This window comes from Harpia harpyja, chromosome 13 (assembly GCF_026419915.1).
Source record: "Harpia harpyja isolate bHarHar1 chromosome 13, bHarHar1 primary haplotype, whole genome shotgun sequence".
NCBI lineage: Eukaryota > Metazoa > Chordata > Aves > Accipitriformes > Accipitridae > Harpia > Harpia harpyja.
The window spans coordinates 3,702,073-3,846,251 of record NC_068952.1 but is presented as its reverse complement, the minus strand read 5'-3'; the positions used below and the strand labels follow the sequence as shown (position 1 = coordinate 3,846,251).

The window sequence follows — 144,179 nt, the reverse complement described above, 5'->3', positions numbered from 1 at the left end:
AAAAAGAGCTGTTAATTAATAATTGGATGTCTCAGTTATTTGGATGGTAGGATGTGATTTGTGGCTTTGAATACATTTCTCCAAGTAGGACATGAGTTCAAAATTGCTTTGAACACTTCTGAGGCACTGGGCTGTGACGAGGGTCTGTGCCAGCAATCCTGTCGTGTCTGTACAACCGTGCTACGAGCACGGGGAGATTCCTCTGTCTGCGGCTCTCAGGGCTGGTTAAGCTGAGGGATGCAGGTGTAAATGCCGTGCATCCGCATACAGCCGTAGCTGAAATACATAGGTGGAGATCATCTCACAGCTTAATGAATCGCCATCCCTTCTGCAGGAGAATGAGGGATTAACTGTCTGTGGGGACCCTCGTTACTTTGGTGCCTTGACATTGCGGTACTGTGTTGCCGCTCGGTTTTCGTCTCAGCTTTGGAGCCCAGCTCCAGATAAGGCTGGGATAATCTGAGAATATTTGAGAGGAATTGAAATTAATATACCGGGCCCATGGAGTGCCTGCATTTGGCATGCCATGGATCAAGGTACCTGCATGCGACCTTGGAGACCGCGCAAATAGTTTCTATAATTAGGCACGTCTTGCTGATAGATTGGCTCCCTTGAAGCAGCATGTTGGAAGGACAAGAGTGCCTCTTGCTAAGTGTCTTCTTGTCATACTGTGTTCAGTGCTCAGTATGTCCTGATGGCTAGCTCCCTCAAAACCACTGCAAAAACCTTTCCCAAATAAATAGCCCAAACACTGCTGAAATTGTAAAGCAACCTGCAGGCTAACATGGTTATTACAGGACCATGGGCTGCAGAAAACCCAGAGACTGGATTCTCCCAGGGTTGATACCCCTCTGGAAGAAACCTCCCCATCAGATTCACTGGTCAAGACTTGGTATAATAAAACTCGTAAAGCATAAGATCCATTTTTGCAAGTTTCACACAAATTTGCACGAGAGCTTAGAGAAGGCTTTGAATGTTGTATCATGGAACAAAAGTGAGGAAAATGAGGTTCATATTAGAGATGCATTTTTTTCTAGATTCTGCTGCTTACAGGAGTTTCCTCGACAACTGTTGTGCATATACACCGACACATATTCCCACCAACCCAACGTGGGTTTTGGACTGCGAAATCAAGCAGAATCACAGCACCAGGTGGGATGGCCTCAGGCCAGTTTCTGCATCCCAGGGAGCCTCCCGCAGGATCTAAACTAATTTTTGGGAGGCTTTGAATGCCTTACGTGGAGGATATATTAAATATGACTTAGAGGAGGAAAGGCAAAAGGATGAATTATTCTGAGACCTGCAGAAATAATATTGAAATGTCTAAGGAGTGCTCCGGCGTCCTGAATCGAACCAGAGGAGTAGATCAGTTTTATCACGGCCGATGGGTCTCAGACATCGGCTAACGGTACCTCTTGCTCCTACACAGGGAGGTCGTTTTCTTAGCTTGGAACAAAGTGGGGAACCTACCTTGATGGCAATATTTTGCACAGGGTGGCAAGACTGCTTGCTAAGGGGATTTAAAAACCCCACGAAATTCTGTGACCATCCCTTCCCCAAAGGAATAAGGTGGATGAGAGATTAAGGTGCCTCAGGAAATTGGCTGGTGGCTCTGAAGATATTAGAAGAACCGCTGTCTCAGATATCACCTATTCCAGAGGTAAGCACTTTTTTTTCCCCCAAGAATGGGCTTTTGCTAAGCTTTCACCCTAACCAGTGGAAGGAACAGATGTTTCTACTAGCGACAAAGAAATTAGTCAAGTGGTTGGTGAGTTGCCTTCTGGGAAAGCCCCTGTAAAGTACGGATGGTCTCCCAAGAAACACTTAATTCTTATAGTAATCAACAAGAATATGGGCCAAACTTGTGAACAGGGACAGCTTCTAAAAGGACCCATCATTATCTGTTAGGTTAAAAGGGTAGGGGAGATAGACGCTGGGATGACAACCGACCAGTATTTCTAACAAAAGGCAGTTATTGCTAAAACAGAAACAATAAATGTCAGAACTCAATTTTTGAGACCCTGAGACTGTCACCCTTTTGCCTGTGACTATAAAAGTGTTCTGCACTTAATTCTTCTCTTTCCTTTTTGGGGGTTAGAGGTGGTTACTACCACAAAGGTAATAACTGGGCACTTACACACAGTTACACAGCAATAATATGGAATTACTGTGGAGGATTTTCATCTTATTTAGCAAGTGACAATCCAGAAAGATTGATTAGATTAAGGAAAGGGGAGGAATACTAATGAGGATCAGCTCTGCCAGGTGGTTCAATATGGGATGCATTTGAGGGCTAGCCCATCGCCATGAAATTCCTGTTGATTTTCAGCCTTGGGGCAGCAAGATCCATCTTCTGCAGGACGTGGTATAGTAGGTTCATCCTGTAGGACCGATGTTAGTACAGATGTAGCACAGACTGTTAAAATACTTCCCCCCTCCAAGTGCGATGAGTGCAGGCAGTGTCTGGAAATGTACCCAGCTGGCAGCTCATGGAGACGGGAGCAGAGATGTGGTTCTTCTCATGTTGTTCCAGCCCACCTGTATGGTGGGTAAATAACTGTCTTCTGCTCCAGATGGGCTTGTCGAGTGGCTCCATGTGCATTTCAAGCCCCAGTCAGTGCCAGGGGATATGCATGTGAAAACATGAGACATAGTACCTTTGGTAGAGATAGGTGGAGAAATGCCTGGGTGACAATCCTGTTCTGTCATCAGCACTTGCTGAAAAGTGTGTTGTGCCCATATTGTTGGAACAAATTTTATGGCATTAGCATCCCCGGATTTTTGCAGCCATGGTTTTTCTGTGAATGTATTCTTCGATTATACATATTTGCCAGTCTGAGTTAACTGTCTGTAGATTTTGTGTTGATTTCAGACAGTTCAGCCTCACCGTTTCCTGTTACCTTCGTGTAACAGAACAGCTACCTTAAACAGTGGTGTTTCTGGCTTCTGGTTGGGTAATTTAAAATTCTTAAATGGGAGTTTGGGAGACAGCATTTGCTAAATAATTAATCACATATACTCTTGTTTGCAGGCTGATTTTTTTTCTTGTGGGGATAAATGGTTGCTTGCATGAAGAACAATCCTTTTGCACAAATCTGCGCAGACAAAACTTTGTTGCAGCCAATATTAAACATCATGGGAAATCAACATGGCTGCAATGAATAGCTGTTAAGAATATAAATGAGTGTGCTTAAAAATTCTTGGGTTATCTGAATTTTAAGCTGAATGCAGCAGCAACCCTCAAAGAATGATTTTTTAATAAATAATTCACTGCGTGCACAAAGCCTGCATTTTATTTCTATTTAGCTTTGGATTCCTCGAGTTTATTTTTCTGGTATATGGGAGATGTGGAAGCATATTATTGGCCGTATCTTTACAAGCAGGGATATAATTCTGGGAATGGTGGGAGAGCTTGACTCATGCCATGATTTCCGCCACAGAGCTTAAACCGTGATACAGCCTCTGGTATCCTGTTCTCTCCACTCATCCCTGAAAAAGGCAGAAAGCAAGAAGGATATTGTATGAACGGGGCAGGGAGGCCAAGGACTTTCTCATACCCTGTGATCCTGGCAATGCTACCGGCAACCCCACTGAAGGGAGACAACGACAGCTCTGAACAGCTCTGGGGAAGAGCTCTGGCTGCGCTCCACTCCACCGAAATGCGCAGCTTACCTTACAGTAAAACAAACAAGTAAACCTTGAAAAGGGAAGCAATACGCCGCCCTCGCTCAAAGAGCCTATCTCGTAAAAGGGACTTTAAATGCCTTTGGGAGTTTTTACTACTACTCCAACTTGTGATTCTCTTCACATATCGCTTCAGTCCCTAAATAGCGTCTTAGAGCTCTAAAAATCAGAACCCCCTAGACCTCCTGCTAGCATAATAAGATTTGTTTCCTGCTTATTCGAGTGTGTCTGTGCATGTTTAGAGAATTGGGGCTGGGAGCAGGGGGCAAGGGAGACAATGGCAGGCTGAAGTACCCATTTTCTAGCTAAACTGCTGGGAACACATAATTATAATTGGCACCTTAGAACATCAAAGCATCTTTCAGAAATGCTTCCACTCCATAGCGATAATTATTGTTATACAATCATGAGGAAACAGCATATTCAAGAACACTTGGTGTAGTTCACTTTACGAGAACATGTATATTCAAAGATTAAAAGAACAATAAATGGAGTTATTCCTCTCAAGGCACTGAAATTCATTTGAGCTGATGGACTTGAATGCATGTTTGTCAAACACAGGTAATGTTCAGCTACACTGTAAATCATGGACTACCATAGCTCGTGCATACTGATGTTTCCTGAAAAGGATGTGCTAATGCTACTTTTGCTTGATTTTATCAGCTATATTCAGCCTTATATTGAATGTCTATCTCATAGTGGACTGAACCTGTATAATTTAACATGTCTTTCCTTATTAAATGTAGATTTGGTTTGGCTTGAGGCAGAGGTGTGAGAACAGGTCAGGCAGGAAGCTATCTCAGAACCCGAAGGTTTAGGTTAAATTAACTTATTTTTAGGTTTTATCAAATTTAAGCAGTCATTCCTTTTTTTGCCTGTACTTATAGAGCTGAAAAGATGGTGACCTGACCTAATATTACAAGTCAGGGCTTTAACCATCTCCTGCAATAACTGCAACTCCTGCTAATACCTAGAACATTTAATTAAAAGGTTGAGGGTTTATGCAAGGAAACTGCTTCCAGTTTTAATGACATTAATGAACTAGTAATGAGAGAGTCCATGGGAGTTCATTTTCACTGTAATAAATATTTCTCCTGGGTGGTTGTTCTAGGGGCTCAGAAATTGGGTGGGCTCCCATAGGGTCTCGGCACTGAGTTTGGGTGAGCTTTAAAGAGCAATGGTTTTATGACTGGGCTTAACCTTCATTCCTCCACCAGTATCTGTCCGCATGGGCTGAAGCCTCCTGCCCCCTCCAAAGGAGCTATTGCTCTGTGAAGAGGCAGCGTCTAACTGCCTGAATCACTGCCGTGCTATTTGTGCAACGCCTTTTTGGTCTGTATTTAAATACCCTGTCCGTTGAAATGTCTTCTCCTGTTGTGAACCAGTTGGAACTGGGACTGGGACAAGGAGGCCCTTCCTAAAAGAGCCCTGGGAGGTGTTTGGGTGAGCCCTGGCCAGAGCTGAAACACTCGAAGAGAAGATCTGGAGGGCATTGCAGTGTTCACAACAGCTATCATCTTCCAGGAGACAGGCCGAATAAGTGTAACCATCCTCTTGAAAACAGCCTGGGAAGCTGGTGAAGGGAACTGGTCCAGCTAGAAAAGAATGAAATAACCTAGACCTGCAGCTTTGGCTACAAAGTGAAATAGTCAATTTTGGTTTTTTTGGTTTTTTTTAAAAGTTACTCAGTATAATTTTGTCTGAAGTTTTCACACAGTGTTTCTGCTCTTGGAGGAGGGTAAGTGGGAAAATTAGGTTCTGCCCAAGGGTATGAGCTTGTCAGAAAGCCACTTAATGCAAGGGCATGTAGCTAGGAGAGTATTGAATTCCCTCTTTATGGACTACAGCCTTTTACTACAAAGGAGGAAAAGCACGAGATGCAATTAGCATTTGGGGTTTTCATATGTCAGAACTAGGAATAAAAGAGGGATGCAGAGAGAGACCAGACCATGCTGACTTTTCTGCCTTCGGTCCTGTCTTACCCCGTGCAAGTCCTGCAGTATATTGCTTCCACAGATACTACTCCATTGCTCAATTTCTTGGGTGCACCAGTGCAATTGTGCAAACAAAACTTTGCAGGAGGTGACCCTAAAGGAGTTTGGTTTAGACAGTTACCTGCAATAAGTTGAGAAGAGTCAGAGTTGGTCTCCAAACTGTTAGAGATAAACAATTTGGGATAAAAATGTATATATTTTTTTTTATAATTGACTTCTGATTTCATCATTTTAAAGCATTTTAAACACCAACCCTAATGTTAATTGACTCACAATTTGGTCGTATGATGAGCAGATGCCACTTACCTGTTCCTTGGCACCCTGAGCAGATACCACCTGCCTTCTACCAGGCATTATAAACACGTTCAACCTGTTCATTGGCAATGTGAGAGAAAAACACCTTCTGTATTCCCTGGCAAAATGTGGAGGTGCCACTTGCCCTCTGCTTATTATCATAAGCAACGAGCTGGCATGTACTTTCTGCCTTGTATCAGCAGTAGAGATCAGAGATTGCCGTTTATTTCAGATGCACTATCACCTTCAGATGCATATGCCGTCTCATTTTTTATGAACAATTAGTAGTAGAAGCAATCATCACGGCAATAACAGCAGTACTGTATTTGTGCCTGGAAGCCCAGTCTCAGATCTGTTCACGAGGCTGCTGGATTTTTCTGTAAATAAAACTTCAGGAAAGGTGCCAGCTGAGGTTAGGTAGTTCCTCATTATTTACCTTGGCTTGTGAATTAAATTTATGGTGGTGTTCATGTAAAGCTTGAAGAATCTGTGAGTGTTTTGAGCACAGGTTCTTGGTGTTTTGGAGAGTTGCTTTCTCCCTCAAATAGCTGATCAGCTGGTGGCCAAAAGAGGAGTTCAGGCTGGAGTGGACACCCTAATGCTACAAATGTTGGCTGGAATGAGCCACTAGTACCTCCTTTGTAGCAGATGCTCCTGCGGGAAACCTACAGAATTTGCTAATGCTAGAATTAAAAGCTTCAACAGACACTGGTCTAAAGGTCTGGCGAACAAACCAGAGTGTCCTGGAGGTTTTCTAGCTGTCCTGTGAAATGCTGTGAGAAGGATAGAATTCATGAGGGATTATTCCGAGTGCATGCTCCTCGGTTTCATTCACATCCATGCAAAGTATGTGAGATGGGCAAACATTACCCTTTATTTATGACTTGCAGGTATCAGTCGCGAATGCTGTTGCAAAGAGAACTTTCCTAACCAATCCCTTCGACTATGTGTCTCATTTTGTACTTCTCCACAGCTCTCCCTTTCTGTCAAGCAGTAAATATACTTGTTATTCGTCCTCACTTTCGTGCATGACATATCTTACCCTTATGTATTATCTCTCATTAAGATGTTGCTCCTGCTTCTTTACTGCCCAAGGCAGCAGCTGCCAATACCTTTGCCTTATTAACACTGCAAACACTTCCCCGTCTTTTCCCATGCTGCCTTTCATGCTTGAATAAATTTCCTGTAAAAATTCACCCCCCCCCCTCATTATCTTCCTTCAAATCCCTTTTAAAAACTCTCCTAGGCTATACCCACAAGAAACCCCTTGACAGGAGACCACTGGGTGTAGAGTCTGCTGCTCCTTGCAATGACTGGAAGCACTTTGGCGTTTTCTCCCATCAGGTGACATCATAGTTTTTTATTGCCTTCATTTCTTTTCCTGTGTGAACAGTGGATTTTCGATATTGCCAGGGCTGGGCAGAGCTCCTGCAGACCTTGAGGAGATGCTGCATTATCTCTTGCAGAAGTATTTGCCTCACGGAGAGGCCAGAGGAAGCTCTCCTGGGCAGCATGAGAGCCTAAAATAGAGTAGCAGCCCAGAAGGATGGCACGTGTTCTCCTTGTTCGAGCCAGGACAAAAGCGTCTAGATTTGTTTTTTCCCTTGCCAAGTTAAAACTCAATTTCAGTGGTTTCCAGCTTTTCATTTCCACACAGCTGTTACAATTAGGACCTGGGCCCTCTAAACTACTGACGAAGCTTTCGTTTAAGCATTCGTGATGCCGGTGCAGCAATGTTATGCCATGTGACGAGCGTCCAGCAAGCCATGTGGGCAACACAGACCAGCGGACAGACTTTCCAAGGATGCAGGCATCTATTTGAGCAAGCTCTCGGGCACATCAAACTGTCACGTAAGATTTCCATGATGAGCTGGCATGAAATTCAAATTATGGGCAACTATTGCTTTCCACTCTGCTGACAATTTATTGGGAATCGCACTGAGTCTCTGCTGCAGGCCACCTCTTTAGCTTAACATGACCTGACAGACAGTACCCAACGTTGTGCGTCACAGCACAAAACATGACACAGTGCATCTGAAGACAGAAAGGGGTGATCCTGGGGATGGAAATACTTTTTAAAGGTTTTATAGGGAAAGAGGAGTCTTTATTCGCAAAAGCTCAGGATGGAGGTATTTGGCTTTGATTCCTTCCATATCCTCAGGAAACTGGTGATATGCTTCTAGTGTAAAAACTACCACTACTACCATCCTCCACCATGGATGATGCTTGGGACAGCAGGACATTCAATCACCAAAGCCCTTGCTTGCCTTGTGGCAGCACATTGACACCCTGTGTCTGAGTGGCAATTCCTGGTGCATTACACACCGAGCACTTTGCAAGAGCAGCAATTCTCAACCTGGGTTCATATGGCTTTCAAATTGAAACGCACCTCCAGCCCTTTCTTCTGCAATACAAATGTAAATTACACTTAAACTCTTCTTCCTAATTTAATTTGGAAATATAAATCTCAACCTTCTCCCCAGGTGATGAGAACTGCATGTGCTGTGTCAGGAAAAGACCGTGCCCAGAAAGTTAGTTTGGCACAACTGCTGCCTTTGTGTATGAAATACCTAACTGCATTCCAGACCTCGTTATAATTTATCTTGCTCTTCCCTTCTCTACTCCTTTTCCCCTATATATTAGGTCCTACACAGACTACACACTCACAAAGCTTAACGTGCGAGTAGAACTTTTCACTTTTACAGCAGGTTTCAAATTAGATCAAACAGTAAGAAACCTCACTGACACTGCCCAATGTCTCAGTCAGCTTGGGTCCTCCCAGAAGGTCCATGCCTGCAAATACCGCATTTCTGTAAACCCAGTAGCAAATCATTAAGAGACATAGACATGCAAATGTGAGTTGGCCTCCCTGAACCTGGCAGGGGCAAGCACACCAGCTGCTTTCGCAGCATCAGAAGCAGTTGCATTGCATAGCGAGTAGATACTTTGGAGCGGCCCCATTCGAAATGATCCAGAAAAGCCACAGCCCTCTGCCTGACCCGTGTGTGAATAAAGACGTTGGCATCTCACTGGAGAGAACCGGTGTGCCTTTTCTGATTTCCCCGCTGCACCATATGGGTTGTGTCAATAGAAGGCCACAGCGTTTTTCTGGCCGAGGGACTGCCAGCAGTTCGGTGGGTGGTGAGCACAGGCTGCCGGTGTAATTACAGCGGGGGAAAGTGCAGCAGCAAGTGGTCTTGTGTGCAAAAGGCTGCAGGGCTGTAAAAGGGGCGGAGGGCTATACAGTTTAGCAGCTGTGCTGCTCTGTCTGTGCAGAAAGTTAAGCAGTAGCCTACAGGACCAGAGCTGTTGGCTCCTGATCAGCTCAGTTCAAAAGCAGAGTCGCAGTAAAGTTATAAAAGAATGCAGAGGCATCGTTCCAACAGAGTGGAATTAAGGTTTTATGTGGATTTACATTCATTTACCAATTTCTGATTTTCAAGACGCGGCTTTTCCTGAATTGGAAAGTTCCATCAGCCAACCTTAGCCCTTCACTTTGCAATTCAATCCCTCCTTCTCTCTGGCGGGAATGAAAGCATTATTTGTTAAGAGTTAGGATTATATAGGGAGCTGTAATTGCCATCTGTATTTTCTGTTCATGTTATAGCATGGATGAGAGATCCATGTAATTTCCGAGTGTTTTCCACCCTCTTCTGTTTATACTCTACTGGTAGTGAAGTGGGTACCACAATCCCTTGCCAGACCAGTTTCTCCAGTGCAGTGTTGGAAAGTCCTGCCAATTTTACTATAAGGAGGTAATGGTAACTCTTGGAGTACTTGACGCAGCTCCCTACCTGCCTGCCTCTTGCCCGACCCCCCCATCCCTGACCCCAAGAGCTGGCTCATCCCCGGCCAGAGCAGTTCAGCTGGTGCCAAGAGCAGCGCTCCCTTTTCCTTCCTAACAGGGATGTGCGATAGCTAGGGTGAATGCTGAGTGATTAAGGCTCTAATTAGAAACACGGTTCAGTTGATCATGTGCGTAGGAAGGAAATAAGAAGTATTCTTCCCTGGAGGAGTGTGGGTAGGGGCGGTACGCTGGGCAATTCTGCTTTCGACAGCTCCGGTGTTGGATAAGCTCTGCCCATTGTGGTGTACAGTACCTGGCCTTTAAATAGAGAGGGTTTTTTGGAGGTACGTGGTGTGCCACCTTTGACGCTGAGCGAGGTGAGCGAGAAGAGCCCATGTCACCTGATGCAACTGCTGCAAGCAGTAGGACATTCCCCCCCCCCCGTGAGGGACTGAAAGGGTTAATGTCTCAAACATTGTGGTGGGGCAAGTTCTGCTTAAAGACAAACCCTGCACAGCAAGGAACCAAGGTGAAAAGCCCATCAGCTCAGACACAGCAACAGGAGGGGGAGGCTGGGCTGGAGGGTGCGCAGCTCCCTGCTCTGATAACGCTGTTCCGATGTGCCGAGCAGGGCAGCTCGCCGTGCAGGGAAGGGGAAGTTACTCCCCAAACGACCCCGAAGCCTATGGACCCATTTCCCAAAGGCTCCCAAACTGCTCATGACACCTAATTAGCCTAATGAGTTCGAGGGCCCGCCCGAAGGAGGGGCAAGGATGATAAAAGGACACAAACTGAAGCCCCAGGTGTGCAAGCCTCCAGACCCCTCGGCTGACTGGACCCAGGACCGGTGAAATCTTCCTCTTCTTTCTCTCTTTCTCTTTTTTTTTTCTGTAATCCCTACACCTCATCCCTTTAGGCATAAACCTCCGACCAAGTTTGGGACTAAGAGCGGATCCAGCTGCCCCCAGGCTCCTCTCCGAGAAGGAGTCTAGAAAGCAAGGGGGTCTGCTCTGAACCTCCTGACCCAACGGGAGGGCTCGCCTTTTTGTCTGCCCTGAACTGATTCCCAGATAAGCAAGGCCTGTAGTATATGTTTGGTGATGTAGGGTTAGCACGTTACACAGTTTACTGACGTAGTTTCATGCCAATTTTTGTGGTGAGCATGCCAATCCTTGTTGTGAGCAAATAAAAGTTGAGTTTTGTGACTTAAAGGATCCCTGGTGTTGTTTCACCTTAATCCTGACCTGCAAATCAGCAAACCTGAGTCATCGTCCTGAGAAATTGGGATGTGACACCCCCTTCATCTCAGAGAGTCTCTGAGTCCCTCTCACAGCCTCCTCCTCCCCCTGCAACCACTGCCTGGGACAGCTGTGACATTTGGGCATCTCTAACATTTGCCTCATTTCAGGCTGCTGGGGTTGGCGGAGGCTTCAGAGTGCAACTCGGCTCCTGCACACATGGGAAAGGCTTTTCCAGCTCTAAGTCTGTGGGGCTACAAGGATGGGGCTCAGGGACCTTCCGAGGGTGGGGACACATCACATCCAGCACACACAGAGGGCACAGGAAAAGGCAATGTCATGTGGCTGTGCTTTTCCAAGTCCAGCTCACAAAAGGGAACAGAAACCTCCTGGGATTCAAGGACACTGAGGTCCCAGATCATGCAAGAAAACCCCATCCTTCAGCTCATCTCTTAGAGGAAAATAGAGCATGAAAGTTGCTATACCGTTATTCTTCCTACCTTGCTTGGCTACCTACCCTCACATTATTTTTAACCTCTTGTTACCCTTATCTGCACCTCTGTCCTTTATGTGTGTCCTCTGATCTCTCCTACCTCTCACACCTCCCATTTCCTCCCTGTCCCCAACCCAAATACCCTTCCCCTTCCCTAATGCAAACATTTGCATGTGTCTGTCACTTTCTCTTTGAAAATACTTCTAAGCATCTTCTGTTCTTCGCGGATCACGTCTCCCCAAGACAAAAATTCTATAATAAAACCCCTTTTGACAGAGTCAGGCAGCAGCAACATTCAGTTTTTCTTTTCCAGCTCCTGCCAGCTCTCCGATCCGAGCTGACACTGACTGGGTGTAGGTCAGATTTGGTGGCTACTGCGTGTTCCCCCAAGCTACCCAGTGGATGTGAAATCTGGCAGGCTAGACAGCCTTTCAGCTACTTGGCCTACACATGCACTATGCAATTTTTTTGGTCTATGAGCATTAGGTTCTATCTTTATCTCTGTGCGGAGCTTAACTCTTCACTGGATGCTGTTGGAAACGGTGCTGTCTTCAGGTGTAGCGTAGATGCCATTAACCGAAGTAATTGTTGTTTGATCCCATTGTGTGGGAAGTGCAAGAGTTCAAGGAAGCCTCCCCAAGATGACTGGGCTGTCATGGTAACAGATGGAAAGGATGATGTCTGACCGCCTAATCATGCAGCGCACGGGGTAAATAATGAGCGGTGCTGTACTGCACAGCGCGGCACCGTCCCGTGCTGCTGTGACGAGGAGCATCTGCAGCGAGTGATGCTGGGGATACTAAATGAGAAGGAAAATAAATGTAAAGGGATGGGGGATAGATACTTGAAATCCTTAGGAAAGATTATCCTGAAGAACACTAATATTCACCTGGTAGGGTGGAAATCTTAACAAAGACAGCAATTATGTCTTGAGAAGAATTCGGGCATCTTTACATAGAAACCTCTGGAAAAATAGTGGCCCAAGGGTAGGTGAATGCAGTTCCCTGGCCTTTCCTTAAATTTCTCAATTACTACTATAAAGGTATCTTAATCTTAGAGTAATCAATATGATTTTACCGTTTTAAATAATTCTAAATAAAGCAAAAATGATTTCTGTTGGCTACTGTCCAAAGGACAGTCAGTGTTTTTCTCATTTGCTGGCCTAAAACCCCCAGCTCATCTCTGGATTTTCTAGCATTTCCTGGGCATCCAAACTCCAATTAGTCAGTCTAATGCTACACTGACACAGCCTGACTGCTGTGTTACTGTATGCTAAACTGATATTTATTCTTATCCTAATCTACCTATGAAAGCTATATGATATCTAAACCATCTGCATCTATACCTGTGTCTATCTGTTCTTGCATGCTTACATATTATTCTTCGGCCTGCTTAAGAGAGCTGCAATTAAAGGATGGCTCTGTACCACTGAGCAACCAGACCACTTTGGACATTATCACAACCCGTTTGAGATGGGTCGGTATTAGCAGGACAGTGTGGCGGTCTGTCAACCTGTCGCTGCTTTCAGCTATGCTCTAACATCTCCACATGGAGCTCAAACCCTTCCTCGTACAGCCCACAGGTAAACTAAATTAACACCTGAGCACTCTGAATACTGACTTTTAAACAGAAGAGATTGTCCCCCTTGACTTGGTTGATGCATCTCGCCTGTCTCTTGTAACTGGTATTTTGCTGTAGTGGTACCAGTTAGGCTTAGTTGGTGAGCTGTGTTAGGACTTGTGAGCTTCTGGAGATCCTTTCGCTGTAGTGGCTGTGGTTCAAATGAAGGTGCTGACTTTGGGGTGGATTTACCATCCCCATGGAAAGGCAAAAGCTTGTGATAAAGTTAAAATCAGTGGAGTAAAATGGGCAGATAACACTGACCCATTGAAGGGTATCTGGAGCCAATGGCAACGGAGTTTGTTCTTTAAGTGGGGTGGTTGAGTGGGAACATCTGTTGCCCAAGGCACAGCCTTAGGATAAACCACCAGCTTTACTGGTCTGGAAAGAATATTTAGAGACTATGCCCAGGCCTTTCCCAATCTGTTAAGTTAGTTCAAATTAAGCCAATTAACTCAAGCAATAAAATCTGAGGTAGATGCGCTCAGACAGTATTCCTGACTGTTGAGGAAAATGGTATTAAATAAAAAACTTAATTATTTTACCTCTTAGAAGTTAAGCAAAATAAATCCTACTTTATAGCTTTTTCAAACTAGATAATAGCAGATAATAAGAGCTATGGGACAGCGGACCTGATAATGAATGTCATCAATAAAACCCCAAATAACAGGCCAAAACCTGCTTCTCTGCATGTCAAAATGGTTTGGGTTTGTGTGGCGGGGTTTTGGTAGCAGGGGAGGGGGCCGCAGGGGTGGCTCCTGTGAGAAGCTGCTAGAAGCTTCCCCGGCTCCAAGTCTGACTCGCCTCTGGCCAAGGCCGAGCCCATCAGTGATGGTGGTAGCACTTCTGGGATAACGTATTTAATGGGATATTTAGTGGGAATGTGAGCAAAACCCCTGTGCAGACAGCAAGGTCGGTGAAGAAGGAAGGGGAGGCGGTGCGCCAGAGGAGGAGATGCCCCAGCAGCCCGTGGTGAGATGGCAGGCTGTCCCCCCCCAGCCCGTGGAGGTGAGCAGGGAAGCAGATGCCCACCTGCAGCCCACAGAGGAGCCCACGCTGGAGCAGGGGGATGCCCCCAAGATGGCCAGGACTCCATGGGAAAGCCCACGCTGGAGCAGTCTGTACCTGAAGGACTGCAGCCTGCGGAAGGGACCCACGCCGGAGCAGTTCATGAAGAACTGCAGCCCATGGGAAGGACCCACGTTGGAGAAGTTCGTGGAGGACTGTCTCCTGTGGGAGGGACCCCACGTTGGAGCAGAAGAAGAGTGTGAGGAGTCCTCCCCCTGAAGAGGAAGGGTGATGAACTGACCCCAACCCCCATTCCCCATCCTCCTGTACCAGTGGGGGAGGAGGTAGAGAGAACCGGGAGTGGAGTTGAGCTGGGAAGGAGGGAGGGGTGGGGGGAAGGGGGTTTAGGATTTGGTTTTACTTCTCCTTATCTTTGTTTTGATTTGATTGGTAGTAAATTAAACTCCCCAAGTTGAGTCTGGTTTTTTGCCCGTGACTACAACTGGTGAGTGATCCCTCCCTGTCCTTGTCTCGACCCACGAGTGTTTCTTTATACTTTCTCCTCCCCATCTCACCGGGGCTGGGGGGGAGCAGCGCGTGAGTGGCTTTGTGGTGCTTTGTTACCAGCTGAGCTTAAACCAGGACACAAAAAAGTAACTAGTTTCTTTACCAAACCTATTACTGTGCAAAGGCTGTGCATAACTCAGGTGCAAGATAGGGGAGACAAAGAATCATATTCCTGAGCAAACTTAAAATACTCTAAAATGAACTCCCTATTTATACATATCAGTTTATAATCTCATTTTCACAATCTTGATCTGTGTAATTATTAATAAAAGGGTGGATGATTGAACATAACTTTCAGACCAAAATCTGAGTGTGATATTGCTGACAGTGAGGTACTCTTTCTTCTACAGCTGGCTGGAGCATTCAGCTCCGGATTAAGTAATATCACCGTGTTGTCGCATTGGCTAGTTCTGAGGAAAAGAAGGACCTTCAGCTCCCTCCGAACTCAGTGGGAGGAAATTGGTAACCGTGGGCTGTGTTTCAGGGCAGAGCCCGACTTTCAGGGTTGGATGCCTGCTGCTCCCCATTATTTTGTGTGCTTCTTACACATATGAGAAAACACTGAAATTAAAGCCAGCACCCAATGAGTGTGCACTGAGTGAAATTGCTTGGGAGTGTCACTTTAGCAGGCGGTTTAAGGATAGCAATTTTGTCAGTTAAAATAAAGCTGTTCCCAGTTCTTCTTTCACTGCCTTCTCTCTTCACCTGTGGCTCAAGTTTTTATTATTTTATCCTGTTCTTTTGCATCCATACCATTTTTCTTCTCTTTACCTCCTTCTCCCCTCATGCCTCATTCCTCGTTCTTCGTTATTTTCTTTGCTCTTCCCCTTTTTCTTGATTTACAGTTCTTCTTTGGTTGTCACACATACCATTTCACTACCGTTGTGCCCCGTAGCTCACTTCCAGGTCACCTATGCCTTTCCACTGCACATCTGTTCCCTTGTGATTCTCCACCTTCTCTTTTTTGTCCACAGGACAGTAATGGACATCAGCCACCATCTCCCTCTGCATGAAGGTCTCCAGGAAACTTGTTAGAAGAAATAGGGGCATACAAAGGAACACGGGATCCTCCTTTGCTTGCTGGTCAGTCAACCAGCTACTCTGGTGGGATGGAGATGGGCAGGCAGAGTGACCAGGAGGAAGCCAGCTCAGAAAGCTCTCCTCGGGCCATCCCTGGAGACTGGGAAGCAGTGCTGTCTGTTTCTCTCTGTTTCTATATTCTCCTGTAAGCATCTGCTCTTGGCCACTGTCAGAGGTAATGAGCTGGATGGCCCTTTGGTCGGTCCTAGCAAGGCCAGCCTCGGGGCTGCCTGCGAGCAGGCGATAGAGCTATGCTGTCAAGAGTGCTCAGACAAGGGCACCATCCTCTACTGGAGGGGTCTCGAGCTTTCATGAATCATGTCACTTCTTCCTCAGTGGCAGAAGGTGTCAAATTCTGACCACCTGGGGATTTGCACAAGCATTTCAGCTGCAAACATACAGGCAAAGTTTCATGTGGATGGCTGAGTCTTGCAGCTCTTGTCAGATTAGAGGCACAATTCTGCCTGCCCGCAAAGAAATAATAGAAAAGGAAAAAGCAAAAAGTGAATAGCACAATCCTATAATGTGATTCCAAACTCAATCTCTCTCTGCTTGTGCTTGCTGATCACTTGCAAGACAGACTTTCCCCATCAGCAGCCCTAGTCCTGGGCTCAGACGTGCTAAGTCACTTTGCTCAGGGCTGATCACCCCTAGCAGCAACGGGCAGGCGACAACAACGCCGTGTTCGGCTCGGTGATCAGAGAGAGAGGAAGATGCATGCGGTGCCGCGCTTTTGGGTTACTTAAGTCTTGTCGGAGCACTAGGAAACACTTGGCTTCTTCATTCGCATCGTCTTCTCCTGGCCCTGGGCGTCACAGATGTGTCGCTGGTTACAGTGCAGCATATGTAACTGTGTCTTGTTACAGGAGGGCCCACGGACAGTAAACCTGCAGGTCATGGATGCAAACATGTGAGGCCGTATGGTATCAGCTGATGAACCAGTGCACGTAACAAGAAAGCAGCAGCAGAAAAATTAGGAAACTAGATATGCTGGCTATTATTTTAAAGGAAACCCATGGTATATTAGAAGGAAAATATTAAATTTACCAAATTTTGGTTCTAAGCTACTAAAGCCCATCCTGACTGCATTTTAAATGCTGCCCAAAGCAACCTTCAGTGAATGTTGAACTATCTGCAAAAGAGACAGCCGCACGGCCAGCGGCAGGCTCCTTGATCCCCAAGAAGGATATCGCTATAGACCCATCCCTTTTTGGCAAAAAATCAGACACCAGGAGTAATGTGGCAAGCAGGCTGTGACAGCAACCCTTCTGACTGCTGGCTCCCACCGTCAGGTCTGCTTTGGCTGGCCACTGCCTGCTGCAGCCTCCACGTGGCCCCCTCCGGTCTTTCTGGTTTGCAGTGAGACATAGAGACAAAAGCAGCTAGTGACACCCCAGTTGGCTCATTGACAGTCTTATTCTGGTCAGTCGGTGCATGTTTTCCTTTCAAGGGATGGCACCATGGGTCCATGGGCCATCCAATTTCTCCCACAGCTGTCCAGACTTTATTTTGAGGTGCCTCCACTGGTGGGAAGGTTTTCTTGCTTGTCCTCTGATTGTGCAGAGCTATGGTCATCTTCACATGCCCTCCATTACCTTGCTGATTACCAGCACCTGAGTTTGGGCTTGGGAACTATGTGCGGAATAGAAGATGTAGGAACTGGACTTTATTGCAAAAGGGATTGTTTTTTTTTCTAATGACTTGTTTTAATCAGTAGAATCTGGCCAAATGTTTAGTCTAGAGACTAGAACTGGTTTACTTCCAGAGCTAAGACAAACACTGGGTACTGAAAAATAAGATTATAGGCACTGCAGCGATAATCTGATTTTAGAATTCAGCAGTCATCATTTTCTCTACACTGAGAATGATAGACAGGTAAGAAAATAGCTTGACTGTAGCTCTATTCCAGCTGGCAGAAAGGATTCACTTACCCTCAACAGGAATTTCCAATAAATCTATATTTAGTATCCTTCATAGTCTATCACTTGATGAAATTACTTTCGTTCATGAATGTGCAATAAAGTCTGACAGTGATATATGTAAGGACATTAAATTTTCAACGGCCATGTTATGAACAAAGGTGATCTAACAAAAAATAATATACTTTAAGGAGCAGACAGCAGGGTTCTGTCTCTGATCTCATTGACAAGGCTTAACAGTGGTAGACCTCTCTTTACATTAGTAAAATCATTCATTTATATGGATATATGGGAGAGGAGCTCTTTCTTCTACAGGTCTGCTTCTCCTCTCCCACACATCCGTTCAAATGGATGATTTTACTAATGTAAAGTATATTATTTTTTGTTAGATCACCTTGGTTCATGAGGTCTAGTTCAGTGGAAAGCCAGAGATAGAAATTCGTTAATGAAAAAAGAGAACCAATTATGTATGTGACACAGGCTGAAAAAACTATTATTATCCCGCCCAGAAAAAATATTCCCCTCAGCAGACTATGATTTCCCCTATGCCATTTCCCATTTATGTTTGGAAAGCTAAAATTGTGCTGTTTCTCATACAGAGGAAAATATTCATGCTGGTAGTCAAGTCTCTGTGGGTTCCTGATGGTTATTATCTACTCCTCTGACATGGTTAAAGATCCAGTTCTATTTTTAGAGGTAAGAAAAAGACTAGCGTTTGCTTGAGGATTATGGTTTAAAGTGATCGATGTGCTCATATGTGTTTTCTTATGACTGGGTACTTTGCATATTCTTTTATTGTCTCCACTTTACTGGGAAAACTGACTGTCCTTGCATGGCTCTTTGCTTTTCTCTCTCCCTTTTAATTGTGTGTGTTTATTGGATTTCATTTCTGGAGGACCCCTTACAGAAAGGGTTTTTGTATCCTAGTTAAAAGGTGCTGCCCTTTTATCACTTGACTACAGCTGAAATCCAATTTGAGCCCTCCTGTGTGCTACTCTTTATTTATGGTATCATTACAGTTTGTTTCAGAAGAGCAAACCCTCCGCAAAGCTTTCAGGATACTTATCTAGCAAACACTGTCACTTAGCTACGGCTGGAGTCCAATCTGATGTCTTAAATTCTAGCCTCACATAAAGATAATGCTTTTAATCAGAAAAGTGAGACAAGTTGTAAGAGCTTGTTCACAGTATCTGTCAGCAGGGAGCTGGAGTGAAATCAGGACAAAGTCTAAGTCTTTGTTTCCAAAAATGTTTGTTTCTTGAGCAACGAAGGCTTATTAACAGCAGGACTAGATAAATGCAAGGAGAAGAAGGGCGAGCCTACGCTGCTCTAGCTTGCACTTAGTAACTGCTACACCTGTGCTCCCACCCACCAGAAAATACGAGGTAGTGGGGCCTCAGCTATAGAGAAGCAAGTGGCGAAAGCGTGGACGGAGGTGGATGCTGCAGAGGTGCTGATGTGGTACCGATCCGCTCTCTAGCAGTGGTTTGGAAGGCGGTGTTGCAGGTTTGCTATGGAAGAGGTGGAAGCTGATGGGCCAACAAAGCTAATACAAAGTGTTGGAGCATCTAGGGTCATCAGCTGTTGTGGGGATTACGGGCCAAATTGTTTTTTCTCTTCTTGGAGGCCACCACTACATTTTTGCAGAAAAGGCGTCAGTTGAGGGAATTTGGAAATAGTTGATTAACCTGGCCTGCTGATTGCCTTCCAATTGCATCTGACATTTCTAATGTGATATTCCTGGTTCACTTTCAACACTTCCTCTTCTATAAAGGACCAAAGAAGAACAGACAGAATTGCTCACTGCATTAATGCAGGAGGTGATTTACATATATGAGTGTAAATTCCTGACTGGTACAGATCAGCCAATTTTGAGCTGTGGTAATTTCTACAAACTCGGAGTGGTATACTGGTGATGTATGAAAAAAAATTATTAAAAATAAACAGCCCAATACCCAACCCAAATCTCTGAAGTAAATATAAAAGTGTAGTAACATTTATAAGCTTGATGACATTCTACTGGAGTTAAACATTTCCTTACCATCTCTCTATAAGTGAGTGTATAGGGAAGCACCATCCTTACAGTTTAAAAGAAGCAACATTCTGGGACAAGATAAAGAAAATTTTAGCAGTTATAGCTTTCAATATAAAAGATTTCATTGATCTTAAAGCCTAGTTTTAGCTTTCTATGAAAATATAAATATTAATTGGCTTTGAATAAAAGACAAATCAAAAGACATGCTATTCCTAAAATCCAGCTAGGTTTTAGGTATGTATTCAGCAGCGTGCATCTAAAATAACAATTCTTACATGAACTACCCATAATGATTAAAATACATTTCTGAACCTCGCTGCCTTAATCTTCACAGCAGTTTTTAGTGATATGGAGAAATAGCAGAAGTCCTTATGACCCATACATACCTCATTTAGGACACTCAGTTTTTAAGACCTTATGCATTCAAAGTTTACACCCTGCTCAGATGCAAGGAGCTGCAGTTTTTAATGTCAGCTGGAACTGGAACTCTGCTCTGTACCTACACTACGTAAAAAAAATCTCTGCAGAAGACAATATCAAGTCCCAATGAGACCGGTAAGCACCTCACACCTAATCACAGAAACAGTGTTTAGTGGAAAATGCCCCTCTCACAGCAGGACTGGTAAACAATGTGAAAACAGTGAAGCAGGGCAGGAGTCGCAGATACAGCTTTTCAAAAACCCCATTTCTGGTCATGGCATTGAGGCGCTGTGTGGTCAGGCCTCTCCTTGGGAATTTGCATGAAGCTGAGCCTGAAAAGCAGTGATATGGCTCTTGGTCCACATCTGCATGAGAGGTAGAAATTGAACTGAAGGTGTGAAGACACAGGAAAATTCATAGCATGCCTGGATGCTCTCACTCAGGAGTTTTAAGTGGCTGTAGATCTCTGTAGTTTATGCCTTGGAGAATTAAATTATAGTGAATTAAAGCCTATGCTGCACAAACTCAGGTGATTCATGTTGGGAAGATTTAACCGATTAGCAGTCTGTTCCTTCCTCTAGCTGGAGACTTCTTCCAGCAGGGTCATAACTTGGCCTGCCTTCAGCCTCCGCAGTGCTGCAGTTATCACTCTGTCTTACTAATTGCTTGCACAATCAATTGCAGTTTGGATTAACTCTCGAGGTGATGAACTGTGGCACTAGGAGTTACACCTTCCCTATCTCCCGCACTCTTGCTTTGGTAATAGGAATAAGCAGGGAGGACAGGCAGGTGGAAAAGGCAGTGTCCTCTGTCACGCCAGCTAAATCTTGCAAAGCCGATGTGTTAGGACCCTGAAGCCATCTTAGCGTCTTCTTGCAGACTGAATGTGCTTTGAATTATGTGCATCGCCTCCTGCCTGCAGCAGGTTTGCCTTGACCTTCCTGAGCATGTCTGCCTGTAAACAGGCCCCTAAAAAGGGGCTTCTGCCCTCCCGAGGCAAACGGGGGGGGTGGATGGCTGACCGCTCCTGACACCTAGGGTTACCCCAGGAATAGTCATGTGGGAATTAAAAGGCACTTTTGCTGTTCGCCTCGTTATGTTGCCTGGTTTCCTTGCTGCAGGCATAAGCTTGAGACTGTTGCTATAGGCAGGGATGCTGAGTGACAAAAGGTCTGTATTACCCACTTCAAGAAAAAATATGCCAGCGTGAGGTAGGCATAGAAGGAGCTGAACCCCATAGGGATGTTCAGAAGTGGCTGAGCACTGTGTATTGAAGGAAATGAAATAAAAGGGAAGGAGGGCATGAATAGACTTGTATGTGATGATCTCGAGTGGCTCCCCTGCCTGCAGTGGCAGGAGGAGGGGATGCTGTGGCTGCGGTCCCTTTCTGTGCCCGCTGAGGTTTCCCGTGGAGGGACCTGAGCTGGCCACGGCAGGAGGGCTGAGTGGCAGAAGGCAGGACAGCTATCCAACTCTTCTGCAGGTCAGGAACAGAAAAGCAACAGACTGAAAAGCAAAAAGCAACCATCCCGGCCACAAGCTTGCCCTGAGTTAATTCTTATTTGAATTATTAGTTCCAAAGCAAACCCTCCCTTTTTAATGCAACACTTTCCTGTGATGGTGAATCCAATATACCCTTGGTAAATTGGCCCAGTGATTAAGTACAAACATTGTTTAAAAAGTGCACTGGGTTTTGAGTCTCATTTTTTCTAGCTTCAGGTTCCAGCCATTTGATCTTTGATGCGTTTGACTGCTAGGTCACGGACTGAGATCTGCTCAAGTTCTTTTTCCCCAGGTAGGAATTTTTAGGACCTATCCAAGTAACCCCTCAGACCTGATGGGATAAGTAGCTTGAGCCCCTGGAACTGGTTGTTCTTAAATGTGCTTTCAAATCCCCCAATCATTCTCAGGAAATTTCTTGGAATCTTTTCTAAGTTTTATGGGTTTTTTTTGAGTGACAGATGCAGCATTTCCATCACAGATGGGTAAGTCTCATATGCAGAGAAAATCTGAACTCCCTACTTTCATCAATACCCTTTAATTATGCACTTAATGACTACATTTGTCCAGGGCCACAGTGCTGTACTAAGAACTCACACTGAACTGATTATCTGCAAATCTGTCCTGCTGAAGATAATGTTTGTTTACTGTAGAGAGCCAGGGGAAGATTTATCCTGCTGCTGCCTTAAAATGCAAATACCTTTTCTAGGTGGCTCTGCTAAAACATGCAAGATGCCGTTCCCCTCAGTCAGAGAGCCAGGCTCTCTAGCCCAGCTCATATTCTGCAGCGACTTGCTCATGTTTTACCATGTGAAGACGAGGAGGCTGTTTTTTGCAAGTATGACGTATCCCACACTTGGTCTATGGACACAAAAAAGAATTTAAATAGACTCTTAAGTGCCAAGGGAACAGAGGGAGACACAACACAGCAACTGGCACCACTCTCACTTGATTTCCCACAATGGCTTTATTATCAGGACTAGATGCACTTGTCAAGTTTCCTCTCCCTTGCAGAAAAAAATGAGAAAAGTTGACAACAATACATTCCTGAGGGCTGCACACCCAGAGCTAATCTCTACAGCTCATCCCAAGGCTGCGCAGAACCGCCTGAGGAACACCAGTCTGTGAAAGCAAAATAGCCAGCACGCAGTTTATTTATAACAGCAGCGAGACCCAGAAGAACAGTGCTTGGGGGAGGGTAGAGCTCTCCGTGTGGGTTCGTATATTAGAGAATGAATATTTAGTCTTTCAGACCTCTGTTGATGCTGCAAGTTCGCGTCGTGATAAGGTGGCTTGCCCATAACCTGAAGATATGAGAGGAGCGGCAGGTTGTATCCTAGTGGTCATAATGCCTAATATCCTAGGGAAATGATGTGATTAATGGGGCTGGAGGCACTTCTTACGTGCTACAGCAGTGAATTGCAGAAATGGTAGTCAGCAAAACCAGCATGGTTAATAATTTCCATGTAATAGGTGTGTATGTCACCATGCTATATGGACATACAGAAGAGCTTTCTGCAGTGAATGTACTTGCGAGGAGGAGGGGACCTCTGGGCTTAAGCATCACAGAATGTAGACTGGAGACAGGAAGATACAGGAGGAAGTACATTTAAGAAGGATTTTGGGCATCATTCTCCACACCGTTACTTTTAAGTGTCTCTTAAGTGAGAGAGGGAGCATTTTATACCTGCGTGTGTTGGCACGGCAGAGCTGAGGGTGACAGCACACCGGAGGGGGTGACAGGGGAATGCACGTAGAGAGAGGGCTGGAAGGCGTGTGAGTTGCCTTGGGTCTAAGACAGCTGCCCATCTTCCGTGGAGTTACCTGACTAAAGTGATCCCAAAGATTTTAAACCAGCATACAAATGAGAGTGAATTAAGAGACACTAATACTGCACATTTGCTCTAGTCGTATTACTTAAACTCAAGGTTACAGCAACGTAAAGAACCAAAGCACCGAGGTACTTACTTAAAGAAAAATAATTCTTTAACAGCCTTTCTACCAACACAAGAAGCTCAGGCAATAAACAAGAGGAATTACACATTCCCATTTGTGGAAAGAAATTGGATATCATCAGGAGTAGTGGGAGCTGCTTGGCAGACCAAGATAGCTGGAGTGCCCAAATACTGGCCATAGCCGCTGCAGGAACATTAAATTGGGCTGCAGGGCTGTATTTGTATTTTGGGTGCTTGTGGTAGGCTGCGAGGAGGTCTCTGCATCAAAGATGCCATTTGTACCCCAGGGCGATTTATTTCTAAAAGGCTAAGGGCTCTTACATGCCGATGGTCACTGGGCTGCATACAGAAGGGCTGGGAGGTGGTGGCTGAATGGAGGAGAAAGAGTGAGGGTGAAAGACCTTTGTAGGTCACCAAGAGCATCCCCTTATAATCTAAGTAAGTGAGATAAGCAGAGGGACTAAGCAAAAAGGAGGTCAAATTTTGGAGCACATGCACATTCTTTCACTCACACCATAAACTTAGAGTTCTAAAAATGGTAGGTAGTTTTCTGAGAACAAAAGAAAAACCCGTTTTACATATCATTAAGAAAACCCTGTATTAGATATTATTCTGCTGGATAAGGCGACTTGGTTACTTCAGAAGAAAGGAAAAAGCTTTGTTGAAATGTGAGTGATCAAACCCAATTGCATTTGCTGATCCTAACTGGAAGACAGATGTATCCAGCAATCATCTCTCCACCTTGCTTCCTCTCTGCTCTAAAAAGGGATAATTCTCAAAAGACAAAATCATAATGAGAAAAATTGAAACACCAGAGTACAAACAATAATAGAAAACTCTTCAAGAAAGGTTTATTAAACTTCAAGCCCCTGCAATTCAGCAATCGGGGAAAAAAACCCAGGCTACAACCTGCTGCAGATTAGAAGTGAGAGTATCGATTATATGTGAAACCGAATACACGTATACATGTTCATGCATGTTCCCATATAGTAAATTGGAATGTGAGGCTCTTAAATTTAACAAAAAAATTCAGAAAACTGATAAAAGAGGCTAAAGACAGTGCTGAACAGCCTAAACCTCTTCATTTTAAAGGGATTCCTTAAATGTATCAGGAACAGATGAAACCTTAGCATTGGAACATGGAGAGTCATAGACAAGGATGATAAAATTATCAGTCTTGATACTAAAAAACTAGAACTTTTCTCATAATGGTGCCGTTGGAGCCATGATAGTTTAAAGATTTAGGTAAAGTGAATTCTTCAGGAAGTGATAACATCTTTTATTAGACTTGCTATCAGTGTGATCAAAACTACCCATTAGTCTAATAAAGATACTACCTCTCCCCAAAGCTTTGCCTCAGAATTGTTCAATAATTGTTTGTTCTGTGGTCAGAAAGAAGCAGAATGATGGGTTTGTGTCTTAGCGTGGTTACAAACACTTTGTCTTCTGTTCTTAATTAGGGAGGATGTTAAACAGCAACTATTGAAGTTAAACATTTTAAAATCTCAGGACTACAGTGCTTGTATCCAGAAGCATTGAAAGGATTGCCTGAGGAGATTTATGAACTGCTTGCACTGATTTCTAGCAAGTCTTGGAGCATGAGGGCTGAGGGGTGCCAGAGCTAATATTATGCCACAATTTAAAAGGGTAAATTGAATGACCTAGCAAATTATAGACGAATTAATCTAGCAACTCTCTGGAGCAGGCATCATGTAAAAATAGAAGAGGATCCATAAGTAATGAATTAAAAATAATAGCAGAAATATTGCTGTAGGTTTATGAAACATCAGTTTGCTCAGCTTAATGATGTCAACACAGTATATTTTGATTTCTGCAAAATAATTGAAATCTGCCATCTTGATGAAAATGTTGGCAATCTGCAAATATCATGGTGGGCCCTTACTTGGTGGATCATATGCCAATTAATCTGCTAAATTGTAAAATGTAACTGTGAATGGAAAACTGTTATCCAAAGGAGGATATGTCTGTTGGCTCTTCACAAGAACTCATTCCAGTACTGGTTTAGCACTTTAGCAACTACCAATCTAGTACTATTCAGCGATTTTATGAATGATTTGGAATAATCAACATCTGTAGAGCTTGCAGTAGTGGTGAAACTGGTGGAACGGTCAATAATATCAGAGGGAAGGCCAGCAGGCATGCAAGGCGATGTGTCTAGGGAGGAAGCATGACGGGCATCTCATTAACATCATTGTATCTTCCAATGCCGTAACGCAGAGATCTGCTCAGGGCTTGGAGTGGAAGGTGCGTTGAACATGTGTGCCAGCCGGGCTGTTGAGGCTCTAGGTGGATGCAGTGCTTACATGTACAGGGGAGAGGCTGTCAGGAGTGGACGGGGATGTGGCAGTAGCTCTCTGTGGAGCAGCAGCGATGTGGTTAACGCTGCACTGCACCCGGTCCTCATATCCTGACTGTGAAGCACCGAGAAGTTGGCAAGGGTTGAGAGAAGAGTGACTAGATTATGTGCAAGTCTGAAAACATGCCCTGAAGATAGTAAACCTGCAGTGCAAGTGAGCTTCTAATCAGAAGGGCCCAATCATTCACTGTGCAGACAGCTTTAACTGCCATTAAACTTTTTTAAAAAGAGAGTTTACAGGTTTTTTTACTAGGCTGTGTCTAGTTTATCCAAGGTAAAGAGGCAAATTGTTCATTGTATATGTCTACCTAGAAGAGAAGATGCTGGTAAAAGCCAGCCCTGTAATGCAGCAGGAAAAAAGAACAGAGTTGGGAGAGATATTCAGGATGGACATAAGTACATAAATGCATGATTTTCTTTCCTTTTTTTTTTAAATAGAGAAATAATCACCCATGCAGGCATTTTATGTTGGGGTCACTACGCCGCTTAGACTTTTAACCACGCTCAGTTATGTTTCCAGGGGATTCACTGCAAGTGCAACAAAGCTGTAAGTTGTAGCATACTCAGATGATGCTGAGTGAGGTTGTCTGTGCCATGCAGACACCACTCTCAGAATTGCCTTCCTGGCCTTAAAATCTTAGAAGTGAGGAATGTCTCACTGGTTTAAATGAGCAGGGGCTTCAGCCTAAAGAGGTTAGTAAGCTCAGCTGGCAGAATAGTGGGAATCTGCTGTAAGGCTTGGGTTTAAGGGCAGTTTAGGGTGTCTGTACAGCGAAGGGCTGGGCTCTTCTGACAAAGCAGTTCATTTGTACTGCTGCTTACATTGACAGAATCACATTAATTGTTTTTTTCCTTCTCCAGAATTTTAATGAACCTGTACAGATTTAACTTCGCCATTATGGGAAGGTGGTTCTTTCTTATGAACACAAGTGCTCAGCTTGGAAATCTCAAACCACCTTTACAATCTCCATCCCTGCAATAAAAGTCTCTGGATGGCAAAAACTGCAGAACACCCGTCTAGCTTTTATGAAATCAAACCCTTAGGCAAAACTCATAAAAAAAAAAAAGGTAGTTGGAAAAGAATGATTTTATTTTGAAGTACTTTGTGTTTTGCTATGTATTAAAATATATTTTGCTTTAATCTATTCCTATATTTGCAAGCAGAATCTAAAAGGAGATAATATCATGCAAGGAGTGCAGTGACCCGATACATTTACTATTACCATTTACTTGTAGAAGCCAAATGAAACAAGAGTGTTTTCAATTCCATGTAAATAAATATGTATTTTAATAACAGTTAATGTCAGTTCATAAAGGGAAGCACACTAGGAGAGTTCTTTAAGAGAAGATTACACTCTTGGTGCGAAATCCTTTCCTAGAAAGTGATTGAAAAGAAATATGAACTTACAAAATATCATCTCCAACACAGAAAAGTCTCAGTTCCATTTTGTTCTTTCTCCCTTAGGAAAAAGTGGAAAGGCATTATTAAGGCATATCAATCAATTTTGGTAGCACCTTTATTGCCTAATATCACTGTGTACATACTGATAATTTCTCCGCATATTGTTTACACAGTACATCTTACCAGTCCCTGCTTCCTCCATGTAAAAGTTATCACAAAGAAGTGCATGTCTTGAATAATGCATGTGCACAAAGTGCTCGGTGATACTTTGACATTATCCACCACCGGCAGAATCCGCAAGAAAGGTAAAGAAGAGAAGGTCCCTTTTGCTTGGGTAGTATAACCCCATAACATTAGTCATAGTCAGTACTCCTCATTGGCTTTGCCTTCAAATTGTACAAGTATCTTTCAGGTGAAATGTGTCATGCAGTGGTGCACGAAGAAAAAAACTACGGGTGTAACTAGAAATTAAAAACCCTGTACTTTATCACAAATCTGCTGTCAGGCTCTGGGTTTGGCCAGAGTTCAGTACTGTTTGGATCTTGGGTCTCATGTCCACTCACCACAGACATAGAGTCAAGGTGCAAACTATGAGTGGTTGTCCCAGCATCTCTCCTCCGCCTCTTACATATCCTTTAGCTCTTATGTCTCCTTCAGCTCTTACATTTATTGCTTACTTTTAGCCTGAAATAGCACGTAGTGAGTCAATGCTGCCATACAGGAAGGTGGGACTGCAAGGAACCAGCTATGTCTTCACGACCGGTCCCTCCCCATCACAGACCACCATGTTTTAGGCACTTTTTATTATAAAGAACCACTGAAAAACTCTTGCATGTACTGTTCCTTTCCTCACCAGCTACAAAACAAACTGAAGAAATGTGGTAAAAGACCAAAACATCCAAATACAGCATGCCACAGGACAGCTGAGGGCATTTCCAGTGTCCCAGGACTTGTAAAGGTGAGGTTTTAGTTGGAGAAAACTCGCAGACTGTCATGAAGTAGGCAACAGAAAAAGATGGAATGCAAAGAAACTAAAAGCAGTCAGCCGGGAAACAATGATCATCGCAAATTGATCTGGAGAGAAACGGTTTCGACTCCAAACCAGATGATGAGTTTAACCCTGAACAAATGAAGGAAACACACCAGCTGGGCACCTGGGGTGGTTTAATATCACTGAGTGCACACTATACTATATCTCCCGTGGCCAAGCTCTTCTGCTTCAGAAGAAGACGGGAAAAGCCCAGCCCTTCAGAAACCATGTTACGTATGTATAAGGAGGAAGAAAAAAGCAAAAGAACCCCCCCACATTGCCTGTCCTAGTACTCTCAGAGATTTGAGGCACGCCTAAGTGCAGAATAAATAAAGTGTGAGCAAGCACTATTAACAAGCAAGCTCCGATCAACTCCCTGCCCTGCAGGTATTGACGAATTGGAGGTCTCAGGACCGGTACAGCAATCCTATGTTTTAATCCCTTCTTTATACAATCCCTTCCATAAATTTATCATCCTAAATTTAAACCAATGGGAGGTCCAAGCTCCCACTATCTTGTATGTAGGCTGTTTCACAGTTTCATTTTTTGGTTAATCAGAACCAGTTTTCCAATTTCCAGTCTAAATTTGTCCGTGGTTCACTTGTATCTATTTGATTTTGTATCCGTATTATTCTTAACTTAAGCAATTATTCTGTCCTTGGTATGCAGTTTCAAATCCATTTATAAATAGTCATGATAATGGTGATGTCACCAAGAAAACTGTATGTTCGAAAAATAGAATTGGGACAGCCCACATAATCTGGCAGTGAGTAGTAACCGATGACTGACTGCAACTGTGACTAGTTCTGGAACTTACATTTTTTTGGCTAGTACTGCTCAAACACTCAAACCACCTCACAATAGACATCTTTCAAGTTACAAGTGAGAAGATATAAATGGGGCCAAAATTACCATTTCAGAGACCTGGACTCTCTTAGTACACGCAATGCAGTATCTGCATTAGCATTTTTGAGCAGAACCAGAGTGAGTTTTGAAATGAGTTTCCTGATCAACCCTCCTTACTCTACTTTTGGTTCCCACTGTGGAGTATTCTTAGACCTCATGGCCTTTTCAGATCAAACTAGAGCCATGCACCTAACATAATCTGTCTGTGAATGTGGGTCCAGCTCTATGTGACCAAACTAGAAATACATAAAAAGCAAGGGCTATCCATGTGGGTGTTGTGAACCACACACAAGTATCGTGGCCCTCTGGTTTTTAGATATCCCTCCCTCCAGCTCCACTCCTCCTGGGCTGTGCTACATGATAAGCCTTAGATGACCACAGCAAGTGATTTCAAGGATCTGTGCCCCATGTTGGCCATCTGTAAGACAGGGCTAACATGTGGTTTTTCTTGAGATGATTGTTAGAATTATCGGTGACTTGTGCTGTGTGCTTACAACAGTGATCACAGCAATTTTTATAACCTCTTCCTTTCTGTGGCACCAGAAATTTCCCATTGCTGTTAATTAGTAACCAACTAAACAAAGGAAGAGGGAAAAAAAAAACCAACATGGCAATGAATTTACTGAAAAACTATGGTTTTGAAGAACTAAAATCAATTAAATGTTTGGTTTGAATTTATTAACTGTTTTTGAAATGAAAGGGTTTGTTTCGGTATTTTATATTATTTTTTAAAATTTCCACAAGATGTTATTTTTTGTTTAAAATTAATACAGATTTTGTTTTAAAATATAAGACCTGATTATATAACAGAAAACTATATCCAAAGCATTTGATTTTTAGGTCAAATATGACTTTTTTTTACTTCATCCAGAATATATATTTTCTAGAGTTTATCTTTTTTCAGGTAAAAGTGTAAATATTCTTATCTGACCGGAAACAAATTGCTTTTAAGTTTTCAGATCAATCACAAAATTGAGAAGGGAAAAAAAAAAAAATCCATTCTTTCCCAAGCTATCCAAGAAAACACTGAAAACAAGCAAAATAAACTGAGAGTGGGATTACTTTTAGCAGAAAAATCCTTGCATAACCTCGATATTCAGCACAAGCCTCCTGTGGTTACACTACATCACTGGAGTGCGGCTTTGAATCCTAGATTTGAATCCTGTCTGCTTTTGCCTCTGAGCTGGCAGAGCATCTCTGCTTGAGACTACGAGATATGCACGCTCTGGGAAAAAAGGGTTTGCAGCTTAATGCAACCCTGGCTTGGGTGAGTATCTGTCCTTACAGGGCAGTTACCATCAACAACCAGGTCTCATATGCAGATGTGCTGAATATATTCACACATTTAAAGCATTCCTCTTTACGCTGTCTGAGACTCAGTTAACAACGTTAATGAACCTTTTTAGCACAGTTTGACAATAGTTCCAATTTAAGCAGTTTTCTTTCTTTTTTCTTTCTCTCTTCCTGTGTTGTGAAGCAAAGACAAATATATCCGAAATTTTTTTCTTTTTATAATTGTGGCTTGAAATAATTAAATTCAGTACCTCCAGCAGTGAGAAAGACTTTCCATCAGACTCAAAGGCATGTGAAACTCAACTGGATTCTGGTTCCTGACCAGCTCCAGCAGGATTTTCTTTGAGATCTATTAGAGACTGCAAATCTTCAGCAGAAATTGCAAATAGAATAATTTAGCTGCCTCCAGAGCAGCACAAATTTCTGGTGTCAGAATCTCATTGATTTGTTTCAAGATCATTAATAAAAGCCACATGGCAAGTATTCTGGGCCTTCATTTGTCTGAGCTCACATGCAGGAGTTGGTAGAAATAGTCTTGATGCCAGTCCCTGTTAGATATTTATTATGTACCAGATTCTTTATTTCCTTGCGGTTTTTAGACCCGCAGTGAGCTGAATGTAGAAGGCTGCCCAGGTCTGTAAACTACAGTTCCCCAACCTGCCTACAGGAATGGACACACTGATTAATTGTAGGGATACAATTAATTAATACAAGATTCAAGGCCATAGAGCATCTGTTCCAATAAAGACAGGCCAGTCACTTCGGAAAAGCGATAATGTAATGTGTAGCAATATTTTCAAAACAGACTAGTTTTTCCTGTGACCCTCCAATTAAGCAGATGATAAAGAAGAAAGTTTTTTCAAAATCGACCGGGCTCAGTTTACCTGGGGGAACAGTGCTGGGTGGAGCTGGACGGCTGCAATACTGCTTTGTGCCTGCATTAGTTATTTTTGTCCTCATCCTTGAGGCAACAAAACAACTGAGTAGCCTTGAGCTAGCCCTGAGAAGAATATAGTCTTCTAGCAACCTGGAAAGCACTATGTGCATACCTAATGGAGAACTGGACTGTTTTTTCCTGATTTACACTGTGATTTAGGCGATGAGTTGCATAGTTTTGTTCCTTTGTGGGGTTAAGATTAACCCCCTACTCTGATCATGTTGCTAGTGTCATACTCTGTATGTTCATATGATAAATAATATATATCATGAAAGCTTCAATGACAGAGGATGTGAGGTAGGATGTCCTTTATTTTCAAGACTTCGTTACTCTTACAAGGTCAATGATGGGAAGGAAATATTAAGGAATAAAATCACGTATGTTAAGAACACATGAACAAAGCACACTTTATGTTGCAGATATTCCTTTTCTTATTATTTAACAAAATTCAGGCACTCCCATTGGAAGGAGTCTCCAGTCCACTGTAGGAAATGGAGCAAACGGCAGTAATTCCATTTTGCATCCAGATTTTCCTATTACACACACACAAAAGTTCATTCTTCAACAAACATGTATGCTCAATTAAAAGTGCTTTTAAGAAGAAATAAATATTTTGCAGGGCAGAGCCTCTGCTCACAGTTCTGCAGACGATAGCTACAACTCTGATGGGAGCAACCAGTCCGTGGAGAGCCCCTTCTTCCCCAGAGACTGACTTCTCCCTTCTGCGGTCATATTTTGCTTCTGCTGGCAATTTGGCAGCACATTTTTCTTGGAGCCTCGTGGTTCATTGTTGTGGATCTGGTGTGTTTGGCAGAAGAAAACTATTCCCCTGGCACCTTTCCCTTCTGGGTGTCAAAATGCAGTGAAGGGTTGTGTAATTTGCTTTGCAGTGTATCTCCCTTTTGGAACATGTTATTACATTTAAACTAGCAGTGTGGTGGGTGTTTGGGGTTCATGCTGAGCAGAATGCTTGCATACATTCCCTCCCTGAGATTTCACACAAATATGACAACCTTTCCAAGAATAGCTCCGGGAACATGGTGGTGTTTAAAGTTTCATTTTGCGGGGGTTTTGCTGCTGCTGGTTTAATTTTCAGACTTTTCTCAAATTTTTCAAAGAAAGCATCTCTTCATATCATTATCATTCATAAATAAAATGTGGCCATGCTAGGCTAATATATGACACTTTTAAATTCTTGGTGTTTCACTAGATAACGGTGGTATAGCTAGCAATTCAGAAATGCTATTCCTTTGATTAATACTTTTTTGAAATATAAACTTGTTTTCTTATTAAAGAAGATTTAATACCAATTTCTCAGTGTAGTCACCATACAGTGCCTGATAGCATTAAATCAGTCACGGGTAGCTCTTCAGTGGGCACCACCACTGCAGCCCTTTTAAGCTATCTGTACGCAAAACTCGTAACCTGGGCATCGACTTTTGTCCAAGAACATACGGAAAATACTTATTTCCTTGGTCCTCCCAAGGCAAATCTAAGATCTTCTTCCTCATGAGGAGGAAGTTAAGCTGTGGAGCATTTTGTAAGAGACACTGAGAACCTCAGAGAGCCAGCCCCTATACAGGAGTTGTTGTCCCAGTACATCAATCAGACTTGACTTCCCAGTGTACATTGTCTTTTTATTGATATACTTAGTCTTTTGGCTCATAAATGAAAAAATCTGGAAACGTATAACAACCCCCCCTTGAAAGTTTACTGGAAATCTTTACCAATGCACAGAGAGAGAAGTGAATGTGCATCTATTATAGGGCTGGAAATAAATAAAAACTAATCTGTTTTTCCTTCTAGGTGAAATGCTTATTTGAGAGGGAGGGGAAAGAGCAACAAAATGACATATTTGCAGCAGTAGGTGACAGAAGATATATCAAGACAAATGTCTGCCTTCTTGCTGTGAGCGATTCTCTTCTGTCAGAATCCTGTAAGGATTCACTCATGTGCACAGCACTGTCTCCAACTTCTCACCTGGTATTAAATGCATGCTAACTCCTGTCAGCTTCAACAGCACGGACAGTAGAAATGAAACCTGGGGATCTTTTACATAGCACAGGAGAAACTGCAGCCCCAGTCGCGGTCAGTGATCTGACTTAGCCCGGTTATGGCTTTTTTTTTTTTCCCCTATGCACCTTCCTTTCACATGCTGTTGACATGCAGAAAGCAGCAAATGCTGATCACTGTGCTTGTACATGGGATAACTTCAGTATCACCTGCCTGTGCCGAGGTCCATCTGATGGGCTAGCAGGGTTGGCCGTGGGTCATGGCCAGCCACGTGAGCATCCCCTGAGGTCCCCTCTCACCCTCCCATGTCAAACTTGAATGTGCCCTGTGGGGACCCTCACAGTCCTTTGCTCTCCTCAGACCTCCTGGAGATGCTGGGCACCTGGATGCTTTTATGCAGATGGGACACGACGTCTCCATCATGCTGAACTCCTGGCAATTGTGCAAATTGCTGTGCTACAAGGTGTGATTGCTGCACTGGCAGCAGAGGAGGTGGAGGCACCACAAAACTTCGCTCGTGCACCCCATCCTCTCTTTAACGAGCTACATCCCATGGGTAGGGAGCAGAGGAACAACATGGACAAAGTTACAGGCACTGGGGTGGAAGGACCCGGCTTCTCCCATCCCCACCTGCCAGCACCCTTGCAGATAAGTTTTCTGCTGTTGTCCTTAAGGAAGGAGTTACTTCTCAGTATAGGCATGATGTAATGCTCCTTTTTCCACTTCAGAAAGAAAACAGGCATTACAGTCTGTACTTTAATAATATCTATGCAGTTAAATAACTCACTCTGCAGCTGTGTGTGGGAGCATGTTGCAATGTCAGTCTCGGAGTATCTCATTTTTCAGGCGCAGCAGAGCTGAGGAGGAGACTCCCTGGCACAGGACTGACCTTGGATGGGGGAAGCAGCCAAGAGGCAGCGCCGTGCCGGAGGCTGCTTCGCCCGCCGTTTGCCATCTGGGAGCGATGGCCGAGCCAGGCAAAACCTCCCCCCCCCAAAACACATTGTGAACGGCGTCAGAGCCGAGCATCGTGGCCCTGGCTCCCTGCGATGGCCCTGTCTCACGCGGCTCATTCCTCTCGCCTTTGGCTCCCCACGGCTCTCTCCTTGGCCAGAAGCTGCAGCAGGAGGGAGGTGCTGTCACCTGCAGTTTGTGCCCTCTGCGGGGCATTTTGGACATTTCCCAATAACGAAGGGGGTTGCATCATGGTGGAAGGTGCCTCTTTCCACTACCTTGCAAGCCTGAGGTGCACGAGACATGGGCTGGAAACGTCAGCATCTCTCTGGGTAATGGGCATCACTGATAAGGCAAAATTTCCCTGGATGTTCATCAGCTTGAAACACTCTCATTAGCGTCAGTGGCATATTTTCCAGAGGCCAGGGCATGGGTGAGCTACCCATGCACCCTGATGTTTCCAAGCACGTTGGACATGCCCTTTGGGGTGCAGCTCACCCACCTCTTTGGGACTGTGCACCTCTGCCCTTTATGCACTGATTGCCCCAAGAGCCTGACATTGCCGCGGGGCATGTCCGTCATTTGTACGTCAGCTTTCCTGGCTGCAGGCTCTGCTGTATTCCCATAGGCAAAAATGTCTGATTTTGAGACCATTCAAAAGTTTTCAGTCACTCAGAAACTTCTGTCAGCTCCTGCTGCTTAGCCCTAGTTTTCATGTCCTTCTCCGAGCCCGAGCCGCCAGCATAAAAGCCTATTGTATTGTCACAAAGCAAGACCAGAATTTATTAGTATTTTTATTATTATTTTTCTAGCACAAAGTGACTGCTGTGAAAGCCCATCATGATAAATTCCTCTGGGAAACAATGGCCCGAACCTGATCAAAGACGTTAGGGAAGCAGAGCGGTGAGCGAGCGCTTCCAGCTGGTGCACGTGTGCCAGGAGTGCGGGAATCCCTGAGGACTGATGTGGAGGAGAACAAGAGGTGCCCAGCAGTGTCCTGACAGCAGCAAGTACACACACATAGGCGTTACTATGGAAAAGGTTTTCTTTTGTTTTTTTTTTTTTTTTTTTTTTTAAATGCTGTACCTAAAAGCTTTGCAAGGTCAGAAGTTCTCTGGCATAGTAAGCACATTTTCCTGATGTGTGAAAGCATGGGATTTGCTAATCCATAGTATTTTTTCCAGTTGAACTGGTTAGTAAACAAAAACCTCCCTGAAGGTTCATGCTACTTTACTTTCCAAAAAGGAAAAATAAATCAGAGGTCAAAAAGGATCTCTGGCCTGAGCAGCTGCGTAACCCACTAGGTTTTACTTCACAACAATTTCTAATGTGTCAGGACCTTAAGCCTCTGCAGAAAAATTTATACCGTTTGTCCAAAATGGCTCACAGGTCAAGAGAAACTTGACCGAACTTATAGCATGTATGTTGCAATGTGAAGACTATTGCTCTCTAAACTGAAAGTAACAAGTCAGTCCTGTTCTGGTTTTTTTTTTTTAGTACTATGTGCACATTTTTGTTATGCTATGCTAAAATCTCATATTATTCTACTAGATAAACCAGAATAAGTTATGGGAGGAATAATTTTGGTCTAAGAGAAGAAGTTTGGAGGAAGAGGACAACAGTTTCTTCACCCTCAGTCATGGCAAGAGAAAGGGTTAACTGAGCTGTCCAGAAAAAACTCAGTGAGGCTGCAGGCATGAAAAAGGAGAAAGCAATACTCACTGCTCTGAGAAGAAAGCCTGAAGTCCATTCCTGGCAGATGCATGGGTCGAGTCTAGAAAGCAGAGCAATCAGGTTATAAATAATGTTGAAAGATATGACAGAAACAGCTATTGAGCAGCAGTGGTAGCTAAAGCCATCCCATTCATATGCTAAGCACTGGATGCTGTAGAAATCCAGGACAGCTGCTTTCTACTTTAAGAGGCAAGAGAAGCTTCTGAATTATTAATATGGATAGGTTGAGACTGGATATTCTATGCAACTGCGTGTTAATCCCATTAAAGGGAATGGCTAGGAAACCGTGATAAAGCATCGCAAGTACAAAAATAGCAGGTGGTCACAAAACCCTGGTGCAGGGAGAGCGCGGGTGCGTTGCACAAGCTTGCCCTGTCCTCTGGCCCCACCAAACCCAGCTGGGAAGAGCCGGCGAGCAGCGGGGACAGCCCACTGCCAGGTCCCCATCTGCGGATGCTGTGCCCTTCCTCTCTGCCCGCAGGGCTTACCAGGTGGAGAGAAAAATTGTGCAAAGAGCTAGGGAACGTGAAAAGGGGAAAAATGCACGTTCACAGCAATTGCCCAACAATTGGCATTTCTGCTTTCTGGAGCGGCTGCTCGGTGCTAGGAACTTGGCCGGGCCGCCTGTGGAACGTGGGGTGCATGCATCCCCCCAGCCTGATTTTTGTGGCCGGAGGCTGCTCAGCAGTGCTTTTTTATCTGGCAGGGATATTAAAGCACAGCAGCTTTCTTTACTCTGCTTTTGCTTTTATTAACTGGTAAATGACAGCCAATGTCCTGTAAATAATGTGACAATCAGTTTTCACAATTGCGAGCATCTCTACCTGTCCATCTCAGTCTACCTAAACCTAGCTCTTCTGAAGGGTTTGGTCTTTGGTTGCAAAAGTCCATCCCAAATCGGGACACAAATGCTCTCAGGAATCTTTTGGGCTTGGCCAAGGCTTCTCCTTCCATTTCTTCTTCGAAATCTCTCAAAAAAATCGTCCCACCCGTCAGCCTCTTGACCAAGCTCAGGCTTCCTGCCTTGAGCCCCTCAAATCTCCCCTCTAAGCTGTTTGTGTGCTTGAGGAGTGCAGAATATTCCCATCAGAAGTGAAACATCTAGCTTGGTTCAAAGAAATGTAACAGGGAGGGAAAGGGCAGAAACAGAAAAGCACTTAAGCAAAAAGAGAGAAAGGCAACATGTATGCCCTGAGAGGTGGTGAAGAAAAACACAGAAGTGGATTACAAAAGAGAAATGTGGTGCAGCTTGGTGAATAAGGAAGGAGGCACAACAAGAAGGAGCTGTAATGATAACAGAGCCGTAGGCACTGCAAGTGCCGCCTGATCCTTGTAACTGGCTGGACTGGGTGCTTTCTCCTGCTCTGAACAAGTGGATGCTTTAGCTTTTAAAATGCTCCACATAGAGAATAGGTAGGCTTGGGGTGGGGGGAAGCAGAGGGTCTAGCTCTCCCACTCCCCAGAAAGCCAGGGTGAGCTCTTGAGTATCAGGCTCAACTTGCTCCTGCAGAGCCCACAGATCACACCGTTGAGTCATTAATGGTGTTCAAGCACCATCTTATTTTTGTGTCCTGGCTCTTAACAGGCAGCAAGAGCAATGCAGTAGCAAAGTACAACATGTTTATTTCCCCAGCTCCATCCTTGCTCATCATACACACTTGCACAAAAACATTTTGCATTAGAAGGAAGGCCCTGCGTGAAACGGAGAGGAGGGCAGGGACTCCCCAGCCCGCTGTCTGCTCTCCATGCAGCCCCCACTATCTGTTTTTCTTTAACGCCCACACAGTAGGTGGGACAATATACGCTCAATTATTTTACATGCTTTTCTCTGCAAGTTACTCTGATGCGGCGGACGATCAAAAGCAATTCTGCAGAAGCACTGAGGGCTTGCTCTCGTTTTGCAGTGCCTAACATGCTGCCTGGGGAAAGCACGCCTTGCATATACATGTGTTTGTCAGGCTGTGCAGCTCCGATGACCTCCGAGGAGTGAAGAAGAGGCTCGAGTCAGTCCACAGACACTGCCGCGATTGTTGATTTTGACATTATCGCCCAGGGAGCAGCGAGAGATGGGGTCCCGGCACGCCTGTCGTCGTGCAGACACAAGGCGGGAGAAGAGTTTACTCTGCCGCGAGTGGAGATGTTAGGACCCTGCGCAGGCATGGGAAGACCGTGAAAGTGGCAAATGGGATGCTCATTGCAGACAGGCTTTCTGGTGGTAGGGAGGACTTGGTTAGACATGGATTGGTTCAGTGAAAACTGAAGGAAAAGTTGGAGATAAAGCCTGGAGGTGATGAGGCAGTGAGACTTGCATTCAGCAGTGGTAAAAGCAGTGCTTGGTGATGAAACAAGGCTTTTTTTTTTTTTTTTTTTTTTGTGTGTGTGTGTGTGTGTAAATTAATTCGGCTGTAATTCATCAGGGGAGCTCATTTGGTTTGTTTCTAGGTAAGAATACATATAAATCCCTGCCAGAAGCAATGGCCAGCCCAGCTGCTTGGCTCTTGAGAGGACAGAAGGTTTTGTGGACTCTCTCCTGCCCTCTCGCCGCCTTCCAGCCCCTCGACCACCCTCTGCAGAGGGGAGGGTGTTTGCTTGGAGAGGCTGGGAGCTGAGACACCCAACTTCGACACACTTTCCCTTTGCCCAGGCTTTCTTCCCTCTGTGTTTTTCCACACAGCTAGAGCAGACAGGAGCTCAGGTGCTCCTCTAACCTATTTGCCTCCTTTCTGGGACTTTCAACTCAAAAAAGACTCTGTGGATCCCAGGTAATAGCCAGGAGTCGCCTATCTTTCAGAGAAGAATTTTACCATGGTTTGTTTTTTTTTTTAAATAACATGTTGCTCTGGTGCTATTTCGTGATGCAGAGCCTCAGAGCCAAAAGGACACATAAACAAATGTGTGTTAGGAGTGGCTGGGGGCGATGGGGCAGGCATAGGCAATTTTTCATAGGTGAAAGATAAGCATTCCCTCCTCAACATGCAATTCGCTGCAGTGCAGAGGGCCAGCACAAAACTTACACATCATGTCGGCCCCACTTTAAAGGACATTTATTGTGGAAACAGTCCTTGTGCTGGTTCTCTGAACAGGGTTGAACATTAGTCTTGGTGCAGGGCATTGCTTGCAGGAGGCCTAGCTTTGAAAAATTAAACATTGTTTTTTTTATGAGCCTCCTCAGTGCAAATCTTTTCACTCCCCTCATAAGAATTATTTGTATAGTCTTATTTTAAGTAAGAGGAACTTCATTCTCTCCCCCTCCCTCCTTCCTCAACACTGTTTCTTCAGAGTTTACCAACATTAAAAAAGGGATAAAGCCTTTGAAAGCCTCACGAGGACTCTCTCCTCAGCCATCTCTTTGCTGGCTGAAGAGCACAGGATGTGGAAGATTTTGCCCCGATACTACCTGGTTTCTGGGTGCAGCCTTAAGAAAATCGTTCTACTTCTGACATATGGCAAAAGCTCCTGTCAAGTGCATCTTGTTTTCCTGGATGCTATTCCTCCCTCTCTCCCTTCCTTCCTCCCTCATTTGTGATTGTCCTCACTCTGGTAGCAGTGAGTGCTTCTCCAGGCTTACCCCTCAAAAGCCTTTTTATTCTTGTGGTCTTTTGGGAGGGGGAGAAAACCATGAGGGTAAGAAGGGCACCGCTGGGGACTAGCCTTTGCATAAGCAAGTATGAATTAAAATAGGGCAGATGATCATCTTGCCTCATACAAAACTATAACCCCTTCCCCTAAACAGTTTTCTGAGACTAAAGGGATGCTAAAACCTCAGGTCTTCAAAGGAGGTCTCCCCGTGAATGCCAATGAATCCTGGCTACCTAATTCCTTAGGTCCCTCTAAAGATCTCTGCCTACGTTCTTCACTATTGTCTACATGCAACTGTTAACCGGAGCTTTGGAAGAGTGAGGAAAGTGTGGAGATTGCAGTAACTCCATGAGCAAAGGAAGCGTGCTTTATGCAAACAGCCTCAGCTCGCTCACAGCCTTAGGCATCGCCATCTGTGTCTGCTAGGCAAGAGGACGCCAGACAGAGCACTGGTGTTGTCTCTCACCTTTTGAAAAAAGTAACATGGGATCTTTAATTATGAAAGAAGTAGCCAGAAGCCACTTGGGCTACGATTCACTTGGGATCCTGTGCAGAAAGAAAATAAATGTATTTGTTAATGAATTATTCGTGAAGAGGAAAGAAACTAAAGGATTCCTGGAAGGTTATTTTCCAGAAATTAGGTCAGACCTAATTAGTTGCATAATTAGTTGCCTGATTACCTAACTAGTTAACTGTTAGTGACCTTTTTTAGTTTGTGATGACAAACGCATACATGCATTTTCACAGAAGAGGTCCCATGGTGCTTTACAGGCTGCAGCTCTGACACCCTGAGTTCTGGGACATGGCTTAGCAACGGTGATCCTGCCCCGCGATACTATGTGATGCACAGAGGTTTACCTAACGCAACAAGGAGAGAGACCAAATTGTAATTACACATGTTGTGATTTGGCTGCCCTTCAAGTGCCCTTTGAGGTCTTTGAGCAATGACGAGGCTGTTCTGAACACAGGTCGCCTGTTTCTTCCCCAATTTCACATGACTTCACAGATGGCCCTCCTCATGGACAAAAGCAGATCTCTTCTGCTGGCACTGGTGAACACCAAAACAGGACTAGCACCTACAATCAGGGCAGTCAAAATGGGAGGTCTCTTCTGAGATCTGAGAACGACCTGATTAACACAGGCGCACGAGGGACAGCAAAACCGAGACCAAAGGCACTACCGAGTTGGTGCCTTCATTAATGGTGTGCTGTAGGACAGGCGCTAAAGCTGAGCACTAGTTACAATGGTGTTAAATGCATGGAAAAATATTCTGTAGGCAGAGTGTTACCATGAGGTAAACAACACCTTTATGTGAAAAAATAGAATACCGACGCCTCGAAAGCTTTTTCAGTGCCTAATGAGCGTTTCAGTTGGGACTCTGGCAGAATCACACGAAAAGATGCCCCCGTCCATGGGAAGAACGAAAACTGATACTAAAAGCGGTGGCGTGGGCAGTGGCGGTCATTGAAGGAAGAGGGAACAAGTAGTCCAGGAGAAAGGTAATGTCGGGTAGCAGAAGAAGCTGAAGTTGCTGGACCGCCCCCCCGCCACTTGGTTAATTTAACATGGTTGAAAATGCACTGCCATAGATATGCTACCTCTAGAAAAAAGTCTAGTTCAACTCAACTTTTGCCTGGTCCAGGCAAGTTAGCTCTGCTGAGAAACAGGGTATATTACCGTGGGTACAGCATTGAGCAAAACACTGTTTCCAGTGCTCTTGCTAACTCAGTATTCTGGCACGGCCTCATGCCAGATGATAGACGTACACAGAGACCCCACGGCAGAGTGAATCTTGTCTTAGTGCAGACCTTGGTGCAAGAATGAAACAAAGAGAAAGGCTTTGGGCTTTTCCTTGATGTGCATTCAGGCAGTTCTTGGAGCATGTGGGGATCATTTAAAAGCTTCCCTAATTTGGCTGTGTTTTTTCTAACTTTTGATGTCCCCACTTTATCCAGACTGTGTTTCCTTCCCTCCTCCTTCCCCCAGGGCACTTAGGGATGCCTTATGCCACCACGGCATCTGTGGGACAAGGCGAAGATGCAGCTGGCAATGTGGGTAAGGAAAACTCTGAATCATCTATGTAAAAATAAGATTTTTTTTCCCCAACAAGGTCCAGGGAATGTGCAGAAGGCAGGGAGAGGGATCCGTGCATTTCACCCTGATTTATTGAAGTCGGCTGGCTCAAACAGTGACTGTTTTGAAGCAGAATGTTTTAAGCTTGGGAAAGGGCCAGTTATCCTCACAAAAGTCACTCAAACAAATAACCAAAATGGGGGATAGAAACTAGAAGGCAGCGTGCATCCCAGTACACAGAGAGCAACGAGCAGACTTCTGATCTTCCAACTGCTGATTTCTGAAGAAATATTTCTAAGCAACATGGATTCTGTTCATACACGAAAAAAGCAGGGCACTTCTAAGCACAGGCAGCATGAACCATCATCATGTAAAGGACCAAGATGGGCTAAAGCTGAAGCAATGAAGAGGCAAGAGTACAGACGTCCAAGGGGCACATGCTTGTCAATACAGCATAGGCAGAAAAAGAAGAAGAAACTGGGAGCATTTAAAGCTAATTAGGCATTTGTAGCTCACAAGCAATACACAGAATTGCAACGCAAAGGTGACTGGTGATGGTGCAGTGTGGAGCCTGGATGGCCCCTAAGGGAGCTGCTATCCCTTTTTCCGGAGACAGCATATACATGCTATTTATATCAATCTTCTGCTTTTTTTCTTTAACACAGGTCTTTAACAACGAAATAAAAACTTGTGAACTTGAACTTCATTTTAAGTTTATTTCTCCACAGGATTTTCCCATGCAAATTTCTATTGCTTGTTCCCTGGGAACTATACTTCAGCCAAAATAGCCCCTTTACTGCAGAATTTTAGCACTGGATATTCCGATGACTCAACAGAAAAGCCCATATTGCTCAATCCTGCCCTGCAATCTTCCACCCACTCATAAATACAGCGCATTCCCATCTGTGCACTGCTCTCATTGTGATCTTGCTAATTTTTCCTGTTCTTTTTTGGTGTGGGTACAACTTGGTGCAGTTGTCCAGGTTTGGGTAACAAAGATCCAGGTAACACATGGCAAAGCCTGCATGAGACAGGAAAAAGAAAATACAATATTTTAGTTACAACACAGTTAAAAGCGAAGCATTCATCAGATGTGTTGGACCTGGAAATATATTTTTGTCTCACCCAGCATCATTTCTCCTGGAAAACCAATGCTTTACAAAAGGTTTTCAATGAACTTGGGGAGGTGGAGGGCAAGGGGTCCTCTGCAGTTCCTTAATGCTTGAAATCCATTCCTGAGTACTTTCATCCCTAATTAAAGGTCACCTACTGGTTTGAGAACAACTGTTAATGAAGACTTTAATTATCCAGATGACAGCTATAAAATCCTACTCCTGTGCTTGAATATTTTAAAGCAACAAGGCCCAGATTTTCAAATATGTGCTTGTAACCAAGTACTTAACCAAAAACTCATTCTGAAGAAGATTGTGTACGTGCAGTTCACATTCGCATACACAATGAGAGATTACACACGCCCATATTAAAGATGCAAATCTGTGAAGAGGTTTGTATGTGCTTACTTGACCATTTGAACCAGACCCACCTTTCTTTTCTGTTCTTTCATTCAGGGAGGGGGAGGGATGGTTAAATTATTCCTTGAGGATAAATCATTTTGCATTATTAACTCTTCTTAACAATAAAGCTGCATAAATTAACTGTAAGATTATCTGCCGTGTCCTCAGTGGAATGATTAGGAGGGAATCTACAGGAAAGAAATGTGGTCAAATGATTTGAAGACTTGCTAAATGGGATGCAAAGCCTCATCTTGCATTCTTAACAAGCGCAAACATAGACCTGCCTTCTAATGAGCAAACCCTGCTTGGCATATCTGTGCCACCCCCAGAGCAATGCTGTAAAGAAAATGGCTTATGGCTCATTTTCTCTACTGAGTCAGGTTTTTTGCTTTTATTGATGCTTTTGACCAGCCGCTCCCATTACGTTTACCTGTGGTGGCAATTTTTGTGCTGCAGCCTTTAGTCTGCCAAGCCAAAGTGGCCCCATTTCTCACTTACCACCACAAGACCAGATATGTGTTTCTCGGGGAGGTCGGGTATAGGTTCCGCACAAGGTACATGCCTGAAGGAATGATGCTTCTATCAGGCAGACAAAGAAGTTTTTTATTGTGTCCTCACTGCCAGCACAGTCTCTTTATGTCACCATAAGGGCAAAGACAGTCATAACTCTTTAACTGGGCATTTTCTGGGGCTTGGTGGAGACTGAAATGCAAGGGCCACTGTCCTGGGTTCAGCTGGGATAGAGTTATTTTCACGAGAAGCTGATCCGAAGTAGCCAAGGGGATATTCAAGACCATATGATGTCACGCTCAGTATATAGACTGGGGGAGCTGGCCAGGGGGGGAGGAGGGATTGCAGCTCGGGAACAGGCTGACCATTGGGTTCCTGGTGGTGAGCAATTGCATTGTGCATCACTTGCTTTATATATTCTTTTATTAGTATTATTGTTATTATTATTTCTTCTCTCCTTGTGTTGTCCTATTAAACTGTCCTTATCTCAACCCATGAGTTTTTACCTTTTTCTTCCGATTCTCCTCCCCATCCCATCGGGGTAGGGAGGAGTGCGTGAGCAGCCACGTGGTGCTGAGTTGCCAGCTGGGGTTAAACCACGACAACCACATAAGGGTAGGGAGGAAAACCAGAAGGTATTACAATATTGTCGACTGTCAGATGGTTTTTGGAGCGAGCTAGCAATGGGCTCCATGTTAGAACAACTCTAAGGTTTTTCTTGTGAGTCAGAGCTAGGCTTTGACTCGGTTTTCTTGTTATCCGTGTGTGGCTTGTCTCTCGTGCACACACAGACACACACTTACTTGTCTGAACAGAAGACTCAAGAAAACAGAGCTCCAAGCCCTGGCTATAAAAAAGAGGGAAAGAAAATTAGAGTGCATCGCATAAGAAGGGCCTTTTATATATATTAAAAAGGAGGAAAAGCACCTGTCAAACTTCTGTCAATGGTTTATATCTTGTTTCATACGAAATGGGAATTAATAGAAGAGATTGGTTAAAGCAAAAACAGGTCAGTGCTACTAAGTTATCGGTTTAAGAGGTTTCAAACATACCTTTCTGTGCTTTGTTAGCTCTCCAGGAGGCTACAGGAGGGTTTTCTTTGCAGAGTCTCTCATCAGCTGAGTTTCATCCATAGGTCACAGTGACCCGACTGTGGAGGCTGTGCCGCATAAATGGAGCTCTCCAGATAAGCAATAACATTTATTGCATACTTTGTCAGCATATCTCTGGCCATACACTTGTTCTCAAGGTACTTTGTTTTGATATTGGTTTTATTAAAATAGATTTCAGAAAGGAAAATGTAAAATAGTTTAAAGATTACACACATAAACATGTTGTTCAGTGCTGAGAAAATCCACACCAAACACCAGCAGGCTTTTTTTTACATTACAAGCATAAATAAAATGTATCTTGCATTTTTTTTCTGATACTGCTTTCTTCAAAGAAAAAATACTGCTTTAAAACATTGCTATAAAAGGACCAATGTCCAACAAAGGGAAAGATACAGGTCCTACAATGCCCCTCACAATTTGGAAGATGCTTAAAATGAAAAACTAAGGAATAGTGAAAGCCAAGGAGATCTGAGGACTACAAGGAGGTCTTTGTCTTGGCAACCACATGGTCAGCCTCCCAGCTTTGGAGCTGCTGCCACAGCCTGAACTGCTACCGGAGCTCCTGCGCACCAGTGTGGGCAGGATGACGTGCCTCAAGCATTTCTGTGCTGTCCTCCTGCTAGGGACGAGGCAAGGTGCCGGTTGTGCAGGCTCTATTTGCTCTTCACGTATCATCCATCCCTTGTCTCCTCTGGAGGAAGAGCCACGGGCTAGATGGTTTCATCCCTCGGGCCCTGGTGGGACACTGGCTACAACACACAACCCTGCAAGGTCTCTCTTCAGGGGTGTTTATTTGTAAAGCATATTTAACTGCGTCCCGATTCTGAAAGTGTCTGGGCAATGGTTTTGCATGAAGTAGATGAGTTGTACCAAGCTCATGTGCCTGACGTAGCTGTGAGAGGATTTACAAGACCGGCTTCTAGACTGTGCCTCTGCTTTCTTGAACTGCCAGGTCTCAGCCTATTGCCTCTGCAAATGGTCAGGACCCAGGCAAGAAAGTGTGACACACTACAAGAATTTGCCCTATTTAGCAAGAAAAATGGGCTAGCGTTTGCCAAAGAACACCCCTCATTTTTGCCCCAAGAATGGATTCAGGGGCCTTTCTTCAATGCAACTAGAATATTTGTCATTTTGGAACATCGTCATTCAGACACTTCCATCAGGATGGATTTTAATGGCTGCACACTGGTATACTGTATATGACATCAAGCACTTGTGAAGAAATAATTCCTCTGAGTAGTCAGAAGAGCTTCCCAGAGATGGACTGTTTCTCCTGTTTTGCTCTTTGATTCTTTTTTCTGGATCTTGGAGGGAGTGTGACTTGTGTTAAGTATATGAAATTTCCCCTGCCAAAATGACACTATCTTTGATCTCCCCTGTTTTATGTACTAGGGAGCTGATACTTCCTTCCCTGGCTAGGACTGAATGAATAATCATCTCCTGTAGTTATTCACATCAGGTTCAGATGCTGAAACGTGAAGCTGATGACAGGGGAAATTATGGATAGAAGCATCAAGAATTGCTACTGAAATTTTAGGAGTTGTAGGCAGGAAATATTCAAAGATCATCACATTTAACCATGAAGACTCCAAAGATTTATAATCTCATGGGGCAAAACTGTGAATTGTCTGTGAGGTGGGAATGAAGCCTGGACTCCTATCCTGGTGTTTTCTTTATGTCCACATACCCACACAGAGACACAAAATCAGCATGAGAAAACCCTACCGAACCCTAAATCTTTGGTGCGATTGGGAATGATTAACCCTCAAAAAGTTTGGTATTCGAATAATGTAAAAAGTATGTATGTTCTTTGAGACATTATTTAAAAACTCTGTAAAATCAGGAAAACTTGATTAAGACCTTTGTCTTTTTTGTTATTTCAAAATATGCAGCATATGGTTTCTTTCAGGTCTTTCAATCTGGACCATCATCTGATAATGTGCACATGAAGGATTTTTTTTTTTAGAAGAGAAAGGGAAAGAGAACTTTTAGGATTTCACAAAAACTTTTGTATGGGTTTTAAAAAGCCGTATCTGGATCCGCCAGCCCTTACATAGCCCAGACAATGCAACTGACTAATACTGCCCTAATGGCAAACCTGCCTCAGGTATTGTGTTGGAGCAGCCTGTTGGCCTATCTTGCCATACCCAAGAGCACCAGCCACACATAAATGATTTCAACCCAACTTTGTGAGACCAACTCGAGAAAACATCCTCCTTATTATGAAGGGTTTCTCCTGCTCTTGTCCTTGCTCTTTCTCACCTTGAAAACAAACCGCAAACCAAACCAAACTCCTCGATCCAAACTCAAATGAAATCTGGTTCCCTGAGCCTGCCAGTCTAAATCAACAAGTATCCTACCCAAAGTGACACTTTTGTGCCGAGTAAGGCAGGTCCATGCGGTGTGGAACAGTAAACATCAGCATAGCTGGAGATACCTCCTGCCCCTCTGCTGTGGTGAACAGAAATGGAAACAACACAAGATATTCTCATTCCTAGTAAGTCTATGCTGAAAGAGGACTGTAAGTTGGCCTTCTGTCTTCTATAACTGCAGGAGATATGATTAATGAAAAGAACTAATTGTCTGTCATTGTTACAGCATGCTTCACAGACAAAAAAATTAATGCTACATATTTTTTTCTTTCAACTGTATATAACCACTACTTGATTCTCAGTAAGCAGCTAACATCTTGCTAGAATGAAGAGAATCTCTGCCTGTATGGTGGGAGATACCAGTTTATAATCTCATTTATTTCTTGAGACAATTCTACAAGGACACTTTAGCATATACTGAAGTTTTGTTCTTTGTCCTTCAAGAACTGATGAAGATGATGTGTCATCTCTGACAGTTGTTCATTGAACAAAAATAGCAAAGTGGAAATAATTTTTTTTCCCATAAAAAATAAGTTTACATGCTATACTGAAGTCATTATTCAAATTCACAGTTGAAAGTGATTATCACACTGCCTCAGACACAAATTCATGCAAGCATTTCAGTTCAAGTGATTCATAGGAACCAATGAATAAATAGTCCCATCACTGTTTTTTGAAGCAGAAGGGCAATGGCCATTTCTCGTGTGGAAATTATGAGCAGATGAGGAGGTGTCTGTTCTGTAAATCTGGGCTTGCATTTCGCAGCAACCAAACTTGCTCAACAGAATGAAGAAATCCCTGCGGAAAGTCTTGGTGAAAATGGCATAGAGGAAAGGGTTAGCACAGGAATTGATGGGGTAAAACAAAACCAGAAGGATCTTGGATTTGGACACTGTGATGAGAGGAACCTTGAGTGAGGCTGATATTGCAAAAAAAGATATTGGTGCCATGCAGAGGAAGTCCGTGAAGATCAGTATGGCCATGCGCTTGGCGATCTTGGTGTCACTGTTTGAAGAGACGACATTAGGGTTTCTCACAGTAAAGTAGATGCAGATGTAGCAGGCACATATGATCACAAATGCAAGTACATTCAACACTAAAAGAAATATAACATAAGCCTGAGAAAACGGTGTTTCTATATCCATGGGCAAACAGATGCTGACCTTCATGTAGCTGCTGACTCCAAATATGGGAAGAAGTGCCACTGTGAAAGCAAACACCCAGCCAAAAACCATTATAATCACAGCGTGACGAAATCGAACCTTGCGGTCCAGTTGCATGGCATAGGTGATGGTGTGCCACCTTTCCAGAGTTATCGCAGTCAGCGTGTAGACTGAGAGTTCACTTGCAAACACTGTAAAAAATCCTGCAGCATTGCATCCTGCCCCAGTTTGCCAGTCTATGGCGTAGTTGTAATACTGGCTTTTGGTCTGGATATCTACAGATGCAATAAACAACAGATAGATACCTATGCAGAGGTCTGCAAATGCAAGATTGCACATTAGAAAGCGAGGTACGGTGAATTTGTATTGACTGCTTATTAAAATAATGAGGACAACAATGTTCCCAGTGATAGCTAAAATGTTGATAAACCATATCAGGACTCTCAGAATGTTGTGTCCCATGATATCTTCACATGGATTGAAAGCATCGGGTTTAGGTGAGCATGCTACATTAACTACTTCATTGCATAAACCATAGTCAAATTCATTCTCTGCTGGGTCAAATCCTATGGCGTAGTTGGAAATATAATCTTCAGCTGCAGATCGTCTATATATCTTATCGCCAGGCTGCTCATCAAGTTCTTGCTTCACCTGAGATATGCTACATATCGGATGTAATTCAGTGCTGAAATCATAAAAAGAGTAGAGTTGGAAACCAGGAGACACAGCACGAGGCATACAACAACCAGGAAATCATTGAGTTTCCACTAAGAGCTCAGTTTTTCTGGTTAGCTGATTATACAGACTACCCCAGAGCTTGAAATTAATAGGCTGACTGGTCCCTATTTATAAAATATTACATGAAAGTGAAAATTATTTGGAAACATAATAAAATGGAAAGGAAAGCCTGATTTTGCTTTACTAACACTTATGACACAATTATCCACCTGGACAGGCTCATTCTGTAAGAAGCCACCCTTATTTCAACCAAATTTCTCACATCATAACCTGTCATTGATAAGCTAATTCTTGCACTGGGGAAACACGTGACGATAAATTCCTACATAAGACTGAACTTTGAAGAATGGGTCAATTCAGCTGTGCCCATAAGGAGTCTGTATAATCACAGTAACACTACTATCCACTAGTATTACTCATGAATTCCCTTTTTCCTGAAGGTTTTGGCAGCCAGTGTGCCACATTCAGTCTTGTAACTCCTTCAGGGCACAGAACAACTCCAGTTTGCGCCACTCGTTTTGAGTATCCTGTATCATATTGGTATCTGGCCATTAACACAAATAAATAGCATAAATAAATTCATGCAGGCTTCCAGATAATCTCTAGAAACCAGGTACCAACACAGATATAACCACAAGACATGGTATAACATTTTGATTAAAAACTGCTTTTTCAAAGAAAATGGTTAAGAAACCAAGCGAAGTGAAGCCAAGCCACACCAAACCAAACTGTACCATACCAAATCAAACCAAACTAAACCAAAACCCACCACGCCAAACCAACATTTCTATAGAAACAGTAGTTGCTTTTGTTTCTGCCAGAACGTCTTTTTTAAACATTTTGAGAATTTTCAGTATAAAAGGTAAATAAAGGAAAAGAGTTTCAAGAAAAAATGACTTTGAAGGTAAAACTAGTATTTTTTGACAGTTTTGTGTTTGGCTTTATTTCCTAAAGTATTAACTCCATGCCTGTCTTCTCCCTGCCTAGACCAATGGAAGAAACAAATGTTTTGGCTGAGATGATAAAAAGATGATCACCTCCATCGAGCTAAGAAATATCAAGGCGTATCAAGAGGAAATAAAGGGTCAGACTTTAACAATTGCTTCTCCTAGGCCACCTTTGAAGTTTGCTGCATAAAATGGATCCAGACCTAATCTGGATTAGCAAATAAACCAGTGCAAAATGTGTTGCAAAACCAACACAGTTCAGCTCTGCCCACTTTCATCTACAGTCTAGACAGCAATTTAGGTGTATAATTTCTAGGATAGGATACCAGCTTATCTTCCACCCTGACTTGCAGTACAGTTGAAAGAAGAGCTTTCTAGGCAAGTTAGGTTGAAATTTTAAAACAATTGGTAGCAGCTTAAAAGGGAGAATTCTTTTTTGTAACCTAATTTTACCCTTTGACTTTGTGCACTCACTACATTTTCCAAAAATGGAGTTTAAAAGGTCTGCAAGAAAGGAAAACTAATGAAGGCCCAGTACCAGAAGGTGAGGGACATTTCCTATGAGGTTCTGAACATCCTTTACTATTATCAATATTTTTTATCTTGCCTGTCAACTGAGGCAGAAAACTGATTTTCTGTGAGGTCAAATATGCACTATGGAGGTCACAACAGCAATAACAAGGCATTACATTTTGCTCCCCTGTGTTCTACTTGCATAAGGATGAGTGAGGGGTCCAGCGTATTGATCCATATATCAACAGTTCTCTAGCTGAAAGGGATTATATGCTTCCAAGGAGCAATAACGGGAAAGAAAGTCCCTCAGTTTTTAGTGCAACAGGCACTGGAGGGCACTGAAAGCTACTTCAGTTGGTGGTTCTTTGTAAATGAACTGAGGGAAATGTTTTTATCCAATCATTTCTCAGCTATGAGTTAAAAATAAACCTTTTCCTAAATTATGGAGGCACTGCCTGGAGCTAAATCTATCCCCTGACAAGACTGCTATGTAAGGCTAACTAAATATTTCTGATTATTACAATTTATTCATTCTTGAATTATTTTGCAGCCAGCGGTCCTAAACAAAACCAAGGTCCCACGGTGTTAGCTGCTCTCTTTGCTCCGAGGATGGGTGGCGAGGAGTCTCCCGGCTGGTTACCTGTACCGTGAGCAGGTAAGATGGGCAGTTGCAAACTCCTGAGGGGAAGAAGAGCCGTCCTCTGGTACTGACTGCTTACCGGTTCTTTGCCCTGGGATATTGGCCCTTTGGGCTGTCCAGTGCATTCAGAGCAACAAGCTGCTAAAACAGTTTTTGGCAAGGGATGGGTCCTTGCTTCCTTTTGAGATGGTAGGTATCGTAACACAGTTCATTTATTCAGTCTATTTGTAACACTCTGTTACTGTTTAACATAGCTTTGCCCATGTAAACCCTCTGAAAAACAAGCTAGAGAAAGAACAACTTAAAGAATAACATTAAAACTGGCAGAACGCTCCGACAAAAGTAGACAAAAATTACTACCTTTGTACAAGTGGTTATTTTATGCACTCTGTCTGGAGCCGGTGACAGCAGGATCTTGTGTGCTGAGAAACACGCTTGGCAGAATAAACAGTCCCGACCTAGGTTCTGCGTTAAGCCCTGTCTCAAACCAATCATCCTCATTGAAAAGTGACATCAAGTGAGTTGTGAGCAACTGATATTATGTTCTCATGAGACGAGGCCCAAACACAACTCCTGATGCTGCCATGCTTTTTAAAGTAGGATTTCAAGTGACAGCTCCTCCAAAGAATAATGATCAAGTGTAAGGACAGAATCATATCAATGTCATTCTTTTAGGCAGAAGGGGTTCTTTATGTCAAAGAAAGCCAAAAACTTGCTGAAGTCCATTATAGTCTATGTCAAGTTGAGGATTTTAACATCCAGCCTCTGCCCTATCCGCACTTCAGGGATATTATTTTCCAGTCACAGAAAAACGTGAGGGGAGTTCAACATACTTGCACTGGGCTTTTCCGAAGAAAGTGATTTACCTTCTGTTAGGCCAGCATCACAATATTGCAGTATGATAAATCTACAGATTAATATTTATCATATAACCCTTCTTGGAATGGCAAAAAAAAATAATCGAAATTGCCTACGTTTTAATTTGTGTCTCTGTCTGGCAGAGCTGTGCTTGATGCAACATCCTCCAAAATTTAGAAAGCACTGCTGCTGTAACAGGTTTAAGCTTTTTGTTATCACAACAGAGCCTGTTCGCTGGTGCAGTCAGATTTGGGAGAGGTGATCAAGCATGATCCACTCTGGCAAATTATTTTATCTAAGGTTCTCGAGTGCTGCAAAAGTCTCAAAGAGGGGAAATCCTACATAAACGGGGCAGCCAGAAAGGGGCCACACATCCCCGTCTTAATTCCTTCCCAGATTTCCCACGTGAACACCAAATGCTGCCATGATCCTTAGAAATGCACCTCTGGGGGTGACGAGGCATCCTTTTTATCCTCCCTGGACTACCTGGAGATATTCTGAGACCCAAACGGCCATGGGAGAACAACCGTCTCCTGTGAAGGTGCACGGCGAGTCGGGTCACGTCACGGTTCTCACCGCTACAAGTAGTGCCCGCTGCACTGAACCAAGCACAGCTCTCCCCAAAGAAATAATCCATGTTGTGTAATCAAGCACTGCAAACTATTAATAACTCTTAAACAACCTGAGCAGTCTTCAGTGCACACGCAGCTTGTGCCAGCTGTCAGGAAAACTGCTTTGAAATGAAAGCGGGTGTAGCTACTGTGTGTGTGACTAATCTCTGCTGAAGTGTATGGTAATACCTTCAGTATTCAAACTGAACTAAAATTCATCCATTTTCTCACTTTAAGCTGGAGAGAGGATATCAGTGTCCCACCAATTCCAGTACAAGACACATGACTGTATGAAAGAAATTACCATTTTTAATTACGTTTTAAAGCAGTTAACAGGAAGGGTTGATCTAAATAATTGGTTCTAATAATTTTGCATTTATGCTTAATATTTTGTAAAAGATACATCTGGTAACTATTAAAGACATATATAAATACATTCAACTTTGTTCTGTTGACCAGGGTGATACATGCACATTCACTGAAGTAATCATATATCATATATAAGAAGAGCGTCTCCAACTTGCATACTATTTCTTACCATTGCATGACATCTGATACTACAGGGGACTGTGAAGTTGTGACCAGTCTTGCTCCAGAAGCAGCCCCACCGCCATGTGATGCTCCAGCCCAGCTCGCTGGCCACCCGCATTTGCGTTACGTGAGCTCTGCACAGTTTGTTGGCATTTCTTTGCAAAATTACACTTGCCCAGGCTGTGGGAAAGGTTGTCTCTGTCCTCCTTGGCTTCTTACCTGCCAGGGCAGAGGCTTCCAAAAGTGGGGCTATACTAAGGGGGAAGTGAGTGCTGTTGGCTTCAATTCCCTGGGGTGAGCATGACATGGAAGTTATTTAAAGCCCAAGTGAGGGGGACTAGATACTGAGATACTGAGAGCTTACCACAAGGTCAGGGCCACTTCCTCCTGTAGCTTTCCTTCAATAGTAACCCTTACTTTGTTTTTGAAAAGTCCAGTTGCCTAATTTAAGGTGTGGATTCTGGGATTTGGGTCCTAATTTGGCCCAAGCAACCAAGATTCAAAAATATGGATCATAGTGATATCAAGGTCCCTTTGCAGATTCAGGACTAAACACGCTTCCATTGGACTCATTGGCAAATACCACTTTGCCACCAGTGCTGGAAGGACCGGACGCATTTCTGCTTAGCAAGCTACCAAGCACCGTGCCTGCATAAGCCTGAAGAAGTATGTAAAGATGTCTCCTGCTGATAAACCATCCTAATAAGAAGTCTAGCATTTTGGATCAAAAATGGGCAATAGCGGATGGATTCTGTCCGATACTTCCCTTATCACTGCAGTCTCTACCACCAGACTTGCACTCCTTATACAGACAGTTTTGCAAACACATGTAGGTGATATTTATTAGCTATCAGCACAAGCAAGATCAGTTATCTTTCATTGCCTGGTAACAATACAATGCTAAAAGTAAAAAAATTACTATTATAAGTATTAAAATAGAAGCTACTACTAGTTTATGCTTACTCAGCATGGTTTTACTCTTCTTTGGAGTTTTAGGCAACTTCTGAAGACAATGTCTTGAATTATAACAACGACCTACAATTTTTTTTTCTGCCATGGCAAGTTCCAAGTCTTTGAGGACATCCAGTAAAGGAAGAACTTCAAACAAGAACTGGGGGTTTCCATAGGTACCAGTTCCTCATGTTTTCCAGTGGCACAAATTCAGGAGGTTCATGAGTTAACGTGTACATTTAAAGTCTATCTGAGCATCTGAAAAAACTTAGTGAGAATCATTGATACCTGAAGTCTCGCTGCAACTTGCTAATGGAAAATGAAAACAAGCATGGAAAATTACTTTGGGAGTCTAAAAAGACACCCCACCCTCCCACCCCCCCTCTGTTGATTTGGGCGAGAGGGGTCTGCTGTAGGTTAACCATTTTAGAAATCATGTCCAAAAACGTTGTTTATGTAGACTCGAGAGACAACGTATCTGTGGTGCTTGGTTGGACAGTGTTCCAACATCAGTGCAGCTTTCTGAGACAAGAATTTAAGATCACTCAGCAGTCCCATTACCTTCCTGAATTGACGGCCAAGTATTGACCAGCTTCTCTGCAAACACAGCTTTCCCTCCAGCTACCTCCCGAAAAGTTATCAAACTTTTCCCATTGAATGTCTTCAGCGTGGCTCCAGGCTCATCCAGGACAGCAGGTCCCAGTGGAAGATGGACCTGACAGGTGGGGGCTAGAGCCACAGCTGGGGAAAATGCTGATGCTAACACAGCTATCAAAATTTATTACTCCCCTGCAATAGAGAAGCAGTGCATTGTATAGCATGCATAAACCTGTATGTATTGTGTATTTATTTATTTCTATCCATTTACTTACCTGCACTGGAGAGACCTTTTCTATGCAAATTTTGAGGAATTTTATTTAATTCACTATGAACTGCTGAGAAGCACCAAAAAGTAAAACAAATGAAATCACTTACTTTTGTCTTTTCCAGTTTGTAAACGCACAGCAATGACTAGGGTAGGTGAAATTTGCCTCAATCAAAGACCTAAATTTGCTTAAATCAGGAAGCTTTTTTAAATTGTATGTAGACCTTGCTCTTAGCTTCTTAATGAGTTCTAATCCATGACTTGGCAGGAAGCTGATTCTTGTCCTTGAAATATCCCTTTAAGAAAACATATGGAAATCTCAGTAAAAAGCAAATTTACTTCTGCTCGACAGTGGATATGTGTTTTAGACTGTCCTATTCATTCTCAGAGTAGTGTCTGAAAAGAGATCAGCTGGAAATCTACACTGAAAAGAGGATCCAGGGATAAATTAGGTGTTCCTCCAGGAAACCTGAGCTATTATCCATTGCAAACAAAAATCAAGTGATGTTAGCTCGGTCTGAGAAAAAAGAAAAAAAATCCCATAACCCTCTGGGTAAGCATTAACAGGGACATAAACCATTAGTGCCATATGATACTGGGTTTAGTAAATACCCAATAAATGCAACAATCATCCCAGAATACTGTTACAGGATAAAAAAGGCTGATGAACTCATAACAGAAGTTTGCTACATGAACATCACATCATGGGAAGGCTACTGTGGAAAAGGGAATAAACACAAAGAGAGAAACTCACATGAGGGTACAGATGTGAGGAAAGGTTGGGGATATCGGGTTTTGTACTCATTAGGAAGAAAAAGAGATTAAAGACAGACAGGGGTGATGTGTTTCAAACTGTGAGGAACAAAACTAACAAAACATTTCCAGAGGTTTAAAAAACAAAGAGAGCACAGACTGAAGCGAAGAAAGGGGCAAGATTACAGGAGGTTAGGAGAGATGTATTTGTGTGGAAGGCAATTAACTGTGTGGGACAGGCTATCAAAGGCGAAGATGGAAGCAGCAGCTATGAATGTATTAAAGAAAGCATTAGCGGGGCTTTTAAAGGAAATACATTGTGCAAACACTAAATCTTGACTTGTGCCATGCAGGTGGGGAAAGGGAAGGAGGACCAAAGGTGCTCCATCTCCAGGCTAAGCGACACTTGGGAACACATCCCCATGGCACTAGCGTGTAACCGCTGGGGCAAAATGTCCCCCCATTTTCTTCTCTAGGGCACGAACTGTGTCCCTCAGCTCCTGACAGCAGGAGAGCCCACTCTTTTCTCTTAAGAGCAACAGTAAAAATGAAGTGCACAAAATTACCCTGTCCTCTCTTAGCCCCTGGGCTCTTATGGATTGAGACTGATCCAGGATGCAGTGCTTGCTGAGGCTGCTTTGCTCTTTATTCTCTGACAAAAGAACGGAATTTTCCCTAATCAAGGAACTGGACTGACAATGCTCGTAATTTTCTCCATACCCCCTCCAAGGTACAGTTTCCAATTCATCCATAACAGTATGATGTCAGGACAACATGTTATTTGATCTCTACTACCCAACACGCACAAATTGTTTTTATTATCGTATTAATGCAGCAGAGTGATGCCATGTGAGGGGGAGACCAGGTTTTAGCAGCATGTAATAAAGTTTAGACAGCTGCTATGTACCATACGCACATTTGCACCTCTGTTTTCCATTCTAAGAAACAAAATTAATACCAGGAAACGGCTGTTTGAACTCACGGTCTTTAGCTTAGGGTGGCCAAGCCTAACAAATTCATAGGCAGCTAATAAAGCAGTTAGTAAAATCGGTGGTGGGTAAAGATAATCTTTGTGTCCACGCTGTGCCCCCCAGCTGAGGCTTCTCATCCAGGTTCTGAAGGAACGTACCACCTTCAGCAACTGGACCAAGAACGGTGGCAGCAGAGGAGCAAACGCAGACCCCACTCCGCTACCCTGACCCGGGGCCATGACTGCTACTGGAAGGGCAAGACAGACCAGTAGAGTCAGAAACTTCTGCAGGTCAGGGTGAGAGAAGCCACGCTGGGGTCCTGAGGTCCTTCGGGGCCTGACCCTTTTCTCGCAGGAGCTAAAAGCAGCAGCTGACGAGAAATTTTAGGCTATCGATTTCTGACTTAGACACTTGAAGACGTAATTAGGTTGCAACGAGCAACCTCGATTGTTTCTTGGACAGACTATTGCCCTTAGTATGCTACCTAATGAAAACTGTCACCTAGAGTATGTGCTCATGACTCAACAACTAAACAGCAGTTTTCTGCCTAAATCCACAGACAGCAGCACTCATGGCATCATTAAGAGCCTGTGAAACTTCACAAGGGCTCATAATTCTGAACAAGAGCATGGAAAATGTTTTCTGTGGCTTGTTAGCTAAAAATCGTTACCGAGTCCAAACCGTTATTACACTGGGTGGAAATAACAAGTAAATATGAATATCACCTAGACTTAATAATAGCTAAAATGTTACCGGATCTCTGGGCATCTCTAAATAATTTCATAAATATTAAATATTTTTCCATGAAAATAGTTTCTTCTTCTTTTAAATTTTTTTCTTTTTGTGCTCATTATCGTACATAAACAGAAGAGAGTTAGGGAAAGTGCTTTGCATATTCCTGCAGGGTTTGTTGGTGTTTCTATTACAGATAGTTATCAATACACCACTGACAAGTAGACATTGTGCGTGTGTTTTAGTAACTTACTCCACTGAGTCACCGCACACAGATCTCAGTGCAGAGATTCTTTGGGATGTTGATCTCTAGTTAGAGGCTTGATAAATTAAATAACCATGATGAACAAGACAATAAAGTGGCAGTAGGAAATCAAACCAGAAAGCATTGATGACTGGAATATGTGTTCTTGTATTATTACTGCTTGGCTGCTAGTCATCAACCTTGACAGCAGCCAGTGCAGGAAGAGCAAAATGAATCTGACTTCTCTTCCAATCACTTCCCTTTCCCACGGGGAGTCTCTGTTGGATTAGCAAAAACACTGACCAGCTGATGAAGTTTGAAAGGCACATACAGAAATAGCAAGAAACAGCTGGTGGAGCAGGGATCAGAGAGGTGTAGACTGATCGGTGAGAACATTTTTTTCCATGCTTGTATCTAAACTGATCTCTGGCTGTGCTTCAGGGACTCAGCTGTCGAGCTGGGGATCTACTGGAGCTCTCCTGTGGCCCCCGTATGTGAGTTCCCCACTGAAGACAAGTTGCTAGGATAGGATGGACCACATCCGAGTCAGGATTTAGCCAGAGAACTCCTAAGGACTTCAGTAAAAGCTGGTGTAAGCCACTACAGCTTTGGGAGCACCAGAAGATGATTAAATGAAACAACAAGGCTGAAAATTGAAGCTATGAAACTCCAAGTTGGAAATACAGTGTATTTCTATACAGAAGGAATATGTATAGGTGTGGGAGTAATTAGCCATTTGACTGACTTGCCTACTGTCAGTGCTGAAATCCTTTAACTCAAAACTTGATGTCTTTCCAAAAGAGATATTCTAATTCAGTTAAGAGCTGTAAGCCTGAGAGAGGAATTGATTCATGAAACTGTGTAGCCTGTAAAAGGGCTGAGATTGGTGCTTTCTGACATTACTATTTGTGTTTCTTTCACATTATTTTAATATGATGAATTATAAAATAGAAGTTGGTATTAATTGATTGTAGAACACTGGTTCAGGGACATCAAGAGTTAAAACATCCTGACATTCATTCTAATAAAACATCGCAGTCTGCAACACAGATTTGATTGCAACAACACTATTTGTCCCAGCAAAGATATGATTATGGATCAATCATTTCCACAAGTGAAAACGCATTCCTGGTGTACACTACAGCGACAGATGAGTAAGAAGGCTCTTCTTTCATGATCTCAGTCAGGGTAAAAAGGTAATTTCCCATCCATAGAATAGTGGATGTATTGGTAATGGAACAGAAAACTTCTTACACAAATAACTTGGTGTTAGAAATTGAACTATCAAATGAATCTGAACTACAGCCAAATCAATTTGATAAACCTCCAGAATATGATTGTATCAGCTACAACTTGCAGAGAAAATGCATTTACTTTTTGCTCCAGAAAACAATGCTTTTCCAAAGAGACGGCTATGATATTACTGCTGAAAAGGTGCTCCACTGACAGTCTTTTCCAAAGAAGACAGACGCTTTGAGGGAGTGATGGCAGTGGAGCAGAATGCAGTAGCCCATACCATAGCTCTTTATATCATAGGTGCACTGACCACCACAATGTGGAAAAAGGGCCTTCAGAAGAGCTCTGATCTGAACTCAAGATTAACCAGACATTTTTCTCCCTCTTTTTTAGATTTCTAACCATTCTAACCTCTGTGTAAAATCTTCCAACAGCTCCAGTGACCCCTTTTCATCCTTTCTGGGTGACTCCTAGTCCTCTCCGGACATCCAGCATAGATGGGAAGACAAAAAGGCTCTGATGAATTGGTGAGATAAAAAAAAAAGACTCCCATGTCTCTGTTGCAGCTCTTATGTGTTGTGGCTTGTGCTCAGAAGTGCAAGCAGCTGTGCACACTCACAGGCATTTTCAGACCCCATGGCAAACCGTGGCTTGAGGTAATGGTGACTGAGATCAGTTCAGATTTAAGCACTGAGGACCCACTCACCTATTCTCGATTTTGCTCAAACAAAAAGCTAACAGCATTTTTCTCTGGAAAAAAACAAAGCAGAACTACTTTCTTACACAGCTTAATTAACTGTGGAGAGGAATCTGGATCTAAATCCCTGGATCCAAACACTCCCAAACACTTGAGGACAAAGTGAAAACATGAATCTAGACTGAAAATTCAGTTATGGCTCCCAGTTTTTTTTTTATATTCAGAACTACACTTCCAGTTTTGAACTCCAAGATTTGTGAGATGTTGAAATCCAGACTGGCATTCATATGTTGTTCTCTGTTCTTTTCTAGGGAGTTAATAATGAGAAAAATAATATCTGAATATTACTTACAAAACAACGGGCCCATTGGCTCCTTGGAAGACCTCATTTGGTAATTTTTCTAGGTTGTGATTATCACTTAGATTTCTGAAAAACACAACAATATTTATGCTAAAACAATCTGAGATTCAAAAAATAGCTTGCAGCAGTTACTGCCTTCTAATGACTGCTTTTCAGAATAGTAAACAACGTAAATAGTTACAGCTCATCCAGGTAGGTTCCATTAAACGCATGGTTCTCAATTTCCCGAATCCCATTTTTATTCAGCCATCTGCAACAGAGAAAAAAAAAAAGAGTTGTGTTCTTATTCATGCTTCATAACTGAAATGTATGTAATTCAAATCAGTGCAAAGGGATCTCAAACAAATAAAATTATTAAATGGATATTCAAACGGTGAAACTAGCTGGTGAGATCCCAATAGTTGGAGGAAGGCTTTGGAGAGTGCAGACATGAATAGGGCAGATGAGCTCTACCGTCAGAGACGATAGCTAAAGTAAGTTTCTGAGGCAAGGGCAGAGCTGATGAAGATGCTGGTGCTGCTCAAGGCTGCAGCGGAGTCAGTGAGGCTGTTCCAGGCTCATGCCAGGAGGGGTGAGACCAGGATCTTTCCTGCTGGTGCTGTCAGTGTCACTTAGTTTTACTTTTTTCAAGATGCTTTTGAAACACCGGGCCACGGCTTAACCTTTGCCAGTTATCAGGAAAAAAGACCACCGTCTGCAGTGCTCTCACGTCCTCTGTGGGGCAGGCGGAGGAGGGAGGCTGACCGTCACCGAGGGGGTTGGCGGTGGTGCCAAACCGCCCGGGAAGCAGCTGGATTCCTCCTACATCTTCTGCCTCAACAGATTACCTTCCCTGTCTGCTCTGCTGCCCCAGTCCCACCTCCCCGGGTTCCCTCCCCCAAGAGGAGACACAGGTAGTGAACCTGGGAATCAAAGCTTCTGGGGCTTTCCGCCAAGTTTTTACTGTAGTGCATTAACTAATTAACGTTTAACGTCCTTCCCTCTCTTCCCTTCACGGTCCTAAAAATTTACATTTGGGTCAGTTATATTTATCATCTTTACGGTGCAATCCTTCATCTTGCTTTAAACGTCACTTTGCAACTCACGCCCTCTCCAACAGGCAATGACAGGTCTGATTGATGGCAAAAATGGCCTGATTTAATTAAACTGTCAGCAAACCTGGACGTTTGGTTTCTAATTCACACTGAAAGCTGAGCATGCAAGTGACCCTCGTATCTAAGGTCTGAGGTGGTGAGCTAAGGTCAGCATGAAAATCAGTTATGGGTCTGGCTGAAAGGATTACCCTTTTGACCGTGACAGGCAGATGTACACAGCTCTGTGTCTATAATGTCTGTCAGGTCGGATCAGGAGAACTGTCACTGTCCCCTTCACTTGCAAGCACTATTAGACATGAGCGAGCAGGCACAGAGGAGAGACGTGTCCCTGCTTATAGCATGTAAAACATTTATTATGTTACATTGATCTTATCCATTCGTAGCTGCCAGGCTGATATAGATGCCTTTAATCACAGTATTAGCACTTACTGCGTTCTCTCACCAAACATGATGCTAACGCAATGAGATACTAAGGTTGTAAAATCAAAGTCACTGTTGCCATACAGTGTGGACTGGGTGTGTATCACTCCTGTGACCTGGCTAATTGCATTCAAGTAGTAAAAAGAGAAAAAAAAAAAAAGAAATTACCTAAATCCCAAGACCTCATTATACTACATATGGAAAAGTTTCTGCTGAGACAAATTCTTCCCTCACTTCAACCAGCATCCTTACTGACTCCACTAACTCTTACGTTAGCAACAAGTGACAATGGAGGCAGAGATCCAGAGCTTGGACATAAGGGCTTTTACTCAGCATTTCATGGCTATAGGGGTATTTTTAAAACACACTTTAAAATTCACCCGGTGCAGGAGGCCACTGCCCCTGGGGTACTATTTACACCCTATTTCAGGGCAGAAAAGCTCTATCTTAGGCTCTAAGTGGTGTACAGACCTGGAAGCAAGGTGAATTTCTTCCATAAATTTCTAGCACTTTTTTACCAAATGTATCCACAGTTCCAGTCTGTGCCGAGCCCATGCATAGCATAAGATCAGATGCAATCCAGATTACTGGCTTGAAGCTTGCCACAGCTAAACCTGCTAAAATTGTGTCTCCCTAGAATGTGGGCGTTCAGTGGGTCCTGGGTGTTTTTAATGCCATCTTGACATGCCTGGTTTCACAAAATGATGTTGTTATGACAGTAACGTTCTATTGCATTGCATAATGACTTCAGTTTTGTATAGAAAACCAGCAGATTAGGGTCTAAAATGAGGTAAGTTCATCACAGCACAAGGAAAGCCTCATCAGGGACTCTCAAAGAGCACACGCAGGACCTCTGTCCCGAGGGAGAACTGCAGCGGAGTCAGGACATCGTCTGACCAGGCAGGTCCTGGCCAGGTCTGCTTGCAGAGCTCTTGCTGCTCCTGCACACACCGGTGGGCGCGGGGAAGCCCGTGGCCATGGGGCTGTTGCGGGAGGCAAGGCAAAGCAGCTGGAAGAAGACGTGATCGCCGCCCAGGCCAATTTTGCTAGCAAGCCACGAGCCTTAAGTCCTCAGAGAGAACTATCCTTCGATAGAATCATAGAATCATAGAATCATTTTGGTTGGAAAAGACCTTCAAGATCATCAAGTCCAACCATTAACCGTGCCCACTAAACCATGCCCTGGAGTACCCTGTCCACTCGCTTTTTGAATACCTCCAGGGATGGTGACTCAACCACTTCCCTGGGCAGCCCATTCCAATGTTTGACAACCCTCTCAGTAAAAAAATTTTTCCTAATATCTAACCTAAATCTCCCTTGCCTCAACTTGAGGCCATTTCCTCTTGTCCTATCTCCAGCCACCTGACAGAAGAGACCAAAGATACCCTGGCAGTAATCATATAAGCGATGAGACATCCTGGGGAGAGAGGGGAAGCCAATTTCATGCTGCTCAAGTGGCACAGAGAGGTCAAATCACAGTAAAAATCTGGGATTTTTATCTCACTCTTTAGTGGTATTATGGAAACCAATACAGTACTTGTTGCGCAGTGCTCTGAAAATACCAAGTCCCACCTGAGCAGCAAATTTTATCATCACAGGAAAAAAGACAAACCAGTGCATTTGGGGTATCATTACTTGAATATATTACTTGAAAATATATTTGAGAAACCTGTATGTGTGTTTAAAACTTCAGGGAACTTGATGTAGACACAGGTTGTGCATAACTGATGGGGAAAAAGGAGGTAACAGCTAAGTGACTTGTTACTGGCCTCTCTTCAAATATTGATGGTCTGACCTTGCTCCCACCAAAATCAACGTGAGCCCAATCAGTCAAACAGATCTTGCTTGTCTACTTCAGTATGCAAGGTAAACTGCACACACAGTGGGAAATTTTTCCAGTCTGGCCACTGGCTAGGTGAAATGAAGGCAGCTTGTTAGCAAGCAAACAGTACGTTTTGATATACCAACAGAAAGGATCAAGGAAGCCAAGTAGTTCATGAAAATACATGACTGTTCAAGTCAAATGTAGAGTCATCTAACCGTGCAGCTTGAACTGCATTGTGAACCGGCCTGTGTCAATGCATTAACATTGTGTACAAATATACCGCATTTCCACAACATCTACATGTATTTTGCCCGAGTAATAAACATCTTTGAATGATTTGTCTGAATGTAAATATTTATGAGTCACGCCATCCTTTTGAACACAATTTGTATCACGTAGACCTGTTGTTGTAGGTGGAGTATGTTTAGCTTTGGCATCAGTAATTACTAAATTTGCTCTATGCTGTGCCTCTAAAGTGAAGAGCAGGACTAGAATACAACAAAAAACCACAAAAACATTCATTTTTTCATGGCAGGGAAACAGAATACAGAGATTTCAGGGGTAGGGGAGAAATCTAAAACCTCAAATTGAATTTGGAAGCGTATGAAATAGTGCCCATCCCCTAGTTCCCTTGACCTGTTCTGGAAGAGAAATGAACTAACAAGGAGAGTAATGAATTTGCTATGTCTTACTCACAGAATCACGCTTTCAGAACTCAGGCCCGTGAATGAATTTCTTTCAATTGTACGTATATTGATATTGTCTTGAATATCTCTGAAAAATAAAATACAGTAGAAGCTACATCTTTTTGTACCTCTGTGAGCCTTTCAATACGATACACTATTTCAAACACAGTATTTGTCCTTATGTTCAATATGAGGAAGTATTAGAAGCAGAGGGTAACGACTTAAGTTATTAAGACATTTTGTCTGCAGAGCATAAACGTAAAAAAGGCTGGAGCAAAACATTTCCAACACCCCCATACTTTCCTCCCAAATAGGCTGAAGTCGTTAATATGCATAAAAGCTCAGGTCTCATAACTCTGAGGCAGATGAAATAGTTCCTCCAGCAAACATACTACCCAGAAACTGCAAGCTGAGGGGCTGCGAGGCCACCCCTTCTTGCAGCCTCCCAACCAGAAGAAGGAAAAGCCATTAGCCTTTTTGGCCTGATTCAGCAGGGTACCTACCAGCCCACGAATCATTCCCCTGCTGATGTCAACAAGGTTGCTTATAAGCTTTGTATGTGCTTAAGAACTTAAGACGTGGGACCCCTGTCAATGCAGTTTGTTGAACTGACAAGTAGGCATTTCAGTCTTTCAGCAGTTTTGACGGATACGGAAAAAAGAATGGCAGATATACGTTCTGTTGCTTGCTCAAAATAGACTGCAAAGAAGTTAAATAGTATTACTCATAATTTAGGCTGGGTATATATGGTTGTTTTCATGCTGTTTCTGTTGGGAAGCATGGAATGAAATTAATTATCTGCAAAGCTTGAAATTAAGCGCAGTTCCAAAATTATCTCATGCTGACAGTTGAGTACGACCGCGACTCTGCATTAAGTGACACTTACACAGAGGTCTCATTCTGCAAACTGAGGTCAGTAGAGGTAGGAAGAGGGAGGGAGCTCAGCACCCACACAAGCGAAGTGTATCCCTCTGCTAAGGACCTGCGCAAGCCCTTTATAAACATCAGTGACCCATCAAGACCTATCTTTGGGACTTAAACATTGGCACAACTGAAGCCAATGGGAATTTCCTTACTGACTTCAGTGGGGCCAGGGTTTGAACCAAGGTCTAGTTTGGGACTCAAGCGGTATCAAGGCCTACTTATTCTCACAAGAGAGTGAGGAGTTTCACCTTGAAAAAAAATTAACTCTTGCTCAGCAGGACACAATAATTCAAGTCTAGGTAAGACCGATGATAAACATAAAGCTATACGGGAGGGACGCTCTGTAGCTCTGTATTCGTTGCATTTGCTTGATGGGTTCAGGGAGCCCTGAAGTGCAGTTCTCAGAATTACGTATGTCAAGTGTATTACAGAAATTTATTTCTTATCTTATATGTGTGTATACTATATTCAGGCATCCCCCTCTATGTTTTCTATGCATTTTTATTTATATTAATGGCCACTACTAAGACAATTGCAGGATCAATGTTTCTGCAGCTTGAAATCTTCCAATCAAAGATTTGATCATGCAGAACTTTGCCTGTGCATTAACAGTATATCTTGTCCAAAGGAAGAGAAGAAATAGTTGCTTATTTCCTGGGTTTTCTGCTTTCAATTATACTAAGAACTGATTGAAAAATTCAGGTTATGATCTTTTTCAGTGAAAAAAAATCAAGCTTTTTGTGATATGCATTTTTTTTACAGAAAAAAAAAGGTGCTTTTACAGAAAACAAAAAGCTTGCTTTCACACTGTCGTCGTTTCAGCTGGGCTAGAGTTAATTTTCTGCCTAGTAGCTAGTATAGTGTTGTGTTTTGGATTTAGTATGAGAAGAATGTTGATAACACACCGATGTTTTCAGTTGTTGCTAAGTAGTGTTTAGACTAATGTCAAGGATTTTTCAGCTTCTCATGCCCAGCCAGCAAGAAGGCTGGAGGGGCACAAGGAGTTGGGAGGGGACACAGCCAGGGCAGCTGACCCAAACTGGCAAAGGGGTATTCCATACCGTGTGACATCACGCCCAGTATATAAACTGGGGGGAGTTGGCCTGGGAGGGATCGCTGCTTAGGAACTAACTGGGCATCAGTTGGTGAGTGGTGAGCAATTGCATTGAGCATCACGTGTTTTGTATATTCCAATTCTTTATTATTACTATTATTATTATTATTATTAACCACTATTTTCTTCCTTTTCTGTCCTATTAAACTGTCTTTATCTCAACCCACAAGTTTTACTATTTTTTCCATTCTCTCCCCCATCTTACTGGGTGGAGAGGAGCGAGCAAGCAGCTGCGTGGTGCTTAGTTGCCAGCTGGGGTTAAACCATGACACACACAAAATTTTACACAAATATTTTTTTCCCCATTTGGCACTGGAATTTTCCATAGGAAAAAAGTTTTCATTCTCTGGATAGTTTTAATTCCAGTGAAAAAAAGAGCATGGTAGAGACATTTCTCTGGTTTTTTTTAAATTTTTTTTTCTCTGTGGTGTGACCACCTCTCCACAGAAAACAGCCCCGAGATCAGCAACTCTTCCCATGCAGGCCAGAGAACTGTTACCAGGTGGCAAGAAATTTCCCCTGCCACCAGCCTGGTTTGGATTTCAACTGGTGAAAGAGGAGTAAAAGGCTGTTATCTGTCCTTTGGGCCTTCCAGGCACACAATCATAGCACAGTTAAAAGAAGAGCGGTCTGCAAAAGTGCAAGTTATAACGCTTTGTAGAAGGGAGGTCTAGAGAGAACTGAGACCTTTAGAGCCACATTATCATCAATGCCTACAAAATTACAACCCAAAACACTACCATGAAGTTAATAAGCGAACACAAGGGGAATCACGTCTTGAAAGGTTTTGTTGGAACAGGAGAACATTCAAAGAGAGCTTTTAAAAAGTGAAAAGCGGACATTAAAACTTACAGTAAAACTTTCTGGAAAGAGTGCACCTTATGGAGAGCAGGTAAAAACCGAAGGCCAGTGTTCGATATTAACCTAAGGAGGAGAACACAGATGAAGATTATTTGCTCTGCTCTGGGTACGTAGCAATAATTAACAAGGAAGAACGAACACTGGGCTTGAAATGGTAACCACAAAAGGCATAGTTCAGCCACAAACAGGGTGTTTGCTCTTATGAAAGTTGACATTGTAACGTAAAAAGGTTATTGTCTAAAGCATGAGCTGAATTCTGCCCCACTGAACTCAAGGGAGAAACCCTACCTTGGATAGTTACACGGTCCCTCCTGATGATCTCAGAAAACTGTCGGTATTAATTTCCCAACCATATTCTAAGAAATCAACTGCACTGACAGATAATTATCTTCATAGTAGCTCTTTTAAGACAAAAGTATCAACTCACTACAATTTTAACCTTCTACTCAACAGAGAATACATTAATTTCACTGGAAATAACATTATTTCATGAAAGTAAGAGAGAATTAGGACGCTTTATTCCCCAGCACTTCCAATAGTGAGGAGCTGAACACATGGAAACGTTTCAGCAGTTTGTGTGACTGGAAATGGGCCTGAGCCTCCATATTTAACTACCTCCACCCTCCCACCACGTTGAGCATCACTGGCCTCTGTGTTGCGGTTCCTGTCCATGAAACACCATCCCAGAAATACTGACTCTGAAGGACAACCTTGTGCCCACAGCCAGCGAGGAAACATGGTCACAGGTATCCACAGAGCTGCCCCGCATCTAATTTAAGCAAATTTTGTTATCCAGAGCAGTAGCAAGGGCAGGACAAACATGATATTGCCATGCAGCAGGAGATGGCTGGTGGCTGCTGATGGCTGGAAGGAGGGCTGAGCGCAGGAGGGAGGAAGACCTGGACGAGGTTGGGCTTTGACCGGCTGGGAGTTTTTCCCAGTCACCAAAATGTCTCATTTTGATTCTACCTAACAAAGAGAAAATTTGGGTTCTTGAATGTTTAGTTATATCTTTGTATTTTTAATACATGAGATGGTAGAGAAAGCAACCTTTCACTGAGAATATTGGCTCCTCAGGGAGTGTATTAGTAGTATATAGAAGGTATTTTTTATCCTGGCACTTAAACAGAACAATATTCTTTCATTACTGAATGTAATATTTTTTTTTTGCAGATTCATTCCTGAATAGTTGAGTGGTGATGAAAAGCACTGGTTGAGACTGCAAAAAAGTAACAGCATTCATTTGATGTTTATTATGAACCCAGATTATTTCAGGAGAGTTGCAACCTTTCAGGTTTCATAGTGTGAACTGAAACTGAACACCTCCATGTGACAACCAAATCCTACATTTGGGCACTCAGGGTGACACATAAGTCCATAAAATAGTCATTCACTTGCATAAGTACTGCTCTGAGCTCCCTGAGGTGGTATCTGGATATCCTCAGATGTTGAAAAGCCAACTTGTTATCTGTCTCATAACAAAAAGCAATGCATTATATGCAGGAAAAAATTAAAGAAGTATAGTGAATATTCAAGAAGCCAATTTAGGAAAGTTGCTGAAATGTCATGACTGTTCCATCTCAGGTGTCAGAGTGGTCTGACATTGCAATAGCTTAAAAATAACAGCTGTCACATGTGACCAAGAAAGCTCTACAAAAATACCTTTGAAAAAGCATTACATATAGTTAAATAGGAAGCATGATTAATGAAGCAGGCGGATTTCACAAGGCCCTTGTTATTTAAAGTACTTCTCCACTTCCACTTTGTAAAAGGAGTTAGCTGAAAAAATTAGAAGCAATAGAAGAAGAACGTGTAACTCCCCCCTTACAGTATTTTAAAGAACACTCTAAATTACGAGAGATGCACAGGGTTTTAGTTGAAAGCTGCCTTTAATTTTAACTGAGTCATATGCTAAAAATTCATGCAATTCTTTTTAAAAGCCACTTGCTATATACGAATTATGGCATGCATTTCCTTTAGTAGGTAAATGAAGAAGCAAACTGCTCCCAATTAGTGTGTGGTTATTGCAGGACAGAGGAGAAGACATGAGAAGCTTTCTTTTCTACAGTACTTTCTTTCCCAAGAAAATCTCAATCCTCATGTTGCAGTAATGAAAGATGATGGTACTCTAACATATGCTATTCAAACACTGCTCCCAATGGCAACTTACTCCCAACATACCAAAATGCCATATTCAAACACTGCTCCCAATGGCAACTTACTCCCAACATACCAAAATGCCACACCGCTTAGTAGGTCTTTCACCATACATGTGAGAAAAAACGTGTTCAAAGCCTTTGGTGATGCCACAGCCCTGATCTTTCCAGTAATCCCAAAGTGTTCAGGGCTCAATTTGTACTGGTGTCAACTGAACAGCATGAGATCAAGAAGAAAGCATCTTTGACAAATCATTATATATTGAAGTAAATCTACAGGTGGCACAAAGCACTGATTGCACAGAGGCACAGAACGGTGATTGGGAGTAGGAGAGGATGTTCTTTTAATTAATTGCAGAAAAAGAACTAAAAAAATGTTTAGCTAGACTGCAGCCTAGATCTTCCCTCTCTTTTTATTCAACCAGCAAATCTCCAGAGGCCTTTAAGTGGATAATCTTGTTAGGATGTAGATAATCCAATTTACTGAATATCTTTCCTGCAGGACAGTTTTGTCAATATATTTACCATATAACGTATACATCCTAAGTAGCCTCACTTTAAACAAGTGTCCTCTTTAATCTGTGTTACAACTGAGTCCCCCCTTACCATACATAAACAGCTCAGTAAGAACCTGTTTTTCAGACGGCTGATGGCTGCTTTCCAAAGCATTAATTGTCTTTCTGAAAAAGCTTACTGGAGTCAGCACTTAAGAAAACGTAGCACCATGATCAGTAGAGCAAAAAAAAAAAAAAGTCTTTCAGAAACTAATTCCTGGAAGATTCTGGCTGCTTATATCTAGATATAGCAACACGCCTGCCCTTCTTTACACCAGATTGGTAGGAGCTACTCTGACAAAACTGGGAACACAGTTTACCTCATCAACTTATTGTGGGTATTTACTAAATTGCAAACCCAAGGTAGGCAGAGATAAATACAACATCACTCAGAAAGCGTTATTTTTGTGTCCCTTAATCATGCCGATTACTTTATACTGCATGTAAGCCTGACTCCAGCAAGAGACTCCTCTGACTCATGTGTCCCAGCCTTGCAGGCTAAGCCGAGCCTATAATCCACAACACCCACTTCTGGGGCAGGGTCTTTAACCATGAGACTGCCATGCAAAAGGAAGGAATGGAGCATCGCTTCTTTTTATTGAAGAGCCAACTCCATGCAAAGGGTCAGTGATCCTGTGGACTTTGCTGCATCTGCGGCAAATAGAGGTTTGGGTTTAGGAAGCATGCCAGGTACGTGCGTGTCAGGTCCTCCACGGAATAAAACCAGGCAGGTACAAGCAGATACAAGACTTTGGAGTTGGGCTCTGCTCTCCACAATGCAAACTATTTTGCAGATAAAATGCATGCTTTTGCGACCTAGATTTCCCCTCCTCTCCAACGATCCAGCTGTATGCCCTCAAAATTGATCTGAAAGGAGTGTTACATTTAAATCTTTCTATTTTAAGCTGAGATTGCTTAATACAGGACGTTGACACATCCACTGTAAAAAAGAAGCAAAGGACACAGATTACACACGAGAACTAATTTTGGAAAGAAAATAGGTTTGAAAAGCCATCACTACATTATTAAACAGACAATGCCACAGCTTTCCCTAATGAGAGACAGATAAATACTCTTGTACCCATGAAAAGGTCAATAAGTTACCATTTTGAAGCAGTCTGTCTCTTTGGCATATATCCAAGAAGACCAATTAACAATTCTCTTCACTGCTTCTAAAAGACTGGTGAGAATGTTAAGGTTGCATTTTTCCAGAAGGTTTAGAGTATTTCAGCATTGCATTTTTTTAGCACTGCATTTTTTTTAGCATTTTTCTCTCCTTATTGTTTTCGCCATACTAATAATGATGATGCAGGAGACAAAGGCAGAGGGGTGAGTGGGAAATGTATTTGTACCCAAGCTGACAGACATAAAAGCATATGAATGTTCCACAGCTAGTGAAAATCATTGAGTTTCTGGAAAGGCCTCCCCTGGAAAAAAGAGAGACAGCAGGGAACAGTGGAGAGCATCAAAAATTTCAATAAAGCCCTTAATTAATGGGGTACATGATGTGGAGTCAGTAAGAAATGGGATACAGTAGTCTGGGGAATCTCTTCCAGTCCTGTGTGCCCACAAGAGACAATACCTTAAAAAGTACACAAAATATATTTTCCTCTGATTTCAGCCAGTGAGTAGAAGTAGCTAAGGAGGAGTGGGGAATGGTCAGTTAGACAAGCAATCCTCTGTATTTTTAACCTGTTCCTTCTATAGGTCATAGTAGAGCTGCTACAGCTGAATTTTTATACAGGTAGCGTGTCTGAATGTTTGAGCCAATGTGTATGGGAGCATGGAATGACAAATGTTCAGAAGAGGGAGCACCCACTAAAGTCAAGAGAAAAACTTCCACTACTTCAGATATTTAGAGTGGGGATTTACCTTTTCCTCATGACCCATAGTTTGTGTGTCCCTCATTTAAAAAATCACTGAAATTAGTGTGCTCATTACTGTGTTCACATTTCTTCTTGTTGTTCGTCAATTTTGTATGAGAGAAATGTGCTCCCATTCTTTCTAACCATCTGTACGCCTGACAACTGTACTACCCATAGCACCTTGTTCTGGGGATTTTACGTGGGATATACAAATACTGTGTTTTCATTCATAGGTAGCCAGAATTACTCGAAGACAGCAGTCACCACCGAAGCACCCAGGCTTGAAAACAAAGGGAAAAGGCATATGATTTCTTCTCGTGACCATGCAAATTTAAAGCTTAGTTTCCGTACTGCCAAGAGAAAAATCTGTGTTTCAGTTATGGACATAAAGAAGTTAAAGTTTATCAAGTTGCCTGGTGAATTTTATAAAGCAGGTATTGGTAAAAATACTGGGGAGAATGACAATCCTATCTCAACTCTAACCACATATTCCAGTTCAAAGAGTGTTTAAACTGTAATGGTTTGTGTAGAGCTAAATACACCTTATCTCTTAAAGTCCAAACCTTAAACCTCGAATCTTAAAGTTCAAATTCAAACCAATGCCTCTTGGCATTTTTGAGCTCAGAACCTGTCAGATGCTAGTGATTTTCAGAGACCTTAAACATTCATTAGCTTCCTGGGAGCTATGCTTATTAGACCACTTACCTGATTTCATCCCATCTTGAAGAAATATCTAACCAGACAATTAAGCACTTACTCTTGTGTACTCAAATGTAGAAATCATGATCAGGCTTCTTGTGTAAGTAAGGAAAACAAGGCTAGGTATAGGTGCTCAGGTGGATGGACATACAAAAGTTAAGCTAATATGCTGCTGGGTCTATATGCTATTGTTCAGCGAAGAACACCATGGGAGCTTATTAAGCTATGGCCATTAAAAACAGTTACTGTTAAACAGAGTTCATTGGACTTCATTGGGGTTTTATGCAGAGGAGAGATTATTAGTCATGGTAAGATCACACACTAAAAGCTGTGAAAATATTTTTGGGTAACAGTTTATTTTAAGGATGGATTGAATTATCACTGAATTTTGATGGCAATCCCATGGGACCAGATGCGGCAACCACAGTTGTGCAAGCAGCATTCTTGATGAGGCTGGCTAATGAAATAAAGTTATAGCATACACCAATATGTTTGTATTCTAAGGTTTTAATCATCTCACATCAAGCATTACTGAAAACCATTGCTATAGCACTGCCATTGCTAAAGACAAGAGAATTTGAATGCTTAATACCATGTGTATGAAGTATAACAGAAGGCAGAGCCATAGCAAAGACAGATGAGAGAGATTTTGTCCCAAAGCTCTCGGGAAGAATTTCAACTGAAGTTGTTTTTATAGACAGAAAAAAGGCCCAGCTCCTTTTCTCATCACTCAGTTTCAACCTGTTGCTTAGAAAGGCTCAAGGATCTTATGTGTGTGAATACTCCATGGAGGATATTATCTTCAGCTTTTCTGAGAACTGTGTGCAGGCCTGGGGATGAAAACGTGGATTGACAATGTGCAACAAGCAGGGGGAGAGAGGGCATTATACAGGCTTATTACCAAAGTGCTCAGCACAGGTTGGACAGAAACACATCCGTATCATTCAAAATGACTATAGTACTTGCAAAGAGCAAAAGATCTTACAAATATCTGAGGCTCGGAAGGTGTTGGAAGGCATCTTGATCAATGTACACAAGGTTGTTGGCCTTCTCAATTCTTCTGCAAAGAGAAAATGAAACATCAGAGGAAATATATCAATGTATTGATCTTAAAATATCTGTGGTTGCCTCGTGATGTAGTGGTACTATACGCTGAGATTTTCTTTTTGACAGCAGAAGATCTGCACAATTTCAAAGAGCAGCCTACCACAGACTGGCAGACCCCGCTACCTTTTGATATCAGCAATGGTTTGAGGATAAGTTTCAGGCTGACCAGGGAAAGAAAGGGACAGTTAGATAAGAAAATTGAAAAGACAAAGGGAGATTTCAAATATTCCTTTATCGCTATGAATTCTTCAGAGCTTACCTGAACCAAACTGCAACACCTTTGATACTTGCCTATAATGAATCTCTATAATTGTCTCCTTTGAATTTAGATTGCTCATTACTTACATTTCATGTAGTTTGGGAAGGCTGGAAAACACATTTGCTTCTATGACCTCCAAGGCATCATTCTGTGAGATCTCTCTGAAAAATAATTTGAAAGTCAAGATATTTCAAGCCACGGTGAAGCAAAGAATGGACAAGTGAAAAATTCACAACAAACTTCTTCCTAGACTACTGATAAGTTTTAAAAATAAGGTGGATATCAGATAAGAAAACAGACCCCACCAATGAGCTGCCGCCAAGCCAAACAACATCAGGAAGGAACAGACATCTTCTGAGGCTGACGTTTGTATCTGTAACGGCAGTCTTGTGCCTCCTGCTGTCACCATTCCCTGGATATTAGAAGGCAGGGCCCATCCACCATTGGCTATTGGATCTCTGACATCACTAATTACTGATAGAGATTTAATGAAAGCTTTTAACTCAGTGAAGAAAAGAGGGGGTGAAAAGCGACTGATATAGAGAAGACAGCTAAAAAGTTCCTAAGAAATATGACACGACTTCAGCAGCAGAACATGATGCTGTCTTGACCTGACGTAAATTACAGAGATTAAAATTAAGCCACCAGCAGACACATACTTATTAGCAGGAGCTGGAGACCACAGACATGAAGAAATCTTCCATATCTTGGAGAAAACCCTATTTGATCTTTTCTGTATACAATTAACGTCTACTTCCAGCCACAGAACTGCAGAATAAAAATGGCCAGTTTTCTGTTATCAACACACCAGACTGCATCTCCTGCTGGTCCAGAATATTGTTTTTTTTTCTCCCTTAATCTGCAGGATGGCAAAGAGATGGCTCAGGCTCTGGTGTAACTTAGAGCTCAGGAGTTCTCCTGGTGAATCAAGGGGTAATTACTGCAGTGCAACCTGTCCTGATTACATCCCTTATGCTGGCAGTGACCAGGAAAGTTGAGCTATGCCAAAAGACTCCCCACTGCCATTTTTGGAAATGGTGCAAAAATGCTGTTTCCCAGGCTGAGGTCAGCTGTAGGAAGTAAAATTTGTAATACAAGTTTAATTCAGTGATAGTGTGATGGCTTATTGGATTTTAATGGCAAGGTAATTGTGCACATCTTTGGAATGAAACCTTGGATAAGTGGTCAGATTGCAAACTGGATGGCACTTGTTCCTGGATATCTTATTCTTTTGAAAATTTTCGGTTGCAAATAGACTCAAACAGGCCTGAGGTAAAACGATAGATTATAATGATAGGTGCAGAGTCACAAAAATAATCATAAAAATTATTACAAGTAATATAAAAAGTATTCCACTTCCTTGTGGCTAACAACTGAACCATACCTGACAAATTACCGGCCCATTTAAGACAAACAGAAGCCTTGCGAAAGAAGATAAGTTGCTCATCTGACCTTTTCTGCTTTAAAAAATGCCTCAGTGCTTTGGTATTTTTTATTTTAATAAGAAGCTCTCCCTCCTGTTTCCTCAAGGCTTTTACAGAAGAAACCCAGTTCTCCTCTTCTCTGGGAGCTCTATACTGACTGGAGAACAAGAAAATAAAAGTACATGAGGACTGACAATAGGTGCTTGGTAGGATGCGATAAGAACTCAGTTTGTTTAGCAGGGCTGAATCACCAGCTCACATGTGAACATGTTCCTCTTCATTATTTAGGTTTCAGCAGCAACAAAATGCTTCGACTGAGACTGGGATTCCTTCACACCGTGCAAGGTACACAGCCATTGCAAGGGACGTTTCAAAGACTTTTTATTATCTTCCTGTTTTCTGTAAAAATAATGCATTGTAAGATATATGGTAGAAGAAATCACCTACTATGCTGTATTTATATGACAGTACATTTCACTTGCTTAACTGCAGTCTAAAAGATTTAACAACATGGGAGACATCTCACACTTCTAAAATTCAGTTTGGTTTTGCTCGGGCTCTTTTTGGGCGGTCAGCAGTATATTTGCCACTCCCCACAATCTAAAAATGAGTTGTCTAGAAAAAAAAAAATTCACAGAAAAAGCAGAACATTTAATACCAACAAATCCATTTAGCCAGAAGAGATTTCATGCCACTAAACAGCTCAGGGAAAAATGTTGCAGATTTGTTGACCTTCTACAGGCAAAAAAAAGTTTATTAAGAAACCACAATACAGTAGTGACCTCACCCGACAGATAGGGCTGTGGAGGGTAATAATTTTTTATGATCCAATCTGCTATCTAACTTATGAACAACTTGGACGATATACCTCTTTTAATGGAATGCTTAAAATTGAATGTTTCTGCATCAGGAGAGCGTTTTGGCTTCCTAAGAGTGGGATGGGTTACGGGCTTTGTTTCATTTCAAGAAATGGAAGATACAGATCTGATTAAAGCAGGGCACGAGCAGGCCACGACACTTTGGAAGGCTTGGAGAATGCATGGTTAAGGAAGGAATGAAAGAGAAGTAGGAAGATAGGAATCTCTAAACTGTTTTTAAAAGATTAAGTTTTTTAAAGATTTAGTTTTAAAAAGAATTAAATAACACTCATATGAGGGGGGTGTTTCAGAGATTTGGGGAATGACTTGGCTTTCATTCTAATATTCCCATTCACATGTACAAAGGTGACAGTAACTTTATTTTAACAGGTGAAGAAAATATGTCCATTTAAAATTATTTTTGCTGTCTTCCAGCTCAAGCAAACAACTGCTGCAGCCGTTGTGGTTATGAGCCTCTCAAGTAGAGGGAACAAAAGGGAAACTCGTCAGTGGCAGAAGGCAGTAACCCTTCTGGTGTTGGGCTTCGTCCTTTGTGTTCAGGGGATTGCGGGGGGTGAGGGAAAAGGACAAGACCCTCTGTCCTTTGCAACGAATCGTGCATCCTCTGCTACGCTCTCTCCAGGAAACCCTGTTGGTGATGACCTTAGTCATCCTCGTTCTTCAGAGATGAATCCCAGTTTACAGCACTAAAGGGCTGTTTTCTGACAGAAGGCCGTTGCTATTCTTGTCCTTCGGGGTGCCCATATACCTGTTAAGGCTGTCATTCAGGTAAGAAGGATAAATGAAAAAACCCCATTCCGTTTAGGAGATCAGTCACACGCTGTGAACAACAGGCAACACTAGTCTGGGTTTTGAGCGCATGATTTGCTTGAACAATTTATTCGTACCTGGCAAAAAAAATGCACACCCTGCTCATGGAAAACCCAAAGAACGCTATCTTGAAAACAGGTATCCCTGGCATTAAAAGTACAAACCACTGCTGCTCACATCAAACAGCCAACTCAGCAGACTCAGATCCTCTGAGGAGGAGAGCAAATAATACCTGCAGCAGCAGCTACAAACAGAAAAAGGGGATTGCTGGCTAGTATTTGTGCAAGGGATTTGTCTTACAATATAAATACACACAAACAGATGATTGCTCATAATGCATATCTTATTATATGTCATCACGAGAGAAGATGGGACTGTTATTACATTGTTTGTTTGTAATGAATGATACTATTAGCTCTACGGCTAGCTATTGCAGGAAATCCAGACGGCAATTTGAGCATCATTTCTAATGCATGCAAGCCTTTGAATAGACAGTATGCGAAACAATCAGGGGCAATTTCTTAAAAAACCCCAAACCTCCGAAACCCCAAACCACCCAGTGGCTGCAAAGTGCTTAGGCATCTGCCTAAGCTTAATTTCCACTGCATGCACAGCTCTATTGAAATCAACAGTGGTCCTCAAAAGCATGATTTTTTTACTCAAGCACAGCCTAAAAGAGGAAAAACTATTCAGTAAAAATGTTTTACAAAGGCACAAAGGATAATTTTTTAAATTTTTCTCCAAAGAGAATGTAAGATTTTAAGGTGTGGCAACATCACACGACTAAGGAATTTGCTCTAATTTGCCACTAACGCAGCAAACTGCAATCGTTATTACCGATTCACAAGCAACTGACTGCAGTGTAGCTTTTCCACGTGCGATAGCCAGAGCCAGTGACAGTAGGGAGAGAGGCGGAAAACGAAGAGGAGGAGGAGGAAGGTGCTGCCTCCTGGCAGTACAGTCTTAGCTGAGTTTAACCTGCCTGCAAAGCTGCCCTTAGGCAGGGCTGGGGGTCCATCCTCATGACATCTGTGACAGAGCCCAGCGTGAAGCATAGGAAGGATTCCTCTTCAAACCAGCTGCACTCAAAGTGCGACCCATAAAAATCAAGATACATTGAAACGGCCTTTTAAACAATTCTATTAGCAAGGAATTTATAGTTCGTGGCAGTTTCTTTGTAGTCCTCTGAAGAAAAAGTCTCTTAGACTAATCAGAGTCTTACAGCAAAAGCAAGACTGTATTAAACTTGCAAACTAACGGTCTTGCAGCCAAGTGGTCTCGTATTTCAAAATAATGAAAGAATAAAAGACTGGACATTTATATGTCTTTTATGATAAGAATTCCTTTCAGGATGAGAGCGGAGCACACAGCCAGGGATAGGGTCATTTTTGCCCTGCTAGGAAATGTGCCTATTTAAAACAAATGAGTGTGTATGTATGTGTGTATGTATACAGATATAGAAGTTTAGCAGAGATGAGTAAGTGGAAACTTGCGTCAAAAGAAGAGCAAAGCATATGCATGGCAGAAGACCCGCTTAAAGGCGGATCATAGCATCAGTCCCTTACACGGTGCCCAGGGACGTACGCTCTCGAGCACAAAGACCTTGCAATACCAGCAGCAGGAATGACGTAGGGTAACTGGTGCCCAGCTGGTGAGCTTGGCTGTACGACGACCACAGTAAATGTGGGATTTACGGATTTCTGCGTTTCATCTCCCTGTGGCGGACTAGCAGAGGGGGCTGCCCTGTGTGTCGAGGTTTCTCGGGCACTTGTTTGGTGCGTGCAGCGTGCCCACAGACATGGCACATGGTGTGAAGGGGGGATTTCCCTACTGCCCTCCTCTGTAGCGCTGGGTGCGACCCACTCCCTGCAAACTCCTGCAGCTTTCCTTAAATTCCCTTCCAGAGCAGGTACGCATGCGGGCTATACACTTGATCTGTTCAGCTTATATTTCCTGTGATACATCATAATTGGGCCTTTTGGCCTTTTATCCTCAGCCTTTGTGGCAGCTTTTTGTGGCATAAATATCTTGTGGATTCCTATGAACAATATTTTTCGCTCTATAGGTACCTGCAATTAGCAGTGACACTGGAGGTATCAGGTACTGATTCCCAGAGCAGGTGGCCTCACTGGTCTCTCTGCACTGCAACAAATCAATAGCTTCTCATTGAATTAAGGGAAAAGGGAAGAAAAAAAAAGGCCAAAATTTTTTATCTTTCCATCCCTTTCTTTAAATATAAATACTCTTTAGAGCAATTTGCCAGGTCATTTTTACTCGGTAGTTTGACTGATGCCACAATTTATGTCAAGCTTAAGAAGGAATTAGCAGTAGTGTGGTGTCACACAGGCAATCCTGCCCAGCATTCACTGGGTAAGCACCTCCGGGAACAGCCTGCAATGTGTTTGAACTGAAAAATTAAACACTTAGGTACCTCTGTCTCTATGTTGTAGATGGAGGAGCTCTTATTTCTTTCAGTCTGATCAAAAACGAGCCAGTCTGAAATCTCCTTTTGAAAACTTCCCTCTAAAGTGACAGCAAAATGCTACTACGTTGATTTAAACAGGTTACAGAAGAAAAGATATTTTTCTTAAAAGTATTAGAGACTTTTGACCTTTTAAAAATAGTTGACACTTGCTCCTGCCACTTTCCTTGTGAACATGAAAAACTTGTCTCCCTACCATGATATATTGAACACCAGGGAGTTACAGGCTAATATATCTTAGCAGTTATTGACATTTCAAAAATAAATTCAAGCACTGACTCTTCTCATAATCTCTTTACTTTGCTGAAGATATACATACACGCTGTACTGACCTAAGTAAGTGGGATACCCATTTAACGAACTGAGTATTAATAGTGATTTCACACTTAGAGCAAAATAGTGTATACGTAAATCTTTGAAGGAGACTATCAGGAGGCACCAACACTGTGTCTTCCTGCCTTCTCCAAAGGGCATGACACCATATTCTCAAATAAATCAATGCAGGCATGGGAAAAATAAAATGCAAATTTCCACACAGCAGACGGAGGCAAAGGGGATTTTATTTCTATTGGTGCTTTAGCACCATGCCAGCAATCCAGATGAAAGTCTGTTGAGAGTTTGGTTGCATCAAATTAATTGTCCATGTAAGAGTTTTAAATTGGTCTCTCTAATCTGAAAAAGCGTGCGATTAGTCTGCAGAATTGGAACTGATAACGACCGGATCCAACAGCAGAAGCCACATCATTATAAGAATTGATTTTATAATCAGTACAGTTTGGGGGGATAGATATCTCCTCATACTCTAGCACTAAGGGGATGCATTATACTGGTTTTAGTTTATTGCCAGCAAAGCTGGAAATGCGTGAAGCTTTGTAAAGTCAAACAAGCAAGGACTGGGTCTTTGGAGGAAACGGCAGCTTTCCGCAGAAACGCTGGCCTCACGCAGGCAGCCCAGAGGGATGGGGTTTATAATTCGGTGCCCTCCAGCTGCTGGGGCAGATGTACCTACTGTCTCCTGCGTTTGGGCATCACTACTTTTTACCTTTGATTATGACCGCTTGTAGGGAAGGCAGAAAAACATCTCTAAAATAAAGACACCCACCTGAGCAATGGCACTTATCAGGGACGATGGGCTCCACACAATCTTGAGACTGCGCTGGCGGACAAAGATGGTTGTTCAGCTGCGGAATGGACCTCCTCGTTCAGAGATGCTGACACAAGCTGCGTGCCCACATCGTAACTCCTTCCATGGAAATGGGCTAGCAGCATTTATTGCCACTTATCTTTTATTACTTCTCTCTTGGCTTTGATAGCCAGTTAATGATGAATAGTTTTATTAAGATGACCTGGGCAGATGAGGAGATTACATTTGGGATAATCACTCAGAAGAGTGGCTGAATGAGGAAAAGGGGAAAATCATTGCTGGGGAAAATCAATAGGCAGTCTGGCTTGGACCGGGAGAACGTGTGGCTTCCAGGACCCAAAGTCTAGTGACAGCTTTTCCAAACAGACCATCTCGAAACAGATGTTCCCAGACACTTCAACAGACAGTTCTGAAATGCTTTAAGGAAGCACACAGGCACAAGAGGCCTCTGGAGGACAGTTCACTACTAACTCCAATGCATTACAGGAATGGGAAGATCCAGAATAGCAAGTGCCTCAGATATGCACAATTAAACCTTTTGGCTAGGAGGGAAAATTGTAAAAAATTCCTTCTTACTCCTCAGTTCTGGCATTAAAAATCTTCCCAGGCTTATGAGAGGACTCTGAGTATTCACCAGAGCAAATCATGGAGTATGTTACACCCACTTCAGTGAAAATAAATCTCCTTGACTTGACCCATCACGAGAAAAATATTAGCATTGCTTAATGTTAAACACAATTACGAATACAGACATTATCTTACAGCTGCTAAGACCATCCACTACATCTTTCAGATGACCTCCTGAAGGGATTTAGGTTTCTCTTATTGAATGTTACAGTATCCCTGTGAAATACCTTTCTCCAGCACAGAGTTTTCCTTCTGTCTTCTTTTCTATTTGCATTCATTCTTCCCTTCCATAAAAACTACTTACTGTTTTTGTGGTTTGTGTCTAACTGAGGCCTTGACCCTACCCAAAGTCTTATCCCTGAGTTTTGGGTCCAGGCTCAGCCAAGACCCTACTGCATAAATATTTACATGATTGGGGCCCTCAGATATAACCTACCTGGGAAAAAGATATTCTTTTATGCTTCCAAAGTTAAATCCAAACCTCTGCCTTGTAACAAACTGCCAGAGAAAACACAAGCACCAGCAAGAAGCTACTAAGTCAAAAGCTTTACAAAACAAGCGTGCAATGAGGGTTATTTACCTGATTGTGATACTGCACTATCATAAGCAGAAAAAATTATGATTAAGCCCAAATCTGCAGGTTCTATATTGGAGGATGCAGAGATGACATACTATACAAACATGGGAATTGCATACAACCCCTAACCCTTTTGCCAAGTTGCAGATGGCAGCAGAGGACCCTGATTCATACATCTAGCATCTTATTTAAAAATAACTGAATAGCTTTCACTATGAAACCTTGGAAAATCACATGCTTCCACCTGAATTTCCCAGACACAAATAACCAACCCTCTTCCTCAGCAAACACTGCAAGACTGCATAAAGATAAGAAAGTCTCAATAGGGGGAAGGGAACGTGTCATAAAACTTAGGCCAAAATTCAATATATTAATATGTTTCTATGTTTGTATGTATACACACACAATATTCCAATAAAAGCAATAAAAATAACAGACCCATGGCCATAGGATGATGTTTACTCACCCAAATCATCCAGCAGCAGCCTTTCTGCCCATCTAACCCCATTTACAAGGAAGTTGCTGCTGTACGCCACGAAGGGTCTCTGCCACAACTATGCTGTGTAACTCAGGCTTGTAGAAATGCAGACAAACAAAGGCTTTCTGCTATCGTCTGCTGTTGTAGTGCTCTAACAATAAAGTCGTCAGACTGGACTCAGCCCTTTGATGGGGAGCCCTCAGTACTGATGCCCTCAGAGGAGTCTCCGTAGGCAAAACCCTTGTCCAAATGAAGCAAAACCCTTGAGAGCCCAAAGGCAATTCCTGGCCACTGGGGAACAACCTGTTTCTGCTATGTAAGAGCACTTTGATCTCCCTGGGAGCCCTTCTCCTCCCCATTATCCTGGGTCATGTCTAACTGGGGACATAGAAAGAAGTTGGAGCTAGAGTGACGCAAACACCCTTATCTGAAGTGGTTCTTCTTCATCAAGGGAAAAGTAGGAGGAATCTTTCTCCCCAGCCACAGCGCTTAAAGAAGGAGGCTGAACAAGAAATGTGGTTTGAAAAAAAAAAAAAGATGTTTTCCTTAGAAGTTGCTGTGTCTATTCCTTTGCTGTACTGCATTGCATATACTTATGATATTTTTCTGTCTGGTTTCCTGTATCAGTGTAAACAAACTGGAACTTACAGTGTTTTCACAGCACATAAGCCTGGCAAAACCTTTTTTGTTTCCAGTAAAACACTTTGAAAAAATACTACTGATGAGGGTGGGAAAAAAAAATCCTGAAAAGATCCCAAACCACAAAAATTACCATTTGGAAAAGTCATGTTGATGAAATACACTGAAAAAAATAAAAAAATAAAATGAAATCCATCATTTCTGATTACTATCATTGCTTTAGTTGAGACTGAAGGAGATTTCAGACTGCAGCAGAAGGCATGGAAATCCATTAGTTTTAATATATTTGATCTGCATTTACATTAACATTCTACATCTTAGAGGAGTGCATATTTTCCTGTAATTTTAAATAAGCATTGTCTCTAGGAAGCACACAGCTCAATACACAAAAGGACACAGAAGTATACAAACTTGAAGGCAATCCCGTGAGAGCAATTTAGTTCTCGGATTTAAAGGAATGTTTTGTGTATGTTAAATACCGAATTAAAAACTAAAAGGCAACTGCTATACTGTTTTTTCCATCAGACTGAAAACAAAATATGTATTTTTGGATTATTTTAAGAGGAAAATGAAGAAACAAATATAACAGATTAAGGAACATGATCAGAGCTCCCTCTGAAAGATGTTCTATCTTGAAGTTACCCATATCCCTAGGGATTTGGACTGGATCCCTGGACAGGAGTGCATTTTTCTTACATGCAGAAAGGTGCAGCAAACAGAAAGCAACCAGCAGTACCAGCACACACCTCATTCTTCTACACAAAGGTAATAGGGTTTCATTATACTCTGTCTATTAGTCTGAGGATGGCTCTGCCCGATGGCTCTGGTTAAGAGATTTCCCATGGGAATCCCTTGTGCCCCATGCCTAGCTGGGAGCTTTCGGTGAGGACAGATTAGGCAGCAGCTAAGTACAAGGGCTTTTAATTTTTTATTATTTTTTTTCCCTGGGGGCTAAATTACTGGTAACATGAAGTGGGTACTTCAAAATGGCAGGCTCAGGACTTGTCTCTACAGTGGCACCTATTTAACTCGAAGACCACACAAAGCCCCAAACCAGATGTTTCAGTTTCATTTGTAGAGTAATTTTACTCTGATTTAGTTGATCCTAATCAATTTAAATGTACTTCTATCTTTTGGTTTTGGCTTTTTATTTTTTTCGCTTTAAAGTGGCACACACTTCTTAGTAATCAAATTTATATCTTATTTTCAATTAAATGAATGCAACTGTGCAAGCGTACAAGTCCCAAGAAGCCATAGAGAAAATACTCCATTTACATATGAGACCCGTTAAAAGAGATTCATGCTATACAGTGGCTGCATTTCTGCTCACTTTTTTCTTTATGTGCTGCTAAAGTCAATTTAAGGACATTCATCCACTGAAGACTGAGAGGAGCAGAGAAACTCATAGTCACTTGGGTATGACCTGAACTCGGTACACTCCTATCTCCCATCCAGTCCTGTGACTCTCCTAGATACATTTTGCCTCATCATTCAAACTGTCCAGAAGGGTAGCAACAGGATGCATGCTCTTATATCCTCCTCCTCCTTAAAGACGTGCAGATGGAGACTCGTTAGGAGAGCTAAGATTTGTGCGTGACCTGACTAGTTAGTAAGGTGCCAAAGGAGAAGAAGGAAGACCCCCATTAAGCAGGGAAGAATGCCCTTGATTTTCCTTTGGGTCACATTTAGTCAAAAATAAGGTGAAAAGACTCTATTAGACATGACTGGCAAAATCGTCCATTTATCCACAGGTAAGGCACAGCACAACCAAAGCAATCCAACCTTCCCACAGTGCCCACGATGGAGCGTGGTCACCCACTGACACCCCAGCTCCGCTGCAGAGCCGTTTCAAAGTCTGGCCAAAAGAGACTGCTGCTGAAAACCAGCTGCAGCAGCCTTAGCTTGCAATGAATCACCATCTCCTGAGGGCACAGGCTGAGATCACCATCTCATGGTAGGCAAGCCAGCAATCTACCCATGGGAAAACAAACCATTCATCACACGCATGCGGACTGGATATGAACAAGTGACCTAGAAATTTGGGGGGTTCCAAGTCCTATTACCCTCTGCCTGAGTCATTCTCCTACCACATGAAGCTTGTTGTGATGTGTTTTTTGTGGGCTATGGGGTGGGGAGGGGGTGGAGAACAACCCAAACCCTACTTTGTCATTTAGTCCTAAAATTATGAATAACTCACTCAAAAGACAAATAAAAGAACAAAATGACTATGAAAGAAGAAAATGTGGTAACAAGGGAAAAACTTCCTTATTGCGTATTGTATCTTCATTTGAATTCCAGAATAAATCTGAATGAATTATATTTTTTAATTTGTTTAACTACGCTAATAGTCACCATGCACTAGTGGTTTTAGCAGTATTTTCTCTTTATATGTATGACTCAAGAATTACCATAGCAACTTGCTTCCTAATTAGCCTTCAGTTACTAACAATCAATATGATTAGACAAGGTCAGCACTGGAGTAAGCTCTATAGATTTTTAAAAAGGCTACTGAGAGTCAATAACAGCAAGAAGAGGAGGAGCGGGCTCCTGGACCATCTTCCCAAAAGGATGGTCACTGTTCTGCTATTACTTGCTCTCCTATGAACAAAAGAAGTCATGGCAAATGAGAGCTTTGCCACTTAGCCGACTGCAGAAAGCTTTTAACCTGCCAGCAAATTCACAAAATATGGAGAACAGAAGCATCCTTCGATCTGCAGATAAAAAGATGCCTTACTGTCACATTGCTGGGACTGCATACCACCAAAATCGAGAATAAACATGTCACGGATTTTTATCAATGTAGCTACATCTGAAATCAATCTGCCTGTGTGGGAAGGATCCCTGAAATCTGGAATAAGGTGAGACTGGCCAGTTCACAGCAAGATGCTCCCTGGGATTTAAGCCTGTGCTGTGCTTAGCTGAGATCCCATTAGGAAGCCCTCCCTCTAGTGACCTGAGTGATTGCCCATCGCTAACACAATTTCCCCCTCATTTTTACAGCCTGTTTCAGTTGTTAACATGTTATCTCTTACCCTTGAAAGCACAGTGCCTGGCAGCACAGTAGGATGAAAACATAATGTGCTATTCAGAGGTACTCTGGGTCCTGGGAACACAAAACAGGCTCCTTGGTACTGACAGATGAAAGCTCATGAAAAGCCACTTTACTTGTTAGCATGTTTAAGTCTGCTACCAAGAAACACAGGCAAAACCAAGCTTATTTTTAAATAAACAGCATGGGTTGTCAATTATGCCTAGGCACACGGCTGTCGCAGTTGGACTGTCATCCATTTACTTGCCTCTGTAAAAATGTGCTGCCGCTTGGCGCTCTCTATTCCCCTCCGGAGGTTACTTTTCTGCTGTGGCTGTGCCTTCAGCCTCAGCTCATCCCGGCTCACAGTGCTGGGTCCCCAAACAGAGGGTAGGGCTCAGGAACAGAGGAGCCAAGACGTGGCACATGATGAAAACGTAATGACAAGACAGTCTGGAGAGTGCCGTACGATGGCACTTCAAGCCATGAGCTTCGAGGCAGTATGTCTTGACCTTCCTCTGCACAAAATGCCCCGAAGAAGAACGAAAGGGTTTTAAGCTCAAAAAAGGCAGTTTTTATTAAAATATAAACTAGGGTAATTAACTTTAGAGCAGAAAAACCTTAAAGGATATTGGAAGAGAACTGAAAAGAGGTTATATGCCCCTCTACCCTGACATCCAGTGCCTTTGGAGAAGGTTTGGAGTTCTTCAGTGGCTTTTTCCAAGTGCCAGTAAGCTCTGCCCAGACCTCTTGCAAAACCCTGTTCATCACCCCCGGGGCTGCTCCCTGCTCCCCAGTGCAGTCTTTGGGCGGCACATATCCATCTCTGGCTTGAAAACCTCGTGCCACTTGTAGTACCTCAAAGCTGCTTCCCTCCAAACATGCCCATTAGCTCGCAAAGGGACCCAACCCCCTTTCCCGCAGGGAGCTCTGCCGCTGCCTGTTTTCCTAAAGAGCATTATCTAATTGGGAACAGAAGTAATAAATAAGCAAATAATTTTCCCCATATCGTGCTTGCCCCTTCTAACAGCACAGATGGGAAAAGCCAAAATCTTAAAAATCCAGCACAGGAAGTCTTAAAAATGTGGAAAATAAAGGTGAAAAACATATCATCATAAAATCTCATTCAAAATAAAAGATAAGATTGACAAAAGGATTAGACATGTCTAATGAGCACCTTCACTTCATAATTACACTAGAAAGGATAAACATTTCCAGATAGAGATGTAGATCTTTGTGCTCTTGAGCAGACAAGAAAGACAGAAGTAAATGATGCTTTCAAAAAACAAAGACTAGTTTGATTCCGTCCCCATGTGAAATTCCGCATTATTCCTTGTTTTAGTAGAGAAACTTCACAGCACAAAAACAACATAGAGACACCATTCCAGGACTTTGCACTGAGCAGCTCATTATTTATTAGGTGCATTTCTCCTCCTCAGAGCAGAAAGCACCCTATAAGATGGGCAAAATATATTCTCCATCTGGACAAGCTATTCCTTAATTATTCCAGAAACATTCTCTTGAACATCCTCCTTCAGCAATTGGCATCAGCAGCTCTCAGGGACGAGGTTCTGAACTGGGAAAGCCACCAGCCTGTCCCTGTCCTCAGCTCCTGATCCTCTGCTGACTGCATTGGAAAATGCACAGACACCAATAGTTTTTCAGCATTCTACATTTCTCTCACAATCATTTGTAATTTCCATCTGTGGTGTTGGCTCCCCAAGCATTCAAAATATTTTCTGGCTTAGTATCTGTCTACCATTCTAAATCCTATCAATTTAAATATTTTCCAGACTACTCTATGTATATATATACACATGCATGTATGCAAGTATATATGTACATATACATTCTACTACGCGGTAAGTGTTTTACTCACAAAAGGTACAGCACTCTTACTTATTTTTAAAGAATCAAGCACATATATGGGAGTCTTCAACAAGAACAGGTTCCGGCTCAAGAAATCAAAACAAACATTCACAGTATTTTGCGAGCAAATTGTTCTTGGCTTGGTCACAAACCAAACAATGGGCACAACAAATCTCTGGTTTTACACCTGGGATGAATTGGGGCCAGCAGTGTCTTTGATAGAAAAATCAAAATGCAGCTCACTAATAACGATAAAATGCTCAGCTGCCTCTCCACTGAGCAAAGCAGCCATCAAACTAATGATTAAATCCCCATCAATCATTTGGCATAATAGAAATAAAGGCCGTGCAATATAATGTTGTCAGAGAATCAACATGTCCTGCTTAGAAAATAAGTGTCTTGACTTCATCTCAACATTTGTTTTCCATAAATGCTGAGGTTTCTATCAGCATTTGTATAGCAATGGAAAATAATCCTTCATTGCAACATGCCAATTCCACTAACATTATTTCTAAAATAAACACAAAAGCTAGATAAAATTAATATGGGAAGGTGTTTCTGAAATCGAATTACCATTTCCAATCTGGGCCAGCCTTCCTCTTTCTATCAAACAATATTTAGTAGCGGCAACAATAAATATTGAAGAAAATCCCATTTAGAGCAAATCAGGCACAATTTCAAGTAGGTCACACCTTTTGCACCCGCTTACTGGTACAGTTACATACACACACAAGATTAATAGAAAAAAATCCTATAAAAATCTATTTTCTCCTGTAAAAAGAACTTTCCTTTCTAATCCATACTTTTTTTTTTTTTTTTTTTAAATAGCAGCACTTTTTAAAGCAAACCCAGAAACTAGATATATCTGGAAGGAGATGGCATTACGATGGCTCTTGGGATATGCCGTCACCCAAATTCCCACAGACTTGCACCGGCACAGCACCATGGTGCATCAGGAGCCACGGACTCCCAACCAGCCCGTCTGTCACGCGGAGGAGATGGAGGTGCTACGTTTTTAAGCTGAACAGCCAAGTGAGGTGCAACCACTATAATTCTGTTCTGAATGCATGTGTTTTCTCTCAGAATTGCTTTGTTATTCGATTTCACACAAGAATGTAGATATTTTTTTCTTTTTGGTAGAAAGAAGCCTTTTTATAATAATCCTCTTACCACTCTAAAAAAATGTTTCTTGACTTTAGTGTATTAATTTTGTTTTCATCTTAATTTTGTATTTACAGTTCTCTCTGTTTTCAAGTCAATACATTTTATTCTAAATTCTATCCAGAAATTTTGGAGTTAATATGTAATTAATACACAAAAGAGAAATTTTTTTTTACAAATTATTCAGGGACATTAGAAATGAATATACTTATTTTATCAAGAAAAAGGTAATTATTTAAATCAGAGCAATATTCTGAAACATCCCATGAGAAGACCCACCTTTTGCCATGTATGAGCTATGAATTAAGTTTGAAAATATAAAACGTAATTAGAACCAGCAAAATGTAAATAGAACCAGTGGCCAGCAGATTGAGGGAGGCGATTCTCCCCCTCTACTCCGCTCTGGTGAGACCCCACCTGCAGTACTGCATCCAGCTCTGGGGCCCCCAACATAAGAAGGACATGGACCTGTTGGAGCGGGTCCAGAGGAGGCACACCAAGATGATTGGGGGCTGGAGCACCTCTCCTATGAAGAAAGGCTGAGAGAGTTGGGGTTGTCCAGCCTGGAGAAGAGAAGACTCCAGGAGACCTTCTAGCAGCCTTCCAGTACCTAAAAGGGGCCTACAGGAAAGCCAAACAGGGACTTTTTACAAGGGCATGTAGTGATAGGACAAGGGGTAATAGCTTTAAACTGAAAGAGGGTAGATTTAGATTAGATATAAGGAAGAACCGCTTCACTGTGAGGGTGGTGAGGCACTGGAACAGGTTGCCCAGAGAGGCTGTGGCTGCCCCATCCCTGGAAGTGTTCAAGGCCAGGTCGGATGGGGCTTTGAGCAACCTGGTCTAGTGGAAGGTGTCCCTGCCCATGGCGGGGGGTTGGAACTAGATTATCTTTAAGGTCCCTTCCAACCCAAACCATTCTGTGATTCTATGATAATTCTGAGTTCTCATTTCATTTTCTGGTATACATGTGTAAGTTTAATAGATGTATCACTCAGCCAGCTTAAGAATTATTTTATGTTTCTTTGGAAATATATATTTTTATATTTACAAAGTCACTTAGACTGTCACTGATTCTACTTTGAAAGTACAAGAATCTCACAATAAAATACAACTTGAAACTTTCTTTACTTCAAAATAGAGTGAAGCTCCTGGAAGGAAGAGGTGGAAACTGAAGAAGTGAGACATTTTTAGGAAAAAAATTTGACTCTGCCAGCAGCCATCTTACATTTTACACCACCAGTTCTGGCCCCTCTTGAAACAAAAAAATCCACCCAAAAGCACCTGAGATGAATCTCAGAAAGTTGGCCAGTAAGCGGACATATCAGCCTCTTCAGTATGCATAAAGCATATCCTGCAGGACAAAAGAAGAAATATTATAGTATTAGTTCTGCACCATGGGATGACTATCAATTCTGAGGCTCCTTGCTACATTTATCAGTTGCAATAATCAGCTTCATGCCCCTGATGCAAGGACCTAGAGTGAGGCTGCCTTACCAAACTGAATGATTCAGAAAAAGCTAGTATCTCTGTATGAACAACCACAGAATGCCAAACCTGCAGTCCATCTGGCCCAGTATCTTGCTCTAGCGCTGGGAGGGGAGGCCCAGAAAACAGTGTAAGAGCAGGGCAAGACTACTGAGAAATAATCTTAATAATTGAGAAAAAAAATCTTAATTCCTAACATTTTCATTTGGAGAGGTTTTTTTGACCACTGGGCTGAGAATTTTCTTTAAGAACTGTGCATTTCACCCTCAAATTTCATTTTGAATGAATGAGGCTACTTCAGACGCACATTTAGATATGCAAAAGAGCTATCTTAATTTAGCCTGCACTTAATTTTATCTGATTTGTTTGCATAGAGGAAGGCAGAAGAACATTGGATCAAAGTTTCCTCCTAAAGGAGAATGGGAACTCACACAAGCATTTGCCCACATTTTGTCTTTATAAATTCAGGTAATCTGAACAGTATGTCGCTGGGGAGAGGCATTAAAGCATTTAGCATACATTCAGGCAAGTGGATTTCTGTTTTTTTGCTTTACCTGTCTCTGTGTCTAGACAGCTGTAAAACAGGGACCAGAAATTATGTCCAAGATGATTCTTCTATTAAATACTTCAGTCTCTAATGCTGGCTTCATACCGATGTAGTTAGCAAAAAAAGTTGCTGCTAACAGTTCATTACCACAAAATTCTTTCTTGCTTAACAAAAGGAAATAATGACAAAATGTATTTTCTTTTTTTTTTTTCCCTTTCTAAATCTGTTTTATCAAAGAAAGCAAGCATCAAGATACCAAACCACTCAGAAAGAATTATGGAATACTTTCTTTCTTGTACTCTAACATGTTTCAATTAAAATATGCAAATATTAGCATGATTTTCTGGGACTTTTTAAACAGAAAAGTTAGCAAATGTTGATATGGACACTATGAATTGATTTCACATTTCCTAGCTTCTTCTGTTAAGGGTTTTTACTTTATTTGTAATTTTGTTCCGCCCAAGCATTAGGAAAAGATTGAGATCAGGTTATGCATTCACAGAAATATAACAAAGCTGTAATTAAAATCTCTGCTCTTTGACATCAGCAGTGAGTTACTGACATGGATAATAAAATTCTACTTCACTGTTTTGTAATTGTGCAAGGGATGACAACAATAACTGCAAGTGTAAGATCTCTTCCACAGATAAGCTTTGGCAGGGAAAAGCAGAATGCCAGGTGATGATGCAGCAAAAGGTTTATAGATTATAATAAAACCACCTAGTCTTTGTTCATTACTTATTATGTTTAGAACACAAGGCATAGCTTCTACTTCCAGGAAATAAACTGAATTAAGAACACACCAGGCTCCCTACGTATTCATACCAAACACTTAAGTTTGCTATCCAAGGGGTGATATTTGCAAAGGCTGCAGAAGGGTCTTCTGAAGTAATAGCCCTCCTTCGAGAAGAAAATGCACCCAAGCTGCTCACGGCCGTACTGAGAGCCAGCGGCACAAGGCACTGTTCTGCCCGGGTCCTCCACGACGATGTGTTACAGAACCCCTGGGAGAAGCTCGCAGAGCTGTTTGCCTTTCCAATCCCATTTGTAGGAACCCGTTTCAAAGGGCAGAGGGTAGCGATGGGCAAATGAAGACTGACACCCTGGATGCTGTTGGGCTAAGGAATGCCTACAGCACGTAGAGCAGAGGATAAGCTTTCTTACATGATTTTGCTGCTGAACCTGAAGTGCAAGCAACCCCTCCAGTATAGAAAAGAGCCGGTTCAAAACCGTGGATCACCATCAAACAGGGACAGTCAGCTGGGATGGGGGCATCTGGGACGTGCGAGTCTACCCACAGGAGCCAGGAAGCCTCCAGTGACTGCTCACTGCCTGACCACCAGCCCGCCGTGGCTGGGCAGCCTTTGGTACCTGCTAACTTGTGCAGGATTAGACCAGGCAGATAGAGGGGAAAGCTCCGTATCATAACAGTGGCCCCATTAAAACGTTTATTCTTTGGGATGTCAGCCTGAACTTTGAATTTCTTTGCTTCTACTGGTTACTCACCTTGATGTTTTTGAACTCTAGTCCTCTGTTCCCTGAGAGAAAATGCATATTTAGACTCATTTAAATGCATTAAGTAGCATACTTATTTTCATGCCCTGCCCTTAAGATGCAGAATGTTACACATAACTTCCTATAACGTAAATTAGAATTTAATATCCATGGAGTTGCACCTTGAGAATATACCCTGGAGTATTTATTACCAAAGCATGATCATTACCTGATTCAGCACATATTTTGATACATAGAATGCACCGTGTCTCCCTTTCACCGTAGGGATGTAAATAAATATTTTTGTAAACATGCACTATTTAACTTATATATCACAGCAGATCCTGCAAATCCGTATTTTGCTTCTTGCAAAAACATAAATAGCAGATTTATCCAAATGATGCAACAAAAGATAGAAAGGAACTCCTGCCTAGAACCAATTTCCAAATGTCTTGGTTACACTGAATCCTAACCATTTTCTCAAAATAGCTTTAATGATCTTATTTAATCACAGCCTTTTGCATACCAAATGAGGCAGCACACGATACCCTGCACAAGAAAAATTGGGGAAGCTGCAGAATACTGACCAGCCTTCTTGGTAGCAGAAGACACAGACTGCTCATCCTTAGGTGATCATGCGATTGCTACCTCCCCGCCTTCCTTTTCCATCTTTCTGGGCTGTATGCTGCCAAGTGTTACAGAATCACATGCTGGGGCTGAACGAAACTGATGTCAGGAGCACGTGGGATGATGGACATCCCTTAGGCATTTGCTAGCCCAGGCAGCTTTGATGGTTATTGCTGAAGAAGGTCTGGATAGTGAATCCACCAATTTGCCAAGTTGTTAAAACTTGCTAAATAAAACGAAGACTTCCCACTGTGACAAATTCTCCTGATGAGACTTTTACAGTCTAGCTAAGAACTTTGCTCGTTCCCCACTCACAGGGAGAGAGATCCGCCTTGATTCAGCAACATACTTTAGCATGTGCCTCAAAATACTCTATTGAATGGCCTCTACTGTCCTCAAGTATCTCATCTCGGTTTAAATAAAACATTAAAGGTAACTCAGTCTGATGTAATTAAGTCAAAGGGAAGTGTGACCTGCCTTTTAACCTACAGGGGCAAACAGGAGAGATTGTAGCATCATACATCAGGCTAGTTGTTGTATGTGGAATAAGCTGGTGCCCATGTACCTAGATCACAGACCAGCAGCATTTGTTCATATGAACCATCACTGGATCAACAGTCCCAGAAAAAAAACCACATAAAAGCTTGAATGCACTGAGTGGTTAAATAAATACACGATTCAGAGCTATTTTCTCTACAAATTCATGAGGAAGCTGTAGGTAGCTGGTGTATATATTCCTGCTGTTTTCCACAGACAGAAGACATCAGTTTCCAGGAGTGTCAACTCTGGCAGATTCCATGAACTCTAAAATTTTTAACAGTTTCCAGACTTTTCAGAGCTCATCAGGGATTTAGCTCTGCAAGCCCTCTTAACCATAGCATGGTTCATGTTCTTAAAATGTCCCTTTGCAAAAATCTGTTAAAGAAATCCCCTTCTCTCATTACTCCAAACTACAAAGCAGGGCCAATAAAGATGATTTTTCTCTGTGACATCTTCTAATTCAAGAAGTAGTTCATCCACATGGCTGAATTTCCTTGAGCCGCACACAGGTTAGATTTGAGAGTGAATGATGAAACAAGGCATTATGTTTTAGCTTAAACCTTCAAAAGAATAAATAACTGATGATGAATTTTCAAGGGCATTGTGCCTCAGGATACAAATGTGAAGCCTATTTGGCTTGCGTAGGGTAAGGTGATCAGACCAAACTTCTTATAAATACGATGCCTGAATCAGGCCTCATTAGACCAACATGCACAAATCTACTTTGCTACCTTGTAGTAACAGGAGGAAACTTAGCAAGAGAAAAAGGGAGGCTTCGATATTGCTTCAGACTGTCTCTCCTCCAAATTAAGCACTTGCAGTGCAGGCTGAAGATGACATAGCAGCTGCAGAGCATGTTGAATTGATTTTGTGAGGTATGTGCCTGCATGGGGCTGCTTTTTAATTTAGTAACTGGAGGGTTAATTAGTTCTGGGAGTGCAAACAGGTTGGTTAAGCAGGAGTCCAGATGAGCTGCCACGTTCCAGTTGGCTAAGACTTAGGAGCAAACTAAACATATATCAAGAATAACTAATCTGCTTCCCCGGACACCTATTTGCTAAATTAACACGAAGCTAGAGCTGTGCAGAAGTTGGTGAGCTGCTAGCAATAAGCTGGTTAGGCTGTTCCTCAGATCTGTGGGTTTCTGAAGTAGTTTTCTATAAGAAAATTTAAGTTGCACCTTTAGTAAGAGAAATCTCAGATAAGTAGAGTCTGTCAATTTATTTCATAACTTTAAACATCTTATCTAAGAAGAAAAGAAGATCTTTCTCCCAGAACATACTTGGGAAAAGTTGTTTCTCTATATGACAGTCTGCAGAATGGGCATTTCATGGTTTTTCAGTAACTGAAAGAATTTAGATGGGTGAGAAGGAAACGACAAGCTAGAAATAGTTCAAATGGGCTCTCATTCTTTCAAAAAACTTAAAAATGGCAAAAGTATTCCAGTGACAATTTTTCCAAATTAAAAAAAAAAAAATCAGATGAAAACCAAAAGATTTTGACTTGGTAACTAAAACTGGAGCTTCCAAGGGAGGGCAGATAAGGTGCTCCATGCCAACATTTCCACGTCACACTACTTTTTTGCATTATGAGTCATGGTCACTAGTGTCCATTCTGGAAAGTCCTTGGACAGTCCCACTGGAAAACAAACAACATCTTTCCTGGGTACTGTGACTGAAGCCTGACTGGAAGTATCTGGAAGTGTCTGACATTTGTGGCAAAATACATCTGTTCAAACCTCTCAGCTGTTCAGGTGTTTAGGAGGAAACTAAAATGCATATAGAAAGCAGGAACACTGAAAAATGTTATTGAAAGATTTTTCTTTGAAAACCAGAAATTTTTGGTCATTGTATTCAAAAGCCTTCATTCACTTTGAACGTAAATACAACAGGGTTAAGATTCTTACGGAGGACTCATCTCTGATTTAACTTGTATTCAACCAGCTCATCCCCAATGGATGATTCCAAAGACCACCATTCCCTGCAACTTCTGGGCTTTAAAACCTCCCCCGGTCTCAGAAACACAGTTAGAAGTGATCTAATATTGATAAAAATCATGCGTACAGATACGTTGGACTGTATGAGATACTGCTTTTCTTCAGTAACACACTCAGGAAATATTGTCACTCTCTTAATTTTTAGTCTATTTAGTTCTAGGTGAGCACATACATCTACTACATTGAAGTATCTCATTTGTATACATCAGGCTATCCACATTTTACCATATGGAGGTATCACATTATTAATAGCTGTTTTCCTTAAATAGACTACAGTTTGCTTTAATCTTCCTTTCCGTGCATGATCTTGCAAGAGTAAAAAGGCTTTCATACAAAGGCTGTGTTTTTATATGCAAATCTATCATTTGATTATACACTTTTTTGTCCCTACATTATCATGAATATTTCTGATGAATGTTTTATGGGCTAGGTTTAGGATTTGTGAGCTATTTCAAATTTTATCTGTTTGCCATATCATCTGCAAATACCGCATCTTTGTTGATGTTGATTGGTCTCATTTACATATTTATCACACTTTTATGCTCAAGGATGTTTTGCTATAAACTGTCTGTCCCCATTTCTCCTCCATGTACTACTAGTACATAGATATATTTTCAAATTGAGCTCATTTCCATATATAATTTTCTTGGTTAACAATAAATCACCACTTAGAGACATCCTAGTCAATGCAATAGCTACCTTCACACATATCTGACATATGGTTTCTGAGTAATTAAAGATAACGGAAGCAGTTTACAATGCACTTCATAGTCCAGAGAGCTCAATGATTTTCCATAAGGACTAGGCTAACAGGAACACCGCAGGACTCTCAACCCAAAGCTGATCTTATTCCTAACTGGAATAGGAATCCAGTTTTTTTGGTAACTGGTAACTCCTGGCCACAAAAAATATTACTTTCTTTTTCTTTTCTCAAGAAAAAGGACCATTTACAGTGGTGCTTGATGGGCTTATGAGGGTCCGCATCCATGAGTGGGGTGCAGCAACTGGAGGTTTTTTAGTGTGTACCACGTGCCAGTAGAAGACTCCTGAACCTACAGTGATGCCCTGAAATGGATCTCACACTTCAGAAAAGGCCAGGTGCCATGTGAGCTTTACCACTTGCTACTGACCAGCAGCTCTTCAATCATTCTTGCATGTTCACTGCTTGTTCTTCATCCATCCATCCATCCATCCATCCATCCATCCACCCACCCTTCTCTAGGTTCAAAATCTTTTCCCTTTCCCTACCATACCTTCTGGTGTGTTCACCTGCTTGCTAAATCCCTTACTTATGCAAGAGTACAAGGGAAAAGGTTAGAAATGATGCAGAGAAATGTCAGCAATCTATTCCTTTTTGGTTTTGCCATTACACACACAGCGCTGAAAAAGGCACTGACTTTAAAGTGCATTTTCCCACTCCCGCTCAGACTCCTCTTGGGTGAACAGCCTGTTTGTGACCCTCTCCTGTCGGGGGGCAAGCGCTGGGTGTGTTTCTAAACAAAATGCTGTGATTTGCCTATATATGAAATAATTCAGAAAAATGGTATATGTCCCAAAATAGTTCAGGTTGGACAGTGACAGTTATCATTTCTGGTGCTAGCACCAGTTAATCCATAGATTTTCTGTTGCTAAAGAATGGTAGGAAACATATTACTAAGAATTTTTCCTTCTAGTGGTGGAGGGCTGCAAATACATCCACAACAGTATACTAATGAAAGTACGATACATCCGTTCATCAAAGATGCTCATAATTGTATCTCCAGGCTTATCGCTAAAATTCACAGAGATTAGGTGCTTGCACCCTCTATGTGCTAAGATTTTTGGATCTATCGCCCGTAAGAAACTTCTCTCACACATCCTGCCGGCTGACTCTGAACACACACAGAACAATCCTATTTATTCATCAGTGAGAAGAGAATTGGCTGACCTGTTATGAACAGGAGTGCTTTCCTCCCCAATCTTTCCACTGTTTCGTTCCAAAATTCCCCAAATAATCAGTTGCCCGTGATCTTCTGCTATGGCACTGTATTTATTAAATGCGATGACACTCCATGCTCAACCAACCCTTTGACTGAGGACTGCCCACTTCCTGATATAAAAACGTATTTATGACAACAATGTTTTGGAACATGGTGTTAAAAAAAAGTTTCTATTTTTTTTAAACAGAAAGATGAAAGTAGATGAAGCTCAGAGATAGGGGCTTGCTCAGAGGCCGTAAAAGGAGTTGCAACCAGAAACTGCTGTTTGGAGCAAAATAGTTGTTTCCTAGTAAATATTGACATAATACATACATTTTCTCCAGGTCACCAAGTCCTGTGAAAGCTCCTTTTGGAATGACTCTCATCTTGGTGAGCACAAATCTCCTGAAAATAGAGAAAATGGGGTGATCATTCACTGTTCACAACACAGGATTGCTTTGGTGGCCTTGTCAGCACAGGAGAGGCCTTTATCACAGGTACAAGGATAGTCTCCAGGCTGAACGCTTTGGCGTCTAAATACAGCTGTAATGTTCAAAGGCTTCATGGGACTCCATCTGCCTTCCCGGCCCAAAATTACAGCAGTGTTGGGCTACCTCTGGAGCTCCTCAGGGGAAAAAAGCAACTGTCAGTAGTTACAATTTCCCTGCTTGCTTCAGTAAGAAATCCAGACCCGCTCACCGCAGCTTTGCCGTGTGCTGGGAGGGGACCGTCTTTCTCATCTCGACCTGTCTTTTGAGAGATGCTCAAGCACAGGATGAAGCAACCCTGTGGACCCAGACTGGGCTGAGTTGCTTACGCAAGGTTGTAAGGTGGTACATGCATGCTCATGCAAGATAAGCCTTAACCCGCTGCACAGATAATTCAAGGAGTCAGCTACTATCTCCCATCAGTGCAACTTTAATATCCTTTATTGCTTCTCGCAGTCTCTCTTCTAATTAGTTCATGATGTGCCACAAAACTGGGCCTTTGGAATGTACAACTTGATCACACGTGCACAAAGACAACATTTTAATAATTTTTTGAAGGTCACAGAATATGCTTTATGAAGAAAAAAGATTTCAAATATCATACAAACCTTTTTGTTAACCTGGGCTCATCTCCTTTTATCACAATAAACAAAGAGGACTACAAAACTTCTGATGGGCACTCAGCAAATGAAAGGTAGGGTTTCTACTGCTCCTTGGAGAAATAAGGTGTTATCTGGGTAGTTGTTTTCTTTCATGCATTTAATCATTCACAGGTAGTGAGCGCAAACAATTGCATATATTAACATGACCTGCTCATCAAGATACATGCTTCACATGATATGCTTATGACTGGATGCCAGGTCAAGAAAGCATAGCTGAGACACGAGAAAGCCGACAGAGATTTCGTAGAGATTTTCTGCTGACAATAAAAGTCATATTCAAACTCCCACATATTAAACACCAAGCAGATAAATAAGCAAGACATCAGATAATATCGGTTGCATTGAGCGATAGTTGTTAAAAAATAATATTTTTCTTTAAAAAAAATCACTTGTGTTACATATGTGAATATCGCCCCGTGATTCAGATTCCTAGTCTATTTTCCCATGGAAATGGAAATGAATTGTTTTCTGAATTACTATGGATGTCTTCTTTTCAGTGAGCATGCCTCCTGGACTATCCCTCGTTTTTATCATCTCAGAACTGGTTTTGCATGGCTGCTTGAGATTGCCTTTCAGCTCGTGTCTGTGCTGCCTTATTGTAACCTCTGCAGGAGGACAGAAATGGGGACTCAGCCTGGTATTACCTGCAGTGTAGTCCTGCAATTTTTAACACAGTACCTCCAAACTAGAGACTTACTTTCTTACCACTCACATAAAGTATTCATGCAATCCTCATCTATTTTTTATTTCAGCTGATTAGTTTAGAATTTTCATGGGAGATTATAATGTTTTAATCAAAGTCTTAGGGAAAAAAGTATTATTCTGATAGAATACCACTGTGAAAGATTCCTATTTTTTAATTGTAAGTCTTTAGTAGAATCTACTCCCTCATTTAGATTCCTAAATACGAGTTAATATTTACTTAAGTGGGACAAAGGCAATGCACACCTCACCTAGCTCCAAAGATGTCACTGTGATTACACCAGGAGAGAACTTGGCCCCCCACATTTTTAAACACTGAAATTTATTGTATTCTCTGTCCAGAAAGATGATGAAGTCAATTTGGTATTCCATTATTCTTGTACTATCATTAATGTAAGCCAGAAAGAGCTCCAACACACTGTCACACAAGAATTACAGTATGAGATCATTATGCAAATGTTAGAAGGATTAAAGAGCTTCCAGAAAAGGCCTAACCTGGATTAGGCAATTTGTAAAGACCCACTGAAAACACGGCCAGTGTAATGCATGCAAAGCTATGGCTGTGCTTTCAGAGTGCAGCTAGGTACAATGGATCCTTGCAGAACACCCAGCAGGCTTAGTGCTACAAAGCTGAACCATCAGGAAACTCTTTAACTTTGATTTACTTTGAAACCTTTCCTAAACTCTCCTTTATAGAAACGCATGCCTAATTTTGGAGACCTAGAAAGCAGGCTCTGTCTGAAAAGCCACGTATAATTTTTTTTATGGCAATGTTCTAAAATGAATCCTCTCTCTGCAGGCGCAGATCATCAGGATGTTTGCAATTTTTTAATTAAACACTGGCCTACGCCATGCTTCACCACAACAACAATTTACAGCCTGATCCTGAAACTAATTAAAAGAAGGGAACCTTATTCATAGATGAGGTTAGCTATATGAGGAAAGCCACAAGTGCGTAGAAGCAAAAATCAAACCTTGAGTTTCTTTGTTGAATACCCTGCTATCCTGTGTTAATAAGGTGCCAGAATTCAGGAGCCACGTGTCTAATGCCCTGGAGCACTTTAAGTGGAATTGAAGTTTAATAGCCAAAGTCTCACATTCCACTTTAAAAAATTAAGGTTAATTGTCTTTAAACATCTCTGAGTAGGCTAATAAAGTCAGCCTTAATGGTATAATGAACACTGAAAATTAGAGTCAGCTACCTGTTGAATTATCAACTGTATAATGAATAGGAGTCTATTATAACTAGCCAAATGCTGTATTGTCAATAAATCTCACCAATTAGGCTCCAAGAATCAATCTGTACTTAACTTGAGATACTGGCTGTTCAGTACCAGTTCTTTCCGAGGTACATGGAGAAAATAATTGAAAAGCATTTCCTTGGTTTTGTTGCTGGCGTTATTTTAGGGTCAAAGAAATGAATACAGCCCACCTTCATTCAAGCATATTTCATGTCAAGACATATAAACAAAAGCATCCTTTAAAAAAACATGTGCTTATTGGAGAGATGCAGTATTTGGCCCTAAAAAATTATGTTAGCACTTAGGCACCAGCAAGGAAAGCACTGAAAAGCCTAAACACTCAGTGCACGGTGTGGAATTGAAAACCCAGAGCCAGGTGCCCGACATCAGGCATGAGAAAGGGTAGGCTGGAAGTTAGGTGATCCAAAAATCTGTACGCAGAGTAAGCCCCCAGGAAACACTAAATCTCATCTCCCAGAGCTTTTAGCTCTGCGTCAGAGCTGCAGGTGTAGCACCAGCCTCAACACACGCGGGGACCCCCGTCGCTCGCAGCAGGCTTTGCCCGGAGGGAGGAAGGCATTGTGGTCTCTCAACACAGCCCTGGCAGCCGACGCACGGACTCAGGGAATGGGAGGCCTGGCACCAACTCCCCCCTCACCCTGAGAGGTGTAAACTCCTGTATTTCATGCCCCAGGAGGATGCTCAGTGGTCAAGGTACGTCTCCCTGCCTAGGCTCAAGCATCGTGCAACCAGGGCTAGGCTCCTGTGCCACCAAAGAGGAGGGGGAACTTAACCCTACCATCCTCTCTAGAGGCATTACAGCTGGACTTGATTTCCCCGAGACAAATTAAAAAAAGATAATGACACTTTTTTAATTCCAAAGTTCAGTGATGCTAATGTTATTTGGGCTACAGTAGGTCCCAGAAGTCCTAGCAAGGACTCCAGTGTTGGAGCCAGCAGAAACTTAACAAACGAGAGAGCAGAAACAAGCCCGGGAAAGGAAACAAGCCCCAAATGGTAACATGGTTATCCTGCACCATGAGAAGGCAATATACATGGCTGGAAATAGAAGAATGGCAATATTAACTATTGTTATTCCCTACATACAGAAGTATAAGCTAGGTTTAAGTCTGGCCTGTTGGCCCATTGCTTCTATACACGCCTTGATATCCAGGAGAGGTTTCTAAATTCTGATTTAAATACATTTGTTGAAAGTGATTCTTGGGAGTTTATTGATAGGAACTGAAGCTGTCTGCTGCAGTTGTAGAATCACACTTATACTTTACATATTTTTATATATATGTGTGTGTTATGAATTACAATAGAAATACTTACTTAAATATATAATATTGCTTAATATTTAACTGATTTTTACCTACTTCTGTTTTCCTTACCAGTGAGAGTGTTGTCTGTTGAGCAGTAATGTCCTTTTACATCTGGAAGAACAGATAAGCTTACAGTCAGACTGTATTTCTCTGGACTGAACATGCACAAGTCCCACAGGTTTTTCCATTTTTCATTTTTAAGTGTTTTATATGCCACTTTATTATATCATTTTAGTTTGTCTCATGAATGGATATGAGTAAATTCTTGTCTTACAAAACTGCTAAAAACCTGTTGCTAATTAAGGCTAGACCTGTCAGGACTAGGGCAGAACTACCTCCTACTGATTTGTTTATTTATACAGGGATGTCTAAACCTCGTTATTTAAAACAGTGGGGTCTCAGTTAATATGAAGCCACTGACACAGGTGACTTACACCGCTTTATATCACCATGAAGAGCAAACAACCCAAATGCATCTCGTTTCTGTATGGCTGTGTCTAGCATAAGAGAAATATCATAATGCCAACTTAATCTCAAAGCCTAGAGAAGACACGATGCAAACAACAGAAATTAGCAGGTACTGGTAAAATGTTCCTGAATAACCCTCTAACATTTCCAGTTATGAAAAGATTGATTGAACTTTTCCTAAAATAGTCTTCTGCATCTGACGCAATTCAGACAGGCAGGACATAAGACAGAAAGGGAAAAAAATACCTCCAGAAAAATTAATATTCTTCCATCTAGCCCCACATGAATCCAGTGACAGAAATCAGACCGACCTCATCACGAAGGGATGGAGGACTGGATGTCATTATTCAAGTATCTGGTGCCCAAGGTATGGGTGATTAAAAAGACTTGGTAAATTACAAGTTAAAAAAAGTGGACCCAGAGGGGTCATTTCTGCTAAATGTCTCTTAAAAAAAAGTGCATAGGAGACACATGAATTGTGCACACTAAGCAAAGCAATGTAAATACAGTGTGTTTGTAAGGTTAGCCATTTATGTGCAAAGTGATGTATTTTGCATATTCATCAAATGAGTTCTCAGAGCCTGGGCCGACAAGCTTTTTCGTGACCAACTATGAAGATGTGCTTTGGCGTAAATTTGTAAATTCTCCACCAGAACTTACTCCCACGCTGCACTGGTGCCCACTCCTCCCAGCCCCCTTCCTTAGCACATGCGCCCTCCCCCCCCCCCCCCAGCAATAACCTTTCACAACAAAGGATTGCACTGATTATCAGAAATTAGACTAGTTAAAAAAAAATAATTTCTGCTTCATAAAGCATGGTTGAATTTAGGTCTTTCAAAACACTTTTTAAAACTCATTTCTCAGATCTATTTAAGTCACACACAGTTAATCAGAAAGTGTGTGCATTGTAGAATTATCTTCCCTGGCTCATGTAAATTGCAAATTCATGATGTTAAAATGAACTATATCAAGCAGATACTATAAACTTTATAATTTAAGGACCAAAGGAAAATAAAATAAAAAGCCAAAAAGATTCGGTGACTGTAATGCTAAATCACCAAATTTGGTTCCAAAGAAATAAATGTGATAGGATTTTGAAGAACATTTTGCTTTAATCTCTGAGCTAATAGACTGATGTTATCACCTTCTAATCCTCTGCAGCAATGTGTATTTTGTCAAACAAAGATTTAAAGTGAAATTTAATTCACTCTCTGTGATTTTTTTTGGTTGTTTCTTTGTTTTTGTGTCTAGCTTTGGAGATGTGCTGGAGGTTCCCGCACAAGCAACAGATGAGTCTTTGCTTTACATCAGGAAAAGACGAAACGATGCCATGACCTATTTATTGTGCTCTGATTAAATGCAAAAATCAACAAAATCCCGCACCCTGGTTTTTTTCTGTTTTGGCTTGATTAGTCAGTGCAACAGTGAAGGACTATTTTGCTTCTCATGCTATAATAGGAGACAAATAGATACTGCAGACTGTGTCCCAGATGGTGTAAATCAATTGAGCTGTGTCATTTTGGCCCCAAACATTTGTCCTAATTCTCACTGGAATGAATCATGAGATTCCTTTGAGCTGAATGTGTTTTAATTTAAATTTATGAGGAAGGTTTCTAAGCCCCCAGCTCACTGAAATGGGTTCACATTGCCATACAACTTCACTATGACTAGGGTCTGGTTCTAGTAAACACCTCACTAGGAAGGGGCATATACAGATATACATGAACATGACAGTATTTTTCCTAATCAGCTGCCTAGGTGGAAGAGCTCTGCAACCTATTAAGGAGTTTGTAGCTGCTTTCAGACATAGCTATGGTTTCCCCTTCCTAACAGCAGGCAGAGAGGAGTCCAAAACTCATAAATCGGATGCTAAAACATCAGGCTTCAAAAACCATCAAGCTAAACGCAAAAAGATCAGGTTTATTTGCTTTCTGGTTTTAAAGTCTTTAGAGGGCATTCATATCAAGCTGCAAAGCTATTTTCAACACTCATGAGGCTTTAATTTAAAAACAGAGAAAGATTTATATTAGTTGCCTCAATTCCAGGAGGTGCTGAGGTTGCGACTTCATAAGGCTGACAGGATCATGAGGAATGGCACTGGCAGTGACAAAACACCGCTCCCACCACCTTACTGGCTCCTCTTTTCAGAGAGCTACCCCATCATCCTAAGGGAAAACCAAAGCCAAGAAGAATATTTTTCCAATAATAACTATTCATGGATTCAGTTCAAAAAGGGGACTCTGATGGCACAGACACGCTTGAATAATGGAGGAAGAACTCTGCAATTCATTTTTTCAACTGAGACATGATCCAAGCATTTGAGAGTCTGAGAGCCCCTACTTTACACACATGTAAATTGATTCACGAGAGAGAGGCTGTAATCCCTCGCTAATATGCACAATCTGGCTTGAAGCATCTAATCACTGCGTTTACCTAATGCGCCTAAATCAGCTGCTCATCCCCTTCAAATGCTTGTGAAAGGACAAGCTATCTGGGCCGTGCAGCTGCTTTATTCCTTTTATGGGATAATAAACGCAGGTAAAGGTGAGTATTCCAAGGAAAACTTAGGCAATATACATTTTATGGAGAAGACGGAAACCAGAGATCCCTTCCTGAGTTGCAGGCTGTACTGGCCCTGGCTAGGAGAGAGTTAATTTTCTTCATGGCAGCTCATAGGGTGCTGTGGTTTAGATTTTTGACCCAAACCATACTGATAACACACTAACCTTCTAGCTTTCGCTGAACAGTGTTTGCACAGCATCAAGGCCACCTCTGTTTCTCACTTTGCTGCCCGGGAGGTGGGCTATAGTCTGGGGGCGGACACGAACGGGCAGGTGACCCGAACTAACGAGGGAGATATTCCGTACCGTGTAACGTCATGCTCAGCAATACAAGGGAAAACCAGTCTTCTATCTGACTGAAAAACGCAGGATAAATCTGGGAGGGTGCATGTCCTCCTTTTGGGTGTGCTACTTGGGAATCTCTTCAGGTCTGGGAGTGATGTCAGGGGCATCTCTGAGAAAGAAAATACTTTGCTGTGTGTGCTATTAAACAAAGCAATGTACAAAGTAAATACAATTAGAACTGTGATGATAAGTTATTAGCGATGCCTGTCTGCTTTGCAGGTCTGAATCTAAAAGGCAACGTGTGCAGTAGCTTGTGAAAAATCACTCCTTAATCTTTACCAGTGGCCTCCCTTAAAAATCAATTTCCTTTTCTTTTTTGAATTAGATTAAAAGGATAACGAATAGTACTGATGGCATTCCTATTCTAAATTTAGTGAATACTTGCTCGGCGCGATAATGCCACCCAGCCACAAAAAGCTGAAGGGAAGCATTTTAAGATCACACAGCTGACGTCCCGTTGGCATTTCACTTGTAGAGTGCCCACAATACCATAACATGGATAACAAAATGCCCGTTTCCCCAGCAGAGCCGTGATGCTGCTCACACAGGCACCCAGCAAAGTTGCTGTGGGATTTGTTTTACCCCCGGGACCTTGCTTAGGTCAGCTAATAAGTTGCACACAGTGCCCCTCAGCAGCTAACAGCTGATAAAGAGCGATAAGGAAGGACAGAAAATGGTTGTGAGGAAAAAAAGAAAAAAGCATCTAAAAGGCGGCAAAAATGGTCAAGCAACATGCTTGTAAAACTTACTCTCCCTCCCCCCTGCCTTAGTTTTCCAAACCCATGGTATGTTTAGTCTCAGCACTGATACCCTTTTCATTTCTGCACAAAGCATACACTGTCCTCAGTAACACTGTACTTCCCCCCCGACGCTGCAGATAGCTTCATTCCGAGGTCACACGTGCAGGCAGTTAAAAATAAAACTCCAAGATGCTTTTAAATACCTCTGCTTGAATAGGGTGGGATGAATCTGGAGACGGGGGATTAAAAAAAAAAAAAAGGAGAAAAATAAAAAAAAAGAGACCATTGCAAAATTCCCAATCAGAAAAAGAGATGCAACACCAGGACTTTTACTCGATCTGAGATGTTTAATGGTCTATGCTTAGTGCAATTATTTCACCATACTTAGGCTGGGTTGCTTTACGCTGAGATAAAGCTGGAGAGGAACAAAGTTATGACTATTCAGACCAGTTGCCTGTGTGTGTTAGCTCATTTTGCAAAGCGTCTGACAAACAATATTGTTGAAGATTTAGGTGCAAGTAGCAGTAACGCACAAGATATATAACAAAGACAAATGACATCTGCCCCAGGCAGACTTATTGCAGAGCAACCTCTGACACGAGGACGTTGGTCCCTTCAGTGGATCTGGGTGGCTGCAAATCAAAGGGCAAACTTTGCATCCAGCACCCTTGCAGCAGATAAAGCAGACAGCAAAGCAATGCTGTCTTAGCAAGAAGGATCTCCTCTTTTCTTTAAGCTTGCCGGGAGCTTGAGCACAACAAAGCAAAGCTGGAGCTCTGGATTCCTCTACAGTATGTACACACAGAGAAAAAAGGTTTGCTACCAAGCACAAATTGCAACAAGTCCTCTTTAGGCCTATGAGCAGAATCACAGTTACCCTGTTTGCACCCAGGCAGAGTTTAACTGCTGGGAGTGGGTTACCCACAATAAAGGCCAGCAGTAAGCTTGAAAGCACAGTTAAAATTGCTTCTATTAATGTCAAGCGCATGCTGTGAAAAGTGTTTTGTGTAGGATAAATAACACAAGTGAATGAAGTTATCCCGTCTTGCTTACAGAGAGCCAGAAAATAGCCATTGCTTTATTTTTACAAATAGCTATACTTTTACTAGTATCGATTATCCTGTAAGACATTACACTGCTTTTAGAAAAGCACATACTCGTTCCTCACAGCTTACTCACATAGGCCTTTGAGAAATGTACAGCTTGTGATAAATGTGCAACTTCCTTAAAATCTGACCTTGATATCTGCAACCATCTTTATGGTGAGGAGCCATTAAAATTCATTCACTCTGAGCACACTCTCAGTGTTGCATCTATTTATATTAATATCTCTGCATAATTTTCTAACAAAAGGAGCATTGTACAAGTACTGGGTATTTTGTTCTTGCACAAAGAGCATTGTACTTTGTGTTCTTTCCTGTGGGCAACTTGTCAAGGCAAATAGGGTTATGGAAAATGTCCACAGTCCAACCAAATAGGGGGCTTTTTAGGTATTGTCTTCAAAACTTTCTTCCCCTCTTTTGATTCAGAGCAAGAATAGCCATCCTGCTCACACACAGCCAGTCACTTCAACTCTTTTCCTGTCCCAATAATGTGTCAGAAAAGATCTTAATCCACAGCAGGGAGAGAACAGTGGTTTGTTCATCGGCTGAGGTCATAGCAAAAAGGTGACAAGTGTTCTTTGTGTGTAGTGTTTCTACCTCTAAGACCTCGCGACCTTCTATGTTGTCAGGCCCTCCATACATGATGCTATTTTTATTGACTGAGACAGATTGTCCAGGGAAAAAATTCCTTAAGTTCTGGGTTGGACGCCTTAGTGAAGGTAAAAGAGAAAGAGAAAGCTTTTCTGCAAAATGTCTTGCTGAACCATCGCTGTTTAGCAAAACAGCAAATAACTTACCTCTGTCACTTTATCTTGCTTGAGGAATTCATTAGAAAGAGCTAGTGTGCTTTTTACCTGCTTTCTCATCCATATCCTCATAGGTGCTATACCTACGTTGCTTAATGGGACACAGCTGAAATATCACAGAGTATTAATAAAATAGAAAGAAAGATACTCACTGTTACATTCCTTAATTAGCACAGACAGCCTAATAAGTAACAGGGTCCCCACCAAATATTTGGATTAATTTGGATATATCCAAAGGCTTGTTTGAAGGTGTAATGAGATATCTGATACTTCTTGATGCCAGAGCAGTCAGAAACCATTCAAGAAATAGCACTTGGAGACTTGATCGTACTCTTTTTTCTGCTGGATCTGAGTATGAGCTTTGTAAAAGTAAATATTCTCTCTGCTATCTAATACGTGCTGTATTTTCCAAAGAGCAGCGTGAGTGCCAAACACAGCTAACACAACTGGCAGTCTTTGGAAAAACAGCATCTCCTGAAGAAGGGGTCCTGGATGCAAACAGCATGTACTCCGCTGTTCTCAGGACACCAGCTAGACTTGTGCTGACCTAACTATACTGAAATACAGAAATATGCTGGGCCTAGGCCATATGCTCCCACTTCTCCCCCACTGTGGCGAGTGGAGCATTATCTTCTTTTTACATGCTGAAGTGCACATTTAAATTTTAAATACTTACATTTTGAAATAACACTAAAAGTGACAAACATGAAAAATCCCCACATTTTGTTAACTCTAGCACCATGCAAAGAAGCAAACCCTCCAGTTCATCCCCTCTGGTCATGCCTTCCTCTAATCTGAATGTCTCCCCTGACTATTTCCAGGGGGACAGAAGCTGGCTCCTGGAATTGCTGCTGCCGCTGCAAGAGGATGAACCACAGAGCACACTGAGAATGGGAGCACCCACGAGATTAACGTGAGTGACAGGCTCCTGCGTGCGTAAGAGAGCTCGTAGTCCTTGCACTGTAACGCACTTTGCACGTTTTATTCAAGTCCTATAAACATTCCCATTTACTGCCATTGCTCACCGCTCGTTCCCATGTCACTGGTGCTCTTCCTAGCCGCACAGTTTCCATGCCAAGAACTTTTCTCAGCTCATCTATTGGTGATTGCTGAGGGAAACATTCACAGGGATATGAATTGCAGGTGGATGGACTCTTTCAATTTCTTGCTGTACTCTCCTGAGAGCATCTCTCTTCCCTCACAGTCTTTCTCTGTTAGTGAGATCTCTTCCCCATAGACATCACCAATTTGATAGAATCATAGTATCATAGAATCATTTCGGTTGGAAAAGACCTTCAAGATCACCGAGTCCAACCATTAACCATGCCCCCTAAACCATGCCCTGGAGTACCCTGTCCACTCGCTTTTTGAATACCTCCAGGGATGGTGAAAGGTGTGGGATACTTGGAAAGTAATGGGCACACAGTGAACAATCCAGACTCGATAGAATTGATCAATTTGTGAGCCAAGGATGTTTTGTAGGCAGCAGACTTCAAGGATGCTTTGCTTGTGGACACATATTTAGCTAACGGTAGTAAGAGCATTCCAGATGCCTTTAGAAGGCCTTGAACAGAATAAACAAGAAGACAAAAAAAGAAAGATGCCAATTAGAAGAACACAGGTGCGCATTCCACGATAAAGGGAACTTGGCAAAGAACCTCAATTCCACAGCTTATCTTGACCAATTAGACTGAGACAAGTTTCGCATGTTTTAGTTAATACAACCAATTATGCCTTATGTTTATGTGTGTGTACAGTGTTGTTATAACCAATCACTAGGTGTAACTAGGCGCGTGGACAGCTCATGCTAACCAATCTCTAATTTGCTTATGCGTGAACAGTAACTAGAATGAACATATAAACTGAGCTATCTTGGCAATAAAGTGGCATCTGCTTGATCATATTGATTGTGTGCAGTGTCCGTGACTTCCGCGTCAGAAAGGGAACAACAAAACAAGGAATCCTTATTACTTCTCCTTTTACTAAAAAAATTAAATAATTATGTTTTCCTATTATTTTAGTGAGAATTAGCTTGCCACTGCAAATACTGAGTTTATCTACCTTCCACTAGCCATGGATTTACTTTCACATGTTAAAATAAAATTCCTGAATAAATACAGCACGGCAGCTAGTGTACCAGTAGCCTTAAAAATACTAACTGTTCTATTTCCTTTAAGATTGACAGATATCTTCCCAGTAACACACAGGGCAAAACTTGCACTGGTGTCAAGTATGGATCTTCAATGCATTTGAAAGTGAGTATTATTGTTTCAGAAAGATGCCAGCTTGACCACACTGGCAACTGAAACACTAGCTTACATTCAGAATAAAGATAGGCTTAGTGTTTTCACCTTCAGAGTGCTTCTCGAACATGAACCCTCTATGGAGCACTTAAAAATAATAAACATATATGGCCCTCTTAAAAAGGGTGACAGAACAGTGACACAGAGACGGGAGAAACTTGACCTGTTCATGGCACAGCTGCAGGTTATGGAAGATCTCTAAGAAAGAGCTGAGCAGTTATGCCTGGGAAAATATATCCTTTGCAACATCTAACCTCAGTGGATGAAATCTAGACTTCTGTCCCCTTCCTACGCACCCTTCCATCAGCTGCCTTGAATTGACTGTGTCATCAGCTCTCTAAATGACTGTGATAGGCATCTTCTTGCGTAAAATTAGATAAAACCTGACTGGAAGAAACAAGGACAGATGTAACACTCATCTGAGTGAAGGAAGGTCGTGAATGGCATCCCACGGAGATCTGCACGGGGCCTGCACACCATAGTCATAAGCGACGTGGAAGAGGAGTGAGGAGCAAGGGGACAAGCATGTATGATGACCAGGGCAGTAAGATAAGAGCTGGGTGAAGATTTGCAAAGCAGAAGTTCAGTCTTCACACAGCATGTAGTTCAACGACGCAACTCCTTGCTACAGGATGCTGTGGATGGTAGGCATTCAAGAAGAAATGGATAAATGCATGAAAGCCAAATATATGAAGAGGGTCAACTACCAAAATATCACTCTCTTCAAGGTGTCCCTGAGGCAGGCAAAGCTGGAGAGGTACACATCTCTCTGCTGAGACACACATTAGAGCAGCAAACAACCTGCACTGCAGCCAGCCTGGGACAGCTTTACCAAAATGGGGAGACATACCCAGATCAGCACAAGCAAACACCACCTATTTTGGCACTCTTTGAAACAGGTGCTCTATGTCTAGATTGAAGCACTGAAGTGTTCTTCAATATTTACGGCGAGTGCAAGTTTTTGTACGTTGCAGAAGAAGCAGTTGCTCCTTAGGTTAAAACAATTCAAGGATTAGTCCCCCTCCCTTTGCCAGAAGAATAAAGGGTAAAACTGAACCAGGAGTAATGTTTTCAGTGCCACATTCAGACTTCTATTTCATTGTACAGAATTAGGTCTACAAGACATTTCCAAAAATAAATGCAACAAGAACGCTTCAGCCTTCTTTAATAATAAAAATATTAAAAGAATGTTTCAGCTCTCCACAAATTCTTTTGCTAGGTAATTTTGATAATCTTTGTAGAATCAGGGGAAATGCACTGCCACTGCAAAATCTCAGGTTGTCCCTTACTGTCCTCCTCACCCCCACTTTTGGGGGTGGACTATAAAGCAGACTCAGGGCTCATAATACTCTAAATGCTTAAATGTTTTGTGTTACTTGTTTGCTCCACTCTTTTTCTAAAACCTTCCTCCCCCTTCTCTACAGTAAAAAACCAAGTGGTTGACGTAGTCTTTGAATAGAGAGTGCAGTTCTGATCCCTTTCATCTCAAAAAGGGTATATGAGTATGGGGAATGGTATAGAAGAGGGCAATAGAAGACATGACATGGCTTCCATAAGAGGAAAAAAACAATTTGGCTGGGACTTTTCAGCATGGAAAGCTTAAAGCGTTGCTAGAGGTCTGCAAAATATCCCAGAGAGGGTGGACGAGGACTGATGCTTTATCAGCTCGTCCATTACAAAAACTTAAGAGGTGAGGCCAGAAGCAGCGGGATTCAAAGCAAACGAGGACCTGGCTCTTCTTGCAGTGCACATGGACTGCCAGAGCTCCTTCATGCAGCTTGCCTGGGTGCAAGAAGCTGATGTGGGCTCACAGGTAGAACGTACAAATAATCTGAGGAGAGATAAATTAGGGTTACTAAACAAACAACAAGAATTTCAGGCAATCCCCTGTTCTGGAATTAGTTGGAGGCTGGAGAAGTACTGCGGTAATACATCTTAAATGCTTGCCCTATTCTTACTCTACCTTTAGCAGCTCTTAAGAATCCCTCTTGTACGCAGGACGCTTGATCGGCCTTACCGTAGCCACGGCTTATATTGCTGGGAGAGAGCAGGCAAAGGAGGGGCTGCCTTCCTACAGAGGAAAAACTGATCGTCATCTGCCTCTGCGGGGCTATACTCCTGCCTGGAGGCAAAGCAGGGGATTGTGGAAAGAGGATCTAGCATGCCCTTGGTTGGTGCTGATGGGCCAAATTTGAGCTGCTGACCACTTGCGGAAGATCTTTGCTGGGCTATACAACATGTCTGTGAAGCTTTAGGGCAAGATCACGGCATAAACAAGCTGAGGGGCTTCGCTTTCCTACCAATATCTGAACAGTTGCATGTTTGCTTAAAGGTTGGTTGTAGCAAGTATCTGATCAATACTCTACCTGTGACTCTCAAGTCAAAACAAAGATATCTTCCTACATAAGGCATTTCTAACCTACAAAGAAATATTCAGTAGTACTGACTCCATCCTTCTGTGTCCATATTGATTCTGAAGTAAAGCATAAGGTTTTTAAAAGCAGACAAAGGCTTTGGAGGCTATTACCCTATGCCTGTTTCCTTCATGATGATATCTAGGCTTATGTTTTGTCTGATTGATTCCAGCTGATAGTTATGACATATTGCAGAAGAAATCACAGGCTTTAGACTATGAGGATGACCAAGCAGACCTCAGGATAAATTAGGAACAGACTATGAGGTTTTTTACTGCAGAAAGAATACGTTACAGCAGCAAACATGGAGAGATGCAGTAGAGACAACATGCAGTCCCTGCACAAGCAGAACATCCAGAAAGCTTTTAACCAGATGAAGAATTTGAAGGCTGAAGGTTTAAAAAATTGTGTTAAACTAAGGGAAAGAAGGCTACAATAGTACCACCACCAAAACACACCACCAGTAGATAAATACCACTAGGTCACTAAATACTGATCCTTGGCCAGAGACTCAAACCCAGCTTGGTGCTAAAAGGTACCTAGCTCCTTAAGGCTTTTTTTTAAAAGCTGTTTTTAATAGCAAGGGCTTTATTTGATTTCTCTAAGTCTGAATAAAGATATTTATTTTTAGAGAACTATCCCCCAGCCCTCAGACAAACCTGTGCTTCCCAGGAAGAAGTAGGGAAGGGATTTCCTCCGCTGGCCCTTAATTCAGGAACACGGTGAGTCCTGTTAACTCCAGTATGGCAGTATGAGTGCATTTAGGCAAATACTGAGATTTCTTTTCTAGCATAAAGGTAGTATTCTGATTTAAGACAACAGAGAACAATACACAGTGGGCCACCATCTGAGCAAAACCTGCATGAATGTGAGCCAGGTAAACTTTACTGAACTCACTTCATATGTCAGAAAAAGGAATCTAGACCCCCCCTGCTCTCACTGGAGGTGTGAAATTAAATGTCTTTTTTCTCAGAGAGAAACAGAGGACAAAAAAAAATGAAACACAGAACAGAACTCTGCTTGAAAACAGAGTGAAAATAAATCAGCAGTGAATGGATTAGCTTCAGATCAGACTGCCCGGAGCAGCCTGATCTGGAACAGCAGAGCACTCAGAGCTTGTGTTTTTTAAATTAGTTTTAATAAATAGAATCAATAGCTCAAATTATGAAGAAGGACAAAAGCACAGATCAAATCGATCAGGGCTGTAGCTTATCGTTATAAGCCAAGGGGTGTCTTCTCTTGTCTGAACGAGATAAGGTGGCACAAGAATCCACTTGCAGCTTTTCAGTATCTCTCCCAGAACAGCTGGACAGAGTTGGATACAGAGCCTGAAAATGCTCCTGGTTATCCAAACACAAACACAGCCTCCTTTTCTTTTTCCTTTCCCCAGAAGAAAAAAAAATTAAAAAATAAAAATAAAAAAATTAATAAATAAATCATGAAATAAATCCTTTTTCCTGAAGATAAACGCAGGAATTTACAGGGAGGACAGAACTAAATAGCCAAACAAGCACAAAGTATCCTGCATTATATATGAGATTTAATGCTCAGGTGAAGAGCTTCTTGGTCAAATCACTGGAAAAGTACCTTTCCACGTATGAGGTTAGGAAGGGGTGTCAGAGAGCGTTCAGGAGTTCTCTCTCCCCCAAACAGTCAGCCAAGGATTATCCACCGGAGGGGAGCGAGGGTCAGGTTTTTGGCAACGAGAGGGAGTATTTGCACACAGGCACCTTCTTTTCCTCTTTGTGTTCATTTGTTCTGTTTTGTTTTATTTTTCCCAGAGGGACTTCGCTCGAGGGAAGCCGCAGGGTCTCACTCCAAGGCCAGGTCACCGAGGAGCCAAGCAAGAGCGTGCCAACAGCGGGGTCCCCGCTCTGCACGAGGTGCCTTCGCCTGGGCACGCAGCTCTGCAGGGGTGCTGTGCACAGCAAGATGCTCACAGCAAGAGCTGGTCTCCAGATCCGTTGTGGCAACGTAAGGGTACAACACGCGGACGCTCCTGCTACACGCCACGCCACCTACAAAGGTAGGGAAAAATGGAGAATCCCGGCTGCCTCCTTACTCAGGGTAATAGGGGCATGACCCTAATTCAGATAAGCTTCTTTTGATTAATAGTGGCCGCCGCCTCCAATAAAGCATATTACAGCTCCAGCTTCCCACGTCGCAGCGGGACCCCAGGTCACCAGCCCTGGGTGTGTATGTGGAGGGCTTGTACTATTCATCACCAGGACATCACCACAAGGTCCCCTTCTCATCATGGGGGTTTTATCCCAAACACTCCAAGTGTCAGCTCTGGAGCACAAGTACTGCACAGGAAACCAGAACACTTTAAAAACCCCTTTTTTCCCCCCCTCCAGTGTAACTTTCTTATTGAAACTAAGCCAAGTACAAACTACCAGCCCTGAATTTATTTCATCAAATACAGTATAGCCAAAGAGGTTTTTGGCACACTACCTGACACCCTCGAGGTGGGAGAACAATGCACGGTGCTGATAACCTCTGCTAACTCCCATTCATCCTCAGGTTGAAAAGCTGGCATCAGTTACATGGGCTTTGTGCCCACATATAGCACATAAGAGTCTTTTTCATTGTTGTGGTTGAATTATAGATAAACAGCAAAAGGGGAATAATAATCTTATAATAATAGAACATATGACAGATGCACTACTGAAAGTCATTCACATGCTCCAGTGATGAGCATGGTTCAAAGCCTATTTAGAATAGCCTTCCATCTTGCTAATAAATATTCAAAGACTTTTTAATCTTCAAGGACATAATATCGAACATCTGACAGAAAATTCAGTGTCGATCCATAAGCGGTTTTTATTACATTTCAATCGGAAGTAGATTTTACAATGTTTTATAGCAAGCGGCGCCTTTGCCAGAAGACATAGAACTTTCTTGGCCAAAGTAGTCAGTGGTTAACTGCAAGTACGACAAAATAAACAAAATACCAATTATGATTCAAGTGTAGTGTAAGTTATTTTCTATTCGGAGAGGAAGAATTGATTTTCCCAGCAGTGTCACTTACACTGTAATGATTATTGCACGTAAGACAACTTAAGAAAATGATGGAAAAACAAATTAGATGGGCTGCAGATCATTGGCTTATCTTGACTGCTCACCTTGAAGAGAGGGTTAGGGAAACATAATATACAGTACTGGATGTCAGGGTGCTTGAAACCTCTGCTCTCCTTCCACCTCCCTGATATTTCGTATTAAAATTTCAAAACAGAAATAAACATTTCCAGCAGGGGTAAAGCATGAAGCAGCACATCTTGCCAGTCTAACAACATTTGCTTAATTAAAAACAATGATAACTTGCTGTGACAGAAGATAATTAAAGGGGTATAAATTGTATAAGAACTTGGCTTTGTCTAATGCTCTCATTTTATATCACATCTATTCATGAGTCATATTAGAAAAACATTGCCACGGCTCCTTGGCTTTTGTTAGCTGACACTTCAGTACTGATGACCAAGTGCTAAAGCAATGCAATGAAAGACCAGGCCCAATATTACGGCACTATCTAATGGAAATAAATAAGAATTCTTCCACTGATTTTTCAACATGTATTGGATAGACCTTTTATTACATGCATAAGCCTGAATAATGGGAACAGAGGTTAACCCATCAGCGACGCAATAATAATCTCTTTATGCGGAGATGGTATCATCCCGATCAGAGTTTGTAACAAAAAAATGAATTGGCCTCACATTCTTCTCTGGCGACATCTAAAATCAGCCAATGTACTGTACATTAAGTGCTGCACGTGTTATCTAGCTGATAGAATTCGCTGCAAGAGGCTTGGTTAACCTTGTTTGGTTTTGCTTTAGGGCCAGCAAAAATGACAGTCAGCATAACCACTGAACCTGAAATGTCATTGCAAAGTTTCACACATACCTTCCAGAATCATTAGGTTTTCCCTCAGATTTATTTCAAAGGTCTGCATCATTACTTTACATTACTCTAATTGCAGCTTCCTTGCAGGATCTCCTTTTTTTTTTTCTCTGTTTTGCATAGTAAAAGGTCTCTTAAGTTTTAAAGATGAGTTGGGCTTGAAAAAAGAGAGAATGCATGAATTTTGTAGTTCATTACTTTGTTGAGAAAATGCGCCACTAATTTATACCCCTTGATCTGTTGGGTTAGATGAAGGGCTTCTTATTTCAGCCCTTTTGATTATTTCATCTCACTAGCCAACCACTTTTTTTTTTTTTTAATGTAACATCCATATCTGTTCTTGCAAATAGATTGTTCAAAGAGTAGGCATGATAGTGGTCGTTCTCTCTCACTTTCTCAGATTAAGGCACGCTTTTGGCAATGAGAAAATGAACGCTTGCTCTGAATTTGACAGTTGTAAAGGATGTTTATTTCCTAGGGCTTTGTTTATAAGACTACAGTGTTTAAAAGATTATTTTATGCTGCTTTTGACAAAAGTTGCAGTTTGTGTAAGTGCTACTGTTATTATCGTTCACCAAAACAATATTTAGGGCCCCTATATTGAGTTACAGAAGAGCAAATACCATGCAATGAAAGTATAGAAAGCCACAACCAACATATTGTCTGCCTTTGTGTATGCTTTTTTGATTTTCCTACCTCCTTCACTCAAGGGTAATCCTCTGTAACAGACAGATGTTGCAGCTGATTATCCCTTTATCTAGCAGTGAGTATCGCTATTTCAGCATTGAGATAGCAGGGAATGCTTAGTGATCAGTTTGACACCATTTTTTTTTCCGGAAAGTTTTCCACCATCACCTCTTCAATAAGATCAACAAGAGAGAAGAACATTCAGGTGACCATGCAAGCTAAGCATAATTTGGAAGCATGCTGTTAGGCCGGCTAGCAGTGGAAGCGTGGTCATTGGGTTCTGTTACAGCAGCTGCTGAAATACAGATACTGATGTTGGAAAAGGACTTTCCAACTGCGGGAATTCAACGCCATGGAAACTCCTACACTGAGGCTATATTGATCGTAAGGGTGAAATTTAGACCTCCATATAGTCTAGGTGCACCTTTTTTCTTCTTTGGCGTTTTAAGAAGAGCAGTTGACATCATGTTGAAGATTAAGGCTTCTGGGACTTGTGAGCTTCTAGGATCGAGAGCCAACCTGAATCAGTTGAGTTCAGACTAACAAAACCCCGAGTATTTCTATGCAACATAGGCTGAAGCCCAAAGCTTTTGTCCATAAAAGCAGCATACTAGTGTAAGGTGTTTTACAGAAATGTATACACTCTTACACGATGAACACTGTAAAGATGTACTCTAGCTGGCAAGTCAGGCACTGCTAATAAAAATAGCAGCCTGCTAACCCTTCAAAACAGAGGTTAACAAGCTTTCTGTGGAATGCAGAAAATCTTCAAGGAGACGCAAGCAGGAACTCCTGAAGCACCCCCTGCCTCATTCCCTATTTTAGCTGATAACCACCACTACGTGCTTTCAGCCTGGAGGACACTAAAGAGATGAATCTACACCTAGAACCAAGGCCACCTCTTGGCAGCCTGACGAGGAGGGGGAAAAAAAAAGAAAAATTCCTTCAAAGCCTTGAACAAAGAGCCAGACTCCCTGTTTTCTAGCACTGCTGGAGAGTTTCTTCCAGACAGCGTTCGCGCCTCTGACAGACAAACAAAATGGCAAAGTCCTAGCTGCTGCTGGTGGTCCACAGCCCTGAAGCTACAAGGCTGTCCCCATCAGAGCCGTGTCCAGCCCACGCAGTGCTCCTCTAAAGCCCTGGATGGACGTGCTCCAACTTCTAGGGTAAAGTGCTCAAAACCCAACCCAATTTCTGGGGTGTAGGCCCATGTAGTACGCTCAGCCGCACCGATACAACATGACAATAATATGTACAGAAATGAAGGAAGCCAAAGTACTATTGTTTGCTACGTGAATACTGTATATAAAAAAAAAAAAAATCCTGTAGATGCATCATTCATATATTTGTGAAGGGCTCTAGCTAAGGAGACATATACAGATAGCAGTTAAACTCATAAAGGGGTGAAAACCTGCCAATTAGTGCTCCATAGGCAGCCCTCCTGACCATAACAGAGCCAACAGTTAGCCATAATTGAAATGCTGACAAAAATCTCCACCTCAGCTCTCTTTAAATTACTGACTGTAACACTACTGTGAAATGCTGCTCTTCTAATACAGTGACAGAAACTAATACAAGAAAAGTACAGAAATGAAGAAAGTGGAAAAGGTGATGGTGCAGAGGTACCATGTCAGTAAAAATATATTTGAGGGAAAAAACCCTGAAACTGTATACGTATCACTTGAACATTAAAAAATAGTAGAGCTATGACTTTGTACTGCCTTATATAGGAGACTCAAAGCAGCAGGCGTGCATTTCATGCTGCTGAGCATAAACCCTTCCTGTGATGAGAAATAGTTATTAGAAAGGAATATGAATGTGCAAGGAGTATTTTTTTTTTTTTTTACTTTGAACAAGGAAATATATTGCCATAGGAGTACAGGCTGGTGAATAAGGTCCTGAAGGGGCTATAGTCCCAGCTAAACCACTGATTTGTTACCCTGTACTCTCGGGAAATTGCTTGTCCTTTACAAGCTATAGCTTTGCTGTTTCTGTAATGGATAAAATTATGTTTACATACTTAGCAGGAATGTTGTGAAATCTGTTAATATTTATAGAAAACTTTGTGAGCCCTAAGAAAAATCTTATCATTTCCATATGGCCTATTAAAACAATTAAAATCTCCCCTAATAATTTAAAATAAATTTAAACAGTTGGTTTCCTATTTCATTTGTGCTTTCAACACCCGTTTTATTTTTCCCTGGAGTGGTTTCCTGTCTACCGCAATAGCACAAAGTCCTGAATCTGCAAATACGTACAGATGGGTAGTTTCACACCTGCGATTCGTCCCACTGGAAGGCAGCGGAGCTGCTTGGGCAAGCAATTAGGATGTGTACGAATGCCTGCAGAATCAAACCCTAGATTTTCTTGTAGGGTATTCCCTCACAGGGGCCACTAACGCCGATTTCAAAGGACTGAAGAATGAGGTCTGGGCTTCATCTGCCATGGCAACAATATACTGCAGATAGGAAATTACAGCTCCTGGGATTCGGATACAGTGAGTATTTCCCCAAACCAGTAATTCCACCTAGAGAGAGTTGTTGTTCTGCTGGGGCATTTCTTGTTTTGCTGTCATATTCTGACACAGTCTGTACTTCTTTTATGACTCTCCACTTACCAAAAAAGAAAAGCAAAAATTTCCATAGCAGCAGCTCTGTTGGCCAAAGAAAACTTTGGGGACAAGGCAGGGTTTTTAGCATCAACCTGCTGTCTTCTCATAGCAGGGGGGTTTATAGCTCCTTTTCTTACACCTTGCTTGTTCAGAAATTTCTGTCTGTCTATAAATATTCCTGTTGGGAGACTGGACTCCGAGGAAAGCCTCTTCAGAATTGATCACTTCCCAGTAGTTAACAAGAAGGAAAAAATGGATTTGGCTGATCTGTGCTCCTTTTCTGCAGCTGTGGACAGACTGGAGACGCCAGAGAAAGCAGCACGGGCAGTCCTTCCACTGCTGGAGACAGGTTTGCTTTCTTATCTCCGTGCATATCCGTGGCTCTCACAGACATGAGTGCTTCCCATTGAATAGGATGCCCTTCGATAAAGGCTCCTTCCTCGAAAATGCTTATTGGGCTACTGAAGGCTATAGCCTAATATATGTATATCGTGTGATGGTACAAGTGAAAAAAGAAATCCAAGCTTACCCTGAAGTTAGCACTGAAACCTAAACCTCTCAAAGCCAAGGGTGGGCAAGAGTGTTACACCAGGGATCATTTCTAAGCATGAGGCATAGCACAGAATATGAAACCGTTAAAAGGCTTTCAGAAGGTGTGTAAAAGAAAACCATTATAATCCTTAGCCTGCCCATGTGACAACCCTTTTTAGTGAAGACGACCAACTCCAAATAAATACGTATCACTTGTTTCCATCCTGTGCTCCTGGTGTTGGGAAAAAGGGACAGGCAGACAGTCCCTCCTTCCATTGCTGCTCTCTCCCACCACCTGAGCCTTGGCCATGTCATCAGTTACAGCTACATACACGTGCTACTGTTTTCTCATCTTCTTTGCCCAGAGTCAAACCGGTAGAGGAAGAGGTTAAACACACAGATACCCTGTGCACATGCGCGCTATTCCCTTTACTTCTTTGGGTGAGATCTGGTTTTGGGGTAAGGGTGAGGGGAAGTTGCTTTGGGAGTATCCCACTGCATCCCACAGTTTTATGTTCAGAATACAAATACAGGACACCAGAAACTCTCCTGAGAAAACATGAACCACTTTATCTCCCTGTCTTCACACAGTCAATCCAGCTGTTAATTGCACACTACTATTTCAACTTAAAAATCTACTGACCAGCGTTTGAAAGTATATTCCCTCCTTGCTCCACTCTCAACAAAAGATGAATCAAACATTGAAAACTTGGAAGTTTTCCCCACTGCATGTTTATGCATGTAGTGTTTTTTGAAAACCACTGAAGATTCACAGATTTCTTACAAACGAATATTTACAAATTAATTCCAATTAACTGACTGTATTTGGACAAGGATTCATATCAGAAAGTACATCCTCATGTGCCCTATGGGGAAACTCTATGTCAGTGGAACTGTTACCAGAGCAATGCTCCACAGGCGCTCACAAACCAGGATTTCCAGGCAAATATGCCAAAATGCTGAGTAGTAACCGCATTCTTGAGTAGATAAGAGAGCAGACAGAGGTGAAAGCTTCAGCCCGCTGCTCACCCAGAGGGTACGTGTTTAAAATTGAGGCTGCTTGGTCTGTAGCAAGTTCTGAATATGCTACAGTCAAGGATATGGCATTATTTAGCTAGTCCAGGCAAAGACAGAGGCTCAGAAAGCTCAATATACTTGTGAAAAACAAAGACTAGTTCATCTGAGTTGGGTTGAAGACTGTTTTCATTTCATTCAGAAACATAGCTCCCTCTGCATGTAATAGCAGTCTGTAAATTCTCCTCTGGCTAACCGGGAGCAAATGCATCTGAGTGGCTTGATAAGGTAATGGGAGATAAGAGGCATCCATACCTTCCAGGCTGAGCTCCTGAAACACCTAAGGATATTTGGAGGAAAACATTAAGCAAAAGCAAACAAATCACAAGCTTTTCTGACCCTAGACCCCCAAAATCAAGGAAGCAAATTTCTGCTTTTACCTGAGTAAATGCAGAAATTGGGCTCCTTATTACAGCGTATGCAAGACAATTAGGAGAAATCTTTTTCTATACTCTTATATGAAATCCAGGCTTGACTCCGACCTATAATTTGAAATAAGCTTCATTTTAATGACTTAAATTTCACTGCTAATAAGAGCAGTCCAATCAAACTACAGGCAAAGAGTGTGAAATAATTTACAGGTTTTGTCTGAAAAGGTCAAGGTCTTAAACAAAGAAAAGTGACTTTTCCTACCAAAGTGCTTGCCCCTCGCTGTGTAAAACTAACAGGCTGCTATGAAAAATAATACCTGTCTTTTGTGCCCAAAGTATCTTGTTTACCACACACACACACACACAGAGTAATTACCAATCAGCTGCTGCCAAAATGAACAACACATGGCTGACAGAGGTCCCTATCGCCAGACAGTGAAAATGAACTTCGTTCTTTCCACTGAAGTTAATGAAGCTATGACAATTTAAATTAGCTGTGAACCTACCCCAATTATCTTTTAGCTTGCCTGCACAAGGACACTCAGGAAAGTTAAGCAGAACTAACTAAAATGCCATCCAGTTAGAGGAGTGAGGCATGTTGAACTTTGCATGGATTTCTTTTGCTCCTCAGTTGGGTGTCTAACGAGTTTGTTTATTTTTCTTTGGTAGATAATTCGGTTTGGCTTTGCAGGACCCCCTCCTGCATACAAACTGCTGGCAGTTAGAGCAGCTATCCCCTTTGGGATGTATATTCACTTGGCATCTCTCTTCTGTGCAAGTGTTCTCTCGGTTCTTGTGGCATTCCTCAACCACTCTTTTCTTTCACCCTCGTTAAGCTCTCCACATACCCAGTATTTTCAGTGACCCCCTTGGCATCTGCAAAGGAAACCCTCGAGCTGCACAACAGACTTTCTCCTGCTGCCTTATCAGGCGACACATTTGGTGTGCGATACTATTCCAGAGAAATTGAATTTCAAGCTTTTAAAGACACCTTCCATTGGAGATCTCTTCTCCGTTACACCTCAGAAATGCTGCTGGGAAGATCAAGTATTTGAGAAGCTGTTTTCAAATTTTATTTTTTTTTTAAATTTTTTTTTTTTAATTTCAAGAGGCACGGCCTGGGTTTTGAGGGAGATAATAAGCTTTATTCTTCAGGACTGCAATGCTGATATGACTTTGCTAAGGGCCAGATCCAGAAAACAATTAACTCAAATTCCCAAGCTGTCATTTATAAACCTGAGTGAGGAGCTGAAAGCATATTGCATGGACAAATGCAGATACAGAGATAACGGATGAGTCGTCCTGGCTTGGCGGCTCTTACAGTACAGCAGCTTGTACCCTGCCAGGTCAGAGCACGAGGGCACGGGCATACATACACCTTTCTGCATCCCCATCCGTATAAATACCTCGAGCTGCCTACGTAAGGGATGGGAGGGCAGCTCAGCAAAGCTGAGACAGAAACACATAAGCACTTTAATGTCTTTCAAACTCGTAAAAGCACCCTTCAAAACTTTTCCCTAGAGCTCTGACTACGCTCTGCTTTCCCAGCTAACGACAGTCACCCTTGAGTATCAATAGGGTTTGCTGTGCTAAAGTGCCTTGGCCTCCCTGGGTGGGATGAGAGATGAAGTTAATACATTTTAATATTAGAAAAGAGAAGACAATGAAGTCTAAAATACAGCATTTTAATTCTGTGCAGTGAAAACCGATGAGTTGTGAGAAGCTGTACTAAGGGGAGTAAATGAAGCTAGGAAATCATCCATACTGTTGAAGAGTTTAGCGTGGCATACCATTCAGAGCAAAGGAAATTAACTGCTGCATGACACCAGTGGATGCATGATTCCTCAAATCTGTTTTGTGATTCACGTTCTTGTTGGAGAAGTAAAAGATAGACCTCTATCCTACTTTGTAACATCCCCTAGGCTTACCAACTTCTCCATTTTAAGCACGTTTTAGTTTAAAACTACTTATTTCTGATCATACTAGGGCTTTTCTCTCTTGCTGTGCCTCTATGCTAAACCTTGGTATTTACCAGCTCGCATCTCATGAATAACATTACTGTCAAACTCTCCTAGGTTATAATTATATGAAACAAGATTTGAATGGGGAGACACCCAAGATGAAGACACCATATTCGAGACAAGAAAATGTTACACCTACAAATGACTAGTTTAATCTTCCGAACACTTTAGAAAAACATTGATGATAATCTCATTCAATAGGCAAGTTTTGATTCTTTGTAGGAACTGAAGCAGAATATACCTAAAATGTCTAACAGGGAGGCTGTATTTCAGGACGTGGAGCTGACCGGCCGCAGGGATCCATTCTGCCTGGTATCAGACGTGCGGGGATGTGACACGAGCCCTCTGTTTTTGTGTGTGTGCGAGACAGAGGCTGCCAGAAAAGCCACAAGTTGTACACGGGGACAATCTCTGTGGCTGACCCCAGCGAAGCTCATCAGCTGGCATAGACCTTAGTACCGTCTCAATGCTGCATGCAAACAAAATCAAGTCTTGGCTTTCACTGTGTTTCCCTGCAAAAAGCTTAGTGATTGAAGAAGTCGTATACTTGCCATTAAATTTTAAGTAAAAGCACTTTCATTTCACAGATATGTTAGATATATATGCACACATCTATACATCTTCAGACTCGACCATACGTCTCTCATAGATGCATCAAGCTGCAGTCAGGTAAAAGTCACGTCTATGTATTTACTGCCATAGTGTCACGAGTAAGCCGGCAGAGAGTACTGCACTGCAGAACAACTCCTATTGTGTGCAGCATACCTCCTTGTATTGAAAAGCTCTGGAAGCTTTGGAAACTGGATGTTTCTATAGAGATATATGCTTGGTAATTTATACTAGCTGAGGATCTGCCCCGCAGAGTTTATTATCCTTTAGTGTCACTTTCTTCCTGTTCTTTTTTCTCTCTTATGCTCTGCCTATTTCTTTTTATCCTCCCAATGAAAATGTCAAATACAGAATCCAGCATAAGTGTTGGACCACTCCACCGATATACAGCCAGTGATCGTACAGCAACCTCTATAGCTTTCTGCTTCAAAGTATGAACTGATCATAAATGCAGGAAGAGAAGAATGTAACACTAACTGCAGACTTTTTTCTACCCTAACAGAAGCAAAGGTGGTTTAAATTAAAAAAAAGAAAAAAAAAAAAAGAAAAAGCTTTCAATAGCACATAACATTCTCAATATGCTCTGCTGTGCAAATATTCTCATCCTCTTCTGATAATATGTGGGTTTATTGATTAACTATATGATTAACCACCATAACACAGGGAACTTGAAAGCTTTATGGGTCTTCATTTTGTTAGCTTACTTTATCCTCTCCACACCCTGTCTTTCTTAGGTTAAGGTCAGTCCACCAGTATAAACACCTGAGCAAGAACTGTAATTGTTTGCAGGTTTCAATGTAATTTCAACTTTAAGTGTGAAAGCATTAAAAAAATAAAGATCCTAATTACAGCTGTCTATAACAGTGTTGCAGCTACTGTTCACATCATTTGCAGCTTCTGTCACAGGGAAGCACATCTGACTCACTCAGTACGTAACACAGAACTTGCTGTTTCAAGGCAGCCACCGTTTTAGTGGTCAGACATCTACTCAGCCTTGACTTGATAGTCTAAAATAAATATCCTTGAGCAACGTGTACAAAAACACCTATGCAGAGAGCAAGTAAAAAATCCCACTGTTTATAGTTTGCAGATGCTTGGAAGAAAACACTCTATATAACATACCTCTAAACTGCACTGACAATGGCTGAACTGGCTAGTGAAGCCAGAGAATGTTTTTTAAAATACAAAACAACACATGAAGAAGCCCTAGGCCTTATTTATTTTACCTGCAGTTTTCTCTTAGGTAGCACTTTGGCAGATGGGTGCCAAATGATGGACCATCTCTGTCGTCAATTATTTCAGTCCTCTCAGTCGCTTCTTTCTAAAACTGGCACCGCTCTCCCGCTGAAGCCTCCGGCGTGCTAACATGTTAAACAATTCCTTTTAATCAGCTGAGTCACATATCTAAGTTTGCAAGCATTCTTTGAGGAACTTCCATTCTCAAGAGATGTTTCTTATATCGTCTCCATGGTATAGAAACAGTCAGGCAGAAGGAACCAACTGGTCAACACCTACATGCTGCTGTTGGCTGCTGCACTTGTATGCCAGCTAAGAAGGGCTAACCATCAAGGGAGTAAAGTTTAGGAGCAGGAGAAAATTAGGAAAGTAACTGAGTTGGAGGCAGTTTCTCTTTATAACAAATACAACATGACCAAATTTGATTTCCTGATACCTTTTTATCACAGTATTAGTTTCAGGATGCAGGTAAAACATTGATATTAACATTTCTCTCACAGAACTCTGCAGGATTGCAAGCAGAATTGGACCAAGCAGCCTTTTTTACCCCCCTTCTTAAGCTGCCTTGTACTGTTGCTTTACTTTGTCAAATCAGAGGTATAGTCTACTGCCCAAATGGTTGCACCGAGCTGCTGGGCTAGAGCTCTCTATTTCCCTGGGATACCTAAGAGTGATTTCAAGCACTGCTGAGATGAGAAGCCCAAAAGCAAGGAAGGGTGCTGTTAGAGAATAAGTAAGCTTTTCCTAGCATTTCAAGTTGTATTCCCAGTTGATATTCATATGTTTCTGCTTAAAGTAGTTTGCTAAATCTTAAGAAGGATCTCTTCTATTCTGAGAACAAGTTATTTTTGTTTGCATTACTTTCTCAAAGCAAAACCTGTAACGGCTAAATGAAATCTTAGTGAATACTAACGATAGATTACAAGGCTTGACACTGAATTTTAAAACTGCTTTAAATCTTCAAGGAGTAAACTGCCTCGGGTGCCTACTGAGTTGCTCCCCCTCTCTCACTCTGCAAGGCAATTAATAGTTAATAGTTTGACACAGATGAACCTACGTTTCCCACCTGAACTTTTGGCCTCTGGTTTCTCACGGATTACCTCCAGAGTTGTAATTCAGAGCTGTCTACATTTCTCACAGGCGTTTTGGTATCTATTAAAAAAATGCCAAAAATTCTTCTATCCAACTCCTCTTCCAGGCAAAGATTACAAAGCAAAACAGTTAATAACCACAGTCTCCCCTGCAACCACTCGGAGCATGCCAGCTGCAGAGTGTTTGCAAATCTTCAAGAAGCAACATACAAACCAAGCTGTAACTACCCTCTCATGAGATTTTGGCCTGTAAGAGAAAAAGCAGATGTGGCGGCAAGTAATGAAAACCCTTGGTTTCTGATCCCTGCTCTGTTTCTGCATGGTAAGTACAAACCAAAATCCCTCACAGTAAGAGGCTGCCAGCCTTCCCCTTTGCAACACCCTTGCTAAAGCAGATGCTAATCCAACCAGGAGCAAAATCCCGGCTCTCACACCATGCCCGCAGAGCTCACCTTCACTGTGGAGTGTAAGCTCTCACTGTCGGGAAACCAACCACAAAGAAACCCGTCACGGCAGCATGTGACAGTGGCCAACCCCCCCCCCAAAAAAAAAAAAATCAGACATGGCGAAGAGCAGAGATAATGGTTGTCGAGGGCAATATTTTTACCTTTATTCTGAGCTTTCTTACCAAGTAACAGAGCTGGCTGCCACATGCTAATGCCATGACTTAAGAAACAGCTGTAGTGGAACAGAAACACACAGCAACAGAAGTGCTTGAGGCTTATCAGGTTCCTGTTCTCTCTCCAAAGCTTTCATGGGCATATTATTCAACACAGGACAAGGGGTAACGGTTTTAAACTGAGAGAGGGTAGATTTAGATTAGATATTAAGAAGAAATTCTTTACCGTGAGGGTGGAACAGGTTGCCCAGAGAGGCTGTGGATGCCCCATCCCTGGAAGCATTCAAGGCCAGGTCGGATGGGGCTTTGAGCAACCTGGTCTAGTGGAAGGTGTCCCTGCCCATGGCAGGGGGGTTGGAACTAGGTGACCTTTAAGGTCCCTTCCAACCCAAACCAGTCTATAATTCTATGATCTAAAAAGCACTAGGGAAGGGCTCTAGGATCACTTAGGAAAGCTATCAAGACCACATAAGAGAAGGTGAAGAGCTCTAAGTGTACTGAAGAAACCCCCCTCCTTTACGTCAAACAAAAATAGACCACATCCAGCACTCCCAGAATGAGCTCTTAAGTGAAAAAAGTACCTTGCAGGAGCTGTACTTAGCAAGAAGTCTCTTCTTGCATCCTATACAGGGTCCTTAGGCACCATAGCCATCTACACTGAAGTTGCTACACTGATTTTAGAACCCTTTTGACTCATTGAGGCTTTCTGAAGAAACATAAAGCAAGCTTTTTCTGTTACCAAGAGTGCATTTGCAACAGCACCTCAAGCAGTAAATTCTATTTTAGTCACCTGAATCACCCCACTGAGCACTCAGTGGAGAGATGCATAGGAAGGCACCTTTCTAGACTCCCCCTTTGACCTTGAAGGAAAAATCTAAGGTTTATCTTAATGCTCTTCAGCTAATGTATCTGGCTTTAGTAACGGTAAACATTTGGTATATTCAAAGCAACTCTAAATGGTTTTCATGGACAAATTTTTAAGCCATGCTGAAATTAGTCCCAGGGCTATACAATTGAATGGGACCAGAATTACCTCCTGAGGAATCAAAAGTAGGTATAAGCGAGAAGAGAGTCAAGAGATTCTAACTCCAATATTTGCACAGCGCTGCCAGAAGAAAGGATTTGTTTGCTGTTTTCAGTCACACTAACGTTGTAGTCTGCCTGTTTCAGAGAATACACTCTCGTGCTGAGGAACCCGCAAATTAGCATCCTCAACAAACCCTTGAGAAGTTAACAAGGATCTTCTGTGAACAAATCCCATTTTACTAACAGGTGCTTTTTGGCGATATAAAACTCTACTTCTTTGCGGAAATAATTATAAAATGCTTTTGCTTAATCCCTAGAAGGCAGACCTTAACTGTGTAATCTAAAGAAACAATCAAAGCAAAATTAAACAAAATTAGCAGTATATGCCTGGAGCACAGTTCACTCAGGATTTAGATGACCTAAATCACAGATGGATTATTTTTCCCTCTAGTTGCGAGAATGATTTAAACTTTTACTGACCTTCTGTGGTTAATTCAGACATTTTTCTCAAGTTTTCACTGCAGTCTAGTTATTCAGTGAGCATAACAACTCTTCCTTCTGAACGAAACAAAACTTCTGCCCTAGGAAAACTGTGGGATAGTAACCACGGATATATTGTGGTGTGTAAAATCAAGATAGGGGCATATTTTTCCAACTAGTGACATATCATTCTTCACTGTATCCTCCCTCCAAACTTGCCACTCCACTTATTAATCAAAGGGTTTATCCAGGACTACTCCTTTTGTTTTTGCTTTAGGTCGTAATGATGTCAGACGGCTGTGGGTGTAGGCAAGGGGTGATATAATTTGCTTTAAAAAAATTAAAATGAAAACAATCGCTTGCACATTTACATACTTGCCATTGCGTAAGCTTTTTTGCTCGTCTGTGCTACTGACAGAAAACAGCTGTCATACAGTATTGCTCACGTTACTTTATGGAAAACAAAGAGAAGCTTTAAAATAGATAAAACCCTTCCTGGAGTAACGCAGTACGGTATCTTTACGTTGTTCACTCTCTCCAACTGCAGTTGTGCTTCTCCTCTGATAGAGGAGGATCACTCTCTGAACGTTTATCAGAGTCCTTTCTGTAATGCCTTTGTGATTTCAAAAAGAAAACATTAAGTTGCTTCTTGGCAAACAAGCACAAACCTTTGGAAAGCTCCCTCAGTACAAACACAAACGCTCACCAACAAGTTGTTTGGGGCAGACAAATTGCACTACACGTTTCGGCAATGCTAAAGCAAGCTGTAAAGAAGGTTTAGACTTTATGCTTCAAATTACTGTCATAGAACCAAGGAAGCTTGTTTAAAATTTAGTCTGCGCTTTGCATTATAACGTACCATATCTTTTCTTAACAGAGATCTTAAAATGAGCATGATCAGAGTAACGGAGAGGAGCTTCAAGATGTAATTAAGCAAGTGTCGGAGGAAGGGCTGTGCTTTCCAAACAGCTGGCATAAGTCTCCCGAGTGACTCCCTACAAACCCGACCCTTGGCTTGCCAAGCAGCAGTTTGTGTTGCGAGCCAGCAGCAAGGCTGCTGCTCGCAACCGTTCCCTCTCCCTACTCACAGTTCGGTGATGTTGGCGGGGATGTCCCGGGGAACCTGGACCACCTTGCTCTCCTGACAGATGAAGACCCTGCCCATGCAGCGGCAGGCATGGTGCTGGCATCCTGAGCAGCCCACCAGGAAAACCAGCAAACAGGTGAGGACCGGAGACATCTCTGCCTTCACATCTGTGCCCGTCTCCTTCATCTCAAAGGAAGGAATGCAGGGACCTCCCTGCCCAACTCCCTGAAGGGAGGATCCGCCCCAAAAGCTGGGATGAGCCACGTGGCTCTTGGGGGATGACTTCTCAGCAAGTTTCGGTTCATGGCCTCAGACCCTTTATGGCCTTAGAGTAGGGATGGAGATGAGCAATGCTGACTTACCGTGACAAAAGTATTTTATGTTTAAAGCGGTGTTGAAATCATGGGCCCCAGCTGAACTAACCAGGGTGCTTTTAATGCACTGGGTATCTGCACTGGGAAAAAGTCCTTCCTTCTCAGCTACGCTATTTTGCATGTCTTGTTTGGTAAGACCAAGGGACAACAAAACACTTTTACTTTCCACAGCCCAGGCACTTTTGTCCTTGAAGGAGAGGCACTATTTATGCTCCCCTTCATGAATCCAAGAGCCCCTGCTTTTGTGTTGCTCCTAGGCAAAAGAAATGTGTTATTTTTTTATAGGGTATATAATCTATTTGATAGGTTAAAAGCTATACAGTTCTAAGGTCAGAGCTAAATAACGTGTCTTTATTTTCAACTATGATTAGTCTTCATGCACTTGCTGATTCATCTCCTCTTTTCCTTGGCACCTTTATAGGAACCCAAACAGGAGAAAATGCCACAATCCCAATAGTCCCTGTGGACTGGTAAACTAATTTCGTCACCTGGAAAAAAAAAACAAACCAGAAATATACAGAATGACTATTTGTGACACAACAAGAAGAAAACAGCTTCAAGAATATCATCATAAGGCCTGGACGCTGAATCCAATCTTTGAGTCCTTATTTGTTTTGTTTGCTTTTTGACTGACCTAAAATATTTTTCTTGTTACAAATATTAATGCTTGAGGAAGGTACCTTGTGAACACTTTCCTGTCACTGAGTCATGCTGCACCAGGGTATCATCTGGAAACAGGGTTTGTCTACAAGACAGCCAAAATGAGAATTTTGAGATACATAGGTGGGGGGTTTTGTTGTTTTTTGAGGGTTTTTTGTTTGTTTGTTTTTCTTTTAAACTGTAAGTAGCTGTTTCAGACACACAGAGCTTTTAAATCACGTGCATTTTAAGTGAGTGCTGGAGCTGGATTGCCATGGGTAATTCTGCTGAACCTGACTCACGTTCAATCCTTCACATTGCTCGGAAGGATTTTAATCTTGTTAAAAGTAGCTGTTAGGTTATTTTTCTGGTTTTTTTTTAATTTTTTTTCTTCTCCCATAATCAAAAAGCATAAGCAAATGTAATGAGACACAAGACAGCATCTTTTCTCTGAAGTGTTCTGGCCTAAAGATTCCACCATTCTCACCTTTAAAATAACCCTCAAACTGTAGATGTTTCTGAAGGGAGCTAGTTACAATTTTTAAAACTAATTCAACTAATTCGTTAAGTTACCCTAAGTGTTACCCTAATTTTACCAGATATCACCAAATATTTGTTACTTTTTCCCCACTCACTTAAGCCTACTCAAGATGAGAACAGTGATATTTACACAAAAAGGGTAAAAAAATTCATGACAATCTCTTTCTAACAACAGTAGGCTTGTAATGAATTGTAAGAGTACTTATTTAGCTGTATGTGTAAAACAGAGTCCATTTTGCTAAGGTGTCTGAATCAGTTTCATGAGAATGACAGTGACTGCCAGAAAAAAAAAAAAAATTCTAAACCATTAGTGACTTTTTCCTCATATATCTATATATCTGTCTATCTAATCTATCTGTATCTCCTTTCCTCTGAAAGATCTTAGACCTACAAGACCTTCTGAAATGAGTACAGATGAAAACTGCAGAAGTCCATCCTACAGTCAAATTCCCATTTAGTAAAAAATTGCTGTAGCCCACTGCAAGTTGGACTAACTAGACACTTCAGGATTTAAACAAATGCTGGGAAGACAGTTTTCTGGTTTTGTCTTTTCAGTAGCATGTCTCTAGTTTCTACAGCTGTAGATTGAAAGTAGGCTGACCTGCCACCCCCCCACAAAAAACCAAAGCCAAAAGGTGAAGCTTGAGGAATATATAGGGCACAAGAGAATTTGGTTACAAATGAATGTAAGCTATATCTATTCATCCTGAAATACATCAATATAAATAGTCATGTTATACTGATGAAATGGATAATAATATTTATGACATAGTTTAAAAAGCAGTAACATTCTCTGAATGTCAAAATAATTTGCACAGATATGAAGACATTGCAATTTGATTAACTTTGGGTTTCATATATCAAACCACAAAATTTGTTTCAGATAATAGTAAGAATTCTATATGCAAAAGTCAGGAGATGAAAAAATATCACTAGGGCTACAAGAGATCTTTCCAATTATTAGTGACTTTCAAAACTATAGCAAGTGTGCTTTATTTTAACACAACTAGTAAAACACAGACATTTTAAAACATCAAGTCAGGTTCAGCAGCAAATCGTGAGCATAATGAAGAAAAATTGGAGGGAGGTTGGCTCCCGCCCGTTTTTTTCTGGAGGCCATTTTATGAGTATAGTACACATTGCTCCACTTTCATTTACAACAGTTAAGAGTGAGCTGATGATTACTAAATAGTTAAAAAAACCCCAAACCCCAAGATTCTCTTGAAATACCACAGTGACAAGACTTTGAGGGAAATATCCAGTTATCATCAAATTCAATAAAATCATACTAGTATGCAAAATGGAACTTACATTTCATTCATATGAGAGCAAGCACTAATTCAGGACCACGCTAAAACTATCTGAGGATAAATGAAGATTCAGAAGGATTTCCAAGTTGTTTTATACATATGATCCAAGGTCTTGAAGAATAGACTCTGGTGTCTATTAATTTTTTGAACTGGGCATCTCTGTCTTGATTTCTGTTCATGACTCTCAGATGACAGACGGCTGCATCACTACAGTCCCCTGGATGGATTAATCAGCTGATGATCCTCTCTCTACCAGTTCAAGGAGCACAATTGTCTTCTCTCAGGAAGAAAATCCATGTAAAGGAAAAAAATGCCAAGACAGATACCTCCTGGTCTCTTTCTGGGGAGGCTGAACTCACGAGTCCTTCCTGAGCACTAGGTTGGAGCTACAGCCATGCCTGAAAACCCAAAGGACCTGTTGCAGGGGATCCGTGAGAGCTACTTAAAGCTAGTCATAAATACACCCCACATCTTTGTGCCATCACAGGGTTTCATACTTTTTCCTCGGTATCTTGTTCAAAGCAGTGCAGGGGACAAACTCATGCCTCCATAGACTGGCCCCAGCTACACACTCTGCCACCTTCAGAGAATCATGTGCTAAGAACAAGGACCTATATCATGGAGATGGCTGACTGTAATGCACTGTCATTGAGATACATACTGTTGAAAGTATAAATGCAGAGATGATGGTGCTTTCAGATATTTATAAGAACCTTATCTTTGCATTCATTTGCAGAAGAACAATGCTCCAGCTGGCAAATTGGTCTTGAGAGTGTAAACTGTTTTCCTGAGTAAGGAAACAGAAATTTCCCCAAATTGAAGCACTGTAGCAACAGACATGCAATTAAGTGAATTATGACAGAAACTCAATGATGATGATATAGATTATGAAATTAGATGGCTTCTGGGACAGACAGTTAATTCAAGGTTATATGGTCACCAAGGGATTTTTTTTAAGACAGTAGTAAAGGAGTCTGGTTGATAGGACTGGCCTCTAACGTCAGCATTGGCCTCTAAAATTAGCATTGGTCTAATTCTGCAAGCACTGAGCCAGAGGAACCAAGGGGTTTTGCAGCTCCCACCCTCTGACCAAGCAGTGGTGCCTGTTTTGATGTGGTGCTGTCGCCTGGATTGATGAGGATACAGCGGGAAGTAAAAATAAGACACCCCAGCTCTCTCCCTCTTGCCCTCGCTAAACTTGCTCCAAATATACTGAAATGACTCTAAGTCCTTCCACCACTGTGCAGACGTGGTCAGCTCAGCATCTAAATCCAGCTGTCAGAGGTGTAGGAGCAGCTCTTTTCCATAAGGCAGGAAGCTTTCTGGGTGTTGAAGTGTATCAACCTACAGGCAAGCAAGTTCGCAGCAGTTTCTGCTTGTGTTTCTCTCTTTTGAAACACAACATGACACCTAATTAAGTAAATACGCTTTCTGCTGATGTTTCCCAGCCTCAGAATAGCGTTTCATTACTGAATGCCACTGTAACACTGGCTTTGCTTAACTGTTAAGTGTACTATAAAAGCGTGTAGGCAAATAAATCGCCTGTATGAACAGATGACATACAAATCACACCTAAATGAAGTTTGTCCTTCAAAGAGTGGAGATTTCTCACTCTTTTGATGTTTTCCAGCACATAGGTTCTCCTTATGGGTTTACAGGCAGCAAGAGCATCTATTGTCCTGACTACCATGCTATGATCAGAAAAAGGTGTTTTCTATCCAGAAAAGCTTGCAATGTGAGACATTAGAGACAGACACCTAAGACGAAATTAATAAAAGGGAGTTTGACACATCACTGATTTACCTTTTATGAATGACCAACTTGGGTTTTAGAACAGCAGATCACTGATGCCAACAGACCATTTACCTGATGAAAATATAATGTTTTAGGCTTCTTTCCAGAAATAGTCTTTGTGAACAGGTTGGGTTTTTTTAGCATCATCTTTTTTCATGAATGGGGATTATTTTTTAAATACATTTGAATGGGCAGACTTTATCTATGCCCTCAGTGTTGAGAACATAAAACATTAAACTAGCCTAATAAAAGCAGTAGGTTATTGCTCTCTCAGTTCTTTTAGCCAGCTGCTCGCATGCAACCTTAAACCTAAAAAAAAGAAAAGTGAACTGGAGACAGTAAATTAGCCACCAGAGGGAGTGCATTCACTCAAGAAAACACACTAGTATAAGGAAAGGATTAGAAACTGTATGGAATTATGCTCACGCAGATTTCCTGTGACTGTCTGGCTTTTGACTTCAAAACTTGGCCGTGATTAGTTCCCTTATTAAATAGCACCTCTGCAGACCGCAGAGCAGCACGCCACATGGCATTGCGTTTAATGCAGCAATAACCGACCGCACCGCGTCTCTCGCATCCCTCCTGTTATCCATCCCCCGCTCCTTAAAACCTAATTAGCATCTGATGTAAATGGCCCTGCCTATCTGTTTGACTAGGGAAGGACACTGCCCAGTGCGGAGGGCCCTCAGACACTTCTAGCATTTTTGCTGACACTTCTCAGCAGTAAGCATGTGCTTGTGTTACGATCTAGGGGAGCAGGGGAATTATGACTGACTTTATTTCACTCTGCCCCAATACTTTTGTGGCTTTGATGGCTGACAAGCTCCCACCCAGCCCTTTATCTATATAATTATTCAGAGGCAATCTGAGGATATAAGCACCTCATGTATTTTTGGACTACCGGAGACATATGCAAGAGACAACACTGAAGTCAGAGAATAGTCTTTGCCACCCCATCTAGTACTGCTCCCCAGGTTTGGGTCTGTTCATCCCCAGTCGATAATAAAAGACGCAGCCCATCTGCTAGGTTTCTATCACGTCTGTAGAAGCACAATTATACAAGTACTTTTTCTTTGCACTGTCCGTGAGTGGGTTTGACTAGACCAAAATGATGCACAAGAGACACCGAAGCCTGCCTAGAATCGCACTTTGCATCATATATTCTTCCCCGACGCCTTTCCCAGCCAGCAAAGTGTATCTGAAGACCAGAGATGTGAGGCAAGAGAAACCTTGCCTAACTGCAGCATCAAGTAGACCGGCCTACGGACACCAATAACCATACATGGTTCACACTGGCACCAGTAGAACCTCATGAAATCCAACAGGGACAAATGCAAAGCCCAAAACCTGAGGAGGACGAACCCACTGCAGCGATACAGGCTGGGCACTGCTTGACTGGGGAGCAGCTCTACCAGTAGATTGAGAGAAGTGATTATTCCCCTTTACTGAGCACTTGTTAGACCACATCAACAGTACTGCATCCAGTCTGAGACACCCAGTAGAAGAATGACATCATGTAACTGGGGGGAGTTCAGGGAAGGCTACCAAGATAGTCAGGGCAGAAGCTCCTGCCCTGTGAGCTGACACTGCGAGACCAGGGCTTGTTCAGCCTGGGGAAGGGATGGGGACCTAACAGCAGTGCCCAGCGCCTACGAGGAGGTGATCAAGAGGTGGACCCAGGCTCACTGCAGAGGTGTGGGGTGGGAGAACAAGAGGCAACAGGCGTGCGTTGAAACAAGAGACATTCAGATTGGCTACAAGGAGATAATTTTTCATCTTGAGGACAGTGAAGCAGTAGCACAGGTTGCTAGAGAGGTTGTGCTGTCTCATTCCATGGAGGTTTAAAAGACCAGACTGAATAAGCTGCTGAGCAATCCAGTCTGACCTCACAGCTGACCTCACTTTGAGCAGGAGGTGGGACCAGAGACCTCCCGAGGTCCCTTTTCCACCTGAATTCTTTTGTGATTCTACTTATGGCTCAGAAAAAAAATCTCCCTAGGATGTTTAAAATAGAGACTGACTATTCATGCTTTTCCTCAAATCTACACTGTCAGTTGCTTTTGAGCATGGTTACAATATACTACTCAGCTATTAGCCTTTAATCCATAAATAAAGGAGAAATGTTCGTCAGCATGAAAAAATAGGCAGCGCTGCCTGTCCACCATCTCCAAGTTCATGAGCCTGCCGTACAGGAAGCTATGCAGTTTAGCAGCAAACCTAAACCTCTTACTCATTGAAATTCAAGAGGCCATTAATACTTTCAAGTACAATTTATTATGAAATAAAATGAATTAAAGAAACTTTACCCTAATGATGCCTCCACAACACATCACGTAATTATCATCTCCTATTAAAGAAAGAGAGCAGCCTGGCAGAGCATGCATGAGGAATTTCAAGGATTGAAGTACAGAGATATCTGTAAAAAGAAAACTTGCTTAACTCCTCTAGTACTTACAAGCTGCCCACAGACAGTGCTAACAACCTGTTGTTTGGCCAGAGCAACTAAGTTTGCCGAAATTCGTTCAGACTGGATGAGCGTTTCAGGCATTGGAATACATTAAAGAGGTCTGAAATGGAAATATCTTTACAGCATACCATAGGTCACTTAACTTTCTACTTCTTATGTCTTTATTTTCAAGGTACTCTGCAATGCATAAAACTATATCTTCTCTTTTCTTGACCTCGTACAGCTTAGGAGAAACCAACTCTGCATGAGAAAAGGAAGAGCTCAGCCCTGATTGATACATGAAAGACACTAAATATCCTTCCGGGAAATTCACTTCATTCTGACACTTAATAAAAATTAAAAAAAAAAAGGTAAGAATGACAAATTAACATTTGTTAAGGCCTCTAAAGAAGATGCAAATGACTGACTAATCCCTGTAGCAGATTGAAGAAAAAGGAGGAAAAAAAAAAAAGAAAGCATCGTGCAATTAGTGTACGTTATTAATATTGATAGAGGAAAGCTAAAAAAGTGACTCGATTATTTTGCAAGAGTTACAGCGTGTTGTATACTTCTTACCTTCATGACAGGTAGGCTAAATAAGCTGCCTGAGGTGATAATTAGGAGCCAAAGAGTCACCAAGTCTTTTTTTAACACTATACAGTGAGAATGAATATTGCACCTTTGTTTTAAAGCATCCCTAGAAGGGCATCCAAGGTTTTTCCTACTCTTGCTGAAGCTTTCACAGCAAATCAAAAAAAATTATTTTACTGCATTCAGTGACTGATGTGGAGCTACATTAAAACCTAAATATTGATCCTATATCTGGCAGCCATTTTCCTCTTCCACTCTTCCCTGCTCTTCCCGCTGGGACTCCTCAGCTGCTGCTGCACAGTACTATTTTCCACAAATACATCCACTGAAGTTAATAAGATTATTTATGGAACAAGGTTCTGCCAAACATGACTAAAAAATTCAGAATCTGCCCCTTAGCGTATAAAATAATGAAAAATGACACATGCACTTAAATATAAGCAAATGAGCATTGAAAGGAAAGCTGGGCATGCCTAAGTCTTTATGCAACTGGAGTCCTGGCAAAATAAGAGAGGAGCAGTTTCCAGCTGCTTCAGCAAGCTTGAATTGGTGCTATAAGACTGTCCAGTGATATATTCCTCCTTGGAATAGTTTTCTTTTGACACTTTTTCTGCCAGGAAGCAGGTTATTGCATAGAAGGTGACATAGAAGAGCCTCTGATTCTTGATCTGCCTGCAGGTGCTCTCAGGGCGCAGGGAGGAGGTAAGTCATAGCTCTCTGCAAAAGGAGGAGAATAAGGTCCTGCCATTGCTCTTAAGGCAAAGAAAGAAATGGCAGGTAGACTAATGAAATTCTGCAGATGATGAAAAAGAAGCTTCTCCATCTCTCTCAGGTACTTTATAGTCCTCATTACCATGTTATCAAAGCGCCTCGCAATTCTAAAGCCCATTTTTGTCCCCACTTCTATAGCACAGAAAGACCTCTAGCATCATTTTACAGATGATGCTGGTTAAGTGTCAGGGAAACTAACGGCGCATCAACAGCGTGGTGGTGGGTGGATCCAGTAAGGTGCAGAGCAGAGATCCCCAGAGGCGGATCCCAGGTCTGCGCACACACAGGACTCCTGACCTCCCTCCAGCCCACCCACAGCCACTTTTGGCATCTGCACTGTGCTTCTCTGCACACATCCAGCCGCGACGTGGCAATGGAGATGCAATGCTGCTGCCTGCACCCTGGGGAACTCGCTGGCATCCTTCGGGGGAAGGCTGGTGAAGGACAGAGATGCACTGAGGTTCCCCCTCACATCCCAGCCAACACCTCAGCTTCCCATTGTCTCTAAAACTCCATCACACCTGACACTTAATATAGGACTTACTTGCTATTCAAGGTATTCAAACAAATTTTACAAGCCACAGTTGAAATCCCAACAGATGTATAGCTACCCAAATGGAAACCTAGCCAGTGTACTGGAAGATCCTGTCCTGTGTAGGAAAAAAAAGCGCTAACAGATTTGTGTTAGTCTGCCCACCTGCACACCCTGACAGACTACATCTCTTCCACTCAGAAAGGCTCTTCTGGCTCCTGCCACCCTTTTGACAATGCTGGTATATGCTTCACTGATGGGTTAGAGGAGAAAAGTGTTAGACATCCAGAAAAGATTTAAATTTATTGAATGATGTAAACTCAAAGCAGAAAGAAAGGCCATGCTCCACCAACATATTTCATTTTTCTTACCTCTACTGCAATTTTCCTTATCCTTTTGACCTTATCCACATGACATGTTTTATTTAGCATGATATAATTTATCAAACGACACATCCTATTGTGTTACATCTGTCTGAGATGGAGAAAAACAAGTACCTTTTGGACTAAGCTGACGACAATTTAGGCACAACAACCCAACCCCAAACTGCCTGTGGAAGGCTGCAAGATTATTTTACCTTTCACGATCACCTTTCTCTGCTGTTTTTAAGATGGACCGCAAAGGCGAAGCACAATCTATTAAACGCTGCCAAACCAAGTGATGAAGACCACACCTTGCCTAATTATTGCTAGCCCAGATGAAGTTCAAAATGCCTGGAGACCAAAGGGCTCACAAGTGAGGTTTTGTACTTAAAAGTATCTACATGGTATTTTACAAGCCTGTTCTGCACATGCTCCAAACTGAGCAGAAATCTTATTAGGACTCATTCGTTCACGCTCAGTACTAACCGATCGTACTCCCGATTGGCCTGGTATGTGGGTAAAGTGACCTTGCTTTTGCTTGCAAAATAACCTGTGGTGTGCCCTTGGAGAGAGAGCACCGTGTTGCCAGCCTCAGGGAGATTACTGTTGCTTGTCTAAATACAAAGCAAAAGAAAATTGCTTTGCACCCTCCCAAACCACAGCAGCTTTGGGAATCGGAAGGAAGGCTCCTGGCCACACGTGGATGACCTCTTACAGAATGCAGGAAGGCTGAAAATTTCCTTATAGATTCCCCACCCCAGCATAATCTGTTGAACTTGGGCTTGCAGTGCTGTCCTCAGGAGCCGGTTATGCCTATTTGCTACTCTGCATGAGCACAGCAGTTTCTGTCTACTCAGGATATGGGGCTGCCGTTGGGACCAATTTAAGCTGTCCATCCCTTCCATGCATGGCCATGTAACCATAAGGGTCAGTGAAGATTTATTCCCAAACTGTATGACATTCACCAGACTCTCAAGGTTTTCTATTTTTGTGCCATCTCCCACAGCCCCTATAAACATTTCACCATCCATGCAAAAAACATGAAGCAAACCCGATTCCAACAACGATCCATTGAGTTAATGTTGATGCGCTATTTATACCAGCTGAAGATGAATGTGACAATAAAATAAACAGAAGAGTACCATTAAGATACAACTAACATTATAGAATATGAAGGGATATAAGTGACAAGGAGCCAGGCCATATTTCCCTTGACTTCAGTGCAGCTATTCCAGAGCACCACTGCTGAAGATTTGGCCTGCAGCAGTCTGGATAAACAGCTTGCCTCTGGATCAGAGCAGCAACAGTGAGACATCAAAAAGGCAACAAATCTCAGAGAATGGTGGTACGGATGTGCTGCTCGGCTCTAATATAATCAGCTTTTATGGAGAGCTTTCCATCGTTTGCTCTTAAGGCCTAATTGCAAGGCATTATCTGGCCAAACAGTGTATGAAGTAGCACGTAATAATGATCACCTACAGGAACCTCAGGTAGTGCAGCACACAAGATGAGCAGCTATTCTTACCTCACTTATTACCCAGGAGCTGATTCAAGTAGTTAAAGTTGAGCCATTAAGCCACTGGTCACCCTAATATATCTCAATTCAAATTCATTATAAGGGTGATTTTACCAAATGCTAGCACTGACACTGAACTGTGGGAAGAGGACTGAATTTTGAATGAGGAAGAAAATGACTAAAAAAGGCTCTCTGGGGAAGAAAACACTTTAAGAAGTTAAAATCTTTAGCCTCTGCCTGGTTGTTATGCCACCCAGCCATACTGGAGCACCAGTAGGCACATCTATGCCTAAAGGAAAAAAAGACGAATAAAAATCAAGGTACACGAGCCACTATAAAGGTCTATAAAGTTTTGGGGGAAATAGAAACCCAGCCCAAATGTACCCTTCAGATAGGATACTTAGCCAAATCTAAAGCTAGCATCAGCTGACAGAGCACCAGAAAGTCATCCAGCTTCTGGGCAGAAAGTATGCCAGCTCCAGCAGGAAAAAGTTCCCAAGGCTGATCATGGCCAATATTCACACTTCCACATCCTACTACAAGCTCTGGCTTTTGTCACTGACAGACCACAGCTGTTGTATGGAGCATTCTCCAACATGTGTAGGAGAAGGTGACATTTCTGCCATGTATGAAGGTGACAGCACCAAAGTTAAGCCTTGCATCTGTAAATAGCTTCTGTTTCATCCCTTTTCTTCTTCTTTGTCTCCATCTGCTCTGTCAGAGGGCAATGTGGCACATTTCTGGCAGCAGGACAAGGCAGAGGAGTAAATACTTTTTGCTCCTGCTTAGTCTTCAGATCCCACGATGAGATTAGAGTGCCAGATTCATTAAAAGAAAATAGTTGAGCATTTCTCAGATATAAAACTCTAAATCCATCCCATTCCACAAAAAGCTTGAAACAATAGATCCCACAGTCCCGATTGTACTTGGCTTCTCAGCTCAACCTAATTCTGAAGCCAAATGCCACCTTCAAAGGGAACCGACTATGGCACAGCATGAGGCAGGGTCAGGCCTGATGCAGAGAAAGGTCCAGCATTCAACTTTTCTTCCATTTATTTTTAAGTGCTTCTTCCCATGAAGAGGATGGGGAGAGGCTTGTAGAGGATGATTAGCTCCCGGAACATCATTAGAACAGGCAGAGGGGGAAATGATCACACTGGGCCACTTCCACGGACCTTCTAGAGATAGGGATGTCCTTAGGAAGCATCTCTTACTGACTGCCCTACAAGGCTGGTGACATTGACTGCACTGTGCTGAGAGAATCAGAGAGGCAGTGAGGGCAGATAATACAATTGCACTGGTTAACCTCAGCTCCAGATGTGCAGTAACTTATTGCAAAAACCAAATAGCAGTCACACAGGAGGTCTAAGAGAACTTAAGAATCAGGCAGTTGAGTTACTAATGGCAATATATAAGCGTATTAACCACTTAAAATGTCCTCCAATCTAAAGAATGGGTGTCACGTCAATCAATAAGAAAAGGTCCCAGGGAAACCTGGGGAGTCGCAGGCCTGTAATCATGATGGCAACACTGGGCAAATTAGCAGAAGCTGTAATAAAGGATGCAGCTACAGAGCATGGAAAAATGCCAGAGTTGTGAGGAACTGCAAAGGGAAATCCTGCCTTACAGATCCTTGCAGAAAAGGGGGATCTAGTTGATATATTCTATTTGTATTTCCAAAAGGCTTTTGAAAAAACCCTTCACCGAAGGCTTTTGAGGAAGCCGAATAGCTGTGGGAAAAACAGGACAATTCTGACCTGGACAAGAAACTAGCTAGGACACAGAGGTCAAAGTGAAGAGGCTGGAAAAAAGCACTGATTTAGAAGAATTTGGTACAAGTCTACAAAATAAGGAGTGGCATGGAAGTGGTAGACGAGAATCAACTTTTTCACCATTTCTTTCATTCCAAGAACTAAGGGGCATCAAACGATGCCAGGTTGGTTTTTAACACAACATATAACAGACCTGTGTAATTCCTTCTTAAAGTATATTGTGGGTGCAAGAGTGGACACTGATTCAAGGAAAGATTGGATGATTACCTGGAAGAGAGAGGATTTAGGGTTGCTAAATAAACAAGCAACAAGAGACTTAGGAAATCCCCAGAGCTGTATGAAGTTGGAGGCTGAGACAATATTAGGGAATGGTATCACATAAGTTTGCCTGCTCTTCCTTTTCTTTAGGTGTCCATTTATGACCACTCCTGAAGGCAGAATAGATGATCCTTGGTGTGAGCATTGTCACCAGTTTTAGGCATGTGAGACCCTACAATGGCCAATCCTGACTTAAAGAGAATTAGCTTTCTACAATAGCTGGGGACCTTCTACTACGTTAATTGGAATACTTATTTATGCTGATCTCTTAAGTTTTCCCCCTGACATGCTCACTGTCTTGTATAGAAGTTATAGCACTGAAATATGCTGGTACTGATAATTCTAGAAATGGGAGAAACTTTCTAGTACTTAGCTCTTGAGTCATATATCCCTACTGCCTCCAGATTCACGTAAGGACAGTGGTTCATTACTAAGAGATGAAATCATTGCTTGCCAAGTACATGTCTAATTTTATGCATTTGAATTGTTTCATGCATACCAAAATGACAACTCATGCTTAGACTTGGACACTTACTGGAGAATATTCCTTGTTTAGGGGCTTCCACTGGCAAGGGATGGCTTCCCCTATTTTGAAGAAATGCATCAAAGTAATATCTTTTTCTTTCGCCTTTGTTAAGCTGATCTACTTCTGAGCACCTATAACTGAAAGTCCACATCTGGTCTCCTGGTGCATAGAGTAAACAAGGGAAAAAAGATGTTTCTCTGATCATTCGCTTCAAGTTTCCTTGCAGAAGAAGGAAGCAAGACCACCTAAACGAAGACATAGAACAACTACAGCCCTGCCTTAAGCAATATTACTAGCAAATTATCACTAGCATAGAAATCATCAGAGCAAACTTCAGCTATGAAACACATCATTATATGTGTCCCCTGCCCTAGGTTCTCTCACAGAAACACAGTGCCCATAGGACATAGCATGCTCTTTTGATGGTTTCTTTTTTCAGACTGGTAGAGGAATTAATTTGCAAATTGTCTTTGCTTCGGAGGCTTTAACAAAATTTCTCTGTTCAGTGAAATATTGAGATAAAATGCAAAAAAAAAAAAAAAAAAAAAAAAGCTTTTTTTTGGCAGAACTAGTTTGTCCTAAAAGCTATATGTAGTCATGAAAAGGAGAGAGATGTTTTTCGGAACTGCAGAGTTCCCTGAAAGA

General features: G+C 42.1%; 1 protein-coding gene across 1 annotated transcript; it reads right to left on the bottom strand.

Annotated features, from left to right (window-relative positions):
• Positions 1 to 46,802: 46,802 nt before the first annotated feature.
• Positions 46,803 to 130,237, bottom strand: FSHR (follicle stimulating hormone receptor). Its single transcript, XM_052806724.1, has 10 exons — positions 130,045 to 130,237; positions 97,876 to 97,947; positions 73,862 to 73,936; positions 73,395 to 73,469; positions 67,127 to 67,198; positions 64,247 to 64,324; positions 60,393 to 60,461; positions 60,203 to 60,277; positions 55,328 to 55,513; positions 46,803 to 49,248 (listed from the first exon to the last, which is right to left on the bottom strand). The coding sequence occupies exons 1-10, from the start codon at positions 130,227 to 130,229 to the stop codon at positions 48,021 to 48,023; spliced, it is 2,115 nt and encodes a 704-aa protein (XP_052662684.1). The 5' UTR covers positions 130,230 to 130,237; the 3' UTR covers positions 46,803 to 48,020.
• Positions 130,238 to 144,179: the final 13,942 nt, after the last annotated feature.

Bases quoted from the DNA above. Each gene is read 5' to 3' on its own strand.
- FSHR (XM_052806724.1), bottom strand. From the start codon at position 130,229: ATGAAGGAGACGGGCACAGATGTGAAGGCAGAGATGTCTCCGGTCCTC. The intron at 64,325-67,126 runs GTAAGTTTTAAT...TTTATTTTTCAG, and splicing joins TCTTTCCAGAAAGTTTTACT to AGATATTCAAGACAATATCA. The intron at 60,278-60,392 runs GTAACTATTTAC...TGTGTTTTTCAG, and splicing joins GGAACCTACCTGGATGAGCT to AAATCTAAGTGATAATCACA.